The sequence below is a fragment of the Pelodiscus sinensis genome, chromosome 8 (genome assembly GCF_049634645.1).
Source record: "Pelodiscus sinensis isolate JC-2024 chromosome 8, ASM4963464v1, whole genome shotgun sequence".
NCBI classification, from domain to species: domain Eukaryota; kingdom Metazoa; phylum Chordata; order Testudines; family Trionychidae; genus Pelodiscus; species Pelodiscus sinensis.
Genome location: NC_134718.1, coordinates 6,320,638 through 6,432,250, shown reverse-complemented (window position 1 = coordinate 6,432,250; position 111,613 = coordinate 6,320,638). Strand labels below are relative to the sequence as shown.

Sequence of the window (111,613 nt, the reverse complement as noted above, 5' to 3'; positions counted from 1 at the left end):
GGAAGTGCCTGTCCAAGCAACAGCATCCCCCAACAACCCCGACCTACATTCAAATAATGATACCTAGGGTTTGGGGGGTTTATTTTCCTAAGGAGGCCTTGGATTTAACCCTATCCCTTGGAAAAGCCTTTCATTCTAAAAGTGAAAGTGTATCGATTTAAACACAAGAAAGAACAAAAAAAAAAAAAAAATGGAGACAGGCGTTTGTGTTGAAACCGGAACAAAGTGATTATGTCAACCAAACGTAATTGAAAACATAACTGTCTCGCTCTCCTTTTGGAGGCCAGATGTCAGACCCCTGTTTGAGAACGACAGTTCTTTGAGGTAAAGTGTGCGTTCCGTCCAGCTGTGCAAAGGGCATTGGCTTTTCCTGTGTCTACCAGACAGATACAAGGGGGAGGAGAGGGTAGAAAAGGTGACAAATGCCGGTTTTCTTGGTGTCTTTGGAACACTGGATGAGTCATGAAAGGACAGCATCACCTGTGGGTTAGGCCTGGGTCTGGTCAGGATCAGCATCTGGTTGTGTCTTTTCTTTGGAGACAGGACAGGGTCGTGGTCCTCTCGTTTAGCTGGGTGCCGTCAGCGTTCAGATCTGGTGAAGTTGGGAGGCTAGGAGATAGGCGGGGAGGAAAAACAGCACAAAGGGGAAGGAGCAAAACAGGGACTTACATGCCGCTGGGATGCATGATCACGATACGATCATAGGACTGATGAGTGAAAACTAAAGTTCTTTGAAGACGATCAATACCCACTGGCCTTCCTCTCGGGAAGGCAGCCTTTCGGTCAGATCTGTTCCTGCAGGCCTGAGGTCCAGGGAGATGAGAAGTCGCTGGCTGGGATGTAAGTTGGGCTGAGAGATTAAATGTTTATTTCCCCCAAAGTCTCTTTTAAAGAAACTCAACAATGGGGAAAGTAGATGTGATCGTTTGGCCCCGTGCTATTTTATCCACCAGATAGGGTTCATATTTCTCATACCAATTTTGATTAATGTCCAACGCCACATGTTCTGTGTTAAGCACGATTTTTAGAGTCCTTGAATTAAATCATTAGTCCCCTTTTGTTTGGGCTAACCTAGTTCCTAGCTTCTTCTTCTGGTTTTCTTATATTTATTTACTAGATTTACTTGCCATTGCTTGGGTCCTTGGGAGCAGGGGGCAGGTAAAAGGTGGGGGATGGGGATAGGGGGGTGAAGAAGTCAGTGTTGGGGGGTGAGGCAGGAGTCAGGGTTGAGGGGCTAGGAGGGGCATAGGGCAGAGGGTATGTGGGGCAGGAGTCAGGGCAGGGGGTTGGGAGGTGTGGGGGGCAGGTGCTTCACAGCTCTCTGGAGCTGTTAGGGCAGTGGGGGGGGTGCTTGTTCCCCCCTCCTCCCGTGGTCATCATGGAGGATAGCTGACCCCCGTGCTTGCTGCCCCCTTGTGATCATTCTGCGGTATAACTGTCCCTGCTATCATAGCCCTCCCTTTCCATGTGATGAGAAACAATCCCATTCTGCACACATCCCATTGTCCTGGCGCAACCAAGCGCTGACCTTGCTGTTAGTCCGGCTAAGAGGGAGCTGCATCCCGAATTCGGATGGCCCTCGCTCTTACCGTTTAAGAGGAGTTCTTGGACAGACAGGCGGACGTACAGACGGACGGACAGACAGAGGCACAAACGCTCTCAAATATATAGTAGGTAACATTCTTTGACCGAAAACAACTTGGCCTATTTCCCACCGTTAATTTCTGAGCAGGCCAAACGGCCAGAGGGCCATTTTGCCGTTTTATGAACTTTTGCCTACTTTGGATATTTGAGCCTACAATGGGGGCAAGTGTTTAGGTCCAATAAGCACGGCACATTTCTGCCAAAGACTGCACTCTGTGAAGCAATTCGATAGCCTGGGTTAAATGAACGACTTGTGGCTCGAAGAAACAGGTTCTCTCTGAAAGCAGCTCACACAGTGCATGCATCTGTATGGACTCTTCCTATTCCTACTCCCCATTATTCCTCACGGCTGGTTGCCAGCGTTGGATTTACTAGGGAAATTCACACGAGCCCAGCTGGAGAGTTGGAGAATCAATCACGAGTTTCAACCTCTATTTTTTCTTTCGGAGCAACCCACCGATGCATGGCTCAGCCGAGCTATTTATTAAATAAAAATGCCTCCATCTCTGCCTAATTGGATTGCTGAGCAAACCCTCAAACAGATCCAGCCACGGGATTCAACCATTCTGATAAATAAGAGGCCGACAACGAATTCAATGGAGACTTAGCACTTCCAGCTTTGTGTTTCTTTTCACTGCTTATTTCAGAGGGGCTTTTTGTTACTTGAGAGGGGCTTTTTGTCTGGAAAGGAGCAGGTGGGGAAAAACCCCACTCTTGCTTGCTAGCAGCTGATTCTGATATTAACCTGCTGCTTGTTGGAATGCCGGCAAAATTCGACCGCAGATGCCAGCCTTGTGAATGTATTTTAAAAGGGCATTTCATTGGGCCACCTTTCCAGATGAATTTAGGAGCTCTCTACCCCATGATCTGGATAATTATGACCAGGAGAAGTGGCATGAGGCTAGGGAGGTTGGAGGCAGGAATATTTTGGGATTTGTTACCCATGGAAACGTGTGTCATTCGCTGTTCTGTGTGCCTCAGTACGCCATCGGTCGTGGGGGGCTGGAGAAGGCAGGGCTGGGGGAGGCAAGCCACTAACCCCACCCCCAGCCCCACCCCTTCTGCACAGGCCACACACCACATTACAGGACTGCACGCAACTTGCCCTCCTCGGAACCCAGGAGGAGGGCACGTAGCCCCAGCCACCCCGGCCCTGGAGCATGGGGAGGGCGGGTGCTCTGGGGTCTGCCCCCAGTATTCCTGCAGTAGGCGTTCAGGGGGAGGAGAGTGGGCGGGTCAGGCTGGTGGTTTGGGAAGGCAATGCCTTCTCTTGCCTATCACACCGGCTGCCTGTGTCATCTGTAATACGAAGGACTAACAGTATTGCTTTCCCGTAGGCATTCTATGAAGAAAACGAGTTTGCAGAAGAACACATCCGTACCTCTACTGGACAGATAGGCTCCCTGTGTGGCTGCCTAATGCATAAAGAAGCACAGCACGCCATTTGGGTTGGATGTGTCCAGTCTGGATCTTAAAGAAAGGGACCTAGGCCTGATTTTGCACCATTTCCCTGCCGGTGTAAATCAAGAATAACTCCATTAAAGTTGGGTGGCTGTGTGGTCTTACGGACAAGGCATTGACCTGGGTGATAGATGTGGATTCTGATCTTGGTTCTGTCATGAACCGGCTGGGACCTTGGGCAAATCCCTTTGCACCATTTGTCTGGCTTATCGATGTAGATGGTACATTCCTTGGAGGAGTGTCTTTGAGGCCCGGATCTTGGCTGAGATCTCTAGATGCTAGTGGAGGACAAGCAACAATCATGCCTTGACACAACCGTTTGCCCAGACGGTGGCCTGGCCGGGAATACGCATGAACAGATTTTTTCAAGACATCCAAGATCCTTGAATTCTCAACCTCAACGTGCCTGCCTCGTAGGCCTCTGGCTAGCGCCTGGCGCCACAGCAGGGTGGAGTTAAACCAACACACCCCTCATACCACCTCCTACAAACAGACCCACCCTGCCGTTTTAAAGTTGCCGTGTTAATAATTGCAGACTCTATCATTTCAAACGTGATTTCCAAATCATTTCCAAAGCAGGGATAGGCCAGTGGCATCCCTGGGCTGGACTTTTTCAACTTTCCATCAGATTGAGCCAGACTGGTTTGGGGGGGTGGGGGGAGACCTCTGGCAACGATTTCGGGTGAAGCTCATTTGTCTGTCCACCCAAATTCAGCCCATTGACTCAGCCCTCTTTGGCCATCAGAGGTTGCCCGTAGGTCTATAGATGGGTCAGTGGTCCCTCTGTCCCACCTGGAATGTCCTGCTGTCCATGCTTGGAGGTGAGGCACCCAGCTTGCTGCTGGGTGGGGGAGGTCAATCTTTCCTCTGTCACCTTCCTCCATCACCTGTGCATTAGCCCAGGCTGTGAGGGCCCAGCTGTTCCCATGTGCTGGAGAAGACCTGGGATAGAGTCACTCAGCCAGAAGCTTGGGTCATGTCAAGGGAGGTGTCATTGGCTTCCAGACCTGTTCTCTTGAGCCCCCATGACTCCCTCTGTCTCCTTGCGGGGGGCTACCCTAGCCCACGTCCCATCACTGCTCCCACTGCATTGCTGGGGGCAAGCTTGAGCTAGGAAGTACCTCGCTTGACTGTCTGTGCGCAGGGGGGATGAGCAAGGCAGGTTCTTTGTAGCCTTAGGACGTTTCCTCTGGCGTCACCGCCTGGCAATAAGTACCGAACCGCACAATGCTGCGTTTTGAAGGCTCCCTTTTCAGAGCAGGCCTGTGCTGGGAGGGGACCGTGCAGCTCAGTTTGGGTCCTCCCGGCCTCGCATGGCCCAGAGCGGGTAGAATACGGTGTCCTTCACAACCTGGGCCCCATTGCTTTCCAGGGCACTGCTGGTCCTGGTGTCCGGCACTAGTGCACTGTTCCATGTGGGAAAGGGCGTCACGACAGGCCCTGCAGTGCCTGGCTGCAGCTCACGAGTTAATTTCAGAGCTTTTAATGCGTTCCCTTCTGAGAAGTGCCCGCTGGTGGCTTCTGCTTAGCATCTCTGGCCAGGTCTCACAGCCGGGCTCAGACTGTTGCCATGGCGATTTCCCATGTGGATTCAGGGGGCACTTTGCCTTTATATTCTACAGGAACCAGCCTCCCGGCTTTGCCTCAGTGGCTAGGCGACATTCTTGGCCCTTCCCTTTTCCCTCTCAGACCTAGACCTCTCCCCATCAGCAAGCGGCCTTTCCTCATCCCCATGGCAACTCTTCGTCTCTGTCAGCATCCATGGCCACCTCTCGTTTGTATTTCACAGGTGCATTTCCATGACCCGTCCCTGAAGGCCTGACAAGGGTGGGGCCGGAGTTTGACACCAGAGGGCCTTATCTTTCTTGCCTTTGGGCTGGGGGAACTTGGGGACATTTCTGAGGAAGGAAACAGAGGTTTGGCTTAACCTATGTTAGACATGGGCCTGAATCGAAACCGCTGCTCCAAACATCCCTGAGCGCCGGGGCGGATCTGAATCCAAATTTGGAACGTGGCTCTTATCTTTATGGAGCCCTTCCTGTTCACCAGCTCAGTGTGAGGTTCTTCAGCATCGGGGAAGCCTTGCGACTTTTTACACAACTCTGTGAGCTTTTACCTCAAGCTTTTTGGAGTGCTCTGCATTGTGTGTCGGGGTGTGCGCACCTCGGACCAGACCCACTCAGACGCAGCACTAGGACCCGACTGTATTCTGTACCGAACACAGAACAGGGTTCCAGTCCAGCAGCCTCCTCTCGGCTTGCAGCCATCGTGCTCCCATCTCAGTCCGGGCTCAGACCCTGCTGGGGGCAGAGGGCACATCCTGGCAGGAACCAGGAAGTTCTCCCGACATGCCACAGTTTGTGGCCCTCAACTTGTCATTTCCAGGGCTGCTGCTGAAACACACTGGACCTTGTCTACATTTATAATGTCCAGAACAGCCCCCGCACACCCACGCACGGGTACCATGACACAGGCCGTCTGCTGTCCTTGAAATCCTTCGCTGAAATGTGTTATTTATTTTTTCTTGTGCTTTAGTGTTTTATCGTTATTTTATATATTGGTGCCCCACCCTGAGAAAAGTGCCCATTGTGCTAGACGCTGCGGATCGCCGACACGAATGTCCTGACATCTCGGTCACATCCCTGCTGGATGGTGGCTTCTCCTAACCTAGCCTTGGTGAGGAAACACAGAGCGTATCTGAGAGTGGATTAAGGCAGAACGCACGGATCACGTTCAGGACCCAGGAAGTAGTACAGGTGGAACCTCTCTAGTCCAGAACTCTCTGGACCAGAAACCTCCGTGGTCCGGCATGATTTCAGTTAGCCAGATGTCCGCTTATCATGGGTGTGGCCAAGTTTCCCGCCATCCCATAAAGTTTGGTGCTCAGTCCTGGCGCTCAGCATCCTGTGCTGTTATTTAGCACTAATTTACTCTTACATGTCCTATAACAGCCCAGCAAGCAGTGGAAGTGTTGGTCATGCAGCTAGACAATATTGACCTTCCGTGGTCCGGCAAATTCTCTCATTCGGACCAAGTCAGGTCCTGAGGGTGCCAGACTCGAGAGGTTCAACCTGTATTGGCAAAGCAGCGAATCAGAAACACAGCAAATGCTTATTGAAAGCTGAGTCCTTTGGGATCCTCTCAAAGACTTGGCCTCCGTTAGTTTGACTCTGTCGCTGATCACTGTTTCCTGGTCAGGGCTGGGTGAACACGGAATTATCATCAGACAGGAAATCCCGTCCCTTCCAAACCCATTTCCTCCCTGAATTGAAAAGGAAAGCCGCAATACAGACACATTTCACGGAGCACAGCCTTCTGACGAGGTGCAAACGGGTTGAATGGAAACCACTGGTGTTTTCGATGAAACAAAAACATCCTAATACGCCGAGGCAACAGTTTTCCTCTCAAATCAACATTTCGTAATACAGAAATGGCCTGTCGGCATTTTGAAAGAGCAACCCCACACAAAAGCCTCCTTGTGAATCTCCCTCTTGGCAAACCAAAGCTTTTTTTTGCCAAAATGGACCTTTTCCCCCACTGGCAATGTGGCTTTTGCTGGAATTGTGTTTTCTGATGTAAACGCTGCTGACGGACGCGCCTCTTTGCGAGCGTACACGCCACGTGAGTGGGAAAGAGCTGCCTCCGAACACAACGTCTCCTCTGCACATGGCTTGTAAGTAAAACTTAAAGGAACCCTCCTACTCACGCTGGCCCCAGCACATGGAAATGATCTAGGCTGTTGGCATATCGGTTTACACCCTGGGGAAATCAAGCAGGTGGTGACGCAGTGGAGCAGCACTTTCAAGCCGTCGTATTCCACTTTATTACCAGCGACGGCTTTGCTGCTCAGCCGGCGGAGTCTGAAGAAAGGCAATGAATGGCTGATGATATATTCCCCCTCCCCCCCGCTCCCCTTTTCTCTTCCGGAGCTCTGACACCTAACCCTGGTGACCTCAAGAATTTGTGAAATGGCACCTGGGTTGCACCACATTCCAAACGGCGTGGCCTGGAACCGAGATACCTTGACCGGGGGGAGGTGGGGCTGAAAAGCCCCCTTTTTGCCTTCTTTTGCCTTAGGAATCATCCTCGGAGGAAATACACTTGCCAGAGAGACACTAGACACTACTTTGAAAAGCTGGAAAATTGTGGTGAGAACAAAAAAAAGTCAAAAAGTCAATTAGGAAAAAAAAAAAAAAGAAGAAGCAGCAGCAAGATTTAGACCAAAACCAAATGCCCCCTCCTCCAAATCTTTGTCCACTTAGGCTGTGTCTACACTGCAGAAATGGCACTGTCAGAGCTATATTGGCAAACCTTGTAGAGTAGACAGCCTACACAGTGGAAGAGGGCTTTTCTGGGGACCAGCACTTCCCCAAGAGACAGCATATAAATAAATGGAAGCATTTTTCCATTGGTAGAGTTGCATCTACATCCCAGGCGAGGACCACACTGCGTAGCTGGAGTTGACACACCTTAAGCTGAGCTTTGGCCCCATCTCCACAGTGGGAGGTCGATGGGAGAAACATTCCTGTCGACTTCCCTTTGTCCTCACGAGGAGTAGGAGTACTGGAGCTGATGGGGGCGCCCTAGGCATTTGATTTAGCGGGTCTTCACTAGACCTGCTAAATCGAATGCCTGAAGATTGACCACCGCAGTGTTGATCTTCCCACAAGCGGAGACGTGGCCTTAGGCACAGCTATCAGGAGTGTGGCTTTTTCACACCTCTGATGGCTGTTGTTGTGTCAAACTAACTTTTAGATGCCTACCCAAAAGAAGTCACTATGGGTATGTCTACACTACCCTGCTAGTTCGAACTAGCGGGGTAATGTAGGCATACCGCACTTGCAAATGAAGCCCGGGATTTGAATTTCCCGGGCTTCATTTGCATAAGCGGGGAGCCGCCATTTTTAAATCCCCGCTGGTCTGAACCCCGTGCAGCGCGGCTACACGGGGCACGAAGTAGGTAGTTTGGACTAGGCTTCCTATTCCGAACTACCGGTACACCTCGTGTACAATGACCCCTCAGCTGAGGTAGTTAAACTGCTACACAAAGGTTGTGTAGAGCTATGGGGTAAAGTGGCCTGAGGGGTTGTCTACCCCAGAACTGGCACAATGGCATGTCTGTGGCATTGTGCCTGTGATGTGGGAGCGCCGTTGTGTTAACTCTTCCCATATCGTTTTTCCACTGAGGGAGTTAATCCATCTCTCTGAGAGGTGGCCATGTCTACACTGGGTGTTAGGCCAGACTAACTATGGCACACAGGAAGTGACATTTTTCACAGCTCTGCGCAACATAGCAGGCTGAGCTAATATCTAAAAGTAGCCCAGGCCTAAGCAGTCATGTCCAAGCAAGGCAGTTAACCTAGTTAGCCTAATTCATGACTCTTTCCAATGAGACTGAAGGAATGGAGGAAAATATTGACCATATTGTAATGCCATCGTATCAATACGCCGGACATGGTCAACCCAAGCACTGGGTTCAATTGTGGGTACTTTACCTCAAAAATGCTCTATTACATTTAGAAATGAGTTCAGGGACAAGCAACAAGCAAGATGAGGGGCTGGAAAAATTCTGTCTGAGGAGATAGATATTGAAAGGACTGGGTTCTGCTAGAAAGAGGACAAATAAGAAAGGGCATTCTTCCGCATGACCCTAGCATGAATGGTCTCATCAGGAATTTTGGCCAGCACTGGCAACAGAAGTACCTCACCGTAAGGGCAGCTGTTTTGGTGCGGCGTCCAGACCACTCAGAAATCTCTGGAGAAAGTTCTGTTCTCAAGAGCTTTCCAGCTCTGATGTGGTCACTGCAGGAGTTGGAATTGCTTCAGCTTGGGACTGATTCACCAGCGTTTATCCGAGTGCTTATCTGAAGCAAAACCAGACGCAGCACGCTTTGACATCTTCCCGACAGCCCTTCTTGCTAGACATACTCACAAACATTCCCATTTCCTGAAAATGCCCGGAGGGGTGCAAACCCGACTCAGAAACATTCTCTAGAGTGTGAGCACAGGCAGCTGGTGACGGCCTCCCCCCCAGTGGCCAGGAATGACTCAGTGCCGACATGACGCGTGAATCCAGATGCAGGAGAAAACTGCTGTGACTCACTGAAGAACATAGTGAGGTCTCCTTGTCAGCCGTTAAAATGGAGGTCTTAGGTTCCCCTCCCCACTCGCACTACAAGGCGTGGGTCTGAGGTGGTGTTCCTGGCAGCAGGGAAAGCAAGCAGCATTTTCACCTGATTAAACCCCCCACTCGCTGATGAGTTGGAAACTAGTGAGGTCCACAGGTCCCTTAAGGTCCATAAAGGGCAACACTGGCCTGATAACGACCTAGACAAAAATGGCATGAAGGTTGAGAGTCCCTATTCAGGGCAATCCTTACCCATATGCAAAATATGCAGCCCTGTAGGGAACCCGAAAATTTGGGGCACCGCTGGGTCTTAATATCCACTGATTACCAGAGCGCCCACAGCTAGGTTTGTGTTCCTCCTGGTGGTGCACATTCGCACATGCCTCGGTGCACATAACACATTTATTCCACACATGGATGGAAAAGATTAGAGGGAACATTTCCACACTGCCCCTTGTGTTTGTGGCTGTCAGCTACATTCAGCTCTTATGATTCCTGGCCTAAGAACTAAGAGTCACTTATAAGTCTAGTAACCACAGAAGAAGCGTTAGCCTTGCAGGCCACCATAGTGGCTGGGCCAGGTAGCAAAATGTTTGAAAAGCACTGAGAAATAGAAGGCCAGGTTGTCACTTAGTTCTCCAGGAATATTTTGAGCCTGGGATTGGTAGTATAAATACAGAACTACAAGAGGTAAGATTAAGGGCGGGGCTACACTAAAGGGGGAGGCCAAATTAAGATATGCAACTCAAGATACGTTAATTACGCAGAGGGGTTGACATACTTTAATTCGAGTTTCTGCGTGGTCTCCACAATGGGAGGCTGACAGGAACAAATGTGCTCATTGGCTTTCCTTACTCCTCGAGAGGAGCAGGAGTACCGGTGCCGATGGGGGTGCCCTCTGAGTTTGATTTAGCGGGTCTTTACTAGACCTGCTGAATCAAACTCTACAAGATCGATCGCGTCAGTGTCGATTTTCCCCGTAGTGAAGATATGACCTAAGTCTCCAGATGCACTCGCTTACAGACATGCCTCCTCTGATTGTTTTCTGAGGCTGTTTCCCTCAGTTTGTTTTTGCTTATCACCAGTGACATTAATAGCGCAGAGGCAGTGGAAGGCCTGGCTCCAGTTTATGGGTGTAGGGGAGGGACTACCACACTGTCTGAGAGCAATAAATCTTTCCTCCAGGAGCAGAAGAAAGGAATTCATTTGGTGAGATATGTCAGCAGAGAACTGCCTTCCCTGAATCTGCAATGCAGCCCGCGCCTCCAGTCCTTTCCCCTTTTTCTACTTCTGTTTTTCCAAAGCTGAGCGGGCTCCCTGAGGGAGCAATTCACCAGACATTTATAGAAAGAGTAATGTGGAGCCAAACCTGGTGGAATGCGGCTGGGACATGTGACATGGGAACAGATGTTTTCTAATCATTCCTGAGTAGTTCCTGGTCACTAGCCAGTTGTGTTAGGCCTCCCAGACAAGAGTGGGGTGGCTTTGAGCTGTACCGAGATGCTAGCTAATCCAGACATCTGTTCAGGCAAACAGTGAGGTGACTTGACACCTTGGTTGACATGCTGGGACTTGAACCAGGGACCTCCAGAGCGAAATGCAAGAGCTGAAAACCCGCTTTCGTGGGGGCGCAAGAGACTCGCACCCTCTGTGGCTCAGGCGTGTGGGGTCCTGTGTCAGATGCATCGCAGGGCTCCATGGGCCCGCTCAGGATGAGATGCTGAGTGGAGCTGAGGTCCCATGTGAGTTGGAGCAGAGGGCAACTCTCAGTCCGGCAGTGCCCCCAGAGGGGCATTTGAGGGGCAGGTCTGTGCTGACCCTGGCTCTGAGCAATGGGCTGCCCCATGGGCTCCTGCTGCAACCACTGCCCAAGTCAGCTCTGAGCGTGTGTGGACCCATATGTCCTGCTGTCTGGGGCAATGAGAAGTGTTTGAAGACCGCTATCATGTCCTACCGTTGTCCCATATTCCAAGCTAAGCTCCCCCATCCTTTGCTCCCATGCCTTGCGTTCCACCCCTTGGATCAACCTTGTCATTCACCTCTGGACCCTTTCCAGGTCCTCTCCATCCCTCCTAGACACTGGTGACCCAAACTGGACCCAGGCCTAACCAGGATCGAGCAGCGTGGTACCGTCCCCTCCCGAGACTTGCAGGCTACGCCTCGGTTAATGGGACCTAAACGTGCATTCGCTTTTTCTGCAACGGCATCGCAGTGCTGACTCACGTTGAGGTCAGGATCCACCGCAACTCCCAGATCCTCCTCGGCAGTGCTGCTGCCAAGCCGTTTGTCCTGCCACTCTGTGCGTCTTTGGGTTTTCTTCCGTAACGTAGCACCTTAATTCTGTCTTAGTTAAACTTCATTTCCTCGTCCGTAGCCCAGTTCTCCAGTTCATCAAGTTTCCTTTGGATTGTGGCTTTGTCCTCCGAAGTGTTGGGAACCTCTCCTGTGCTTTGTGTCCTCTGCCAACTTGGGCTATGTCTACACTATACTTCTTTTTCGGAAAAAAGGACACAAATTACACTCCAAAATTTGTGTACCTTTTTCCGACTCTTTTTTCGGAAGAGACTTTTCTGATATTTTGCCCATCTACACTGGGCCAAATTTTGGAAAAACCTCCTCTTTTGGAAGAGCCCTTCTTCCTCGTGAAACGAGGTTTACAGGGCTTCCTAAAGAGTCTGTCTGCTTTTCCAAAAATTTTTTTTGGAAGAGCAGATGCATTCCCTGGACGCAGCGGAGTTTTTCCAGGATACCGGAAGTATCCCAGAAAAACTCTGTAGTGTAGACATAGCGTTGGTCCGTACACTGCTCCCTGTTCCTATGCCGAGGTCATTAAGAAGGATGCATCAGTGTCAAAGATCTTGGAGTATGATGCTCCATAGGGCAAGTTCTCCCCGTGGCCACCTTCCAACTAGCCAAATGACACTGATGCCGTGTTAATTTGATGAATCAGCATCGGCGGAAAAAATTTCCCATCTTCCCTGCAGATTATTCCACCACTTATCATAGAATCATAGAATCATAGAACTGGAAGAGACCTCAGAAGGTCATCAAGTCCAGCCCCCTGCCCTAGGCAGGACCAATCCCAACTAAATCAACCCGGCCAGGGCTTTGTCAAGCTGAGACTTAAACACCTCTAGGGATGGAGACTCCACTACTTTCCTAGGGAACCCATTCCAGTGCTTCACCACACTCCTAGGGAAATAGTTTTTCCTAATATCCAACCTGGACCTCTCCCACCACAACTTGAGACCATTGCTCCTTGTTCTGCCATCTGTCACTACTGAGAACAGCCTCTCTCCATCCTCTTGGGAATCTCCCTTCAGGAAGTTGAAGGCTGCTATCAAATCCCCCCTCACTCTTCACTTCTGCAGAGTAAACAGACCCAAGTCCCTCAGCCTCTCCTCATAAGTCATATGCTCCAGCCCCCTTACTGAAGTCACTGTTGTAGAACGCCAGCGCCACGCCTGAGCCACCCTGGAGCGGGCCACCTGGCAGGTGTATAGAAGTGGAGTGACATCACTTGACATGGGAGGCAAGACTCAGGTCTAGGGTACAAAGGTTCCATGCTAGTGGCGATGGAGACACGGGTGCATTCTTGATGGTGGGTGGGGAAGGCGTCAGCCCCCGTGTCAAGGCTCCGAGCTGGTTCACCCCAGTGCTCAACACTCCCGCCAAGTCTTACTCTGTATCCACTGAAGAGGATGCTCCTGGAACCTGAGCCAAAGTCCTCTGAAGTGAATGGGGCTTTCCACTGATTTCTATGGGCTCTGCGTAGGGTCTGTGTTGGCCACGCACTCCAGAACTGTTCAGTCATCTCAGCCCAACCACCATCTCCGGTGGGCAGGTGCCTCCTACAGACTGAACGGGCCACGGAGACCTGTTGGCTTGGTCCACTCTTCTTTGAAGTCACTGGTGAGACCGACTGGCGGAGTGCAGATATGTCTGTGTCCAGAAAGGCCACGCAGCTCAGACCTGTTCTGTGGCCAACCGGAGATCACACCTGGTGTCATGTGTGGGTTTTCCCCGCTGCCATGAGGCCCCACAACGGACCCATCCAGGGCCCACCCAGGAGGGCAGCAATTCATGGGGGACTCTGCCAAGATGTCCTATGAGCATGGTGCCAAAGAGCCCTGGTTTCCCACGCAGCTGGAGAGTGAACCGATACACACAAGCTATCATCAGAATGGCATTGCCAAAGGAGATCTGGGAACCGTCAGGTGCCTGGCGCTGACATGATTGTGTAGCAGCTGTCCCAGCCGTTGCCCGGCCCTGGAAAGAAGGGTCTCAAGAAACCATCCAGCTGGTGTCATCTCTGTTGCTCTCTGCAGAGCAGGAGCATCCGTGTCTCCGGGAGGGGGGACTCCCCTGGAGACCCTCATCCCAGCAGTGCAAATGGTGCCTCTGGGGAGGCTGGTGTAGACCCTGGAGGCATAGGGCAGCGAGGCTGCGGCGTTTACCTCCAGATCTGATCTATCGTGCACGTTGGGTCTCTTTGGGCTCATCTCTAGAACAGCATTTCCAGGGGCACTGTGATGGATACACCCTGTTACCTTTTCTATTCATTAGACAGGCAGTGCTCCACGGTTAGAGCAGGGCTCAGCGAGGGAGGCTGCTTGGTCCTATTCCTGGTTCCTCCGCTGGCTCATGATGGCTTTGATCCCGCAAAACGCTTAGGCAGGTGCTTAGTCTCACAGACGTGAGTTACGCCGCTGAGGCCAAGAGGGTTTTTATGTGATTCAAGTTAAGCACTTCGCCGGATCTGAGCTGGCGTGCTCCGTACCTCGGGTAACATGAGTATTCTGGGAGGACCGTCGACTTCTGAATCTAAAAGCACGAGTCTCTACTGCCCGAGCTAGAAACTCCATTCCCTCTATTAGCATAGTGGTGGCAGCGAATTCATCAGCTTCTCTGTGTGGCCCAGCTCCTAGAGGGGGACAGAGCCCTTACTGATTCACACCCCATAGATCCAAGGCAGTGACTTGTGTTGTAAGGCACATGGTAGGAACCTTGGTTTGAAGCCCCACAGAAGGAGCTCTCTTCTGTCACCTGCTGGCGAACTGGGCAAAAAGCTGGGTGGGGGGTCATAGGGAAGGGAGCTTTCTGCTGCCACCTATTGGAGCCCAAGAGGAATGACTGAATGGGCCAGCCCTCATTTGCATATCAGCTATGAGACATTTGGGGGACTTTTGCTTCATGTACGGTTAAGTTTTGAGGCTGGGGGCAATAAAGTTCTATTGTCCCTGTTGGGAAATGAAAGGACAGAAAATAGACAGCAAGTGTTCAGCGGGGTCACTGTGACCAATAGTGGAGTCAGGCACAGTTGGGTTGAGGAGCCACGATGAGGCTATGCTTTAAATATGGGGCAGAATTAAAATGGTGGTGTAGTATGGTAGATGTTTCTAAAAGTAGTCCTGGGAAACTTCAGAGATGGTGGGAAAGGAAAAAAGGATGAATTTGCAGAAGTTGAAAGTGCGGAGAGATATAACCTATCTGAAAGACTGGGGTGTAGCAAATTGACTGTTTGAGGAATCAAAGATGAAGTCACTTCAGCTGGATTGTGGTAAGTTCCAACAGACAAATTGACTGTTTGAGCCACTAGCAACTGCCAGAGGATTGAAGGTGGGACTATTGTTAAAATGCTCTAGGGTTTGTTAATTTATTAATTGCTGGCTTTCCCAAATGCATTCTGTTGTCCCCTTCTCCTTTTCCAGTTCTCTTTGGCTACACTGCAGGCTTTTTGCTCTTGTGCAAAACAGTCCTTGCACAAGAAGCCTGCAGTGTAGACGTTGCCTTTGACTATGTGCATGAGAGTGGGGGAAGTGTTGCCCATCAAGGGGGCTCAGAGTGGTGTATGTAGGTTCCCAGTTTTTGGGTGTGGGTTTAAGCAGCTGTAATTCCAGGTTTTCAGACGCAATCCCTAGAAACCTGAACCTAGAACTTCTTGCTGCTGACAAGATGTGGTGGATGGGCTACATTCAAGAGCACTGCTCTGTGGTGGATCTAACTGGCTAACGTTTGCCTTTTACTTTCTCTGTCTTGTCCCACAGCCTTAAAATTCCATCTGTCCTACAGGGCCTCCGTGCTGTTCAGTTCTATTCACCCGCTGTTCACAGCATCTCCTGTAGAACGGGTGGAGTTTTAAGGCATGTACTTCATATTAATTCAGTAAGAAATTTGCTGTCTGAAACTTATAAATGACTTATCTTGCCCCCATTATGTCCTCCTTCACACACTACCATCTTTAGCCTCACACCACGCCTGTGTGGCAAGGCAGTGCTATTAGTCCCAGTATACAGAAAGGAAACTGAGGCACAGAGCAGCTAAGTGACTTACCCAAGGCCACAAAAACACTGTGATGGAGAAGAGAAACTTTGGCTAGTGCACTGATCACTAGACCTCTCGCCTTCCTTTTCTGGAGAGACAGGCAGCCATTTTGTGTTCAGTTCAATGCAAACAGAGAGGTATACATTGGTGTTCCTGTTCTCATGAAGACTTTACTTTTGTTCTTTGTTGTTCTCAGTTTAAAACTCCAGGTCCTTCTGACTGAAAGGATTCCTTTGCCTTTTGTCTATAGGAAAATGACATTTTTGTCCATTTCATATAACATTCACCCCCATGCACTCACATAACTGGGTAAATATGCACTCAATCAAACTAGGTTGTCTTGGAGAAAATTAGCGTAAAAAGTGAAAAATAGTCCCAGGTATTAACTTCTAGTGCGTCAAGGTGTCTGCTGAGTATTCGCAGCCCAATCAGTGGAAAGGCAAGAAGATTTAATTCCTTGAAAGCATATAGAGGTTTGTGCCTGTGAATGGAATGTTACAGAAATTTGTTGGGATGAAAACTTTGCCACTCATCAGTCAGTTTTAACAAGAACTAGAAATCTATAAAATGAGGACTTTATATTTGGAGTGTGTTTTGATGAATATCTAAGAAGTTAATCATGATTAGCCACTAAACTACAGTGCAGCCCAAAAGGGATTGGAGGTATGTAGCTGTCGATAATATTTAAAGATAAATATTACCCTGATTTTAGTACCATATGGTGCAAATTTAGCGTTTGCTTAGAGTCTGTGTCCTATGTCTCCAGGATATTTTTATTCCCTAATAGCACATCTTTCAAACGTACTTGAATCTGTCACATTTAGCCCTGGTCAGTAGGTTGGGAAGCAGTCTTCATGGTGCCTGTCCAACGAAATAGAGATACACATTGTGTTCCTGGTTACAAGTTTCGCCCTGGTTTTATGACCTTTTTTTGGCTCTATCTGGTTGAATACTCAGAAAGCGTCTAGCCCTCCAACTTTCTGTGCTTACCGATGGCTCTACGTGCTAAATTTAGAAGCACTATTTACTACAAATCCCATTTGTGTTTGTGTAGGTCTAGATATGGATGTGCATTTGTGTGAAAGGGTAGTGTACATCTAGGTTAGAAGACAATACAGAAATATAATAGTTTCCCCAAGACAAACCTCCCAGGGAAAATTGTACCATGAATACTCTCCCAACGCAGCATGTAAAATACGCACGGGGCTTTTTGGATACAAAGTGCACTTTCTGAAATAATTTGGGTATTAGGGAGATGAGGTGGATGCTTCTCATCTACTTTGCACCGACCCTTAGAACGATCTGATTAACTGGGTTTAAGGTTTCCGAATAGCCAAGTTCGCTGGGTTTTTAAAAATTTTCTAGTTACAGACTATGGCTACATCGATATTGGCAAGATTTTGCACAAATACTCTTTAACGCAAGAGTTTTTGCGTTAGAGTATTTAAGTAAGAGCGCATCTACACTGGCATGTGCCTTTGCACAAATGATGTGCTTTTGCGCAAGAGCATCCGTGCCAGTGTAGACGCTCTCTTGCGCAAGAAAGCTCCGATGGCCATTTTAAACATCGGGGTTTCTTGCGCAAGAAATTGATGTTGCCTGTCTACACTGGCCTCTTGAGCAAAAACAGTTGCGCAAGAGGGCTTATCCCTGAGCGGGAGCGTCAGAGTATTTTCGCAAGAAGCACTGATTTTATACATTAGAACGCCAGTGTTCTTGCGCAAATACTCGCGGCCAGTGTAGACAGGTGGCAAGATTTTGCGCAAAAGCGGCTGCTTTTGTGCAAAATCTTGCCAATGTAGACGTAGCCTAATAGTCTAGTAGCACCTTAAAGACTAACATGTAGATGGTATCATGAGCTTTCATGGGTATAACCCACTTTTTCAGATAACTGGAGTATTAAAAGTCCAGATCCGTGGGTAGCTTTTTGAAAGCCCTGAATTGTTCTCAGGCATGACTATTATCCCAGGACTGTTATCCCAGAAAATACATTTTCATTCTTTAGCTCCCTGACTGGGTAATGAAGTGGTTGCTGTTTGTGTAGCTGCAGAAGAGGGGAAATTCATTGGTTCATTAGCAAAGCAAATGATTTGCCTTTTGGCACTGGTTAACCTCTGGGGCCAAATTCCACTCTCCTTTACAGCGAGGTAGAGTTGAGAGAGTGACTCCAGATTTACAGTGGTACTAAGAGGAGCAAAGTTTGGCCCTTCGCCTCAGATGGGAAAGTAAATACAATATTCTTTCCTTCCATCTATCATGTAGATAGTTAGATGGCTAGATTAGATTACATGAGCCATGCCTGCAACTTCATATGGAAAGGGGCACTGGGAAGTGCTGATAAAATGCAGATTTGTTCCTGGGACTGAAAAGAAAAACAAAATATTTCCTCCGCAGGCCCATTCCCCTCACTGAAAGGGTTAGGGTTCAGTATCTGAGAGAGCTTTAAGAGCATCCGCTGAATATGTTACAGTGAGAAGCGCTGAAATGGGATTCCTTGTTTGAAGTTTTGCCCTGGTTTTCTGACATTTCTTTGGCTCTATCTGGTTGAATACTGAGAAAGCGTCTAGCCCTCCAACTTTCTGTGCTTACCGATGGCTGCGTGTGCTAAATTTAGGTTGTAACCCACAAGGGTTTGAATTTTTTCCCTGGACCTGTTTCTAGCCCCACTGCAATGAGCCTCCTCAGATATAATGGCCGTCGAATAGCGTGGTTGCCAAATGGAGAGTGGAGAGCTACAGCTTTCATTTAAGAACAAAATAATTCCAGCCGTCACGGTTGTGAGGCATGGCAGGGTTAGTCCCTGCATCCCCAGGGCTGGATTAAATCTGGGGGCCCAGGGTGATTAGATTTTGTGGGGCTGCCTAGGCTCCGGAGTGGGACCAGAAATGAGGGTTCAGGGTGTGGGAGGGGGCTAGGGGTTAAGGCAGGAGAATGGGTGAGGGAGGGGGTGAGGACAATGCGAGGTACTGGCTCTGGGATGGGGCTGGGATGAGGTGTTTGCAATGCAGGCTGGGGCTTATGGTAAGGGGCTGGGGTGTGGGGCGCTTACATGGGGCAGCTGCCCTTCAGTGGTGCAGGCTCTGGGGAGGAAAGAGGATAGGTCTCTCTGGGTGCTGTCCTGCGCTTGCCTGTAGGCAGTGACCCCACAGCCCCCATTGGTCACGATTCCTGGCCAATGAGAGCTTCAGGGGGTTGAGCCTAAGATAACAGCTCTGAGGGGTGTTGGGAGCCATGACGCTACATGGCTGCAGAGCCAGTAAGTCAACAAACCGGAGTGACCTATTGGCAGCTTTTTCAGAGTGTGTCGGCAGACCACTTGGAGTAACACCCCTCCATGGTAGGTGTGTGAATTTGTGCAGCAGCCTCTTTAAGGGATCGACACTGTGTAGAGAGCAACTATGGAAACGCCGGCTAGATTTCAAGACTGTTTTCTGAGAGAGTTTTGGATGTGTCTTTTTTTAAAAAGAGTAATTAGGAACAGGAGCGGCCCTAGACTAGCTGCTAGCAACTGGCACCCTAGGCGAACCAAGCAATCGGCATCCCCACCTCCAAACCCCTCAACAGAATTGCACCACCATTCGGCTCCCCATTGCACCCCATTTAACTTGGCACCCTAGGCAACCACCTAATTTGCCTATATGGATGGGCCACCCCTCTTTTGGAAGAATAGTGAGTAACATTCTCTCATCCTTGCAAGGTTTGTTCCTGTTACTGGCATTTTATACCTTTTCTGGGCTGCATAGTTCTATTTTTGTTTCATTTATAACTGTTGTCTAGAGGAAAGGGGTGAAATATTTTTGCACAAAGAACAACCACTCCTGTGTGTGTGTGTGTGTGTGTGTGTGTGTCTGATCTATCCCCATACACTCTAATTATCTATCCCTCTCTCTCTATTCCCATACATGCTACACTCTAATGATCTATCCCTCTCTCTCTATTCCCATACTATCTATCTATCTATCTATCTATCTATCTATCTATCTATCTATCTATCTATCTATCTATCTATCTATCTATCTATCTATCTATCTATCTATCTATCTACCCAGCCACCCACCCACCCAATTATTAATTATAGGTAGTTATTACAGGTAGGATAGGTGGCAATACCTAAAGTTAGGATTACCTAACATTTTCCCCTATTAGACCCTGTTTTGAGTTGTTTATAATTTTCCCGAACTTTAACCATTTGGGCTGACATTTCCCATCTCAGATATCAGCCTACGACTAAATTCTTCTGGAAAATTTCCACAAAAGCAGTTCAGCCACTTGAGAGAATGAGGTTGGGGAAAATACATTGTTTTTCCCATGTTGAAAATTTCTTACAACCATGGCATAGGGAAACTTAGCATCTCATGTCAGAGTGGGGTCTTGAAAATTAGCTGTGGGGTTGCCCTACTGACCGGGATGTGCCTCTTGCCATCCCTGTAAAAATCAGCCCAAATCTGGCCAAATTATAAAGTTCTGAAAAATTCAGTTCACACGTGCAAAGATTTGGGTTCTGCAGAAAGAAAAATACTATGTGATCATGTAATTAAAGGTTGGAGCACAGCATGTACACACAAAGGGGTCAAATTAAGGTTATGCAGGCAACCTTAATTGTGTCACCTCCTTGAATGTTTGACTTTTCAACCTCCTTGAGGTGTGTTTGAATGCGTTCTACAGATATTTATAGCTATCAGTAGCTGGATAATGGCTCAGCACTGTCCTGAGTTGGCGGGTATGTTGTTTATTTCACATCCCGTTGTCTGATTTGTATTAATGTCTCCTAAGACAAGTCCTTGGAATAAGGAGGAATAAGACAGGTAGGGATCAAGATGGCTTCTGAGAATACCTCCAGGGACAGAAGTCAAGGACGATGTGTCTTGTTTGCCCTTTACGGTCCCCTTTGCCTTCCACAGCACTGGGTGAAATTAGAGCTGTTGATAAATTAGTGTCACGGTATAAGACTCCTTCGGAAACATCCCCCAAGGTCATGCTAGAGATGATTTTCACTGCCCCATAGACACAGCGTGAGCCCCTCAAACCTAAATTGTACCACATACTTCCTCCATGGACTCGTAATGCTTCGCACACTTAACCCGTGTACAGATGTCTATGGCATGTAGAGTATTTCCGACCTCAAGGATTGAAAAAACTCACAAGACACGTCCCAAATGAGATTTTAAAAAATAATAAATATGGGTTCTTTTTATTTGTCTTTTAGTTTATGAGCCTTTAGGGCTCACGTTTTCTCGGTTTTCCACATAACTGGTCTGGAAATTTACTTGGTAAATCCAAAAATGCAAGCTGAGATGTTCATGTTAATCACGTGATTCCAGTAGCGAGGGGCTTACCAACGCCACCACAGATCGCAGGGTTTGTGATCAAATTGCAAGAGTCGGTAAAACTGATGTTGTGGGCACGGCTGAGGTGAGACGTACTCCAACAGGACACCAGACTGCGTGTGTAATGCTTCCTCATGCGTTTGGGAGCATTAGGTGCCCAGCATAGATACCCAGAAGTTAGATTCAAACATAAAACACTCTTTCTGGAAGGGAGTAATTGTTCGGCAACTTTATTTCTCAGACTCTAGCACTGAGGCACAGAAAACCTGGAATTGGAGAGCGGCAAATCAGGCTGCCAAGGAGAGGAAGGAGAATAATTCTGATCCATGTGAGACCTAAGTTTTCCAAAAGCTGATAGGTCTGGGCCCTGCATGTGAAGTAGAGTTTGTAACTGCTCAGGACACAGTGGCTCTGCTGTTTGGTATTTGCACAATGAATGGCCTCCAGATAGTCATCAGGATGGGATTACCACCCCACATCCATCCTCTGTTCCCTGCTAACAGCCTCTTGAAAGCCAGGTCTTGGTTCTCCGGGATTGCTGGGTGGTTTGAACCGGGCGCTGGGGTTGTGGAGTCCGGCGTTACCAGACTCTTCTCCTGGACTTGGATCCCACCTGTCACTGAGTTCTCTGAGGCCAGGGGACCCAGACCGAGGCGTGGGGTGCATGGAAGAGAAACAGAACCACCAGTTCTTCATGGGTGCATGTGACGGGGTGTTTGCCTCGCACTGGCCCTGTAAGGGTTGAAGCCAGTCTAGGGAGGCTGAGAGGCAGGCAGCCACAGGGGACACTGCAGCTAATGAAGGGCCGGCTGAAGCTGTATACATAAGGGTTCCCGGAGGGGAGGAAAACTCACGCTTGCTCCTTCCCTGGAGCAGAAAGGACCTGGCTGCCAAGGAAGCTACAGAGGGTACCTGAGACAGAGCAGGGCTGGGGAAAGGCAGGCAGAGCTGGGGAGCTCTGGTCTGACCCCACTACCAGGTGGCAGGGCCTGAGGCTACTTAGGGCTGCAGGGGGGCAGCCGAAGGCAGCAGGTCCACCCTGACCCCCCTTGCCAATGTTGAGTGGCCATGTCAGACTGGTTTTCCCCTGTGGCAGGGGCTAGATGAAGACTGGCAGTGGGTCACTGAGGCATGGTGGGTGTAAGAGTTAGGGGCCTCTGAGGGGGCGGACCCCAGGGTGTGAGGGCGCTGCGACAGGGCAGTCCCCCGAGGGGAGGGCCCTGCAGTCTGAGGGGGACATGGGTCCTCAGATGGCGGAGCCTTTAACAGAAAACTGGCTCACTGGAGGATGCAGGGACGGAGACCTGAAGGCTAACGGCTCCTCTCACCTGTTTCTAAGTTTGGCAGTTTTACCTGTGGCTGCTTCTAAGGAGGCTTATTTACACTGGACCATTCTTTGGAGTCTCTGCTGTGTAGTACAGGTTGAACCTCTCTAGTCCGGCACTCTCTGGTCCAGCAACCTCCGTGGTCCGGCATGATTTAGTTAGCCGGATGTCCACTTAGCATGGGTGTGGCCAAGTTTCCTGCAGTCCCATAAAGTTAGTCACCAGTCCTATCTCTCAGTGTTCTGTGCTGTTATTTAGCTCTAATTCACCCCTACATGTCTTCTAACAGCCTAGTACACAGTGGAAATGCTAGTAACGCGGCTACACAGTATTGGCCTCCTCTGGTTCGGCACCAGTCAGGTCCTGAGGGTGCCGGACTAGAGGGGTTAAACCGGCACCATTTCATGATGTTGGATTCTCATTGTATCTGTCGCTAAGGCTACACACATTTTGACAAGCGTGGAGATCAGGTGCCTGCAGAAGCTTCCTGCATTGGCGGCAGGTTTTCTGCTTGTTGCGTTGGAGCGGTTTAATGCAGTTTTCAGCGCGCGGCCTGAGAAGGCTCCCCTCTGAACGCTGTCTGTAGGCGGCGCAGAATGCTCCAGCCACTCTGCCCGGTGGATTTCCCTCAGGAAACCAAGTCCAGCTGAAAATGCTGCCAGATGTGTTAGCCGAGATGGCCTCCCTCTCCGAGCACAGCAGGCAGCAAACCCTCTGCCGATTAAAGACCTGTCAGCCCTTTGGAAGGACCCCCTGACTTCCCCAAAAACCCTTCCCCCCAGCCGCAGCAGAAGTGTTCCCAAGAGTCGGAAATGTCAGGGAGGGCTTGGTTTGTTTTCCTCCAGGGCCTGGAAGGGAAAGTGCGGAAAGGGGAGCTGAGGAAAGAATTGGAGAGCCGCGGATGTGTCTAGACTGGAGGTCGAAGTGCCGAAATCACAGAGGGAACCCTGTTTTATTTTTGCCCGTTTCCCGCCTGAGGGCCCAATCCTGAGAGGATCTGGCCCTGGAGCGGGGCTGGGCAGGAGTACAACACCCAGGCCCTCCGCATTGGTTGGAGCTGAGAGCCAATCACATTCTGGCCAGGTCGCCCGTGTGGGGGTGGAGACAGGGCATACCTGGGCCAATGGGAGGTAGTAACAGAGCCGGGTGGTCTGGGTCAGAGCTGAAGCCTGTCATTGGGGACTAAGGGAAACTTGGGACCGAAAGAGCAGCACTGTTACAACACCTCTCATTGGCCCAAACGCTTCTCCATCACTCACGCAGGGGCGGGTCTCTGTCCATGGTTGCCACCTTCCCATTGGCTCCTGATGCCCACAGCCAATCTGACGGCAGCCAGCCCCACTATATAAGATCAGTCAAAGTGTCTGTGAACAGCCTCCATCGGGATACCTTATGGGTTTGGGCCTCTCTCGCCTACCCTCCATCTCTCTGTGGGTCTTGTTCAGAATTTGAGCTTTGGGGGGCTGCCAGCAGACCTGCTCTTACGCTTTGAACGCACATAACGCATTAGGGTATCACCAAAAAGTGAACCCTGTGCCCAGTGTGAGAGGAACTTCCAAGATGCAACTATTTTTCTGGCAAAAAATGGGCTTTGTGCTGAGCATAAATATTCTGTATTTTTTTTTCTGGTTTTTCAACCACAACAATAACAACAAAAAACCCCAACCAGGTGATAATCTGTGCCACAAATCCTTAACAGTGGGGAGGTTTTTTGCAGGGGGGAAGAGTTGATTTAATTGAAAAGCAGGGATGCTTCTACAGCCAACTGAGGGAAAACGAAAACATTCCGCAAAATACCCACAAGCACTAGGAGCAGTGATGGAATGGGACAGGATGACAGGGTAACCGCCAGGCAGCCATTCCACTTTCCCGATCCACTGTGCCATGGAGCTACTTTGGCCAATAAAAACACAGCAACCTTTACGGGGCTCTGGTTTTCGTTTTCTCTAACCCAGCCGCGTCCCAAGAGGGGCAGGCATATGGTGAGGACAGCAGCTGTTTTCCCCGTTCGTGGGGAAGGATAATCTTGCGGCCCACCACAACACACCTTCTACAGACTGATTAGCATCAGTCCTCCGCTCTCTGGGCAGTAAGCCACGCTTTATGAACTGACAACCGGATTATATGCTTCATAGGCCGCAGAGCCCAGGCTGAAGTGGAGGGGAGCCAGGCCAGCCTGGAGAAGAAGGCATGAAAAAGAGACTCTGACCTCAGGCTATCTACAGAGCCATGTAAAATCTACCTGCATACTGCCTAGGAAAACCATGGAAAGGGCGGGTGGGAATTGCATTGGGTAGGGTTGGGAAGGAGAGAGCTTGTTTCATTCCCAACCAGTCTCACGTTGCCCAGCAAACCTCCCAACCGGCCCAAGTCTGAAAAGGAATTTAAAACACAGCAAGGACGGGAGGGGCTAAAACTGCAGCAAGGGAGGTTTAGGTCGGACATTCGTGTAGGTTGAGCTCTTGTGCTCGGAACCTGGAATTTGGTGCTTTTCGAGTGCCCGGGGCTATTTTCTGAAGTCAGCTCAGGAGAGACTAGACCTGTGATACCAACCCTCAGGGATTCGTTTACTGCGGTGCTCTAGACTCGTCCGTAAACAGGGGATGGGAAATCTTTAGTTTGTACACATGTATAATCCTCACGGCAAGATGACTGACCCAGGGTGGCTATTTTGTAGGAAAGGCCTCCCGGTTGCTTAGTGGCGTCGCTTGGTTAGTCCTGCAGTCGCGCTGGTTTAATATCATGTGCGGCAAAGAGCTGCAGGTGCTGAACTGAAGAGCCGCTCGAGCGTCACTGGTCTAGGCGCTTTGCAACAGCTGATGTTCGGTGCCACATGCAGTCGTTCTCCTGAGCAGAGTGAGCATGGGTAACCGTAAGCATGACCCTTACTGGGTACCGGTTAACCAGTCCCCGGGAGCAGCCCCCATCCGCAGCCCGCCGTGGGCGGAGGCCTGTTCCACCTCCGTGGGGATTGGGAGCCGGCTGCCCCACACAGGCAGGGCTGGGAGCAGACGCTGGCCCCTCCCACTCTGATCCAGAGCGGGGCAACAGATGGAGAGTCAGAGAGACATTGCAGAGACACTGGCATGTACCCCAATAAGTGTGTACCCCGGAAGGGAGTGTGACATGGCCCGAGTTGCTCAAGAGGCTTTCGGCCCCCAAACTGAGGCTGTGCGGGAACCCACACTCGGCCAGATGGGGAGGGGCCGGTGGGAGCAGCAGGGAAAGCCTCCAGGGGAGCGATTTTCCTGGGTTGCGAGGAGGGGGAGGAGGAAGCATGTGGAGCCTCTTCCAGATCCAGCCCACCCTGCAGTGGGAAGCTGGTGCGGGTCTTCCAACCTCACGAGGGGGTGTGGGGCTGGAGTGCAGCACAGACTCCTTGCTGCGGGGGAGACGGGAAGAGCCCCAAGCCTGCGTCCCGCTTGCCAGACAGTCGTGGACCCCAGCGTCCACAGCCCACTTTGAGAGGGAGTGACATCGACCGCCTTTGCAAAGCGCGTCGGGAGCGACCGATGCATTCATGACTATTTATGATTGCCTAGGTCTCTGTGCAGGAAGCACGTGAATTATAGTGCTTCCAGCCCCGCTTGCCTTGCCTCCCCGTGTTCATATCACCGAGGGATGAGCTGCAAGGGTCTGAGATCATGCCTGCAGAACGGTGACTCAGCACAATCCTCTGTGGGTCCAAGCTGAGTAATAGGAGAGGCAGGGTGGGGTCACGCACACGCCTGGAGTGTGGTCACTGGGCAATACAGGGGTCATAGTGGACCACAAGGTGAATGTGAGTCAGCAGTTGGATGCTGAGGCAAAAAAAGCCAACACGATTCTGGGCTGCATGAACAGGTGTGTTGTGAGCAAGACACGAGGAGTCCTTCTTCCGCTCTGCTCTGCGCTGGTCAGGCCTCAGTTGGGCTACGTCTACTCTGGCATGATTTTCCGGAAATGCTTTTAACGGAAAAGTTTTCCGTTAAAAGCATTTTCAGAAAAATCGCGTCTAGATTGGCAGGATGCTTTTCTGCAAAAGCACTTTGGCCACGGACACTTTTCCGCAAAATCTAGACGCGGTTTTCCGCAAAAAAGCCCCGATCACCATTTTCGCGATCGGGGCTTTTTTGCGGAAAACAGTACTGTGCTGTCTACACTGGCCCTTTTGCGCAAAAGTCTTTTGGAAAAAGACTTTTGCCCGAGCGGGAGCAGCATAGTATTCCGGAAAAGCACTGATGATTTTACATGAGATCGTCAGTGCTTTTCCGGAAATTCAAGCGGCCAGTGTAGACAGCTGGCAAGTTTTTCCGCAAAATCACATGATTTTGCGGAAAAACTTGCCAGTCTAGACACAGCCTTGGAGTATTATGTCCAGTTCTGGGCACTACATTTCCAGAATGATGTGGAGAAATTGGAGAGGGTCCAGAAAAGAGCAACAAGAATGATGAAAGGTCTAGAGAACATGACCTATGGAGGAAGGCTGAAAGAATTGGGTTTGTTTAGTTTGGAAAAGAGAAGATTGAGGGGGGACATGATAGCTGTTTTCACGTATCTAAAAGGGTGTCATGAGGAGGAGGGAGAAAACTTGTTCATGTTGGCCTCTGGGGATAGAACAAGAAGCAATGGGCTTAAACTGCAGCAAGGGAGGTTTAGGTTGGACATTAGGAAAAAGTTCCTAACTGTCAGGTTGGTCAAACACTGGAATAAATTGCCCAGGGAGGTTGTGGAATCCCCATCTCTGGAAATATTGACGAGTAGGTTAGATAAATGTCTATCAGGGATGGTCTAGACAGTATTTGGTCCTGCCATGAGAGCAGGGGACTGGACTTGATGACCTCTCGAGGTCCCTTCCAGTCCTGGTATTCTATGATTCTATGAATCCTTCAGCCGCTGGGCTGTTTCTGGATGGAATGAAGCCGTAACCCCCCTTGCTGGCATAGAGCCGGCACGAAACGCATCCATCTGCCCACTGTGCCTTCCAGCGAGACTCTCGAGGAGCAGAACGTATTGCCCGAGGACCACACTCCGGGCGTGTGCGTGACCCCAGCCCGTCTCTCCTATTACTCAGCTTGGACCCACAGAGGATTGTGCTGAGTCACCGTTCTGCAGGCATGATCTCAGACCCTTGCAGCTCATCCCTCGGTGATATGAACACGGGGGGCAAGCGGGGCTGGATGGCGGCCAGGAGAGAAACCCCCACACGCCAGGCTTGTTTGTAGCCCATGAAAATGGTGAGCAATCCGTGAGCAGAAAAACACCATGTGTGAGTAATAGCCAAAATAATGTCAAAGGTCAAGGCCATTATTATTTCAGGTCATTCCACCGTCAGCTTGCCAGATAGTTCAGGGCTGGGAGGCGGGGAAACTGACACAATCCAGATCACTAGCACAGACCTGCTCCCTGCCAAGCCCCGGGCCGGCAAAGCCTAATTGGAGTTAAATGCTGGACATGTCTGGATTTAATATACCCTTCTGCGCAATGACTTCATCCGTTCAAGCAATGGCAATCTGCCTGCTTTCTTGTGGCGACCTTGCTTGAAAGGCCTGTGATGTCACAAGGCCGGCCCCGTTTTCGGATCGGATAGGGATCCGTTCCAAGGTGGTTACGGTGTGGGCCTGAGGGTGGGAGTCAGGGGACCTGGAGGACAATTGTTCGTCTTCATAGACTGCTTCCTGGGAGTTCAGTGCTCGTGACACGTGCCGGAGCATTGGGATCTCTAGGGCTGCAAGCTGGCCTGTCCCGGGAAGTTCCCACCAGAAATTCCCACCAGGCCACCCAGCAGAAGTTCCCACCAGGCATCCAGGGGCATGGTCTCAGGGTGAGGGGGGGCTTGTCTCCATAGTCCAGTGTCTTCTTGGCTTCTCTGCTGAGACTGCCAGCAGGGGCAGTGGAAAGTCTAGTGGTAGAGACGGTGGCAGCAGGACCAATGGTAGAATCTTAGGGCTGGAAGAGACCTCAGATGTCATCAAGTCCAGCCCCAAAGCCAACCCCAACTCAATCAACCCAGCCAGGGCTTTGTCCAGCTAGGATTTGAACACCTCTAGGGATGGAGATTCCACCCCCTCCCTAGGGAATCCATCCCAATGCTTTACCACCCTCCTAGGGAAATAGTTTTTCCTAATATCCAACCTACACCTCCCCCACTGCAGCACCAATTAGGTGCTAGGAAATAGAGCCCTTCCTACTTAAGCCTGGATCCGAGCAGGAGGTTTTGCTTGCAAACAGCATCCCCACAGCTCAGCAGGTAGGTTCTCGCCTTTGTACATTGTGTACCCACACCAGATGCCTTCTGGCTACTTGTGGCTTTAGCGTCCCAGCCTTTCAGAGCAGGGACAGTCTCTGTATCTACACAGTGCCGAGCACAACCGGTCTCTGGGTGATGCCATTTAACACACACTTCCCTTGGAGAAGGCACGTCAGTAAGAGCGTGTGTAGAAATGACGGGCTGGCTGGGGCGGGGGGGGACTTTTCTGAATCCTGACCCTATCCCTCCTCGGGATGGATTTTCAAAGCTTCCAAATGAGTTATCCGCCCTGTGAATGAGGTTTGTGCCATGCTGGCTGTTGGTGCTGCGCTGGCTGCAGGGGAAAAAAAACCCTCCTGTAGAAAATATGGATTAAAAACATGTTTGTTCTTGTGTAAATGGTCCAGGGGAATTTTGGACATTTTTTGATGAAGGAATAGGAAAAGATCTGCTTTTCACACGCACAAACAGAAGAAAGTGGATGCTTCCCGCAAAGATTTTAGTCAAAAACACAAATTCCAGTCAAAAGAATTCTCACACGATCCCTCCCCTGATGCCCATTCCCAGCCTCTGGAAAACTGAGGCCAGAGACACCCTCCCCGCCCAGCCTTGCTAACAGCCATTTCAACCAGCTCTGGACGTATGCTTTGAAAATCCCACCCTTGACAGCCCCGGATCTCGCTGAAATCCAAGCAGCTTTCACGCTGAATCGTGGCCTGACAGACTCTCCCATCTCCACGGACAGAGGATTCCAGCTGCTGATCCCATGGGGGGAATGTGCCCCTAGATGACTAGCATAAGGCCCACACATCACTCAAGTCCCATGTAAGCCCGTAGGCAGAAAGTTATATGAGCCTGTGGGGGCGGGTCTCTCCCCCAAGCCCCGCCTGCTGACCCTTCACATCCACCCCCCCCCCCATCTTCCGGTCCTGCCTGCTACGCCAGAGTACAAGCCTGCACCCAGACTCCTTCCTGCCTCCAAACTCCCTTTCCGTGCTGCACCCCAATGCCCCACCCTGGCCCAGCACCTGCCCCCAGCACCCAAACCCCCTCCCACTGCCCTAGGCAGGTGGACTCCGAGCAGTCTGGGCACCACCAATATTTCTGCAACCCTGTCACTGCCGTCTATGCCTGCTTTCCTCTCCTTATTCAGAGGGTGAAGGGGGACATCAGTGATAAGTCACCCCCCTGTAGCTGGGGGATCCAATGCCCCCAGCCCGTTATGTACCTGAACTGTCTCTCATTTCTGGGAACATCCATCTCTTGGCCTGTTCCTGCTTATTTCAAAGAGCTCCAAGACTGGCCCCTTTCCCCGTGCATGATCCGTGACTTCACAGTACAGTGACTGGGGATACTTTTTATCCTTGGATCTGGACTTTTAATACTCCGGTCATCTGAAGAAGTGGGCTGTGCCCACGAAAGCTCATGACACCATCCACGTGTGTTAGTCTGACGCTTTTGAGGAACCCCTGTCCCTGCTCCCATGTTAGCCTTTTTTACACCCATTGGCATCTGCGCTCAGATTTTTAGGCCAATCAGCTGCCTTGTTGTTCCCGCCATGGGGGGGTCCCGACACCCACCCAACCATGAAAAGCCCCTTCCCCATACCTGGCTCGCAGCACCCTCTGCTGGCCGATCTGAGCATAGCTACTGGGAGTCACAGACCAGAGCGACGCAAGAGCCTAGCCCAGTTGGTCTACAACTACATTGCGATCTTCTTCCGGAAAAAGATACGCAAATTGCAAACTATTTTCTGCTTTTTTTTTTTTTTTTTTTTTTTGGAAGAGGCTTTTCTGACATTTGGCCCATCTACAAGGAGCCAAATGTGAGGAAAAACCTCCTCTTTTGGAAGAGTCCTTATTCGTCATAAAATGAGGAATACAGGGCTTCCGAAAGAACGCGTCCGCTTTTTTGGAAACTGTTCTGAAAAAGCAGACGTGTTCTCTTGATGTGACAGTTTTTCCGGGGTACCTCCGGTATCCTGGAAAAACTCTGTAGTGTAGACATAGCCTTAGACAGAGATGACAACTTCACTGTTCTGCCAGGATGAATCGATTTCCAGAGAGGGGTACGACGTCACGTGCCTCCATCTGGTTGCAGATACTGCAGGGCACAGGACAAACTGCAAAAAAAAAAAAAAAAAAAATTCATCCCGCAATTATTCGACGAGGGAAAAGCTGCCTGCGTTGGCCACAAATTGTGTTCGGCCCTGCATGTTTGGGACAGAGCTGGGAGAGTGAGTGAGAAGTACAGTCACCGCTTATGATTCTGATTAAGGCCTGAATCTGCAAGCACTTACAGATGTGGGTGTGTTTGAGCCACATGTTTGAAAGTGTTTGCAAAACGGGGGCCTCACGCAGTGCTCCTGTGAACTCAAACAGTGCGGGGAAGAAAATCCATCTCTAGCCGCTGCCTCCTTTCTCCGTGATGTGGTGAGCCCAGGACAATGGGGGTGTGTCTAGACTACACCTCTCTGGTGACAGAGAGATGTAGATTAGGCACGTCGAAATTGCTAATGAAGCAGGGATTTAAATATCTCGTGCTTCATTAGCATAAACAGGGCCGCCGCTTTTTTTAGACACAGAGCTTTTTCAGGGAAAAAAAAAAACCCAGCAGTCTAGACGGGGATCTGTCGAAAAATAAACCCTTTTTTGACTGATCCCGTATTCCTCAAAAAATGAGGTTTACAGGATCAGTCAAAAAAGGGTTTATTTTTCGACAGATCCCTGTCTAGACTGCCGTTTTTTCGAAAAAGCTCCGTGTCAAAAAAAAAGCGGTGGCCATCTTTATGCTAATGAAGCGTGGGATATTTAAATCTCTGCTTCATTAGCAATTTCGACGTGCCTAATCTACATCTCTCTGTCGACAGAGGTGTAGTCTAGACACAGCCTGAGAGTTCAGATCCTCACAGATACATGACCTAGTTTCGGAAACCCTCTCGATCCATGTATCCTCATACCACATGCTTCGGGGGTAGGCAAGCGTGATTCTCCTCATTGTACAGGCGGGGGAAACTGAGGCACGGAGCAAGTCAGAGAATGTCCTGCGCTCGCTCAGCAGAGACAGGACCTCTCTGTTGTTTCCCCAGCGCTAAGTGCCCCGTGGGCCATTCTGCCCCTCAGACTCCAAATTTTCACGGGAATGACTGGACCAGCCTCTGCGTGAGGTGGCTGTCTGCTCACACTGGCCTACTGACCTCCTTTCCGGTCCTATACGTCTGTGGTCCTGTGGTGCTGATTTTCCAGGTTTGGCAGCGCGAATGTTAGGCACAAGAGAGGTGCGGCTCTGGGACCCCCGTGGGGGAGAGAAGACCCCACACGGGCAAATCCCAGAGCTGGATGGAAACGATAGAACAAAATAATCCAGCGAGCTCAGACTGCATGAGCCGGGCGTGTGCACGATGAGCCTCCTTTGTACAAGTGCTTAGAACCCCTCTCCTCCCGTTACACGGCACGATTTTCAGGTTATCAGAATGACCATCCTGGGTCAGACCAAAGATCCATCTAGCCCAGTGTCCTGTCTGCCAACTGTGGCCAATGCCAGCTGCCCCAAGGAGTGAACACAACAGGGAATCATCACGTGATCCCTCCCCTGTCACCCATTTTCAGCCTCTGACAAACCGAGGCGAGGGACACCATCCCTACTCATCCTGGCTAATAGTCACTGATGGACCTATCCTCTGTGAATTTATCTAGCTCTGTTTTCGAACCCTGTTAAAGTCCTGGCCTTCATAACATCCTGTGGCAAGGAGTTCCACAGGTTATCCCCGCCCCTCCTGGTGATGGATCTTCCCCCTTCCACTGCTGATCAGCCAGGGGAGGGAATGACACCCCAGCCTGGCCATGCCACTGAACCACTGATCAGAGTTGGGGAAAGAGGCACAGCTGTGCTGAGCTACAGGCAGAACATCTGTGACTCAGTGTCCCCGGTGAAAGCCTTGAGTGAGGGGAGAATTATACCCGTAGCCCACTTGCTCAGGCCAGGCCTGGGACACCGCCCGGGGATGTCATGCCAGACGATGGCCCGGTGCATTGATGTGGAGGCTCTGAGGGTGGAATTGCTCTTCATCCTTGCTGGTGGTTAACCTGATGGGTGAATTCCTGGACATCACTGCGGCGTCATCTGGGCCTGCCAGTAATATCCACACTCATCACCTTACCCAGTCCCCCGCCCCGTGAAACTCTTTGGTCCCGTTTGCCTGGCCAGGACGGCTCCTGCTGATTGTTCTCTTCAAAGCGAGCGCGCGAGGACTCCCTCCGAGCCAGGCCGGCCACTTAAAAGAGAGTCCGCGTGGGCGGAAAGAGGCCAGGGTCATAGATCGCTCCCCCGGAAGAGGCAATGCGGCAGAGGAGGCCTACGGCTATAGAGTTCCCTTGTTCTTATCTCTCGCTGTACGTGGTCTAAGCGCCACTCCACGGGACACTAGGTGCGTGGGTTACATCGGCTCTCAGCTTGCCCACGTGAAAGTAGCTGGCGCAGAGGCCGTGGCAGGGGCCATCTCTGATTTTGCAAAGGCCCATGATCTGTTGGAGATCCAAGAGGATCTCACTGAAAAAAACAAAAAAACAAAACGAGGAAGCAAAAAGAATAAACACAAGGTGCTTTTGCAGCCTGCACGGTTTACACAGGGGTAGGGGGATGCTTTGATTAAAGGAGGGACAAGGAGTTTGGGATCTTGCTCCTACTTTTTCTATTAATCACTGAATTAAGCTGATCCAGGGAGCCCAATTTAAGTGTGTGCGTTGAGTGTTTCTGTGGGTGTAACTGGACTCCGTTCCTCCCGCGGCGGCAGGCTGTCTGACGCAGACCTGTCCCGAGTTAGTCAAAGGGGTTGGGTTTACACCGTCCACATCACTTCTGAACTACCGAGGTCGGGGTGAGATCATGTCCAGGACCGGAGCGAGCGTCCCCTTCTGCCATCACAGAGCACGTGATGGGCGGCTGTTTCGTGGGGACGTAGGCTTCCGTTTGCTTATTCCCTTGTGTGAGAGCCGGTTCCCTCTCACAAGCTGAGTACAGGCTGTCCTGGGTAGCTGTGCTGTGGAAGGCCCCTAGAGCTTTGGGAAGCAGTGTTGATGGCCAACTATATAAGACATGTTTCCCTGAACATGAAGTTAGTTTTGCAACATGATGTGGGGCCTCAATTCCCATTGGATACTGAGGGTACTAGGGTTGGTTGGACATTTTTGATGAAAATTTTTTGGGACGGGGGTGTTGATTACAACACATGTTCGCAGAAAGCATCTGCTTTCCTTGCAAAGTTTTCTTTTTCTTTTTCTTGGGAAACCAGCCTTTGGGTTGAACATTGAAAAAATGTTCAGTTTGCAGCAGATTTGGGCCAATTTTTTTTTTGGTTGCCCAAAACCATTTGGGGCATCAGAGGGAAACATTTAGATTTTTCAAGGAAAATGTGGATAAAAAATATATTTTCATTCTTCGCAACATTTTCCACTCCAAAAATATTATCTGTCCTGCTTTACTGAGCACACCTGCAGGGTAAAACGCTCCTTGCATCATGCAGTGGTAGAGACATGCCATACTAATAGAAGCAGCATCCATGGCCGGTGTTCCTTGTAAGCTGAGCACTTGGGTGGTCTCCCAGGAGAGATTCAAATATCATCCAGACAATTAGCAGAGCACCCACAGCTGGCAGCATGTGTGCCTACTGGTGGTGCACATCCGCACATGGCTCAGTGCACACAACAAAATTTATTCCACGCAGATGGAAAAATGAGAGGGAACATTGTCCACGGCTGAGTGGAAATCAGAAGGCCTACCCTCTTTACTGAGGATTTCTTTCCAAAAGCACAGGGATGTGAATCGTGGTGTCCTGGCTACATTCAACTCCTTCAGCCTTGCCAAAATTCCCCTGTACATGTTGATTTAGATACAGACATTTTCTACTTGGCTGTTCCACTTGCTTTCAACAGTCATGTGATGTCATTGGGTTTGAGAAGGAATCCACTGATGTATCTTGTCAAACCAATCCACATGCAACTTCCAGAGTAATAAAACAGCTGCTGGAAAACCAATAAACAGAATACCTAGCTTAGTGAACAAAATATGTCATTGCGGATTCCCATACTTCACTCTGTCTGTTGCCGAAGATCCATGCTAGAATAACTTTTTCATGTCTTGCAAGACACTTGTATAAATTTGCAACTTGCCTTGACATTGAAACAAACTTATCAGCTTGTTTTAATTCATGCATTGTGGCTCCGACAAGCACTTAACTCCTGGGCACTTGGTTTCCTGAATGTTTGTTTTTCCACTTCTTTCCTTTGGGGCGCAATCTTCGTTTTCTTTCTCTTGCTGTCTAGATTGGCAGTGTGGTGGGGTTTCAAATGGGACTCAGGAAACATGGGGTCTCCTTGTGACTCATTTGTATGGTTTTGGGCTAATCATGTAGCCATTCCTTCCCCATCTGTAAATTCAGGATAATACTTGAGCCAGCTTCTAGAAAGTGCTTTGAAACCTTCACGTTATAAAGGCTGTACATGCAAAGCGTTACTGTAGTTTGGATAGACTCCTTAGAGACTCCAGGCCTGCCTTCCACCCCCCATGCTGGCGTAGAAATATCTTAAGTGACTGGTAAGTCAGTTCAGTCGACTAGCTTTCAGAAGTTTGCCAGGGGTGGCCGAAGTTCGGAAACAGTGGTTAGGAGAGGACCAGCCAAAATGTTCACAAAGCAGTCCCGGATCTCTTTGTTTGATCTCCCGCATGGAACACTTCAGCAGTCCAAGATGCCGGTTAGTATCAAGTGACCAGGTCAGCTGACTCCGTCATCTGAGAGTCAGTGGCATTATGGCAGAGTTTCCCAATTTTATTTGGCCATGGAACCCTTTTAAACTCGAAAGAATGTTGTGGAACCCCTACTAACAGTCTTGTATATGGAGCTGAGAAAGTAGACCACAAATAAGGAAGGATAATAATAAACAAATGCTAAACAAGGTCATGAGATCAACATTGAGTTTAACTGCACATAGATTAATCGATCATAGTCAATTTATATTTGTCACGGTTAAATTTTTAAATACAAGAAGTCACGCAACTATAGTGAAGTAAAGTATTCATGAGAACATTGCCTGCACACTCCCGTACAACCAACTGGTTTGACAGTTGAAGCTTTGATGTTGTCCGATGTGACGCTAGTATATTCGTATTCAGTCACCCGCATGATCCACACTCCCTGAGAGTGAGGGCGGGCATTTAGGGTGGTATATAACAGGTGCTCCACTGACTGACTGGGTGCACAGCACTGGGTAGTGACATTGATGGACCATCAGCCTGTCTGGCTGTATTCCCTGAAATAACAGCCGTGAGTGGGACCTAAAGCAGCAAATATGCACGGGAGAGATGCTTCATTTCAGGTCCAAACTCGATACATCCATACAAATGGGATATCCTAGTCAGTACATCATAACCTCTCCAATGACGCTTTACATGAGCCATCTTGCACACTGTATCTCTCATTCTGTCCTATTCACATCACAAGCATATTTTCATAAAGCGTAGCGAATGCCCCATTGTAGTAATAAATACATTGACAGGGTGTGCCCGAAAGAGTTTACTGTGGGCTTCAGCTGGAATTCAGTCAGATGCATGCAGAATCCAGAATTCGATCATGATTTGGTCTCTTACATATTTTCTAAGCTGTTTTTTTTTTAAACTGGTAAGATGAGACCATTTAAAAGCTCCGTAAAATATTATTAAGTGCTACTTCCCACTGACATTTTTAATTATGGGGAAGAAGAAGATTTCATCTCCTCCAAATCCCTCTCCTCTAATAGAGTTTTATTTTAAGAATCCCGCAGAGGGAGATAACCCGGGTTGTTTTATTTAAAAGAACGCCAAATGCTTTCTCTCCCGGTGGATTCCGAAGCTCATTGACACAGCCGCTTTCTTTTTAATAATGTAGCCACATTTCTATAAAACTATTTTATAAAGTGGTTCCGAGCCCAATGCAGAAAAGCTGGTCTGTGTGTTTCACAGGGCGGCAGGGGACCAGCCGTTTCAGGCAAGAGTTTATTTCGTTCTGTGTTAGCAGGTCTCGGATTTCACAATTACAGGAACTCATTCCCCGTACGACAGGCTGTGTTATGAATTGAGTGAGGGGTGAGGGGTAAGGGGCAGAGACAGCCGATCTTGCTGGGTTCAGAAAGGGGCATCTCTGTGGTATTTCTTCATGGCCTGAGTCGGGCTGGCTGGAAGACAAGAATTCCATTTCAGGAAAGATGTCCAGGTTTTGAAACTGGAGTTTGTTCTGCACTCGAAGGAAACCGAGACCTTTAGAAATGTTTTCGCAAAAATATCAGACGCAGCCTTGCCCCAGAGTGGCCTGGGGCTTGGGGCCATTGCTGAGGAGGTGAGAGAGACAGGTTCAAATTCCTGAATCCTCCATCTCAGGGGGGTGCCCTGGCTAGCAGACTGTTTGCTAATCTGGAGCAGGCCTCTGCCTTGCTCTCGAAGAAGAACTTTCATCCTGGAGCCAAGACTCCTTCCCAATGCAAAGGGAGTGCGAGCTGGTCTGTTGCCACAAAGTTTCAGCCAGGGGTGACGGGTGAGGAGGGACAGGGGGGCATTGGCCATGTGACCCCCCGCCCAGCACAGGAAAGGGCTGGAACAGCCCCCCTTTAAGAACATAAGAACGGCCATATTAGGTCAGACCAAAGGTCCATCTAGCCCAGTAGCCTGTCTGCCGACAGTGGCCAGCACCAGGTGCCCCAGAGAGGGTGGGCCGAAGACAATGACCAAGTGATTTGTCTCCTGCCATCCTTCTCCAGCCTCTGACAAACAGAGGCCAGGGACACCATTTTATCCCCTGGCTAATAGCCTTTTATGGACCTAACCTCCATGAAATTATCTAGCGTCTCTTTAAACTCTATTATAGTCCTAGCCTTCACCGCCTCCTCTGGCAAGGAGTTCCACAGGTTGACTACACGCTGTGTGAAGAAGAACTTTCGTTTATTAGTTTTAAACCTGCTCCCCATTAATTTCATTTGGTGTCCTTTGCCTCAGTCTCCGCCTATCCCCGTCCTTGCTCCGCCCCCTCCCCACCTTTGCTCCACCATCTTCCCCCTCATTCCCCAACTGATTAGCAGGGCTATGGCACCAGCGCCATCAGCAGGGGGGCTGGGACCCCCCGGACTTCCCCCCACTCAACGGCAGCAGCAAGAGAAGTGGAGCAACATGGCCCCAGCTCGCTCTGCTCCCCCTGCCATGTCGCTCTGCTTCCCGCCAGGGAGTGTGGGGGCGGTCCCTTCCCTCCCCTGAACAAAGCAGCCGGTGGAGCAGAGCAAGCTGGGGCAGCTCGCTGTGCTTTCCCCATGCTGCCGGGCCCTGTGGGGACCAGTCCCCCGCTCACTAGCCTCTCTTCTGGCAGCTGGCCTGCCCCTTCCTGCTCCCGCCCATGGCAAAAAAGAGGCATCAATTAGTTGGACAAGATCTATCAATCTGTGACCACTGCCAGCAATGCTGGTGTCATTTAGAATAATCAATCTGTTCATAAATCACCTCAGCCAACAGGCCATCTAGAATGGATAATGTATCATATATCACATCCGCTGACATGATCTACAGCATCCAGTGCCAGCCAGGGCCCTCTGCCATGTGTGTGGGCCAAACCGGACAGTCTCTGTGACAAAGGATAAAGGAACACAAATTAGACATCAGAAATGGGAACATATAGAAATCTGTAGGGGAGCATTTTAGGCTGGTCACTCAATCATTGATCTAAACATAGCCATCCTTTTGCAAAGGAATTTTACCACCCAATTAGAGAGGGACAGCTGAACTGGAGTTTATTTACAACTTCGATGCTAGCGACTTTGGCTTGAATAGACATTAACTGGTCAGCGCACTACAAAGCCAATTTCCCCTGCCTTTAACATCCACATTTTCACATCAAAAGCTATGAATGGGATACATCCAGCCCACTTAATTAGCTTCATTACCACGGGTCCTACAATTGACAGATAACGGCTTTTGCGGTTAAATATCTCTTGGATTCTGTTATTTCCACCCCAACTCATCTGATGAAGTGGGTCTTAGGTATTTGCTAGTCTCTTAGGTGCCACAGGACTTTTCGTTGTTCATATAGATCTAAATTATTAATCGTATGTATCAAAGCGTTATAATATTACAAGGTTCTCAGTGCTTGTGGAATCTCCATCACTGGAGATATTTAACAGCAGGTTAGACAGACACCTGTCAGGGATGATCTAGATGGTGCTTGGTCCTGCCGTGAGGGCAGAGGACTGGACTTGATGACCTCTCGAGGTCCCTTCCAGATCCAACTTGGCTGGATATTCCTGGTCCTAGGACTGAGCCCTGGGGTAAGTCATCGGATACCTCCCTCTGCTCTGAAGCAGCCCCGTGCCTTACAAAGATTCTATGATTAATCCTGCCTGGTCCTTCTAAGGCAGGAAGCATTATAGTCCCTGCGGGACACAAACAGGAATACAGGCCTCATTCAGTTCACTCATGTTAGTCCTCTTCTCCGATCCGTGTCCTTTGATTGTCACATGGGGGAGACTAGAGTGCTGTAGCATGCATCCGGTGCTGATTCTTTAAGGCAACGTGCATGGCCAGTAAGGCACATCAGGCCAGGTCCTTGTGGCAAATTTCAAATCACATTCCCATTGTGAGCAGGGCCGGATTAAGGCCTTCGTAAGCTCTAAACACTCTTAGGGTTGCCAGGTGTCTGGTTTTCGCCTGGGGGTCGGGTATTTGTGTCGTCTGTCCGGTAAAAAAAAAACAACAGAAAATACCGGACATATAAAATATCTGGCATCTTCTGTTTTTCTCAGACCGAAGTCCGCAGAGACATTTTTCCCCTGCTGTGTCTGGCAAGGGTGGGGTGAGTGGGGAGCAAAGCAATTTAAAGACACAGCAGCCTTTTTTTTTTTTTTTTTTTTTTTTTTTTTGCTCAATCAGTATTTCCCCCCGCCATGTTCGGGATTTTTTGTGAAAGCATCTGGCAACCCTAGACATTCTCATAACAGTCGGCCTTTAAACTGAATTATGTATAAATATATAAGGGAGAAACGCCCTATCGCCTACAATGTAACTGGGTGTTGTTTGTTGAGTCGAGTTGGCAAATTATTCAGTTTGATTTAGCAGTTTTCTTATTTTCAGATCAATTATGAATTTTTTTAAGGCCCTAAACTTTTTCCCTAGGCCAGCGGTGGGTAATAATCTTTAAAAGGGGGCCACTTCACAAATGTCTGAAGTTGTCCCCGGGCTGCTCCAGAAGGGGTGGGAGCCAGCAGACTTCTCCTGCTCCCCCACCCACAGATCCTGATTGGCCTGGGGGCAGAGGAGTGCGTGAAGTCTTTGCCTCCTGCCCTCCCAGTGCCTAGAGAATCGCCAGCTGATTTAAAACAGCTGGTGGTTCCCACTGATGCTACGCTCCCCTGGCGGGGGAAGGAGACTTTGTGTGCTCCCCCCATCTCCAGCTGTTGATTGGTCTGGGGGCGGGGGAGTGGCAGGGCAGCCGCGGGTTGGATCTGGCCCATGGAGGCTCCTTTGCCCACCCCTGCCGTAGGCACTAGGAAATTCACAGGGGTGTTTCCTGGCCCAGCTGGTAGGGCAGCGAGTGAACTGGGTCTTCAGCAATCAGCTGGCAGAAAGCCAGCCCAGAGCATCATGGATGAGTATTACCTCTGTGCCTGAAGGAGCTGCCTGCTTTGTGTGTGTCTGTTCTTGTGCGTCAAAGTCCTACCATAACGGCATGTGAGCGGGCAACTTTCCAGAGAGCGTGTTATGTTTGTATCCAACGTCTCTGCGCTTCTGCTGTGAACAGAACCGTTCTGGTGTCTTGCACGCTGGTTTGGTACCCGTGTAAATCCACTTGCTTCAGTGGAGTCCTTCCTCGTGCCCCCCGCGTCCGTGAGAACCTCGCAATCTCCTCGTGGAATGGTGAACTCACATGTTCTTCGGAGGAATAAATATCGGCCAAGACTCTCTCCCGTCTGAATTCCGCCTGAAGCCTCTTTCTTTCTATGCCAGCACGCAGTTGTGTTGTCTTACACTTGCTAATTGTCCCATTAAACTCCCTTTTCCCGCAGGTCTGTGCAGACCTCCGGGCTCTCCTGATCTCTGTTTCTGATCAGTTATCGCTGCTCTTGTTGGCTCTGTTCTATCTGTAAAATTGATCCCTGTGGAATTTCATTCCCGCCCTGTTTGTTAATGAACTTGGCTGGATAGTCCCGATCCTAGGGGTGGGCCCTGGGGGAGGCCATTGGATACCTCCCTCTGTCCGGAGGCAGCCCTGTGCCTTACAAAAGAAGGGTTTGGTTTCATGCTCGCTGCGCGTTGAACAGAACAAAACTGGCCAATAACAATAGGCACCTTGAAGAGTTCGGGATCCCTGCAGCATTATCCCTCCTCATCCCTGGGATCTGGCCCTCTGGCCCTCTGGCCTGCAGCTGGCTGGAGACTGGAGGCCCAGGATATAACCACGCAGGGCGAGGGGATTCCTGCATGGAGCCAAATGCCTAGCAAGAATGGCTTACTGGTCCAATGCAGCATTGCTGTTCCAGATGCGTGCGTCCCATTGCCTCCTCACCTTCCTCTGTGCCACTCTTACTCGGGAGGGGGACATCATCCGCTGCTGGGCCAGATTAAAAAAAATCTGGGGGCAGGGACGTGAGCTGGGGGCTGCTCTTGAAACCTTCGATTCCCTGCCCACAATGGGTTGGGGTCTCTGGGCGGCTTTTACCACTGCCCAGCTTCTGGGCTGGCAGAGGGCGGGGTCACAAGGAAGAGGCGGGGCAAGGGGCGGGGCTAGGGGAAGGGCTCCTTCATGGGTTTTGCATTTTGAAAAAAGCGGTCACCCTAGCATGTGAGTGACCTAGCACTGGGGTGCAGCCGTGGCCACACACGTGACTCTCTAAGTAGCAACAGCCTAGTGAAACGTGCTGATCCTCCCGGATTGCACTGACTTGCTGTTCGAGCCGTGGGCTTGATTTTTGTCAACTAAATTAAAATAATAGAGCTTGCCTATCTCCTAGAACTGGAAGGGACCTTGAAGGTCATCAAGTCCAGTCCCCTGCCTTTACAGCAGGACCAAGTACCATCCCTGACAAACTTTTTTGCCCCAAATCCCTAAACAGCCTCCACAAGGATTGAACTCACAATCCTGGGTTTAGCAGGCCAATGCTCAAACTACTGAGCTATCCCTCCCCCTGGTTAGATTTTAGCCATTTTGAATTTTTTTATTATTATTTTTAAATACAGTTAAAGGAACGACTCCAAGGCAAATTAATTTTAAACTGGAAAAGCAAAATATTTTGTTTCAAAAATGTCGAAATGAAGCATTTGGTTTTTCTGCGTTTTTCCCCCACCGGAAACAATTCAGCCAAACTGACAAGACTTTGTGGGAGGTCTTTGCTTCACAAATCTGCATTTTTTCATCGAAAACGGTTGGCTAAAAAATGTTACCCAACTTCTCGTTTGACAACTTCTCCTCAGATCTGGGGTAGAGTAAAAACTCTGGGAAACAAACGAACAAAAAACCACCATGTGGATGCAACTTGTAGCGTTGGGAGCACCGCTCTGTTCATTCAGACAAAACTCAGTGGTATTCCACAAACCCCACACACCAAGATGCATTCTGGGAAAATCTCTAAAACTGTAGCAGTCCTCTGTCTAGAGTCTCAGAAGGTTTTTGCTTATCGGCTGTTGTTGTGGTAGGCTCGAGAATGGATTACTGGCACTGTTGACTCTATTATTCATTTCAGACCTGGAAATATTTAAGGGGAATGCTTGGAAAAAGCGGATGCTACTGCTACTTCAAGAAAGTCCAACCATGATGCTACAAACTATTTTCCTTGAAGGACACTTGACAGTGCAAATGTACCATCAAAAGAGCGATAAGCAGACACCACAAGAGAAGATGTAGGTCATAAACAGAAGCAGTGGGGTCTAGTGGTTAGAGAAGGAACCTGTGAATTCCAAGTTCTATTCCCGGGCTTGGCGCACTGAATCGGTGGATAATCTTGGCCTGTTCTGTATGCTGTTTCCCTTCCTGTGAAATGAGGCTGTTTTCTTATCTCAGAGTGGTGGTGTAAGGCTTAATGAAATCATGTTTGTAAAGCACTTTGAAATCTAACAGAGTGGTATTCATAAGCCACAGAGTTGCAAATGAGATAGTGAAGGAGATTGCACATTCCTGCCTTTGAAGAGCAGAGCATAGGTTAAATATTTTTACCAGCCCAATGCTCCCTCGCACCAATAAAGGGTGGTAGTGAACACACAATGGCCGGCTTTGTTCTATAGCCCGGTCTCGAACTCATCAGCCTCCAGCCCAAGGGCAAAAATAGCTTTCCACCACATCTCTCAAACCTTGCGATTAAATATAAATAAATATAAGCCCAGGGAAGAAGCCAAAGATTGCAACAGGCCAGAAGGAGTGAGGAAATGTTTTGGGAACTGTTTAGCAAATATTTAGCAAACTTGGAGGTATTCTTGAGAATGGGTGAAAAAAACCACCCTGCCCTGGCTCATGCGGATGAATGTTTTGCTACTGATTAAATCTGAGCTTGGATAAACTGTGTGGTGACAAGGAAACCGGAGCTGGTAATGAGGAAACGTTTGGGTAGGATGTGAGAGATTGAAACCGCAGATAGTGCTATCCCCAGGAGAAAGTCCTTTTTCTGAGGATCGGGAATTTGTTTGGGAATATTGGCCTCCGTTCAAGGGATATATCCCATTATGTGCAGTATCTCCCAATCTTTACCCCTGAAATGGCCTGGAAAAACCAAATCTAGCTGTGCAATAATTAAAGGAAACCATATGTGAGACGAGACGCCTGTTTCTCGCCTGGGCTGTCGTCAGTCTGGCCACGGTAAGATATGACAGCGGCTCTGAGCAGGGGCGCCCGACACGATGCCCTCTCCTGCGCGTGGCTAGACTCAGAGAGGCGTGGTGAGTTGGATCAAAGTTGATCCAGCCGCGCTTCTGCTGCTGTGACTTCTGTGAGCCGTCCCTACTCAGACACGTCAATCGATTTGCTGGTGTGCAGTGGTGGGCAACTCACATGTGACCCTTCAGGGTTCTCGATGAGGCCTGCAAACTCCCCCCCCATTTGCCCCTTACCCCCATGCCTCTCAAACACTGGGACCCTCAGACCTACCTACTCCTCCCTTTCCCCCCCGGCCCTTTTGGGGTGCTGATTGGTTGATTCGCAGCATTCGAGCTCTGGGAGGCAAGGGGGAAATTGCAAAGGGGAAGGATGGAATTCATGGTGAGCCAGGAATTCGGCGGGAGAGGGGAAGGAGAAGGGAAGGGGTGGAGTGGTTGCTTCTCACTTGTGTGCAGCCCCCAAGTGGCCCCTAACCCAAAAATCAAGGGAGGTTTAGGTTGCATAGTAGGAAAAACTTCCTACCTGTCAGGGTGGTTGGACACTGGAATAAATTGCCTAGGGAGGTTGTGGAATCTCCATCCCTGGAGATATTTAAGAGCAGGTTGGACAGACACCTGTCAGGGATGGTCTAGATGGTACACAGTCCTGCCGTGAGGGCAGGGGACTGGATTTGATGACCGCTCGAGGTCTCTTCCAGTTCTAGGATTCTATGAAACTATGAGTATGTCTACCCTGCAATGAAACCCCTGCACCAGCTGACCCAGGCCAGCGGGGGGCGTAGCTGTACCCAGAGAGGGCATAATGTTACCAAACAGGACTAGATCAGGAAGGATACTGTCAATTGACCTTGATTCTTATCGCCTTTGTTTTAAGGACCCAATCTTCAGATACTTATTGATTCCCTCTAGCTCCCTCTCCCACCATCCTTCCCTTTTTTCCCTCCACCTCCCCTTCCGCTCTCCTATTTATTTTGGGTCTGCGCATCCTAAACTCATAACTCCGGTCATCTGAAGAAGTGAGCGGTGCCCACGAAAGCTCATGATCCCATCTGCATGTTTTGTTAGTCTTTAAAGTGCTACCAGGCCATTTGTTGTTTTTTTCTGTAACAGACTAACTCGGCTACCCCCTGAAGCTTCAGGACCCTAGAGGTAAGTCGTCAAGTCCATATTTAGGCTCATAACTAAGTGGCATAATTAAAAAACAAAACAAAAATGAGCTCCTGGCAACACCCGCTGGCTTTACTAGAAGGTGCAAGGTGCATTGCACTTGTGAAAGTTAGCCATGTTTAGAGTCCTACGTGGTGTGTCAGAAAATAACATTAGGTTCCCCCTTTGGAAAATCTCGGGTAACGTAGACTGGAGAAAACACAGGCAGACTCATGGCAGCCACGCTGTGTGTTGCTACAGTCTGAGGCATTTGGCTGAAACGGACGACACTTTTGATTTCAACACGCTGACAGCCACAGTGGTGGGTAGGTTTCCCCAAGCCACAGCTGTGTGCAACAGCCTGGATTCCATGGAAGTACAACTCCGGCTTCTGAGTAAGTGACATTAGCTGGCTTGAGTGTCGTACAATTAAAAAAGAAAAGGAAATGTTTAAAAGCTCCAAAGGCCTAACGGGGTAGTGGTAGGGCAGGGTGAGTTTTGTGGCTGAGAAGAGGAAAAAAATGGGAACTGAATAATGAGGCACAATCTTATCTTGCTTTGAACTGCAAAAGTCCGAGCTGTGCGAAGTTGCAAACTCATCCCACACCCGGTGACTGGCGTGTGGCCTGGCATTGCCCGGGTGTCAGCAGATCTAGTAGGGAAGCTGGCCATAAGGCAAAAAACTTCTCGCGTGGTCCTTTCTGCCAGAGAGGAAAAGAAATGGATTTGCTGTGGGTGGGCAGTGCTGGGTGAGGGAGAGGATGTCTGTGGGCAAGTCAGCTCTCCTGGGATACGTGAGCTGACCTCCTCCTGGGGGACTGGGTCTGTGCGGCGGGCACAAAATGCTAGAGGGAATGTGGGGCGGGCACAAAATGCTGAGTCTGGGGTGGGAGCTTAGAACCAGCATGCTCAGTGCGTACACCACTGAAAGCAAGGTATGGTGCTAGGTTCAGGCTAACTGGCACAGCCATCACATAAGCACTGGGGGTCACCAAATGTAATGAATAATCAGCCAGTTTAAAACAAACCAAAGGAAATTTTTCTCCATGCAGTGCACAGTCGACCAGTGGAACTCCTTGCCACAGGATGTTGTGAAGACCAGGACTTTAACAGGGTTCAAAAAAGAACTAGAGAAATTCATGGAGGTTAGGTCCATTAATGGATATTAGCCAGGATGGGCAGGGGTGGTGTCCCTAGTCTATTTGTCAGAGACTGGGGGTAACAGGGGTTGGATTGCTTGATGATTCCCTCTTCTGTTCATTCTCTGTGGGGTACCCTGCGCTTCCCCCCACTGGCCCATCTTGTCTCTCGCAAAGGGCTTCGGAGTGACAGCCAAGTGTTTTCCCCTTGTGTTGGCCTGCTGGTCACGTCTGGCTGCCCTACTCCAGCTCCTGGCATATTCCCTGGCAGCAGGGACTCCATCCAGCCTCCTGCAGGATGCTGAGCTCCCTTCAGCCCCCCCCCCCCCTTGATCTCTGAGCCCTCGGTACCCCTAAGAACGGGGATAGCAGGAGCTGCAGGGGCCAGCCCGTTCCTCTTGTGCTCCCCGCCAGTCAGTGGGGAAAGTTACACAGAGTAACCTGACACCCTCTGTAAATTACCACCAGGTAAAACTGAGCTGTGTCTAGAATTGCTCAGTCTTTGGGGCTTTCTAGCCCTTGACGCGCCTTTCCCGTTCAGCACTTCGGTGAGTATTAAACTACACAACTCCAAGCCCACCTATCATGGCAAACTGCTCCATGTACAGGTGGAACCTCTCTAGTCCGGCACCCTTGGGACCTGACCGATTCTGAACCAGAGAGTTTTCCTGACCACGGGAGGTCAATATGGTCTAGCAGTGTTACCAACACAGCCACAGCTCACTGGGCTGTTAGAAGACACGGAGGGGTAAATTCGAGCTAAATCACAGCACAGAGCACTAAGAGCCAAGACTGGGGGGGCTGTAAACAAACTTTATAGGACTACAGGAGACTTGTCACACCCATGTTAAGTGGGCATCTGGCTTACTCAAATCATGCTGGAGCATGGATGTTGCCGGACCAGAGAGTTCTGGTTCTGGATTAGAGAGGTTCAACCTGTCCTGCATGTATCCATACCAGAGAGCATAACCAGGGGGATATGTACATTTGATTAGTTCCAACCTGACCAGGGGCATGCCTGGCTGGGAAGCTACTCGGTATACAAGAGAAACGTGAGGCCTCTCCTTTCTGAACGTGTAACCAATACGACAGGCGAGACCGTTCTTTTGCAATACTTCTTTAAGCGGGGCGCATTACAGGAGGAAACGGCGCATCTGAAAACATCCCCGCGTAGGAAGTAAAGAGGCACATGCTGTACTCGGCTAAGGAAACAAACGTGGGGGTCTATTCATTTCCGAAAGTACGAGGTGCTGTGAAAGGCTGCTGAGGTCACTTTAAGCTGCCACTTTAAAGTAGCCATGCCATCTTGGGCTGGAAGCCCAGCAGCTCTCTGTGCTAAGGAGCATCCTTTTGCTACCTCGGGTCCCAGCCAGGAAACGGCGCTCAGGCATGGCGGGAAAAGGGCGAATTCACTCAGGAAGGAGCATGCTGCTCTCGGCCCGGTTTGGCCTGCGATTCTGCATGCTGTGGCTGAATACTTGACAGTTTATTCCTGTCAGGAAACAGGCAAGAGGGGACGGAGGTCATCAGACAAACCGGGCCCTTCGGAATGAGGGGAGTCAGACTTTTGTAGCTTTGTGGGGAAAAAAAAAAAAAGACAACTCCTTTGGGCTGCCTTTGAATTGTGTGTCCGTTGCCCTTCGGAGAGTATTTCTGCTTTCTATTTAAACATCCCTCCAGAAGTGGAAATCCTTTTACAGGAATTCAAATCGCCGACAACTGGAGACCTACCTCAGCAGGAAAATGCAGGCACTTTTATTTACCGTCAACTGATTCATTCTGGCAAAGGCAAATGCCAGAAACAGATAGTTCTTCCACTGCCGGAAACAGGAAAGGACACTACTTGAGAGGTGTCAGACTGTTTAGATTCTGGACTTCAATGAGCCTTTTTCTTATTGGGAGCCAAGATTGAGTAATAGGCATGACTTCTAACAACACTAGATCTTATGCTTATGGGGAAGCTCTCATCTCAAAGGATGTCAAAGCCTTTGCAAGTCATTTCTCTCACTCCCAGAATGGAAGGCCCCTGTAATAGAACATGGCAACTATAGGTTGTATCTCTCTAATCCAGAACTCTCTGGTCTGGAAACATCTGTGGTCCAGGATGATTTGAGTTAGCTGCATGTCCGCTTATCATGGGTGTGGTCAAGTTTCCTGCAGTCCCATAAAGTTCGTTACAGCTACCAGTCCTGGCTCCCAGTGTGCTGTGCTGTTATTTAGCTTGAATTTACCCCTCCATGTCTTCTCAGAGCCCAGTAAGCAGTGGAAGCGTTGGTAATGTGGCTAGGACCGTATTGATATCCTGTGGTCTGAAAATTCTCTGGTTCGGTACCGGTCAGGTTCTAAGGGTAAGAACCTAAGAACATAAGAACTAGCAGGTTTAAAACAAACAAAAGGAAGATTTTCTTCATGCAGTGCACAGTCAACCTGTGGAACTCCTTGCAAGAGGATGTTGTGAAGACCAGGACTTTAACAGGGTTCAAAAAAGAACTAGAGAAATTCATAGGGATTAGGTCCATTGATAGCTATTAGCCAGGATGGGTAGGAATGATGTCCCTAGCCTCTGTTTGCCAGAGACTGGAAATGGGAGACAAGGGAGGGATCATTTGATGATTCCCTGTTGTGTTCCCTCCCCCTGGGGCACCTGGTATTGGTCACTGTCATCAGACAGGACACCGGGCTAGATGGACCTTTGGTCTGACACAGTCTAGCCACTCTTATGTTCTTATGAGGGTGTTGGATGAGAGAGGTTCAACCTGTATTTTGATTTCAGAGCTGCCTGGCACCCCCATTCCATAACCCAGCCCCCGGCAGTGGCATTTGAGCTGTCCTGCTCTCAGGCTGGAATTTGGCCACCTCGGGACTTATGTTTTCCCACTGATGCGGATGAGAGTCGAGCACCATCACATTCGAGGGGCTCCCTGTCGCTGGCTGCGGAGTGACATCGATTTACGCTAGCCGAGGCTCTGCAATAATGGACCCAGTGAGTCTGGTCCCCTGGTCAGCAAAGACACTGTAGAAAGCTCTGCACTTCTGCTGGCAGGCTGCCCCCACCTGGTTAGACACACGCTCGTTCCGCGGAGCTAGCAGGCTAAAATAGCCATGTGGACACTGGGCTCGCCTTCCCAATTCGGACCCAGGGAGTGAGACAGGCTTCCACTTGGGCACCTGCTAGCAGATGGGCCGACATGCACGTAGCACCTGAGTAGCACCGGTGAATGTAGGGCTGGGGAAGGCATGCCCCAAGCCCCGCCCCTTCTGCCAGAGGCCCCGCCCTCTACAGGAACCAAGCCCCTCCCCATCACAAGGGTAAGCCTCCAGCCTCCCATGGGAACCTCCCCGGCTCTGGAGAATGGGGAGGGTGGGTGGCGTGTGGCCCCAGCCTTTCTGACCCTAGAGCATTGGAGAGGACACATTGCTCCAAGATCCCCTGCCTCAGTGTGGCAGAAGCCCGGGATATTTTCCTTTGATAGTCCATGGTCAACCGGCCCTTGCTCCAGGAGAAGAGGGGAAAGTTCTCCGGAGTGGGGTTGTGGTTGGGAATTTGAGCCTGTCCTTATGCGGGTGGCTGAGGTTAGACATGGACACCTCCTGGGTTGTTTCAGACCGTTGGTCGTGCAGATTCACTGTGCTTGCCCAGTCTCTCTGCATTCTGGCTGAAGCGTTATCGGTTCTTCCCTCGGTGTAACGGTTGTCCTCAGTCCACTTTTCCAGGAAGAGTTCCAGGGCCCACATGTCTCTCCAGCTGGCTGCAGACTGTAACAGCTCGCAGTTTGTTTACAAGGGTAGCTGTAAAGTCAGCCTCATTTGCTACTGTGATAAGAATAATTAGGCAATTAGGATAACGTGGGTAGCAAGCAAGAAGGCTCTTTCTAACTTCTCTCCCCGAGTGCCTCATCAGCCAGAAGTTAGTTCCTTAATTTAATCTAATTTACTAAAAATGACACAAGCTCTGAGCATGACTGATGAGGGAAAGTAACATCTTCATTCCTCCAAGCCATAGGATTGCTGAGAGTACGTAACCTTTCCGTGTTGTGCTGACAAGGCAGTGGTGTACCGTTGAACACACATCCCAGTGAAACACTATTGCACAATAACCTCCTTTCTTCACGAAGCTGGTTACAGAGGTAGAATAATTAGACCCTCCAATGTCGAAGGCACATTTTTCCGGGTGCAGGGGATTGATTAACCATTGGAGTCAATTCCCTACGCCAAGGCAGATTCTCTGTTTCTTGACATCATCAGAGCCGGGCTTTCTGGACGATTTCCTTTTGTCAATCCCAGAGCAAAATGATCTGGACAAATTGGAGAAATGGTCGGAGGTAAACAGGATGGAGTTTAATACGGAAAAATGCAAAGTGCTTCACTTAGGAAGGAACAATCAGTTTCACACCTACAGAATGGGAAGCGATTGTCTAGGAAGGAGTATGGCAGAAAGGGATCTAGGGGTTATAGTGGACCACAAGCTGAATATGAGTCAGCAGTGTGACGCTGTTGCAAAAAAAGCCAACATGATTCTGGGCTGCATGAACAGGTGTGTTGTAAGCAAGTCACGAGAAGTCATTCTTCTGCTCTACTCTGCGCTGGTTAGGCCTCGGTTGGAGGATTGTGTCCAGTTCTGGGAATGGCATTTCAAGAAAGATGTGGAGAAATTGGAGAGGGTCCAGAGAAGAGCAACGAGAATGATTAAAGGTCTAGAGAACATGATCTATGAAGGAAGGCTGAAAGAATTGGGCTTGTTTAGCTTGGAAAAGAGAAAACTGAGGGGGGACAGGATACCAGTTTTCAGGTATCTAAAAGGGTGTCATAAGGAAGAGGGAGAAAACTTGTTCATCTTGGTCTCTGAGGATAGAACAAGAAGCAATGGGCTTAAACTGCAGCAAGGGAGGTTGAGGTTGGACATTAGGAAAAAGTTTCTAACTGTCAGGGTGGTTAAACACTGGAATAAATTGCCCAGGGAGGTTGTGGAATCCCCATCTCTGGAGATATTGACGAGTAGGTTAGATAAATGTCTATCAGAGATGGTCTAGACAGTATTTGGTCCTGCCGTGAGGGCAGGGGACTGGACTCGATGACCTCTCGAGGTCCCTTCCAGTCCTAGTATTCTATTCTATGAACTGGGTGAAATTCTCTGGCCTCTTCACCAAGAATTCTGGGCTCAAATGCTCTGCATTCCCTCTTGTCACTGGAATAGCACGGTGCCCGGTGATGATCGTCCCTTGAAGACCTGTCCAGCTCCTTCCCCCTTCGGACCATGTTCCTCGCTGCAGCAAGGACTAGGGGAACCCGTTCAGAGCAGATCAGTTCCCACGCACACCTGGATTCGCCCAGTGCTCGGGGAAGTTCGAAAGCAGAACCCTGCTGGACATGTCAGAGGAGCCTCGGGGATTTCAGTGGGATTCAAGGGTGGATTCCCAAGGGGACTGAGGCCCCAAAGTCCAGCATGAAGGTGTCCCCACCAATCTCACACTCTACACTCGGCTGCTGCGTAGCTTCACCTGTGACTTAGCTCCCTAAGTCCTCGCCCCACTCCACAGCGAAGTGCTGCTCAGAGCTACTTGCAGCCTGGTGAGATGATCAGACCAGGCGTTTGCTGGCTTATCTGCCAGTGGAGACCGTGCTCATCCCACCACAGCCGGTGTGTCCCTCGGAACATCCTGCCTCCCAGGTGTTAGGGCTTCTGGGATGTGAGAGGCCTGTTTTCACATCCCCGCAAGGCCTGCTTTGGGGCAGGGATGGGAGCCCCGTCTCTTCTGCCCCAGCTGAGTGCCCTGGCTGCTGGGCTGTTGGCCATGCATGGGTGCTCCCTTTCACATTTCAAGAGAAAGCCCTGGGCTGGCTTAGGTTCCCACAGGTTCCTGAGCAGAGTTGGGCACCTCCCTCACAGCTCGCTGTCCTGCGTGGGGCTGTGGATTGCTCCGGCTTCACATGGTGGGAGGTGGAACGGTGAAGGCTGGTGCAGGCCCTTGAAGGCCTGTGAGTGGAGCAGGGGGGAGATGAAGAGGTCGGGTTGAGTTCCCCCATCTCCATCCCATCCTGCAGCTTCTGGGAGGCTTTCTCTGGGGGCCCCTCAGGAAGAAAATGAAAGGAAAGGCCAAGGAAATGGACCAACATGGGCCCCCTTGTTCGCATCCTCCCCTAGCATCTTCATGGACAGGACCCGGAAGGGTATTACACCCACAGAAATGCAGGCTGAGGAGCAGAGCCAGCTAGCCGGTGCTCCTGCCCCCAATGCCAAACAAGGAGAAAACTCATGGAGATTGGGAGAGGTCCCGGAAGATTGGAAAAAGGCAAATGTAGTGCTCATCTTTAAAAAAAAGGAAGAAGGACAATCGAGGGAACAACAGACCAGTCAGCCTCACCTCAGTCCCCGGAAAAATCATGGAGGGGATCCTCAAGGAATCCATTTTGAAGCGCTTGGAAGAGGGGAAAGTGATCAGGAACAGGCAACATGGATTCACCAAGGGCAAGTCATACTTGACCAATCTGATTAGCTTCTACGATGAGGTAACTGGCTCTGTGGACGTGGGGAAAGTGGTGGATGTGATATACCTTGACTTTAGCAAAGCTTTTGATATAGTCTCCCACAATATTCTTGCCAGCAAGTTAAGGAAGTATGGATTGGATAAATGACTGTAAGGTGGATAGAAAGCTGGCTAGACTGTCTGGGAAAATGGGTAGTGATCAACGGTTCGAGGCCTGGTTGGCGGTCAGTTTCAAGCGGAGTGCCCCAAGGTTTGGTTCTAGGGCCGGTTTTGTTCAACGTCTTTATTAATGACCTGGATGAGGGGATGGATTGCACCTTCAGCAAGTTTGTGGATAACACTAAGCTAGGGGGTGAGGTAGATATGTTGGTGGGTAGGGATAGGATCCAGAATGACCTAGACAAATTGGAGGCCAAAAGAAATCTGATGGAGGTTCAACAAGGACAAGTGCAGAGTTCTACATTTAGGACAGAAGAATCCCAGGCATTGTTACAGGCTGGAGACCGACTGGCTAAGTAGCAGTTCTGCAGAGAAGGAGCTGGGGATTACAGTGGATGAGAAACTGGACATGAGTCAACAGTGTGCCCTTGTAGCCAAGAAGGCTAATGGCATATTAGGTTGCATTAGGAGGAGCATTGCCAGCAGATCCAAAGAAGTCATTATTCCCCTTTATTTGGCACTGGTGAGGCCACATCTGGAGTATTGTGTCCAGTTCTGGGCCCCCCACTATAGAAAGGATGTGGATGAATTGGAAAGGGTCCAGCGGAGGGCAACCAAAATGATGAGGGGGCTGGAGCACATGACCTATGAGGAGAGGCTGAGGGATTTGGGCTTGTTTAGTCTGCAGAAGAAAAGAGTGAGGGGGGATTTGAGAGCAGCCTTCAACTGCTTGAAGGGGGGTTCCAAAGAGGATGGAGAGAGGCTGTTCTCAGTAGTGACGAATGGCAGAACAAGGAGCAATGGGCTCAAGTTACAGTGGGGAAGGTCTAGCTTGGATATTAGGAAAAACTATTTCCCTAGGCGGGTGGGGAAGCACTGGGATGGGCTCCCTAGGGAGGGGGTGGAATCTCCATCCATTGAGGTTCTTAAATCTCGGCTTGACAAACCCCTGGCTGGGTTGATTGAGTTGGGGTTGGTCCTGCTTTGAGCAGGGGGCTGGACTTGATGACTCCTGAGGTCTCTGCCGGCCCTAGGATTCTATGATTCTATGACATCGCATTGACACCAGCCTGAAATGCTGGAAAGTCACGTGAGCAGCTGGGATGCTTGGCTGGCCTGTGGCTACGGAGGGTGAGTAAATTCCTAAGAATCTGCTTCATGGAGATTCCAGAAATGGAACTAGGCCATGATCCAGTGCAGAGAAAGCAGGCAGGCTTCCTACGAAAAAACCCATCTCGCAAGAAACCAGAATGTGTGGGGGAGAGAGGGAGGGCTTTGGCTCTCCTCTACTCAGCAAACTGTTTGGCAGAAGAAATCAAGTCAACAATGGTTTGTGGGAGGTGGGATCGTGTTCCCCGGTGCCCTGCGATGTGCTGATACAGTTCAAACATCATCCCTCGAGAAAACCAACCAACCTTCCTCTCTACACCTGACTCATCTCACACACCTGAGGTTTCCTGGCAAAGCAGCTGTTAAGAGACACTGGATTTGTTTCAAGACAAGTAAAAATCTTGGGCTCAGACTTCCAGCCAAACAGGATCTAACGCCTTCATCTGATTGTCTTGATCCTTTAGACTTTCACTGTCAGAGAGTGCAAAGTGTTTTATACGGAGTCGTTTGTCTAAAGCTCTATCGAGCACTGTGGTCCAATGGTTAGTGCCAGGCCTGCAAAGCCATGGCCTATTTCTGGCACAGTGTCTTGTATGGTCCCTGGGCTCTCAGATGAACGCCTCTGATTCACCCTTTCTGTGGAATTATTCTTGGCTCTCACATGTAACTTAGTCCTGTCTCAAGGCATATCTCTAAATCACAACTGAAAATTACACCCTCTGTTCTCTTCTCACTTGATGACTGGTTAAGGGGAATTCTCTGGAGGAAGATAGAAATTGCCACACTGTCTCAGACTGAAATCCATCTAATCCGGGATCTCGACTCTGATGGTCTTCTGTATCAGATACGCCTTAGGAAAACCTCCCCTTTGTCAGAGATCGACTTAAGCAGCCCCGAAGGCTGAGCTGTGACATGTCTTCCAAAACATATGTTAACATTAAATATTGTGGATCCGGATTGTCCTATTGTCCATGCAAATGTACTGCTAGCCTTTGAATCTCGGTAAGGAAAGATAATAGAGCAGGTAATAAAGGAATTGATCTGCAAACATCTGGAAAAAATAAGGAGATAGGTAACGGCAGCATGGATTTGTAAAGAACAAATTATGTCAAACTGAGCTAATAGCTTTCTGTGATAGCATAACAAGTCTTGTGGATACGGGAAAAGTGGTGGACACGGTATACCTAGACTTTACTAAGGCATTTGATACGGTCTTGCATGACCTTCTTATCAATACACTAGGGGTTACTATAAGGTGGGTACATATAACTGGCTGGATATCCATTCTCAGAGAGTAGTTATTAACAGTTCACAATCATGCTGGAAAAGCAAAACAAGTGGGGTTCCGCAGGGGTCTGTTTTAGGACGAGTTTTGTTCAATATCTTAATCAACGATTTAGATGATGGCATCGAGAGTACAATTATTAAGTTTGCAGATGATTCCAAGCTGGGAGGGGTTGGAAGAGCTTTGGAGGATGGATCGTAATTCAAAATGATTTGGACAAACTAGAGAAATGGTCTGAGGCAAATAGGATGGAATTCAATAAGGACAAATGCAAAGTGCTCCTCCTAGGAGGGAACAATCCGTGTCACACAGACAGAATGGGAAGCGACCGCCTAGGAAGGAGTCCTGCAGAAAGGGACCTAGGGGTCAGAGTGGAACACAAGCTACATATGAGTCAACAGTGTGACGCTGTTGCAAAAGAAGCAAACATGATTCTGGGCTGCATTAACAGGAGTGTTGCGAGCAAGACACAAGGAGTCATTTTTCTGCTCGACTCTGCGCTGATTAGGCCTCAATTGGAGTGTTGTGCCCTGTTCTGTGCACCACATTTCAGGAAAGATGTGGAGAAACTGGAGAAGGTCCAGAGAAGAGCAACAAAAATGATGAAAGGTCTAGAGAACATGAGCTATGAGGTGAGGCTGAAGGAACTGGGCTTGTTTAGTTTGGAAAGAGAAGACTGAGAGGGGGCTTGATAGCGGTTTTCAGGTATCTAAAAGGGTGTTACAGGGAGGAGGGGGGGAAATTGTTCTACTTGGCCTTTGATGACAGGACAAGAAGCAATGGGCTTAAATTGCAGCAAGGGAGGTTTAGGTTGGGCATTAGGAAAAACTTCCTACCTGTCAGGGTGGTGAAACACTGGAATAAATTGCCCAGCGGGTTTGTGAAATCACCATCACTGGAGATGTGTAAGAGCAGGTTGGACAGACACCTGTCAGGGATGATATAGACCATGCTTGGTCCTGCCATGAGGGCAGGGGACTGGACTTGATGACCTCTCGCGGTCTCTTCCAGTTCTAGTATTCTATGATCTTATGATTCTAAGTTCTTGGCCTTGGTGGTATCCTGTAGCAGTGAGTTCCTCAGTTTATTTATCAATTGTGTGAAAAAGTGTTTCCTTGTCTTGGTTTTGAATTTCTCACCTTGTAATGTGGTGGAATGCCCCATTCATCTTTTCTTAGGAGTCTCGGCGCTTCTGTTCTCCTTAGTGACTCACTCTGCCCCGGTCATTATTTTATATCCTTTCATAAAAGTGTCCCCTCTTATGGGTCTCCTTTCTAAGGTGACAGCCTCTATCTTTCCAGCTTCTCCTCTTAGGAGAGTTTTTCCAGGGTCTTGATCATTCTCATTGCTCCTCTCCATTGCCCTCTCTTCTCTCTAGTTCTTCAGTATCCTTCGAGAGAAGCAGAGACCAGCCGTTCACATAATATTCCAGATGAGGCCATATCATTGATTTATTTGATGGCCTAGATGTTCTCTGTATTATTCTCCATTTGTCATGTACCCTAACATCTTGTTTGCCACTTGACCACAGCTGCACATTCCTTCCTTTCCATCTGTCACAGGTATTTAGAAAGTGTCTATCTCCTTGGAAAGGGAATTTATTATAGTTCCAACATGCAAAGAACTTTATTCTTCCTCTGAAACATGTGCAGGGGTATTGGGATTTGCTTAATCTCTTAGGCTTACTTATATGTATTTGTGAGCCAAATTTTGCCTGGAGATGAATATGTGTAGATCCCACATGTGTCTGTCTCAGGGCAAAATTGGATTCTCTACTGATTTGTGGCATCTAGGGGACAAACCCTGAAATATTAACTCAGAAATCTCATTGATGAGTACAAAAAACAAGAGTTAGATTTAGGGGAACACTGGGGTTGCTTTGAACATTTCCTGCTTTCCAGATATTTTCCATTTAACTCCCCTTTTAAACATTATCTTGATTTAGAGATCCAAAGAGAAGCAAACTTTTCTTCACCTCTGATTTGCTATTTGCTATTTGTTGGCCTAATCAGATGTGAATAGTAGATTGTATTGACCATGACTGCCATCAATCTGGGTTTGTGTATGCAGTGTGATGGGTCAAGATTACTCTGATTCTCAAGCTATGTCTACACTTCAGAGTTTTTGCAGAAAAACAGCCGTTTTCCCACAAAACTCATAGAGCGTCCACACCTCAAGCGCGTTTTTACACAAGAGAATCGAAAGAACAGAGGGGTTTTTGTGCAATTGGTCTTCCTCTTTCAACGAGGAAGAAGCCTTTTAGCGAAAGAGTCCCCTCCGACTTTAGCATCTCTGCACATAGACATCTGTGAGCCGCTACCTCACTGCTCATCTGCGACTGTCATCCAGTGGCATGGGAGAAGGGTGCATGGGCAGGATTCACTGGCAGATGTTATGGCCTTTGGTTGCTGAGTACCATGCGGGGATACCTTTCTCCATCGTGATGGAGCCGCATCTGTGTCCACGGATAAAAGGGTTGCAATCCAGAGATGGCTCAAACGCCTTCCCCTGGCATTCTGCCCCCTGCCCGAGCCAGCAAGGGAGTAGGCCCCAGCAGAACAATAAATAGAGCTTTCTCCAGAAGTCATGCCAGGGGGTGACTTGCCTGCTTTACACTCTGGAATTGAGCCTTGTATTTCACACTCCTCTGCAGTGTGCCCTGTCAGCTGAGCATGTGGGTGGCCACCCAGGATGCTGCCCAGATGATTAGAAGAGCACCCACCAAACTGGGTATATGTTGGTGGTGCACATCTATGCATGCATCGGCGCACATAACAAAATTTATTCTGCACACAAATGGAAACATGTATAGGGAATGTCGTCCCTCGGTGGGTGCACATGTGCCTCCACTTGAGCAGACTGACCAGACAGCAATCTAATAGCCTGCTAGCAAAAGAGAGCAGCTCTTAGAGCACCTAGTAATGTAAAAGAAATTAAATGGAGAACGAACGTATCTGACTAGGAGATGAGCTGAGGGCGCACAGCACTTGGCAGGATCTGGTCAGTGCTACCCTGGTGTCATGCCAACGGGACGGAGAGGCCCTGCAGATGGTATGACTGGCAGCTTTTTGGTTGGTGCAGAGAGAGAGAGTCCAGTGCCGTAAGCCACGAAAAGGCTGCCCTCCCCATAATAAAAGGTTCTTTAATACCATCCGGGGGTGAGTCCTCTTGTTTCTAATCTATCAAAACTAATTTGGGCCCCTTGAGTCTTAGGCCCATGGCCTTCCCCGTCCCTAATCAAAAAACGGAACGTTTTGGCAGCTGGGCCGTTTCGTGAATGAGCTGCTGAATGTAAACAATGCTGTGCGTTAACGGGGCTCATGTTTACAAGCATTCCCCTGCGCTAACCTCAGACCCTGGCCTCCTCCGGACCTGGGGAGGAGGCGTGTCTGAAGATAACAGGAGAGTCTACCCTGGTCCCCAGATTCCCGTGTGGTTGTGTTGTCTCGGGCCTGTCTGCCTAAAATATCCACGGGGCAGGACCGCTTGTTTTCCGCACCCAGCGCCGTCTGAAGGAAACGTCTGCTGAGCATTTGGGCTCGGGCCAGGATCCTGTCGGGCTAGCATGAAGCTTTGCCAGGGACTTGACAAAACATTTTTTTTTCTTGTGCAAGAACATTTTTATCAAATTGCTCCCATTTAATGAGACTTGCATTTAACGGTGGTGACCGGCTGTTTTGAGGGGACCCAGTGCCTGTTCGGTAGGGCCGGGCTAGAAAAGTGGAAGCTCTGGTGAGACGAGAAATCAATGATTTTACATTGAAGGACGTTGCTTGTGGTTGCCGTGTGTGGCAAAATGAGTGTGGTCAGGCGCAGGAGCGATTCACGATAGGGGACGCATGTAGCTTTCAGCTCCATTGACAGATGTTTTGGGGTAACATGGAAGCCAGTCATTTTGGAATAACATCTGGGGGTTGGAGAGGCAAACCTGACCGCTTGAGTCTGATTTCAGTAATAAAAAAGTCACCTACTCACACGCTAGTCAGCCTGAGGCCTCCTGAATGTCGTCCCCACATCAAACGGAGCAGCGGGAAAATATCAATTCAGGTGAACGCAGCCAGACAGCCACCTACCCAAACTTTTTTGCACCGGGTCAGCAATCTGAGAAGCAAATACTCGGTCCCCTTTGTGATGCTGGCAGGCCAGACGCAGGCCGTCGCTATGTACAATTTCCTAGCCAGATCAGGCCACTGGAGTGTTAGGTTTACTCAAAATAGGCGTTAGTCTGGGAAGAATGAATTTGGACTCTGGGAGACGCCTGCACGGTGTTCCCAGGCACGACTCTCACGTACAATATCCACGTCCTATGTCGCGAGGCAATAGTTAAGTGTGTGCTTGAAAACTGTTCACCCCCACAGTGATGAGCCAGGCGGTACCAAGTGTGAGCTACCAGGAGGTGTTATCTCCTGGCCAACACAAGAAGGCCCATAGACACCAGACAAACCATTATGGAGCATCAGAGGACAAAATTGCTCGCAAGCCTGCCCCCCATCCCTTCTTGCCCTGACGAAAAGGAGACCTGCGTGTGGACTTATCGCATCATCTCAGGATGGAGAGAGGCTGTTCTCAGTGGTGGCAGGTGACAGAACGAGGAGCAATGGTCTCAAGTTGCAGTGGGGGAGGTCCATGTTGGATATTAGGACAAACTATTTCGCTAGGCGGGTGGGGAAGCGCTGGGATGGGTTCCCTAGGGAGGGGTGGAATCTCCGTCCCTAAAAGTTTCGAAGTCCTGGCTTGACAAAGCCCTGGCTGGGTTGATTAAGTTGGGGTGGGTCCTGCTTTGGGCAGGGGGCTGGACTCGATGACTCCTGAGGTCTCTTCCAGCCCTGGTGTTCTAGGATCTCGAACTCTGGAGGTGGGGAACAAAAATCCCTGACAAGAAGAAACTGCATCTATTGGCTGTTTGGATTCTGAAGGGCCAGAGACACCAAACTGTAGCTTGAAAACCCCCAGGGCTGTCACTCGCATCTGCCCTGGGATTGACAGGTCACTGCAACACTGTCACTCTTGGCAGTAAGCCAGTAACTCATGTGTGTATGTGTGTGTGTGGGGAGGGTTGGCTTGCTTTCGCCTGTAAATAACTCTCTTCTTTTTCTTTCCTATTGAACAACCCTTCGAGTTCATTGCTGAATTGGCTACCGGTGCTGTCTTTGGTGTAAGAGCGAAGGTACCAATTGATCCCGGGAAGGACGTGACTAATTCAGTGTGAGTGGGGTGTGATTGTTGATGCAAGTGACCATTTTTCACCAAGTCCAGTCTGTCTACGTGAAATCTAATTATAGAACACACTTTGAGGTGTCTGTTTCTGATGGTCGTGAGCCACTCCGGGCAGTGTGACGCTCTCCAAACACCCTCTCTTCATTTCATATAGATTCAGGCTAAAATTCCCTCTCAATTTTTCCACCCATGTGTGGAATAAATTTTGTGGCATGCACCCATGCGTGAGCAGATGTGCACCACCCGTAGGAACACATGCTGGCGGTTGTAGGTGCTCTGTTCCGCCCAAGTGCTCAGCCTACAGGGAACTATGATCGGGGCCGTAAGAGGTTGATTAGATCAGGGTGGAGAACTTATGGCCCACGGGCCCTATCGTCCACCAGTGCCTTCATGCAATGGGGAGGTACTGACAGACGGGCAAAGGGAGCAGCCTGGTCCCAAGCCCTGCAGCTTCTCCTTGCCACCAGGTTTGAGACACCCCCATTATCTGGACCCACTGGGACTCCCCTACACACTGCTGGTGGGTGAATGGCTACTGTTCCAGACAGCAGCAGAATGTGCCAGCATGGCTGGAGGCCGGGCGAAGGTGGCAGAAAATATTTGCCTATTTTTATGGAAAAGTCAGGACATCTGCAGGACACCTTAAATATGGGACTGTCCCGTTAAAAACAGGACGTTAGGCCACCCTATGGAAAAACCACTCACCCGACAGGAGGCTGTGGAAGATGAATTAGAGTATTTTGTGTGTGTGTGGGGGGGGGGGGGGGGGGAAGGTCTGGATAAGGCAATACAAATTATCATTATTATTAACTTGATTTTATTATGGACCTCCCTAAATCCCAACCCAGACCCTGCTCCAGGAAAACAGGGAGATATTTTTGGCCAAAGGTCTCCTCCCTACTCAGGGGGTGGTCTGGGAAAAGTTCATGGGAAACACCTACCCTGCCTGTCAAAATGAGCACAGCAACATAAGACTTGGGCTGGCAGTCAAAGAGTTCAGACCCTCGCTATTTCCGACGAGTGTTCTTGGTAAGCCGTGCGCTTTTGCGGCCGCGCAGAGGAGATTCAAATGCTGCCCAGCTGATTAGCCAAACTCCCACAGCTGGCTGGGTGTGTGTGTTTCTATGGATGGTGCACATTCACACATGCCTCAATAGATATAAAATTTATTCCGCACTTGGATGGAAAAGATTTGAGGGAACATCGCCAGCAACCTTATTACATAATCCCATTATTAATATGCTTATCAAACTCCATCTTAATACTAGTTAGGCTATTGGTCTCCTCTCAGAGGCTGTTCCAGAACTTCTGACCTCTGGTGGTTAGAAACTTCTAATTTTCCTGCTTAAATTTATGCACAGACTATTTATATGCAAACAGCCTTCTAGAGTAGCAGCCGCTCTCCATCACTGGCCTATGAGATCCTCCCACAATGCACCTGGTCATTTATGCTGCAGTCTGTAAAGAACCATTGTAGGTGTTGTGTCCTAGAGCATGTGCAGCATGGGAGGGAGGGAAAGGCTGTCTTTTATCTCAGCTCCTATAGCTTCAGATTCTGGGCCCGAGCCGCTGGAGGTGGAAAGTACCCCTAAGTATACCAGATCATAGAAGTAGTGATTCCTTTGTTGAATCTCACTGCGCGATCTGCCCAGTTAACATCCACAGAACAACAGCACAGTGAGAGTGGGGGGGTCCCGGCAGAATGAGTTGGCCGCTCGTTTTATTGTTTGCCCCATCGCCTGCGTCAAAAGCCTCCAGCGCTTGTTTGTAACACACGGGCTAGAAGGAGGACTGCCTTTCATGCACTTGAAATGGCTTGCCTTTGACAGCCCCTCCGTGTTCGTTCTGATGGGAAAGAGAAAGCAATAGCCCATGAATAAGTTTCTGTATGAATCAACCCTCTCATCTAAACTAAACTGCGTCCTTTCATTGACCTCTGTGAAACCAGCCCTCGACTTCGTTTAAAAGAGGAATAGGGAGCACAGGCGAAGGCACTGATGGAGGTGTCACGTTTCAGTCTCTTCTGGCCCTGCCACAGGTTTTGTAGTGCGGTCCTGGGGAAGGCGCTGCTCTGCGCCTCAGTTTCCCCCATCTGAGAGAGAGGAATAATGCCTGGAGGGCAGGGGAATTTCCCAGATGTGTTCCATACATGCAATGCTTTGTTTTTTTCTCCCTGCCCTGAAGGGAGGCTGGTGTGTGGGGAGCCCCACATGTTCGGGACGATTCCGGCACATATGGGTACTTAAAATTTTGGGACACCATCGAAACAGCAGGTAAGAGTGGGTCATGTAGGAGCCGACCTGCTTTTACCTGCTGTCCCAAATTATAGTGATGTGAGCACACGAACGCTGGGGGGGAGGAGTTACCTACTTGGTTACCGCCCATGAGTGGCAGGTGCGGTAGGCAAGGGAAGGCATTGCCCCGCCCACATTCCATCCCCAGAACCCCTGCTGTAGGCCTACTGGAGGAGGCAGAAAGTTGCTCCCCCGAGCACCCGCCCTCCCTGTGCTCTGGGCTGTGGCTGCACCACCCCACTTGCCTGAGGTGCTGGGGGCGGGGCCTGGGCAGAGGGGGAGGTCTTGGGGGCGGAGCCGGGGGTCACCTCCCCAGCCCTACCTTCACCCACCACCCATGTTACTGCCTCCTGTTCTTCCTACTCTTAGGCATCCGGAGCTGGGCTCCTCTCTCCCTCGCTGGAGGGGTTTTAACTCCCAGGCCGCAGCCAGGCATTTAACCTCTTCCCTGCTGGACTGTCCCAGGGGAGGTGCTATGGGGAGGGGGTGTGGAGAACACAGTGCGGGGGCGGGGGGTGCATGGAACAAGTCATGTGGGGTGGGTAGATGGGGGGGATCGCGTAGGGCCCCACAAATTCTACGGGTGACCCAGCCCGTTCTGACTTTGTTTATTTTGATGTCATTGTTTCATTTGTCTCCCATTAGAAAACTCTTTCTGAACTCTTTGGCCTAACCACAGTTCCCCCAGGAGCGAGAGCGTGTGGGCCGGGACGGGGAAAGGAATGCAAGCCGTGGAAATTCCCTTTTTGCAACAGCCCTGCCTGTGACTGGCCGGTGAAGGATCAGTGGCCAACGAGGACATCTGGCAGCCGCTTCAGTTCTATTGGGTCGGACACGTGAGTGCAATGAAGTTTACATATCGCTCCTGAGGGCCAGGCCTGCTCCAGAGTCTGTCCCCTCTCGCCCCAGGAGAGGAGATGCTGGGGAAGCCACAGGGTTGTGCAAAGCCACCTCTTCCTCTCCCTTGCAGCTCTGTCCTGCAAGAGGCTGCTGGCCCTTAAATCCTACTGAAGCCAGGTCAATGCAAAAAAAAAAAAGCCAACGTGATTCTGGGCTGCATGAACAGGAGCGTGGTGAGCAAGACATGAGAAGTCATTCTTCCCCTCTGCTCTGTGTGGATCGGGCCTCAGCTGGAGTGTTGTGTCCAGTTCTGGGCACCACGTTTCAAGAATAAGGTGGAGAAGTTGGAGAAGGTCCAGGGAAAAGCAACAAAAATGATGAAAGGCCTAGAAATCATGAGCTATAAGCGAAGACTGAAAGAAGTAGGTTTGTTTAGTTTAGAAAAGAGAAGACTGAGAAGAGACATAAGAGCTGTTTTCAAGTACCTAAAAGGTTGTTACAAGAAGGAGGGAGAAAAATTGTTCTCCTTGACGTCTGATGGTAGGATAAGATGTGATGGGCTTAAACTGCAGTAAAGGAGGTTTAGGTTGGACGTTAGAAAAAAATCCCTAACTGTCAGGGTGGTTAAACATGGGAATGAATTGCCTAGGGAGGTTGTGGAATCTCCATCCCTGGAGATATTGAAGAGCAGATTGGACAGACATCTGTTAGGGATGAGCTAGATCAGTGTTTATCAATTCTATTTGGCCACAGAACCCTTTTCAGCTTGAAAAAAAAAAAAGACCCGCCATGCAATTTGTCGAGCAAAAAAAGGCTCTGTCTCTTTAAGAGGGGGTTGGGGAGTGCCGAGTTCTCGTGGAACCCTTACTTTCGCTTCGCGGGTTCCAAGGAGCACCAATTAGGAAACACTGATTTAGATGAAACAAAATACAGGACTATGCAGCACTTTAAAGACTAACAAGATGGTTTATTAGGTGACAAGCTTTCGTGGGCCAGACCCACTTCCTCAGATCAAATAGTGGAAGAAAATTGGCACGGCCATATATACCAAAGGGATACAATCGAAAAAAGTGAATCCATATAAAAAGGACAAATCAAATTTCAGAACAGAAGGAGGATGCGGGGGGAGGTAAATGTCTGTGAGCTAATGATATTAGAGGTGATAATTGGGGAAGCTATCTTTGTAATGGGTAAGATAATTAGATTGTTTATTCAGACTCAGGTGTAAAGTGTTGAATTTAAGCATAAATAACAGTTCAGAGGATTCTCTTTCAAGTGCAGTCTTAAAAGGCTTTTGATGATTTAGATGTTCGATGATTTAGATAGTGCTTGGTCCTGCCGTGAGGGCGGGGGACTGGACTTGATGATCTCTCGAGGTCCCTTCCTGTTCTAGTGTGTTATGAGTCCATGATTCTGTACTAGACCCGGAAGATCAGCCTAAGCTAACAACTCCAGTTATTTTAATAATGTAACAGGAGCTGAGGTATCTTAAGCCGAGTTTGGTGCCATCTCCACAGTGGGAGGTTGAAGGGGGAAATGCTTCCTTGGACTTCCCTTATTCCCCATGAATCAAGGAGTACCGGCGCTGACTGGGGGCACATTCGGCATTTGATTTAGAGGGTCCTACCTAGACCTGCTAAATCAAACACCAGAAGATCGCTCTCCAGCATGATAAGTACAGACAGGGCCTGAGTGCTTGGCACCTTGCTAGATAGGGCCTTGCATTGCAAGGAAGGAGCCGTGCTGCAGCTTAACTCCCATGACCTAATTCGCTCCGGTGTCACTCAGACAGGAGAACGTTGAGCTTGTTGCTTTCCCTGCTCGAAGGGGGGTTGGAGCTAGTCCCTAAAAGATGGTAAATTCGGAGTCATGAATTTTGGATTTGGAGCCACGATTGGCCCAAGGCAGGGGAGAGGGTTGGATCAGGCCAGTTTTTCCTAGCTATCTGGAGAAAACATGGAGCCGACGGAAGAAATCCAAAGGTGCTGGGTCCCAACACACACCCAGAGCTTTGTAGTGACTCGGACATCGGCTGGACACCGGACTCTGTCATGGCTGGCTCTTGACACGTTCCTCCAGACGGTTTCGATTCAGTGGGGAGGAGCTAGCCCTGAAAGAGATCCAATTTGGTCCAGCGTACGGGGCAGATGACCTGACTGTGACATGGTGCTGCTAGGCTGCAGAGGGATGGTCGTGGGTGTCGGGACACCAGGGGCTCTAAGCTTGGGGCTGCCAATGACCATGAGCAAAGCACTTTACCTCTATGAGCCTCTGCCCCCCTTGTCCCACTAGGTCTGTTCAGATTGTAAGCTCTTTGGGACAGGGCCTGTCTCCAATGTTCCTTGCAAGCTGAGCTCTTTGGCGGCCACCGAGGAGCGATTTCAGTGCTGCCTATCTGATTCTCAGAGCACCCACAGCTGTCAGCATGTGTTTCTATGGGTGGTGCACATCACACATGCCTCAGTGCATATAATAAAATTTATTCAACACATGGATGGGGGGGGGGGAAGAGGGAACATTGCTCGTCTCTCACTAGGACACATCTCACATGGCAACCGAGACTGGATCCACTAACTTGCAGGGCTCATGTTGCAGGGCTCAAAATTGCAGTGTCGACGGAAGCGCCGGGCTCCAGTTTGAACATCTATGCTGCGGGTATTTTACTGCAGCGTAAACAGATCTCGTGCGTCTGCTCCCTGCCCAGCACAACAGGCCCTGACCTCCGCCCTGAGACAAATAATAATACTAAAACTCAGGAGGGCGGCGGGTCTTGATTTGCAGCCATACAACTTGAATCAAAGAGGTGTGGAGACGCTTGGACTAGCAGGAAACGTTTTATATGCTCCCACGGAGCGTGTTGTTTGAGAGTCCCATAACGCATATATAAGGAGATGCTGATATACTGTCTGTACGTTTCATTAGTCTGTTGATTATGGCGGATGTGTTGACAGTCGTGGGTGACGTATGAGGTGCAAATCAGAGCAGGCAGCATGGAGACATCACGGCTCGCTTGGCCAAAAGAAGCTGCAATGAAGCGCACGAGGCAACTCAGCCAGAATGCTTGTTTCATACATTTTTCTGGGGCGTGCAAAGTTTTTGCCAGACAGCACTCGGGGGCTGGGCTGTGAGACGCTGAACAAGTCCTCGGAGGTGGAACATGTATGTAGCTCCCATTGGATAAGCATCTTTGTTGGGTTTACTTCCAAACAGGCGTCACCGAAAAGTGGTGTTCCCGGGAGATCTCAGAGGCAATGAAATTAGACTTGCCTGGTGTCGCTTTTGAGGCGAGCAAGGCAAATCGTGGATTTTTCAATTCATTGGCAATGTTGAAAAGTTGGGGAAAAACTTGTGTCAGATTTGACCCAAACCAGAAACATTCATAATTGTTGATGACTCTAAAAATAAAAGTAAATCAGTTGGGGGTTGAACCTAATGTGTCCTTTGATCCAAATGAAAATGCTTTGTTTTGACTTCATTTCTTCCTTGAAATGGTTTAGAAATGATTAAAAGAAGACATTTTGAACCATCTGTCGCTTAGAGAAACTAAAATGTTTCATTCTGAAAATGACAAAACATGTTTTGGTTTTTCGGTGGGTGCGGGTTGGGATTCCTGGAGGATTTTGTTAAGCAGTTTGGTGAAAAAGACATGGATTTGCTAAATATGTCGGTACCACCATAGCTGAGAGTTTCACTGAAATTATTTTTTGGTTGAAAAATTTCATCCGCTTCTTCTGAATTGCAGCCAGTGAAATTTTTAGCCTAAACAGGAATCTCAAGCATTTTGCAAGAAAAAATTGACCTGTGTGGCATAGTTTGACTATAGAGCAAGTGGCCATTGTAATGAATTGACCAGTTTGTATGTGAACCACTGCCCTTTAGCGGATGCTATCAGAAGTGCTCAGCTGTGTTTCATAGGCCCTATACTGCTAACTGCTAGTGGGAGTTCTCCGTTTGTTCAGTTGGCAGAGGTCTGCACTTTAGAAGTAGGAGGATCATAGTTCTATTCCTACTGCTGCCCTGAAGATCTTAATAGCCATGGTCTGAAGCAAAGTCACAATCACAAACCCCTTAGATAATGACCGATGGGTTCCAAAATCAACCCGCAACAACATTTTATTTCTCTTCAGCAGTTAGATCTTCAAGCCAGCAGATGTTCTCTTGGCTCTTTGAATGACTCTCAGCTTAATCAACATATAACCCGCTCTTAGTCTTTGTTTGTCTAATGACGAGTCAAAATATGTTTTCAGTTGAATCAAATAAAGTCGTGTTTACACAAGTGTTTTGCAAGGGTGTTTTATGGCTTCTTCTCTCTTTGGCCAGGCTATTAAATTGAAATCCACAGACGTTCATGCCACGAATGGTGTGGCAACTGCCGACGGGCACAACGCACTGTGCACTTGGCATATTGCAATTTCTAGTAATAGTCTTCTCTTTCTTCCTCCGTATTAATGAGGGAAACAATTGGAAAGGAGCCAGGGCACTTCCTTAGGGGGCATTTCCAAAGCAGAGCCTGAGATGCAGCCGTGTGCTTTTATTAACATCGCCGCTAGCCTGTTCCCAGCGTGCTATTTTGAGAACGCACCAAGCAGTGACAGCACACGGACGGACAGACAGCCCGCCTCCCCCAAGGCAGATCAGCAGATGGCAAAGCAATAACGAGAAAACCTGGACGCCTCGAATTCCAGGTTGTCTCGGTATTTGGAGTCTTCCCTCTGGAGAGTTAACCGTGAACGCGCTGGTAAGTCGTTAGCCCATACGTACACGTTAGGCGTCGTATTAATATAAGTGTGGGGAAGCTGTGTGTGTCTCCACACCCTGCCCCCGTCCCAAGTTTCCCCGCAGCCAATGGGAGCTGCAGAGGTGGTGCATGGAGCCCCGCCCCCAACCCCCTGTCCTCTGGTCAGAGGGGGGTGTGGGTCACTGCAGGAGCCGCCCCAGGTAAGCACTACACCCCTCAGCCTCTCCTGCACTCCCACCCCCGGCCCAGACTACCACCTGTACCCCGCAACCAAACTCCTTCCCAGAGTCTGCACCCCAAACACCCTCCTCTACCCCTGTCTCCTGCCCCAGCCCAGAGCCTGTGCCCAGGGCCAGTCCTAACCAATTGGCACCCCTGGGCGACTGCCTGGCTCACCCGTAGGGTTGCCAGATGGTTTAAGAAAAAAATAAGGGACAAGACCATCTCTGTCGATGGCCCCTTGAAAATCGCGGCCCTGGACAACTGCCCAGCTCGCCTGCTCCTAAGACTGGCTCTGCCTGCACCCAACACCCAAACTGTACCCCAAGCCCCCTTCCCAGAGCCCACCTCCCTCACCCACCCAAACTCCCAGAACCTCAGGCTGGTGGGGCGTGGACAGGACTTGGACCCATTCTGGTCACCACCAAAAATTCTGCTGGGCCTAGCAGTCCTCGCCTGTCCCTAAGGAACAGGACAAGACATGTGACTGTCCTACCCTAATACAGACGAGGAGGTTCCTTCATTCTTCCAAACACACATACAAGGGGAACACAATGGCACCCAAAAAACAAGGTAGGCTGCTGATGGGTTCCATCTAATTTCAGGTGATGTGAACAGTACCTTACATTGGTAACCAGGTAGGGCATAAGCTAGGTTGGGGTGTCATTTTGACAGCCCACCTTTTCTGTAAGAGGAACGTAAGAACGCTCCTTGGACACTGGTATCACGGACTTTCCTGTGTGATCCTGTTGTTGGCTGAGCGCCATAAACCTGCCAGAGGTCGGCTGTGTGGTCCCGTGGATCTGTTTCACGGAGAACCAAAGGGTGGTCAAGCAACGGACTACAAAAATGTACCAGCCCCATGCACAGCGAGGACCCTGCACGCTGTGGGGCATGAGCCTAGTTTGAGACGGGCTGGTTGGTTGGGTAACTCTTCTAACCCTTCTGGTTCGTTATTCACATGCAGAGGCACCGGGCTTGGCCCCTCCCCCCGTCTTTTTTGGCCCGCCTAGAATGTCAGACGAAACCCCATCGCTGGTGGCACCGAAACGGGGGTGTCAAAGTGGGAGGAGCTACTGCATGTAGATCAGGGGTGGGCAAGATCCGGCCCACCTTGCTGCACACCCACCCCCAGGCCAATCGAGATCCGGGGGAGGGGACAGAATGAAGTCATTCGCCATTCAAAGCAGCTGGCAGCTCCCTCCCCTTGCCAGGGCGTGTGGCACCTAGAAGGAGCCACCAGCTGTTTTGACCAGCGAATGGCTTCGTGCACTCACCAGGTCGTGATTGGCCTGGGGGTGGGGGGAGTGTGCAAAATCTCCTCCCCCCACCAGAGGCACGTGGCACCTAGAGGGAACAGCCCCTTCCATCGGAGGCTCCACCCCCTCTGCCTGAGGCCCCGCCCTTTCCAGGGAACACGACCCAGCCCGCAACCACTACCACAATTTGTGAGGTGGCCCCCTGGAAAAAATTATGGCCCACCCCCGATGGCAATACCGTGTCATGTGACTGAGTCCTCCGAATTCCGCGAGCTGGATCTGGGTCTAAATAGTTACAAGACCAGATTTCCAAAGACTGTCTCTATGTTGCGTGCCTTCGGCGCTGCATGTGCGACTGGACATGCTTTGGGCCTGCCTTGGCTTCTGAGAACGTCAGAAAATCAGCTGGACTCCTTAAACTAAAACACCCCAGAGCTGGAGTTTTTGAGCTTTAAATGAACCATTTGCAAAAAACCCAGCGTTTGGAATTTGTGTCTTCAAACCATCTGATGAGCACTGGAGAATAGCCAATCTATTTGGAGATTTCAGGCTCCGGTAGAAAACGATGACCAAAAAAAGTGGGCTAGATCCATCAGATCATTAACCCACAGCAAACGATCTGAGTATCTCTTCCAATTGGTCGAACGGTGTCACAAAGCTCTGTCTAGAAAAGTGGTTCCCAAATTTTTCGGCATCACGCCCCCTTTTGATTTTTGAAAAACCCTCCCCTCCCCCCCCAACAGCAAAACTTGTTGGCTACATATACACTGGCATGATTTTCCGAAAATGTTTTCACGGAAAAGTTTTCCGTTAAAAGCATATTTGGAAAAGCACGTTTAGATTGGCAGGATGCTTTTCCATAAAAGCATTTTTTGCGGAAAAGCGTCTGTGGCCAATCGAGACACGGTTTTCCGCAAAAAAAAGCCCCGATCGCCATTTTTGCGATTGGGGCTTTTTTGCGGAAAACAGTACCATGCTGTCTATATTAGCCCTTTTGCGCAAAAGTCTTTCGGAAAAAGACTTTTGCCCGAATGGGAGCAGCATAGTATTTCCGGAAAAGCACTGATGATTTTACAGGAGATCGTCAGTGCTTTTCTGGAAATTCAAGCGGCCAGTGTAGGCAGCTGGCAAGTTTTTCCGCAAAATCACGTGATTTTGCGGAAAAACTTGCCAGTCTAGACACAGCCGTTGAGCAAAAAAAAAAAGGAACTGACCAGCACAGCAAAACTTGATGGCGGGGGGGAGGCTGGGTTGCCTCGCGCCCCCTCCCCCGGGAATTTCTTCATGTCCCCCCAGGGGGGCACGCCCCCCAGTTTGGGAGCCTCTGGTCTAGACCCACAGGGCTAAGCGTGTTTGTTCTGAAATTCATCAGACCCTCCTCTAAAGTGATAATGTCTCTAAATCCTTATAACTGGCCCCTCTTGAATATGTGACTCAGTTCGGGTGATCCATGTTATGGGGATGGAAGAAGAGATATTTTGACCACCGGTAGAATTTCTTTCATTAGTGGCTCCTGGAAGAGCATCATATTTACAAGTTTTTCAAACGATTTTTCTCTCTCCAATGCACAATGCATCACTACTAAACCAGAGCCAAAAATGATACGCGTAAGGACTCACAATTCAAAACCTATTTATGTGTTTAAATAAATAAAGGAGTCGGCGGTTGGATCGCCAAGATGCACCTGTCCGTAAAATATATTGTGCTCTATAAATAACACCCAGCAGAATGTTCAGACTAAAAATTTGAAAACTAAGCAAGAGTCCCTCTCCCTGTCAGCGTCCCACCTAGATTTAGGGTTAAGAATACAACATGTCTCTTAGGAGGGGAAAGTCACAAAACGGTCTGAGCTAATATCAGAGCCAGTGAAAAAAATGCATTGTTGTTTAGTTAACCAGTGTCCCACAATTAGGCAATGCTCAGAAATCAATTAGTCACACGTTATGGCTGAAATGGCATGTTTTTCTAACTGCTCCGTATATATTTTATTGCCACTCCATGCTCATATAGGTGCTATTACAAAAACCCTGGTATTTGCCTTTAAATGATGCAATTAAAAAGGGGGGAGGAGGAAGGCTGGTCAAATCTGGAAATGATAGAGTTCCTAAAACATCCAGAACAGCTTTGGAACAATTACTTGTGCCTGCCCTGTTCTGTTGTAAAAGTTATAGGTCAATTTGCCTTTTTTCTTCTTCTTCTGCTTCTCTCTTTTTTTAATTTAGCGAAGATGCAGCTGTAAAAACTAGATTCTTCTTTTGAACTTCTGTATTTACGTTTGCTTCTGGCAACCCTGAGGAAATGTGATTTTTAAAACAATATATATATATATATATATATATATTTACAGCTAGTAGCAGAGTCTGATGGAGTTTAAGCTGAGAAGTATCTTGTTATGGATTCTGGGGGATTTAGACCACCTCTTGATGTAAAATCTCCGTGCAAATCGGGGGCAGTCATGGTGTGAAAGGGGTGTGAGCGTGCTCCTGGTTTAAACTCCCAGAAAAAGACTAGAAACAAAAGGCTGCAGAGGTCTGGTATGGATTAGAACTTTCCCAGAGCACGGCTCGGCTTGGATCCAGTGTTTTGGTCCAGGTCTGTCTCAAAGAAGGACACATAGAGGATTGGCATAGAGACTAAGCTGTATCAAGACCAGAGCCGGTTTGGCCACCTGTATTTCAGGATGAACCGACCTCCTCGCTTCTCAGCTCGGAGCATTCCACAATGGGAATTTCGACAAGGGTCCGTTGGTTGAAGGGGTTTGGTTTTGTTGTCCGCAGGTGAGCAGGCCTTTTAAGAGGGAGGGCAGGCTTGTGCCAGATGTGGCCATCCTTCCCAGGTGGGGGCAAGTGGCTAGGAGCTTGTTACACCGGTAGAAACAGAGCTGGCAGAATCTTGTTGGGGGGATAAGGCAAGATGCTGCATTTATTGTGAAAGAGAATTCATTTACTACCCCTAGCTACTAAAATTACCCACCACACACACACACACACACACACATTCACACTCCTCATACACATAGTTCACACACACATAGAGTTCTACGGATGGGATATAATCACCAGCCTCAATTGCTCATGCTAGTCCACTGGCCAGACAGCCTACCCGTGAGCAGGGGAGCCGGGCCGTGTGGGTGCACACCGATGCTCCTGGAGGAGGATTATAAAACCGGAAGACCCAATTGTATAGTTTCTCACCCATCTTTTTATATGTTTTATTCCCTAGATCCTGCCCTGTCCCACTGCCCCAGAGCACGGCATGATCACAAGTCATCAGTTAACAGCACACGTGACTTGGATCTTCTTTTCTTGATGGGACTTATGTCTCTCTCTTTTGGTGGGTTCTTTGTCCGGGCTCATTTGCTTTGTTCTTTGGCCGTGGAGGTGGTTCTTGCAGATGGTCATCCAGACAGGCTGGCTTCAGGGACCCCCCCTCCATTCCCACTTTTTCATAGACACAGCCCTGACTTTAAACAGAGTGAAGGCAGTGCAACGTTTGAAATGGGCTTCAGTTACAATCTGGAGTCACTCTCGTTACCCTGTATTGACAGTTTAAAATTCCACTTATGATACATAACAAAAGTTACCCAAAATGGTTACAATGACAGATTCTTCCAAGGCGATTTTTAATGGGTTAGTAATAAACAGATCCAAATTCCATTCATAAAAATCGGCTCCCAGTAGCTAAAGTCATGAGGGTACCTAAGGTCACCCCCTGGTGGATAGAATTCTTCAGAAGGGCGATTTCGTCCTTCGGCCCTACAAGCGGGTGGGTAGCAGGGCAGTGCTGGGAGAGGGCAGGGGGCTGAGAAGGGAGTGTCTGGGGCTGAAACAGGGCTGTCTCAGGGAGAAGAGACACCAGCAAGATGGGCTGCTGCTGCTGGAGAGAGAGACCCAAGCAGAGAGGGGAGCCCAAATAGTCAGTGCTCTTCAGAGAGCCGGGGGCCAGTCGTGAGCTAGGAATACAGGGATGGGCCCTGGGAAAGAGATTTAATTGTTCTTTCCAGGCCCCAGCTCTTCTGGGTTTCCAGGGCTGGGAACTCATAGAAGAAGGGGGCTTCCCTTACGTTGACCTGTTAAGAGGTGGAGGCATCGACCCTGGAATTCAAGAGAGGAAGCCAGGACAGGCCCAGCCTGGGATGAAGAATGATTACGCATCCCACTGCAAGGACTGGACTTTTGGGGCTTTACTGGAGGATCCAGTCACCTCAGCAACCGCAGGACGGGAGAAGTCAGACGCCGTCAATCCCTGACCATGCTGAAGATGGAGTGAAGGCAGTTGCTAGGCGATTCCCAGGGTGGAGGCCAGAAGATAGCAGGGAGCAGCCAGGAAGGAGAGCTGAGAGCGTGGGTATCAGGTGAAGGCGTCAGTGGGAGAGGCAAGTCTAAGCCCCGCCCCTTCTGTCCAAAACCACACCCCTTCCTTTCAGACCCCGCCCCTTCAACAACCTCCTTCCCCAGCTAACCCCTGCCCTCAAGCCCGATTTCCTCTGGCTACCTGGAGGGCTGGGGCTGCCACACCCCGGCCCCAGTTCTCCCTGGATGACGAGCAGTGTAGGCAGTTTTGGGAAGGCAATGAGAGCATTGAACACGGAAGTGGGCTTAGAGGTACAGGCTGGAGATGAATTTAGGCACTCGTCTACCCAATCTCTCCTGACCGCTGCACTGTCCCAAGGTCCCTGATGAGGTGTATTTATGGTGGATGGTCATGCGCCGACATTCAAGGCAAGGGAATATTAGCGGGGTAGTTGGGGCAGTGAGACCGGCTAACATAACTTAGCAGAGCTCCATTTGGAATCAGTAGAGCACTAGGGGCACTGGGATCTCTTGCCATTATAAGCAGCACCAAATAGAGCTGAGGACAGTGATCCTAGGCCCACAGGCCTAGACTCAGACCCATGCTGCATGGAGGAAGCTCAGAATGAATGCTGGGGGGGGGGGGGGGGGGGTCTGTGTCTTTAACCTGTACCTGAGACCCAAAGCCACCTGCAGTCACTCTCCTGTTTACCCCGGGGGTTCAACTCCCAGAGACAACGATCCCCTGGCATTGATGGTCCCAGATCCTCTTCCCCATCCCTCTGCCTCTGCCCCCAGGACGCCTACAGCAGGCGTTCTGGGGGCGGAGTGTGGGCGGGGCCAGGCTGCCCGTTTGGAAAGGCAACGCCTCCCCCTGCCTAGCGTATCGGCCGCCTGTGGAGATCGGGTGGTGGAGCTGAAGAATCAAAGATAAACTGGTTCAGAGCCACTGTCCTCACAGGAGAGGAATCTTGGCGTGGACGGTGGCTTTGAAGAGGTGGTGGCCTTTCCGCTCCGGCTCTGAATAAATACTCGGCCGTCTGGGAGCGGTGCCGGCCGTATGCCGTTTGATCTCTTGTTTGGACAGGCGTCTCACTCATCCCCTTCCAGAGAACGTGCTGCTCCCGGGGGCGTGCTCCCCCGGCACGCTTGTTGTTCCTGGATAACGCGCTCCCCCCGCCACGGCACAGCCTACAGCCCCGGCAGTGGCTCTGCTCTGTCCACAAGCTGCCGCGGTTCAGCCTTGGGAGCCGGGCTGGCCTCTCTCTGCTGCACAACTGGGGTGGTTTTGCTGGGACTTGCGGCAGGGCGGAGTTCTTTCTCCGGATGTGCAGACCGGTCGCTGTCAAGTAGGCCCCAGGCCCGGTTCAGACCCACCGCACCAGGAAGCTCCGGTCCCCACAGGATTCCGACAATCTTTGCAGAGTCTGGTTTCCAAGGCAGAGCCCCCGTCCCGTCACCCGGAGCAACATTCTGCATCCTGAGGTGCGACCTGGCCTCTGGCTGTCCTAACATGCCTGTAGTCAAATGGGCCCCCGGTATCAGTCCAGCTGGCTTTGTAGAACCGCCCTCGGTTACCTCCCTGCCTGTCGTCGTATCATCTCCACAAGCTGCCAGCCACATCTGGGGGTTGTCCAGCTGTGGGCTGGACTGCTGGACTTGCCTCCTCTGTGGCCTATATGCCAGCCACATCATCCGCTTCACGGCCACTCAGTACCAAGTACCTCATGCTGACCACAACCTCCCCTATGCCTCACACCCCTCTCCTGCCGCCAGCAAAAGGCCGAGCAGCCTTGTCTCCAAAGGCCTTGTCTCCAAAGGCTGAGCAGCCTTTTTTAGTGCCCGTTCTCCCAGATCTACCAGCCTCACGACCCACCAGCCCTGCTTTGCTCTGCCAGCCATGCAAACAAGGACCTCATGTGCCTCCCCACATTCTCCTTCCCAAAGCATAAGAACTAGAAATGAATAGTTCTTTTGGCTGCTCCAAAAGCCTGTACCTCTAGCAGGTTTAAAACAAACAAAAGGAAGTTTCTCTTCACACAGAGCACAGGCAACCTGTGGAACTCCTTGCTAGAGGATGTTGTGAAGACCAAGACTTTAACAGGATTTTAAAAAGAGCTAGATAGATTCATGGAGGTTAGGTCCATCAATAGCTATTAGCCAGGATGGGCAGGAATGGTGTCCTAACCTCTGTTTGTCAGAGGCCAGAAATGGATCACAGGAGATGGATTCTCTGTCCTTTCACTCCCTCTGGGACATCTGGCATTGGCTACTGTTGGAAGACAGGACACTGGGCTAGATGGACCTTTGGTCTGACCCAGTCTCGCCTCTATGCCCCACTTTTCCCCACATGGATAGGGAAAATGACTCCCAAAAATCCACAAAGCCACCACCTTCCCATCTCTGAACTCCATTTCATACTGCATCTCTACCTTGTTGCCACTCCTGTCTGGCAGGATGTGCCACAGGACTGGGAGCTCTCTACTGCCATCTGTTGGTGGACGGGGAGAGGATAGCTCCAGAGAGGTCATTTGCATAAATTTCCTACCCAGAATCCCTCAAAGGGGAGTGAGGGAATCGCCAGACCAGAATAAGAACACCAGACTTAGATGGAGTAGCAGGACTGAACAAAGCAGAGAGAGCGGGGAAAGTGTTTTTTACTGGGGACAGCATCTCTGCTCTCAGGCCCTGTTTTCTCCTCGGTCCCCCTCCTCTGAAGAGAGGGCACAGGGATGGTTGTGGGAGAAGGGGTGGCTGTTTGTAGGGAGGGCAGCCGCAGAGCTGAGTGAAATCTGCAGAGAGCCCCTGCATCCAGTTCTGATAAAGCTGAAATTAGAGTCACTGGATTAGGTGGCAGAGCAGGGACAGGACCAAGCAGCACTGCCCCTTCGGCTGCAGACAGGCCTGGCCAAGTGCATTGTGGGATGGTGCTCCCCGCTGACCCCTACTGTGAGTGGGGCACAGCATACGAGGACAGGGAATATAAAGGAATACTTGCTTGTCCCATGTTCAGAGTGGTGGCTGGGGAATTGAGTTGAAAGGCCCTGCCAAAGTTATTTTGGGGGGAGGTCGGGTGACTGACATACTGTTCACATAAATACACCGTTGCTGGGTTTTCTCAAGTCGATGCTGTGTTTTTCCCCCTCCCCCCGTCCCTCCAGCACAGTATCCCTTGTTTCGTATAGACTCAGTGCTTGGGAATAGGGAATGTTGCCCGTTAAGCTCTCCATACAGGGTGGTTTGCTTTCCCCTGCAGGTTATACTGTGTGGGCTGAAGCCAGCAGTGTGTGTTGGTGGTAAGAGAACCCCTAGATCTTGATCCCAGTCCTAGGTGATTCTTGCGCCTGGCCGAAGGGTTACACTGCGAAACCCTTGGTTTTATTTCAGCCTTAGCCACAACCCATCCTGCTTGCCTGCTCAGACACCTAGGCTACATCTACATTGGCATGATTTTGCGCAAAAACATGCTACCTGTCTACACTGGTGGGGAGTTCTTGCACAAGAACACTGACGTTCTAATGTGTGAAATCAGGGCTTCTTGTGCAAGAACTATGATGCTCCTGCTCAGGAATAAGCCCTCTTGTGCAACTGTTCTTATCATAGAATCATAGAATAATAGGACTGGAAGGGACCTCGAGAGGTCATCGAGTCCAGCCCCCCGCCCTCAAGGCAGGACCAAGCTCCGTCTACACCATCCCTGACAGATGTCTATCTAACCTGTTCTTAAATATCTCCAGAGAGGGAGATTCCACCACCTTATGCAAGAGACCAGCTTAGACAGGCAACATGAATGTCTTGCGCAAGAAATCCTGATGGTTAAAATGGAGCTTTCTTGCGCAAGAGAGCGTCTACACTGGCACGGATACTCTCGCGCAAAAGCACATGCCAGTGTAGACGCTCTCTTGCGCAAATACTTTAACGCAAAAACTCTTGCGTTAAAGTGCATTTGTGCAAGATCATGCCAATGTAGACGTAGCGTAAGACTATTGCAATCTCTGGGTTCTTCCTGGTTGCGGTTGCACACGGCGCATTGCAGAAGGGGGTCCCCCTGTGGGATCCCGGGGTGCTACCACTACACGTGCTGGTCTTGCCTGGGACATGGCCTCAGTACTTCACAGAAGTTCACAGCGACCCGACTGCGTCACCCGCGGTAGCTGGTGTGGGGACGCTGCCCTGGGATTAGCATGGGGCTCTCTCCAGCTCCACGGGAAGGTCATGGCCTCTCCTCTGGCCTCCCAACTCCAGGCTCCTCCCAGGGAACAGGGAGGTCAGAGGGTCCTGTTTGGGCAGCACTCCCAGTCCAGTGAGCATCCCCAGCATCCGGGCTCCACTGGGCTCTCCCTGGGAGACCAAGACGCAGCCAGGGAAGTGCTGAGGGAACTTGTGGGCCAAGAATCGTTGCCTTTTGGTGGGGTGGTTTCCATGGGTGGTTGGTCATGTAGGCAAGGGAAGGCAGAGCCTTCCTAAAGGCCAGCAGAGAAGGCAGCGCAGCTCTGCAGACTGGCCTTCTGGGAGCAATGAGATGCAGCACGGCAACCCGCTTCCCCCACGGCTAAAGAGAGCCCGGCTGGCCAGCACAGCAGCCATGGCTCTCCACATGGCCCAGAAGGATTGGGCTGGGGTGGGCATGGTCTCGGGGAAGGGGCGTGGCCTCGGGGAAGGGGCGGGGCCTTGGGCGGAAGGGGCAGGACTGGAGCTTGCCTTCCCCAGCTGGCCTTTCACTTGATGCCCATGGTGGTTCCACCCATCTCTGGTTTAGGCAACCCATTACCCAGGATCGCCATGGCCTCCTTGCGCTCACACGCCTCACAACTGGCTTGTGCCAGAATCATAGAAATGGAGGCTGGAGATGGCCTTGTAGGTCTAACTCACTGCGTCTCCCTCCATTGACCAGCACTCCACTGTCCCCTCCAACACAGTCCCTGGGCTTTGCCTTTGGTGTGTGATTAAATTACTCATGATCTGCAGCTTTCACGGATTCCCGTGGGAGATTGCTACCCGGTCCCATAGCTCTCAGTGTTCAGATCTTCTTGAGAACTATCCTCGTCTCAGTTAATTACTCTTATTTAGCCTTCCATTGACAGCACCAACTCGTTCCTTTCCCGCCATAGGGTGAGCCCAGAGACTGGTGACCGTCTCTCTTACAGTCCCCCACGCCACCGGCCCCTTGGAAACTGTGCTTTGGCCAAGCAATACATATTTCGCTCCCTTAATAGTCCCTCTATAAATCAGCCCTTCTGGCCACTCAATCATGTTTACTGCGCTTCTCTGAATTCCTTCCAACTTCTTGTCGACTTTCTTTTTTTGTCCTGTGTGGCTGAGGACTGAATGGAATATTAATAATAATCTGCATATAAAGAGAGTGACTGTCACACAAAGATATGAGAGCACTTTACGAAGATTAATTATACATGATCCCAAAGCCCCCACTCTGCAAAGTCAGGGACTATTATTATCCAAGCTTGGAAAATTCCACTCGTCCAGGTCAAAACATAGTTTTGATGGTAGACTGAAGTCGCTTTTTTTTTTGGTCTTTAATTTTAGTCATCAGAGAAAAGGACAAGTGAGTAGCTTGTGTCTGGGCTGATGCATTCCCATGACATCTTTCCGTCTTTTCTACAGTACGTTACAGTCAGGGCAAGACTGCCTTCCAGGGACAGGTGGATCTAAGATATACAATTTGAGTTATGTTAGTCATTCAAATGGAATGGACGTAGCTCAGATCTGCTTGTCCACGGAGTCCACACCTCGCTGGGTCTCCCATCGACTCCCCTTACTCTGCTCAGCAATCGAGTTGTTGTGTCTATACGAGACGCGATACATCAACCGCTGCTGGATCCGCCACTGTCCCATCGATCCAGCCGGTCGTGAAAACGTGCCCTCAGCTTGCAAACTCACTAGCCTTGTGCCTGGTGCTTTGCTTCACCACTACTGACCATGTTCTGACACTTGAGGTAGACACTGTAACATATTTTATGTCACTACAAACCAAGGCCAGACTCGTCCATAGGAACTGCACCTCTTCAGTCATGGTGTAATGTTACTGTTACTTTGGATGCTAAGAGGATCCAAACTTGAGCTCTCTCCTACCTGTGATCCCAGGCCAACCCTCTCCCCCACCCTCCAAGTTTCCATGTTAGCTTTTCCCTTGATAAAGCAGATAACCTATTTCCAATAAGAACCATTAAGAGCAGATATCTTTTCAGACTCTACATCCCGCCTGGTGCTGCTGACCTGAACACTCTCATTAACAAAAATGAGGTGTGGGCAGGAGCACATGACTTATGAGGAGAGGCTGAGGGATTTCCCCGAGCTGCTGGAAGTTGTCACATGTACCTGCTACTTACGATTAGGCATCACCCACCGTTTCCATTCGAGATCGGTTTCCGGTCTGCGCATTGGGGAGCGGAGATCACAACTTGTGCAGATTATTTAGCTAAGCCCCAGAACAGATAAAAAATATGGATCAGTTTGTAATTAGAAAAAGAACTGTGGAAACACAACCATTAAGTCCCACAACATCTGCAGCGGGAAATGTAAGAATGCCAAACTCAACAGACAATTCCAGCATTAAAAACAAGCAGGCCCCTTCCATCTTTTCTGAACAGCCTGTTAAAAATTAAAAATCATAGTCGAGGCAATACAGTGTTGATGTCTTGACGTATGGGTTTACTAATTGGGCTAAACCAAACCAATTACCAAGGCCCCAATGTATTCTTTGTAGCAAAGTGCTTGCAAATGAGAGTTTAAAGCCGTCCAAATTAAGGAGACATTTGGAACCGAGGCATGCAGAACCCGCGGATACACCAATGGACTGTTTCCAAAAGAAGCGGCGGGAACTTAATTTATCATGATGTTGCGCAAAAAGGGTTTTTTGTGCGAAACGGAAAAGTCTACACCGCATGTTTTTGCACAAAAACTTCTTGCACAAAAACAGATCGCAAGAGACTATGCAAATGAAGCGTCTGAAAATGATAATCAGCACTTCATTTGCATTGCCTTTCCGCAAAAAAAACCCCCATAGTATAGACATATGATGGACCAGATTTCTGAGTCCTCATTTTCCCAAAGAATATAACTTAACATTAAAAATAGAACTGGTTGGGAAAGTGTGTGTGTGTGTTTTTCTCCTGCTGAAATTTTTCACCAAATGATTTTGTTTCTTCTTTTCTTTGAAAATTATCATTGGGAAATTTCAACTTTGCACTGAAAAAATAACAACAGAAGAAAGCACCATTGTTTTCAACCAAAGACGGAAAAATGTGTGTGGAGGCTGGGTGAAAATGATGAGGGTTTATTCAATTTTCTGAAGAAAAATTAAAAACGTTCAAGGACAACAGACATGTCTCTTGGAAATGTTCCTGAGTCAAAAACTCAGTTTCTTGCAGGGAAAAAAGTTTGGGGACAATTTGCAGTCTATACGGCTGATTTGGGACATCACATGCCTTTGGAAGTGTGATCTTTTCTCCTTGCAATTTCCCATAAGAGGCTGTAAGCAGAGGAGATTTTTTTTCCCCTACAGAAGACAGGAATGGGAGAAGGGAAGGAGAAAAGTAGAGGTGATAAGTAGGCATGGCATTTTGAAGATATGGATCTGTTTGTAAAGCGTTCTAATTCTCGGTGGTAAAAAAATATATCAAAACCTTAATCCACCCATGTCACCTTTAATGTGCAGCCAGTGCGCTTGCTGTGCTTATATTGTGAAGACCAGGAATTTAGCAGCATTCAAGAAAGAACTAGACAAATTCATGGAGGTTAAGTCCATCAATGGCTATTAGCCAGGGTGGGTAGGGGTGGTGTCCCTGGCCTCTGTTTGTCACAAGCTGGGAATGGGCGACACGGGAGAGATCGTTTGATGGTTCCCTGTTCCCTTCACTCCCTCTGGAATTGGCTACTGTCAGAACACAGGACACTAGATGGACCTTTGGTCTGACCCGTATGGTCATTCTTATGTTCTTATTTGTCACAATCTGTTGTGGAGCAGGGAGCAACAGAGCAGTTATAAAAGAACATAAGAACGGCCGTACTGGGTCAGACCAAAGGTCCATCTAGCCCAGTAGCTTGTCTGCCGACAGTGGCCAGCACCAGGGAAAGAAGCAACTTACTTCCCATAACCCAGAAGTGACACATCTAGACGTGCCATGGTCTAGCGCCTGATGCTGGTGAGTGAAAGTCAGGACCTGGAGAGCTGTCACCCCTGTCAGGCTGGAAAAAATAGTGTTGGAAATTCTGTTATTTCAACATTTATTTTCAACTTTTGTTTCAGCCTGAACTGGGACAAAAAGTCAAACCAGTTTTGAAGCAGCCCCATTTCCTGCTGCACAAATGGTTTGTTAAAAGCTTTTCTACCCAGCCCGAATCAGGGCAAATTGTGCGTGTCATTCGTGGGATTTAGAGTCAAAACGTATGTCCCGTTTTCAGTCCTGACTGCGGCACTTCCGAGGCAAAATCTCCCTGAAAGTCAGTCACATTTGGAAACAGGAGACATGTTCCTAAGTCACTTGGGTACGCTGCAACATTTTACCCTCCATTCAATTTGTCCTGGAGGACAAACTGGAATAGACGGAGGCCTGCCTATAAATGGTGAACCAGCCTATCACTCATGCGGCTCTGCCCAATCAGAGAAACTTCCCTCAGAGGAATAAAATAATAGACCTGCTATTTTCTGAGCATGTCAGTACACAACCCAAGGTTCATTTATCCTTGCCTGGTGACTGATGCAAAAAGCTCCAACCACGCACGATTATGGGGCCCGAAAGGAGATGCAGTTCACGGAAGCATCTTCCAAGTTTGTCTCAGACTTGATAGCACATAGCTCATGAGCAGGGTTTGGGGGATTTTATGATCTAATCTGGTTGTTAAAATCCTGTCTTAAAAACGAAGGTTGGGCTAACCTCATTACTAGACTCAGGAACGATACCATGTGTCCGGCACTATTAACCAATGAATTCCTGCCACAAACATTCTGTGTGTTCACCATCCCCAATGTACTGTTTAGGATGAAAAATGACTCTGTGTTTGGCCAAAATACAGTTATTTACAAGTGGCTGTAAAAAGTCCAAGATCCTAAGACTCTGGAAGCAAAAAGAGGGGACTATTAGTGGTTGTTTACTTTGAATAAAAATAAAACTTCAGTCTTTACTGATTTAAAAAATAAACCCATGTAGTTCTTTTATAGCTCCCGCTATACACCCGGCAGGGCCTATTTCAGCCACAGAGCTGGAGTGAAAGGGAGGGTTGCATTAATCAATAGCATTTGGAGCCTAATTGGCTTCTTTTGTGGAGGGATCCTTGCAGAGGAACCCCAGGGACCAGTGTTTACCGTTTTGGGTTTCATTTGTGCAGGGTCTAAACGATTGCGAAGTTGCGAGCACTAGCTGGAATTGGTGCTGGAGGCGTTTTTCTCATGGAGAGCTCTGAGGTAGTGAGGCTGGCTGATTGCACACACGTGTTACCAGCGATGGGACCTCCTCCTGCTCCCCCCCTCCTGGACGTCCCCGTGTAAACTCTCCAAACCGTTCTCATTCGCGCCTGTTCCAGACACTCTCTCTGGCTCCCTGCCCGGCGCCCAGTGGACAAGTGGCCTGTGAAGGAGCACGTCACCCCCGCCTCCGAGCTCCAAGTGGTTTGGCCTAGTGGAACGCATGGGGTTCTGCTGGGCCGGGGTGGTCCCAACCTGGCTCTTGGGGGGTACTTTGAGTTACTGGGTGATGGAGTCTGTAGCCTCCCCTCGCCCCAGGACTGGTCTTAGGGAAATGTTGTGGGCAAACTCGTGTTTGGGTGCCCTGCCGCTTGTGGGCAAAGCACCACCCATTTCCCCTGCACCCATGGGCCCCCGAACCCGTGTCCCCTCTCCTGTGCTCTCTTTACCACTAACCCCTGCATTGTACCCCCTCGGCCCCAACCTCTGCACAGGGCCCCCTTCATCCCAGCCCTTGCTCTGTCCTCACACCTGTACCTCAGCCCCGAGCTTCCAGCATGTCCCGCCTCACGGCTCCGCTGCCCAGTATCCTCCCCCCTTTGCCCCAGACCCACTTGCCCCTGACCCTCCGGCTCCAGTGCCCTGCCCAAAAGGCCAGCCCTGCTCCCACCCCTTAGCAAGAGACAGCTCTGGGCCAAAGGCAGAGCCCGGCGCTGGGGACTGCGGAGGGAAGGAAGAGGGGGCAGACACACAACCCACAACCCCGGCCATCCTAGCAACTTTCCTCTCCCAAGGAATTGCAGGAGAGGAGACAACAGCCGGTCCCACCCTGAGGGCAGGCGACTGACTACCAGGCAGACAGCAAGCCCAGGAAAGGAGATGGGGGCCGTGAACAGCCCGGTGCACCCTGCATGTGCCAGGGAGCCAAGGGGCGAGGGAAGGCTGTCTGTAGCCAGCCAGCACACCCTCCTCCACCTGCCCCAGCCGGCCAGCACCGGGAGGAGACAGCCCCTCTCTCCTGCCACGGACGGCAGCCAGCCCTCACCGGATCCAGGGACCTGGCCTGCTTGCAAAAGTGGCTTCAAAGAGTGTCCATTCCAGAGGGAGGCAGGCGGTGAGAGCTCTTCCCCGTCCTGCAAATCCTACCCCTTCCTGCCACCACCCCACCTGCTGGAAAACCAGCAGCGCTGAGATTTTGTGTGGATCCGCGGAACAGCTGTGAATTCCATCTTCGTTTTCCATCGGCCCACGGCTGTTGAACGCATGGCGAGAGTTGTTCTGAAATGCACCGGGCCGGGCTCTGGTGGGGGTGGTTGCAGAAGCATTCCGTTAACTTCGGTGACGTTCTCCTGCATTCACGAATCACGCCGGTGTGCCCGTGCTCAGAATCCGGTCCATTCCAGTACGGGCTTTCAGGATCGGGGCCCCGCCTTATTCATTTCATAACAGCCAAGCCATACGCTGTTTGAAATAGAAGTCCGCCCCGCTGGCTGGGACAACACCCCAAATCCTGACCTTTATCCATGGGAGTGCTCCAGGTGGGTGGGGATTTGGGGTACGGCTTTCCCAGGGAAAAGGGGAGTATATCCCTCTGTGGCCATGTCCCGAGGTAATCTACCAGGCCACCCTGGATCCCATTCATAGGACGGTTGAGGTGGCTGCATGGGGCCCCCCAAAGCATGGACTATGCTATGGCTGAGATGGCTCTGTCCCCCAATACAAATCTTCAGTCTAGGAACTGGGACTAATATACTTCCCAGCACCTTCTGCGCCTGCGCACTCTGCACTCATGCCAAAGAGGCGGAAGACAAGGACGCAAGCCCAAATCAGGGATGTATTCCAAAGAAGCAGCTTCGAGGGGGTGTCATAGGATCATTACAGATTCGGGCCCATCTCCTGCACCTTCTGCATCTACAGGTTGAACCTCCCTAGTCCGGCACCCTCAGGATCTGACCAGTCCCGGATGAGGGATTTTGCTGGACCACAGGAGGTCATATCTGATCCCCTGCTACGGTCCCCCCAACCCTGCACCAGCTGCCAGCCGGCTGCCCCTCTCCCCTGGCCTCGCTTCCTTGCCGGTCCCTGTACCTCCTTGCTTGCCACGCTGGGCAGCCAGCTTCCAGAGTGCAAGGCTCCCAGACCCACTGGCAACGGACACAGCCCTGCCATCCTCTTGGGCTTTTACCCACCAGCCCTCCCCCAGGACTTTCTGGTCCTGGAACATCCGGGGTCCTGCCAACATGCCGGACAATAGAACTTTTACTGCATTGGGCTCCTACAGAAACCGACGAGAAAGCTGCATGGAACAAGTGATACAATCTACAACTCAGGGCAAAGTCTTGAGCGCTCGTCAAAGACCTATTAGATATATGTGAGGATCAAGTTATACTGATACACAGCATTTCTGGAAACACGCCATTGGAGTTCAGTGGTATTGGGATTTGGGCCGATGGCCAGAGTGTGGGGGGGTCCGCTTTTTGATGAAACAATAGCTCTTAGATTTAATTTTCAAAAACAGACTTACAATATTACATTAGATTGATACCGGATCATTTTCCTTGCTCCTCCTCATGTAAGCCTCCTAGAAATTCAACCTGCTGCCCAGAGGTAGAATACAAAAAGCACCGGGGAGTATATCTCAGATCGATCAGGCACCCCTGGATTGTGGGGCTTTTCATTACGCTAGTGTAATGCCAGCAAAAGCCAGGCCAGAATTTGGCTACATCCCTCGTATCAAGTTGTGGAATCGGCATATTAAGAGTTGGCTTCTGTGAGTGTGTGCGTTTCCTAACTCAATTATAGAGATGCCCGAGGAAATGGCCAAGGCCAGCCAAGATCATCAGCAAAGTTCCTCGAGCCAATATACTTAAGCCAATATACAATAAACGTACCCAGCATTTCTATTATTGTTTCCCAAGTTCCTTGCTCATCCGTATCAAAGTGGGGAATAGAGGAAAGGACGGGAAAACAATAGTATCACAATTGCAAAGGCAACATTTTGAAACTCAGATTTTTGGTACAGTTTGTACCAGGCTCCAGGGGAAATGTTTTGAAACAAACCCAAGAAACCACATTGACCAAGAGCCAGGAGTTAAGCTCGGAGTATGGGGACGGAACTTTTGCAATCGCATCTGGGAAATACCCGAAAGGACCTTCCAGAGGAATGTAACTTTTCGCAAAGAGTGAGAAAAAGGGCATCTCTCTGTTCTCCTGCAGCTGGATGAAGACCCATTCTCCCAGCCTGCCGCTAAAGGATGTATCTGGGATATGACCCATTTCTTCAGCAGTGCGGCTGTGTCTAGACTACATGCCTCTGTCGGCAGAGGCATGTAGATTAGACAGATAGGCAAAGGCAAATGAAGCCGTGATTTAAATGATCGCGGCTTCATTTACATTTACATGGCTGCCACGCTGAGCCGACAAACAGCTGATCAGCTGTTTGTCGGCTCGCGCGCTAGTCTGGACGTTCCCCCTGTCGACATCAAAGCCCTTTTTTCGGCAGCCCCGTTATTCCTCATGGAATAAGGTTTACCGGGGCTGCCGACAAAGGGCTTTGATGTCGACAGGGGGAACGTCCAGACTAGCGCGCGAGCCGACAAACAGCTGATCAGCTGTTTGTAGGCTCAGCGCGGCAGCCATGTAAATGTAAATGAAGCTGCGATCATTTAAATCGCGGCTTCATTTGCCTTTGCTGAACAAACAAATCTACATGCCTCTGCCAACAGAGGCATGTAGTTTAGACGTACCCTGCCAGCCCAGCCCACTGAAGCACGAAGTTGCATGGGGTTCTTAAAACACCATGGCACTTTTCACAAGCATCTGGCTCAGTGAGGTGGCCAAATCCGCATTCTAGCTAGTACCATGCCCTGGGTCGAGTGTCCTCCTTTGTTACGGCTCATTCGTTTCGCTCTGAAGGAGCGCAGGGCAAAGTATTATGGGCAAAACTGTTTCATACGAAAATACAGGTTTGGGCTGACTCAAACATTTTGCAAATCCACGTCACGTTCAACTGGCTGCAAGGAAGCCAATGTTCCAGAACAAATTAAAACGTTTGGATTTTTCAATGTGAAATGACTTTGGAAGTCTCCTCCTATTTTATTACAGGTTAAAACACCCTCGGAAATTACACAAAATGTTTCACTTGACCTGAAATGATTTTTGTCGGGTTTTTAAAAGCCAATGCAACTATGTCTGGCCCAATAACCCCAGTGCTGGGTTCTGACACAAGTTTCCTCATGTCTCAAGTCACAGAAGCCACTGGAACCTTTGGCCGATAAGCCAGATCCTGCAGGCTCTTCTGAGAATTTCATGTGGGGGCTCCCAGTTCTGAGACCGGTTCGAAACCCGTTCCTGCCCCCATACTTTCAAGCACATCTCTGTGCAAGGGTGGCTCCTGTTCTAACAATAAATCTTAGCAGACCCACAACTTGGGGAGGGGGGTCAGGGAGCCACCCAAACCTATGGGGGCCCAAAACGTTGCCTTCTGGAGAGTTCGTCATTGGGTTTTGCGTGTCTCTTCTTACATTGTCTTTCTGGACAAACCCAAGCCCAAAGGCATCTGAGAGAGGCAGGCTTTCGGCCTCACCTCTTCTGAGGAAGTTCGTCACGCTCACCGTGCTAATTAAAAAAGCCCATCCTCTCTCTCAGTACAGAGAGAGCCACAAACATGACATGGGCCACGTTTGCTTCCTGGCTGGGGGAAGTTTGGTTGATGGCCACAGGGGTCAAATACCCCTTCTGGGAAAGGACTCTTGGCTTAACAGGCCTAATCATGGAGAACTAGTAAATAAAAGCCGGAGGAGCTGCTGCAGGCTCCACCCTTCTTTTGGTGGCCTTTAGCGGAGGACCCTTTCTCCCTGAGCCCTGGGCTAAGCGCTGCCACGTACTGGGACTTGGCAGGCGTGACAGGCCCTTGCGAGTTCCCTCCATCCACGCCCGGAGAGTGCAGAACGACCCCAGGCACCGTTCGGCGACAAAGGCCCTTGGCCAAGTTTAACCATCTCGTTTCCAAACTGAAAAGTCTCAGTCGTTTTACTCCCCCACTGTGGGCTGTGTTCAGCTCTCCTGATCATTTCTGTTGCCCTTCTCTGTACCGTTTCCAAATCCAATTGCTATTTTTTGAGATGAGATGACCAAATATGCTCACAATATTCAAAGTATGGGTGTATATGGAGGGAGAAATAACTCAGTGGTTTGAGCATTGGCTTGCTTAAACCTAGGGTTCTCAGTGCAATCCCTGAGAAGGCCATTTAGGGATCTGGGGCAAATCTGTCAGGGATGGTACTTAGCCCTGCAATGAGGGCAGGGGACTAGACTCAATGACCTCTCAAGGTCCCTTCCAGTTCTATGAAAGAGGTGTGCCATGGATTTCTAGAGAGGCAATATGATATTAACTAGGCCTTCCCTAATGAGTCCACAGGTTCTGTTAGTTTTTTGATTGCCGCTAGGCACGGAGCAGATATTTTCAGACAAGTCTCCATTATGACTCCGAGATCTCTTTATGGATGGGTTTTGCTAACTGAGACCCCATCATTGTGTATGTATATTTGGGATTATAGTTTGTTATGTGCATAACGCTGCATCCCTCAACAGTGAATTTCATCTGCCTTTGTGTTGCTCCATCTCCCTGTTTTGTGAAGTCCCCATGTAACTCTTTGCAGTCTGCGTTGGGGTTACTACCTTGAATAAATTTTGGATCACCTGCAAATTTTGCCAATTCAGTGTTTACTTTTTCCCCCCAGATCATGTATGATCATGTTGAACAGCACTGGGTCCAATACGCACCCCTGGAGGACACCACTACTTACTTCTCTCCTTTCTTACAAGTTATTCCCACCCTTTGTATCCTGTCTTTTCACAGGAGTTGTTGAAAATACTCTCAGGATCACCTAATAAGACTTCCGTTTTCTTATTCACCTGGCCCCTGTTTATAAACAAACTCCCTGCCCCCAAAGGCTTTGTGGCTTCCTGCTTCGAAATACATCACATGTCGTGCTTGGGGCTTGTCTACACTCAAAGGAAGATCACTACAGCTGCAATCGATCTTTCGGAGTTGGATTTAGCGAGTCTAGTTAAGACTGGCTAAATCAAATGCAGAGGGTGCTTCTGCCGTTTCCTCCTTTTGTGAGGGAGAGGCAAGTATTCTACCTAGCTGTCCAAGTTACTAACACCATGCTCCTCCTGATTCCTTGCTGACAGCTTTGGGAGCTAGTGCAGAAAGGCAGGGTAGCGCCTTGCTGTAGGAGGTGACAGGAGGGAATGGGGAGGCAAGGTTCTGATGCAGGCCCCAGAAATGCTTTCTGACATTACTCGTGGAACATAATTGGGACCAGGCCCGGAGTAAATTGCTTAGAGTAGCAACAGCACCCGCCAGGGAGGGTGCAGCGTGTGGGGAGAGACATTGAGAAGTGACCGGGAATGGAAGTGCTTTAATTAAATCAAGATGAGTATCCCACGCGCACAGAGCTAGCGACTTATCTAAGCACCAACGTCGCTTCTGGCAGGGAGAGACGGGCGGCCAAGCACATCAAGTGGGAGACTTTCACGTGCCTGGATTACCACGCGCCCCGTTATCTCGACATTATTTCATCCCTCGACCATCATTTCCACGCTCAGAAAACAACATGACTTGTAAGTGACTTGGAATCATTTATCAAATCTGGAGACGTTGTTACTCTATTTTGGGCAGGGTTCCGCTCTGTTATTATGTGACCGCAGGCATGTTCATTGCAGCCCTGGCTGTTCTGGCACTGTAGATAGGCCACTGGGATTTCATTTTCCAGCAAAGAGGGAGCTTGTAATAAGTGTAATGGAGTAGCAGCCCTTGGGAATGACCAGAGCGGGTTGAAAGATCCTCAAGGGGACAGTCACTCTTAGGAAAACACCATTTCATCAAAACAGAAAATTTTTGGTGGGAATGTGTCAATTTCAGTAACACATTTGATGCTGTTTTCTTTTTTCGCCTCAAAACATTTTATTTGGACTCATTTATTTTCATTCATTTTGTTTAATCTTTTAATACTACAATTATTTTGACATAATATAATGTATGATCTACTACAGGCTGAACCTTTTTAGTCCAGCACCATCGGAGCCTGAACGAGATAATTTTCCGGACCACGGGAGATCAATATTGGCTAGCAGCATTCCTAACACTTGCACTGTTTACTGGGCTCTTAGAAGACTTTTAGGGGTAAATTAGAGATAAACAACAGCACAGAACACTGAGAATCAGGACTGGGATCTGTAAACAAACTTTATGGGATCATGGGAAACTTGGTCACACCCATGATAAGTGACCATCTGGCTAACTCAAATCATGCCGGACCACGGAGGTTGTTGGATTAGAAAGTGCTGGACTAGGGAGGTTCAACCTGTATAGTTAATATGTTATGTGATTATTCTCGTTTGGCGTTATTGGCCCAAAATGATTTGATCTGATCAAAACAAAACGCTTCAGTGGTTCCCAGCTGAAATTATCAAGAATTTCTCTTCTGTGACAAATTCAAACATTTCAGCCATTTATTCCGCTTGTAAATTATTCCGGAAGCAAAGTTCAACGTCCGAATTTCCCCTGGATCAGAAATTTCATTTTCTACCCTCCTGGGCTGATCGCTTGGGAGCAGCAGCGCTTTGGTGATCAGCCCCAGCCGGGCGGGTTCCACCTGTCGGCCCGTGGCAGTGAGGTAATCACGTGAGCAAGGAGAGCCGTGCAGCGCTTACTCAATCGGTGTTGACTCCGTCCCCTTGACCTAAGCAAGTTATTCAGTTGGCACAGTGAGCAAGTTAAATCAGTAGAAGGAACATTGTAGTGTGAACGCTGACTTGGGGTAGGGCCACATTACAAAGTTAAATGAACTTCATTACATCAGAGGCAGGATGTTGACTTAGGTTAAGTATAGTCGTGCGTGTCCACACTCATTATAAGACCTGGATATTAGGAAAAACTATTTCAGTAGGAGGGTGGGGAAGCACTGGAATGGGTTACCTAGGGAGGTGGTGGAATCTCCATCCATAGAGGTGTTTAAGTCCTCGCTTGACAACGCCCTGGCTGGGTTGATTTAGTTACAGTTGGTCCTGCTTTGGGCAGGGGGCTGGACTTGATGACCTCCTGAGGTCTCTTCCAGCTCTATGATTCTATGATTCGATGATAGTGTAGACACAAAGGCTGCGTCTAGACTGGCATGATTTTGCGCAAATACTTTTAACGGAAAAGTTTTTGCGTTAAAAGTATTTGCACAAGAGAGTGTCTACACTGGCACGGATGCTTTTGCGCAAAGCACATCTTTTGCACAAAAGCATCCGTGCCAGTGTAGATGCTCTCTTGCTCAAGAAAGCTCCGATGGCCATTTTAGCCATCAGGCTTTCTTGCGCAAGAAATTAACTTGCTCTCTACGCCGACCCTCTTGCACAAGGATACTTGCGCAAGAGGGCTTATCCCTGAGCGGGAGCATCAGAGTATTTGCGCAAGAAGCACTGACTTTGTACAATATAAGGTCAATGTTCTTGTGCAAATACTCGTGGCCAGTGTAGACATGTGGCAAGATTTTGCACAAAAGCAGTCGCTTTTGCGCAAAATCTTGCCAGTCTAAACGCAGCCATACGTTATTAAGTCACTTTCAGGAGGCTTCCATTAATCTAACTGGGGTGACTGGTGAGGAAGGAGACATGACTTTCCCCCCCGTCACCCTTAGACTAGGGAAAGGCTGGGACAACACCCCTTCCTGCACAGACCCTGGCCTTGTCCCGCCCTTTCCTACTCCTTCCCTGTCCTTGCTCCACCCCTTCCCTGCCTCTTTCCCATCCTTGCTCTGCCCACCCCTCCTCTTCCTCCAAGCCCCTCCCTCAAGCGACGTGGCCCAATGTTCATACTCAGCTGGCTCCGTCAGCCATAGAAATATGCAGGAGGCTTCGTTAGCTACAGAGAAAAACAGATCCAGGGCAATTATTGGAGTTCATTCAGCAACAAAACGGGTCAGGGCAGCAAACAATTAAGCCCAGGCCAAAGCGTCCCGCAAAGTGTGTCACTCAACCCTCTGGGCCATTGCCTGGCTTTTGCAGTCCGGAAGGTCCAGGACTTGCTAGAAGTGACTTTGTCAGCTCAAATCTCGGCATTTCTTTCCTGCTGTTTTGTTATAAAACTGCAAGTTTCCTAAAATCTTTCTTTAAAAAAAAGCCCTCTCGGGGCCTCACTGGAAAGGGAGGGGAAATGGAGCCAAGTGCAGCATGCTCAGCCCCACGCCCTGTTTACACACAAGGAATCATTTGAAAATAAGGCTCGGGCTTTGGTGTAAGCCAACTGACTCCGGCAGGCTCCAAGTTACCCCAGGGCTGTGATCAACTGTGCCAGACCCACGGAAGAGAGAAGGATTTTCCCTGCTATGCCGGCTCGGCCGAAATCTGTTTATTCGGGCGGCCCAGGAAGCACCGAGTTCGGCTTGCCATGTGATGAGCACTTCACGCAGGACCAAAAGGCCTTTATTATGGAGGCCCTGGTCACAATGACACTGCAGTAGGGCTGGTCAGAAACCGGGTTTCTTTCCGGGGGAATTGCTGAGGAAAGTGTGGGAAACATCATCAGTTGTTCCACAGCCTCAGCTGACTTGTGGCCCATGAGATGTGGAGCACGGTATGTACCACTCCCGAACTGCGTGGTGCGACCGGGGCGTGAAATCACGGTGTCACGGGAAAGCCGCGGTGCACATGGTACCTCTCTGCATTAGCAGCGTGTGTCACGCACCTGCCAGGCTAGAAACAAGGGTGGCTGATCAGTGCTCTCCTGTCCCTTCCAGATGAAAACAACAGGTGTGCTTCTCCTGGGAGGTAACACTGTCTCCTTTTGGCTGAAGGGAGGGGGATTCAGAAACCCCGGAAAGGTACCAAAAGGGAGAAGAAAGGAATCAGGTGACCGCAGCAGGAGTCTGGGAAGGGGCTCATGTGGACAATGGGAGGAGATGCAGGTGAAGATGAGGGAGGCTGTGGTGGGGCAGGGAGGGGGCAGAGGTCCCCGCATGCCTGCCTGTTGTCCCCATGGGCTCCCAAGAGGAGTCTGAGCTAGTGAGAGACGTTGCTTGATTGTTTCCTGTGTGACTTGTGCACACCTGTGCTGTACCTGAATAAGGATCATAGCATGAAGGTGTTAGACTAGGTAAAGTGTGTGTTTGTGAGTGTAATAGCATGAAGGTGTTAGGCTGGGCAAAGTGTGTGTGTGCTGTGTGTGTGTGTGTGTAATAGCATGAAGGTATTAGGCTGGATAAAGTGTGTGTGTGCTGTGTGTGTGTGTGTGTGTAATAGCATGAAGGTGTTAGGCTGGATAAAGTGTGTGTGTGCTGTGTGTGTGTGTGTGTAATAGCATGAAGGTGTTAGGCTGGGCAAAGTGTGTGTGTGCTGTGTGTGTGTGTGTGTGTGTGTAATAGCATGAAGGTGTTAGGCTGTGCAAAGAGTGTGTGTGTTGTGTGTGTGTGTGTGTGTGTGTGTGTGTGTGTAATAGCATGAAGGTGTTAGGCTGGGCAAAGAGTGTGTGTGTTGTGTGTGTGTGTGTGTGTGTGTGTAATAGCATGAAGGTGTTAGGCTGGGCAAAGTGTGTGTGTGTGTGTGTGTGTGTGTGTGTGTGTGTGTGTGTGTGTGTGTGTGTGTAATAGCATGAAGGTGTTAGGCTGGGCCTTTTGCCACTTGGCCCCTGCTGGTGCAAGAGCCTTCTCCTTTTCAGCTCCTGTGTGTTGGAGCGGCTGCTCCGCATCATTCCAGTTTCCATCTCACTGATTTGCCAGCTGTTCTCTGATCTCCTCTGAACGCGCCTCTCTCCCCTAGCCCACGCCTGCACCTTGTCATTTCTCTCCAGCTATCAGGCGACCCCGTTCTGGGCTTGCTCAGTTTGCGTGGAAGATGCTCTGGGAAATCAAGTGTTGTGCGAGGAAAGAAACCTGAGTTTGTTTCTGTTTTGCCTGAAAAGAAAATCGAGCCGTTAGGCAAACTGTTAGTGGTGTCAAAGGAGGGAAGAATGGGCCAGAAGTTAGCACAGGCTAGCACCTCACTGTTTGATATCTCTGAGACAGCCCCTTGTTCGCACTGGAGAGCAGCACTACCCATCCTGGCCAATAAGTATAGATGAACCTAACCTCCATGAATTTATCTAGTTCTTTTTTGAACACTGTTAAAATCCTGGTCTTCATCACATCCTCCGGCAAGGAGTTCCACAGGTTGACTGCGCTACATGAAGAAAATCTTCCTTTTGCTTGTTTTAAACCTGCTACCTATTCATTTCATTTGGTGACCCCTAGTTCTAGTACAAGGCAACCCACAAGAGGAAAATATCTGTTTTTAGATTTCTCTGCTTTTCTATTGTTTGCTGAGGTTCATTTCCCCTCTTCTGGCCATCTATGCATAGGTACAGCATGCTTAAAAACACACACAATGCAAAACACACATGTTGAAAGTGTATTAGATCATTCCAGGTGGTGACACCCAGAAGCAATAAGAATATTTCCCTTTTCCCGGGGTCATTTTCAATGTAATTCTTCCAGTCTCGCCGTCTGCTGGTTTCACTTCGCCTGCAGTCATGTACACTGACATACACTCATGTTCTCTGGAGAGAAAGGCTACCGGGCAGATAAATACAAACAAGGAGCAGGAAAGAAGAAAGAAAACCACGCTCACATTTTTCCTGCTAACAGTTCAGCCAAGGACTTTTGATCTTTTGTTTCAAGCAGCAAGCTGCCTTGCATGTCAATGTCAAAAAAGGTTTTCTAATCCACAGGTGTAAAATCCTCGGAGGGAAATAGATTGGGTGTAAAAAACAAATATTACTTTTGTTCAGGAGAGATATTAGCTGACAGCTTTTTCAGGGCTCTGAGTGGCAGGGCCTGGAGTTTTTCTCCTGACAAATACCAAATGAAAAATTATTTTTTGTGGGGGAAGAAAGCAAACAAGATTCTTCTCCCATAGCCTGAGCACTCAGCCAGGCACCGGGAGTGTTATAGACAGCTTTTGATTTAAATCACTTTTTAAAATCCCACAACCCACAGCGCTGATGAACTGCAGCTAGAGGTGGGTGACGTTTTTCTGCCAAAACTTCCTTTCAGTCAAATATATAGATGGGGGGTCCACTGAAACATTTCGTGACTTCATGTCAATTTCACTGAATTCCTTTGGTTGAAGCAGCCTTGGAAGAAAATGTTTTGAAATGACACACTTTTGATTTTTTATACTTTTTTGAAGCAAAACAGTTTTCAGTTCTCAATTCAAAACTGCTTACGGAGAGGAAATTTCCTTCCGCTTTATTTCATTTTTAGAGTCAAAACAATTCTTTTTTGACTTTTAAATGTCCTGAAATTCTTTTGGACACAGGTTGCCTGATCTTTGTTTCTGGATCCACCCTGCATTCCGAAATCAGTTGTTTGCACAGCTCTAAATGCGGCCCCCCCTATAGGCTAAAAGGTGGCAGGTGGCAATATAGGAACACGGATTTACAAAGCCTTGGATATTGAGACAATCCCCTCTGATTACAAAATTATAATGATAGGAAAAATAGATCAATGAAAGACGAGAGGGGAAAGCTTGCAAAGGTTTCACGAATGATAACCAGCTCAATTTGACCCATTTACAAAGCTAAGTTACCCAGCATTGATATTTTCACCCACAGAACCAAGGAAGTTGGCATTAATTTGATGCTTCAATCATGAAGTTATCTGCTCTGACCTGTGACTCCACCCACCTCCCCATGTCTTGGAATTGTGGCACAAAGGAATCATACTTCCAAGGGCCTGAGAAAAGAATTGGCCCCTTTGCCCCTTGACTAGTTCTCGTTGCCTGTATATAATTTCTTCCCATTTAAATAGAAAACTTTCCAGCTATCTCTTAGGTCACGTCTCCACTTGCTGGAGGACTGATGCTTTAACAATCAATCCTCCGGGATTCAATTGAGAAGGTCTAGGAAAGACCCACTAACTCAAACGCTGAGTGTGCCCCCATTGGTGCTGGCTTTCCTTACTGTTGCGAGGAGTAAGAGAAGTTGACGTGACCATTTCTTCTGTCGACCTCCCTCTGTGGGGCTGCCCCAGAAAATTGGTGCAAAGTTCATCAACTCCAGCTATGCAATTCAGGTAGTTGGAGTTGTGTAGCTTGCATCAATTTTCTCTGCCAGTGTAGACCTGGCCTTAGTATTTATATTGCACCGAGCACTGATATTCCTGAGAGATCAAAGATTGGGTCACTGCTCCAGTTGTAGAAAGGAAAATTTGCTGCAGGAGAAGCTTGTCAACACTTGTTCTTTGGATCCATGGAAAGCAGATGTTGTGCCGGTTGCTACACGTGGCTTTTATGATGTCTCTCACCTGTCTCTCATTGTGGTGGTGTTACTCATTCCAGAGCCACATTCACCTCCCTACCACACATATGAGTTATCATCACCTCTTTACTACTGTATATTCTTGGACTCAAACTCATCAGAGGGAGGTCGCAAGAAACCTTCTGGATGGGGAAAACCCTACGGCTGCTACAGTTCAAGGTTTGCCGGTAGGAGCTCTTAATTCAGAGTCTAGGACCGTCCATTTTTCCCTCCTCAGTCTTGTTTCCAGTTGGCTGCTCAGACTCCTGTCAAGATTGACATCCCTAACCATGTCACATGTTGCTGATCACATCAGAATGGTCCCGCATCTTAACAGCTGATTGGACACTACCCAGGTTAATTTCCGTCTGCCAGTGCTCCACCTATCAGATGGGGTGAATAATACTTTTGGGGCAAGATAAAGGAATACCCAGATCCAATGGCTGCAACTTGAAACCGAACAAATTCAGACAGGAACTAAGGTGTACATGTGTCATGATGAGGGCCGGGGCTTTATGGATTGGAACGAAATAGCAAGGGGTCATGGTGGGGTCTCCAATACTGGCCATCAAGCCTGGCTGTTTTTCAAAGAGCTGCTGGTCAAAAGGAGCCGTTTGGAGCCACTCTCTGGCCCGTGCTATCAGGAAGGTGAGTTTGGATAAGCAGAATGGTCCCTTCTGGCTTTGGAAGTTCTGAATTTATGACCAAATGGGAAAACCCACGTAAAATTAATGCTAAGTTTGTACGCCCTTAACTGCCCTGCTGTACATACAGTCGTGAAACGCAGTCGTGTGCACATATATACTGAACACTTGTGGATTCTCATGTGACACTTGCACGTTATGATTTCGTGCAATGTTTTCTGCTGCCTTGGTTCCTACCCCACGCTTGATTTCCAATGTGGGTATTCCAGTCCCATTGACTTCAATGGGCTTCCTCATGAGCTGAAAGTGAAATACATGCCTAAGTCATTGCAGGATCGGGACCTTGGACTCCAGCGTGTTGCACCTTGGCTTTGTTTGGATGGAATTATTATCCCTGTGGTTTTAGCTCCCTAGTGTAAGTGCTGGGTTGGGAGTATCTGGAGTAGAACTATTGGTCTAGGGAGTAGGGCACTTAGAATCATAGAATCCTGGAGCCTTCAGGAGTCATCGAGTCCAGCCCCCTGCCCAAAGCAGGACCAATCCCAACTCAATCATACCAGCCAGGGCTTTGTCAAGCCAGGACTTAAACACCTCTAGGGATGGAGATTCCACCCCCTCCTGGGGGAACCCATCCTAGCGCTTCCCCACCCACCTTGCTCAGCCATCAACTTCTTTTTTTTTAGGGCAAATCATGGGCTTCAATTCCCCATGTGCACAGTGGGGAGAAGACTTCTCTACCTCACAGGAGTGTAATGAGGTTAAACCCATAACCTTGAGGAGCACCCAATACCTGGCGATAAGGGCCAGATAAGAATACACCAATAAATCGCGCCGGATGCTTGAAGATTGGGAGGTTCATCTTGACTCTTCATTCTTCTGCAGGAGATGAACTGAGAACGCTCCTGCGTATTATATGTGGGTCATTAGCATGAGACCTTAAAATGAAGAATTTATGGACAGATCCCCCGGCACCATTGTTTTATGGCATGGGTGTCTAGAAGATCGATTCATTAAGTCTCAAATCCCATAAAATCATTAGTGATTAAAATTAAAGTAACTCCTACTCCCTCACTCCCAGCAACATTTATTTCACTCAGGTGTGTGCCTACTCACCTAACCCAAGTAACAGCATCAGCAAATGTCTGTAATCCATGTATGCCTGTATACCGGGTGTCTGGTACAGACTCAGTCGGGATGCCAGTCCACCGAGTTTCGGGACAGGAACTTGCTCCGTTTGGATTTCGCGTGATTCATTCCGCAGATGTGGGCTCGGTAAAGTATTCATATTTATTGTGGTTGTGATAGTCACAATAAATAATAATAATATCTCATCCTTGCTATTTCACACCAAGCTACGTACCAGGTGGCCTTACCCCTCCATCCCAGAAGTGGGTGCATTTCACTGGAATCCACTATGAAGTTAACAAAACACTGTCAGCTGATAGGGAAACAAAACATAACTAATAAATGGTTCCCTTTGATAAGCAACATGCTAATTGTCCAGCTGTGTTCCTAGGATTTGAGAAATCAGGCAGCATTGCAACCAGGGGAAGCATTGGAGATGGAGAATGCTGATTTCACTGACCTTCACACTCGGTCTCCATTTTCCAAAGAGCTACTTGGCATACGTGTATGTCTTTCCACCGCCGACTCTGTGTAACCGTGGGAGGGTTTTCCTTCCCCGTGCTTACAGCAGAAAATAGAAATGCTCGCGTGCGAAACGATGCAAAAGACATAGACGTTTTTGTCAGCTCCAAGGACAAAGGGTCAATAATTCTCTGAGGACGTGTGCAAACCTCTAGAACACAGTCCCCAGGAGAAATCACCTGCTCTGGGTTTCTGTGGAGGGCACCTGCACACCACATTCATTACCAAAGGCCCTTGATTTTGTGGCTTTCCTGGAGCTGCATAAAAACGTGGACCTTCTGAATCCTTATCGGGCCTGATCCAACTCTCTCTCAGATCAGCAGGAATCTTTTCCTAGGAGCTGGTAACTAATCAGAGAGGACCTGGCAGGATGGAACTGTAGGACTCGCCTTCATCCCCAAAACAGCATCATAGTGAAATTCCTTTCTAGGCCCTTCCTTAGTGCCACGAAACAGTTCTCAGCCTCTGCTAGAATCCAGACACGTCTGCTCCTTTGCAGTTGCTGGTGTTTTCCTTGTAGTGTGATATTTCACCTCCCGTTTGGCCTGTCAGGGCTTTTCCTGCACGGTCCATCATTAATAATGGTGCCTGCAAAGAGGAGTGTTTACACGCCGGGTTGAAAATGGAGCTGTTAAATGTACAGGTTTGATCTCCCCTGGTGTTTCTGTACAAGTAGCAGGAGGTGAAAGTGGCAGGAAAAAGCTGCTCCCTTGGGCCAGGGGAAGCCAAGATAAAAGTTTGTATTTAACACCGTCTGAATGTAAATTGCAGGGGAACTGGTTAGTGAAAGCAGGGAGGTAACAATGCTGATCCAAGAGGCAGCTTTGAAGCCCTTGCCAAATCAAATTCATTCCAGGTATTTTTGTTTTTCTTTCTTCTTTTTTTTTTTGGTTAGTTCTTTTTGGTCTTTATACTTTTGATCCACTGAAATATCCACACACGGGAGGCTGTTCTGTAGAAAACCCCACTAACCAGCCTGGGATGAATTCTTTGCTTCAGTCTTCACAGCTGAGGACATGACGGAGAGACCCAAACCTGAGTCATTCTTTTTAAGTGACAAATCTGAGGATCTGTCCCAGATTGAGGTGTCACTAGAGGAGGTTTTGGAACAAATTGATAAACTAAACAGTAACACGTCATCAGCACCAAGTGGCATTCACCCAAGAGTTGTGAAAGAACTCAAATGAGAACTACTGACTGTGGTTTGTAACCTGTCCTTTAAATCATCTTCTGTACCAATTGACTGGAAGATAGCTAATGTGATGCTGATCTTTAAAAAGTACTATAGAGGTGATCCTGGCAATTACAGACTAGTAAGTCTAACGTTGGTACCGGGCAAATTGGTTGAAACTATAGTAAAGAATAAAATTGTCAGGCACAGAGATGAACATAATTTCTTGTGGGAAACTCAACATGGTTTCTGTAATGGGAAATCAGGCCTTACTAATCTATTAGATTTCTTTGAGGGAGTCAACAAACATGTGGACAAGGGGGATCCAGTAGATATAGTATACTTAGATTTCCAGAAAGCCTTTGACAAGGCCCCTCACCAAAGGATCTTAAGCAGAGCAAGCTATCATGGGATAAGACGGGAGGTCCTTTCATGGATTGATAACTGGTTAAAGGATAGGAAGCAAAGGGTAGGAATAAATGGTCAGTTTTCAGAATGGAGAGAGGTAACTAGGAAAGGAAAGAGCTTCCATTCCCTCCTCTGAGGAACATAGAGAATCAGAGTTTTGATTTAGCTGTTTCCATGAACAAGGGTAATGTTTGGATCCAAAGCTGTGGAGGGCAGGTAGGGAGGGGGATCTCAAATCTGAGATCTCACTTCAGAGACCTGACTTGGGGTGTGTTTTGACCCTCTCTCATTGAGCAGCTTTAGTGATGGGAAACAGAGATCAAAGGCCTCCGTGTAAATGTGCCGCTAAAGCAATCCTGCCTGACAGCTCTTGTTTGGAGCTACAGTGCAAGAATGCTGGCCGGGTTTCTCCACGCTGCTTTGTCCGAGGGGAACCAAGACTCGTATTCAAAACCTGGGTCACTGGTTACAACAACGTTTTAATGAGTCTTTTTTAAATCCACCCACGTGGCCTTCCACGTCCATAAAGACCATCTGCCTGCAGAGTTCAGGGTCCCAAGGGTTCCCTTTGGGCGTGGATGAAAACACTCGGCTTTGGACGATTGACTTTTAAATGATTTGCAGCAGGCTTAGATGTGCTGACTGCTGGACCGTGCACTTTTTTCTGTTTACACAAAGACAACATGGCCAAGCGGCTTGGATGTTGGTGTCCACTCAGGAGACCCCACCCCGTTCTAATGCTACACTTCTGTCATTGCCCACCTTCAATAAATCACGCCACCTGCCTGCTCTTCTGTTTCTCCTCCCCCCCCCTTGTGTGTTTACAGTAAGTTTTCCTGGGCAGGGACTGTCTCTCACTAGGTGTCTGTACAGTAGCTAGCACTGCAGGGCCCTGATCTAGATTGAGACCTCAAGATACTAACCTAATACAAATATTAATCCCCTTTAATGGTGGCATGCTCTGTGAACTGTATCAGGACACAATCTGCCACCCATTATACAGAGGAAAATCTGGAGTCAATGGAGTCAGTGGATTGACTCCAGATGTACACCTAGTTCAATGAGATCAGCTCTGTGACCTTTGGGTTTGTAGGGCCAGATTTATAAAGGTGTTTAGACCCCTAAAGTTGCACACAGGTGCCTCGTAAGAGCTTCAAAAGCTTCCGGATATCTCAGTCCCCTTGGAATCGATGGGAGTTGGAAGGCTCAGCATGCTGGAAAATCTCACGGACGACAGGTTCATCAACACTTATTGGCCAGGATGGGTAGGGGTGGTGTCCCTAGCCTCTGTCTGTCAGAAGCTGAAAACTGGGTGACAAGGGAGGGATCACGTGAGGATTCCCTGTTCTGCTCACTCCCTCTGGGGCACCTGGCATTGGCCCCTGTGGGCAGACAGGCCACTGGGCTAGATGAATCTTTGGTCTGACCCAGTATGGACGGTCTTATATTCTTATGTTCTCACTGAGCACCTATATGCCTCCTTAGGTGCTGAACACCTGTACAAATCTAGCCTAAAGTGCCCAAGTCCATTTTAAAAATGAGACTTTGGTGCCTCAATCACTTTGGCTGAATGATGCAAGACCTATAAAACATCAGGGCCCTAGGGCTTACTTGCCTCTCACTGGGACAGGTGCACAACCTCAAGGACACCATCGAAATCAAAGCAGTGAGGCAGCTGTAAATCTGGGGTAGGCGGGAGCAGAAGTAGGCCCTAATTGGTTCAGTATTTATTCACGGTGCAGTGATTAAGTCAGGAGAGGATGGGATGACAGGATGGCCCACCGTACCGTGCGGCCCATTGGCGACTTCCAGTAGCAAAAATCCCCAATGGCCAGAGAGGAGATACTAGCTGGGGAAGGCTCTGAGTTACTACTGAGAATTCGTTCCCAGGTCTCTGCCTGGCGGGTCTCACCCAATGCTCAGGATCTAACTGATCACCATATTCGGGGCTGGGAAGGCATTTCCCTGTGGGTCAGACTGGCAGAGAACCCGGAGGGGGGGAGGAGTTCACCTTCCTCTTTAGCATGGGACACTTGTAGGGTGAAACTGGTGTAAATGCTGGGTTCTCTGCAATGTGAAGTCTTTAAATCAGGCTGTGAGGACTTCCTGGGGTGGAGCCAGTGGTTAGGGCTGTAGTACAGGAGTGGGTGGGGAAGGGTCTGTGGTCTGACAGGTGCAGGAGGTCAGACTACGATTGTAGTTGTTCCTTCCGGCCCCAGAGTCTACAGAGGTCAAGATTCAGAACAGATTCACGGTGTCAGTGTCCCTGTGAGCAGGTCATTCCAATATTGCCACTATGGGCTTTCTGCCATCGTCCTCGGAAGGGTCAGGTGCTGGCCAGGACCAGGGACAGGATACTGGACTAGAAAGGACCCCTGCTTTGATTCCATACAGCAATTCCTGTGCTCCTCCAGTTCATGGAATCCTAGAATCGAAGAGTTGGAAGAGACTTCAGGAGTCATCGAGTCCAACCCCCTGCCCAAAGCAAGACTAACCCCAACTCAATCAACCCAGCCAGGGCTTTGTCAAGTTGGGACTTAAACACCTCTAGGGATGGAGATTCCATCCCCTCCCTAGGGAACCCATCCCAGCGCTTCTTCACTCTCCTAGGGAAATAGATTGTCCTAATCTCCAACCTAGATCCTGTTCTGGATCTTCTCTGCTTCTGACATGCCTAAAGATTTCTTAAGGAACTAGAATCTGATCCTGCAGATATGGACCCATCAGTCTGACAGATTTCAGTGGGACACTTCCAAAGAGGTGCTCCGGGTGTCAGGAACAGAGAGATACATCCTGAGCCAGACTCTGATCCGGCTCCCATTCGAGTCAATAGGGTGGTTGTTCACCACCTTGGTGGGAGCCGTTGCAGAAGACAACATGATGTTAAATTACAGAGAGAATTTGCTTCTAGGGTTGTTTTAGAAATAGCCCCTGGATGAACATTTGTCACGCAGAATGCCCCGTTGCCAACTGTGCAAATGCCCCTCAGAAAGAACCAGATTATACAATCAAACATGGAAACCGGAATAATGTAAACACGACCGGCCTGGCGCAATTAGCCACACAGCGCCTTGTCAGGCCTGATCCACTAACACACGCTTACCCGGAGAACCAATGGCCTGCTTTTGGAGCGAGGCCCAGCCGTGATATATCTCTCGCAGCCTGAGTAAACGTGCAAAGGCTGCTAGACCTGCCCGTGGAAACCAGCCTTCTCATATGGCTTCATTCGGTGGAATGAAAAATCCGAGGAAGAAGGTGTTTTTACACGGTGAATAAGCTACTCCAGAAAAGTGTTATTTATTGCGTTCTGTAGGAATGAAGTTAATGTCAGGCAGCATAAGCATGATGAATTATGGCTAATCTCTGAGAGGGACTGAGGAGGATTGGCGAGGAATTGTTCCAAGTTTCAAAGTTAAGTAACAATTTGGTCTCCGCGTCATTAAACATAGGAGTGTACCTGCTTGGGGCAGGCTGACTAGGATCACGGTTTCAAAAGTGTTGAAGGTTCACAGATCACTGCTGCATGGTGTTGTATGATTTCAGGGTTCCGGGGGATTCCTAGGACAGTTGCACGGATTTTTCCAGCTCATAGGTTGTTTGCAAACAATTCATGTGACACACACAATCTGGACTCCCTGATCGGATGAGGGAATAGCTTCAAGTGAGAGACTAGTAGAGTCTAGATGATCTTCTGGCTGCAGCACGACTGTGTGGGAGCCAGCCCTAGATCTGGGTGACCTGTTTAGAGGGCAGGGGGTGACACACAGCTGGGCATTAGGCAGGATTCTCCCTGGGTTTGCCCCCACCTACTTTCCAGCTTGCGTTTGCAGCATTCAGGCTAATCAACAGTCAGGGACTATCCAGGCTCCACCAATGCCCAGTGATGTCCCAATCCTGACCAGGAACAATGAATCCATTGCCCCAAATCCGAGCACGCCTCAACTAAATGCAGCATTCAGCATTTCCTGCTTTTGCGGAAAAACTTGCCAGCTGTCTACACTGGCCACTTGAATTTGCGCAAGAACACTGACGATCTCATGTAAGATTGTCACTGTTCTTGTGGAAATACGATGCTGCTCCTGTTCGGGCAAAGCCCTTTTCCAGAAATGTTTTTGAGCAAGAGGGCCAGTGTAGACCGCTGAAAACTGTTTTGCGCAAAAAAGCCCCGATGGTGAAAATGGCGATCGGGGCTTTCTTGCGCAAAACCGCGTCTAGACTGGCACGGAAAAGCATCTATGCCAATCTAGACGCTCTTTTCCGCAAATGCTTTTAACGGAAAAACTTTTCCGTTAAAAGCATTTGCGGAAAATCATGCCAGTGTAGACAGAGCCAGATTCACACACGCAGCCTCACCGATATTCGTAAGAACATAAGAACATCCAGAAACTGGGTCAGACCAAAGGCCCATCTAGACCAGTGTCTGCCGACAGTGGCCAACGCCAGATTCCCCAGAGGGAGGGAACAGAACAGCCACTGATGGACCTAACCGTCATGAATCTATCTAGCTCTTTTTTGAACTCGTCACGCACACTCGAACGAATGGTCAGAAACACACATCAGACACACACATCGACGCACGAATAAAACTGCGAAAAAAGAAACACAAACGTAGAGTCCCCGACCCTCTTCGCGCAAGCTCCCAAGCATGCCCCAACACACCCGTAGGTAGAAGACAGGCCCAAGTCCCTGGGCAGGTATTCGTTTGAATTTTATTACCATCCCGAGGAGTTTTCTCCTGCTCCCAGTGTGCAAGGAAGCCTCACGTGACCTCAATGTTGAAGCCTCGTGCTAATAAATCTGAGTAAGTAATAGACAGATACAAATCCAAGTCACTGAGTTAAATATCCCATCTCAATCCAAACACAAACCAGATGTTCTCCATCCGTGAACATGCCTCCTCTATTGGCTGTATTGCCCATGCTGTTACTCTGGGCTCCCTGCTGACCCAGCTCTCCTGGGCGAGGAATATGATGCATCGCTGCAGCTAGCTTACGGCTCGGATTTTGCAGATTCAATAGCCTCTTTGTCGAGTGAGTTTGCTATATTTTTTTATTCAGCTGCTTTTAACCTCCAGATTATTATTATTATTTTTAAGTCCCGTGCTCTGTTCAGGAACCTCTGCCTCCCCAGGAATACACGAGAGTCGTACTGAGCCTTGGGCACTCCTTAATGGATCTCCAAGTCACCGTATTATTTCAAACCAATTTCAAAAGCCAGCTCGACAGGGAAGCTACAGAACTTAATTTCACCTACAGGTCTGATTCCTACAACAGGAGTCTAAACTAAAGGGCTGGCTGGAAGACCCGTTACATTCCACATCCTAATGACATAAAAAAACAAACAAACAAAGGGTATTTAGAGTGGGCACTAAGTATTCTTATCAGCTTCATTTAGCATGGACACGCTAATTGACAATTTCTTTCCCCCTTTTTTCTTTCTTTTTCCTCCTCTTCCCCCTGCCCCCATCTCCTCTCTGTGCTATTTATTTGAAAACTAGACCCCTTAAACGCCATTCATCTGAAAAAGTGGGGTGTGCCCATGAAAGTTCATGGCGCCATCTACATTTTTGGTTAGTCTCTCTAAGGCGCTGCAGGACTAGTCGTTGTTTTCTAACGTTTTTCCAGGAACAGACTAAGACGGCTGCCCCTCTGAAACGTTGAGTCGTATTGAGTGTTTCGCACTGTACAAACATTCATCAGCCTTAACGACCCACCCCGGAAGAGCGAGCAGCATTATTACGCCCAAGCATAGGTGGGGAAACTGAGGCACAGAGCAAGCCCCGCACACCAAGTCAGAGGAGGATTAGAAGGCAGGCCTTCCCGACAAGGGTGCCTTCCTCTGAATCCTTTTGCCACCTTGTTGTCAACGAAGAGCACAGAGTTTATTGTGTGTTTACACCGACCCCCCCCCCATACACCACTCTGGCAGCGTGAAGGTGCTTTTAAATGAGTATGCATTGGGGAAAGGGGGCCTCCGTGTAAAGCAGAATCAGAATCGGGGCGGTGAATGGAGGGGTGAGAGGGTACACACTCCAAACGTCATGGGTGGGAGGGGCAAGAGGCCAACTAGCGGCTGGTGGGGCCAGAGTCTGGGGGTATCCAGGGGGCGGCTGCCCACAACAGAGGTTTGCCCCCCTTGAACTCACCAGCAGTGGTGGGAGAAGCAGGACAGAGGGTGGGGGCTGGATCCCCGCTGACGGTGCTGCCCTCCCGGGTCCCCGTGTCCCTCAGGCCCTGTTGCCTGGGAGACGGATTTGGAGGAAGAGTCGGGTCCTGGCACATAGGGAGGTTGTCTGGCCCTTCCCCAGGCTGGGGGCGTGTCACATGGCCAATCCTCCCCCCCCATTTATCCCCTCCCCAGTCAGGATGACAAGGTTTTTTAGCTACAATCATCGCAGGACCCTCTCAACTGTGGTGATCCCGGGTCCCTGTTCCACATAGGCCAGATGGCTTCCTCAGTGTGCCCAAGGACCAAAAGGGAATGGCGGTCACAGCCGCAATCCAGTCACAGGCGGTTCTGGAGCCCCGCCACCTAGGCTACGTCTCCATGGCAACGCTATTTCGGATTACCAGCCTATCCCGGAATAGCTATCCCGCGTCTTCAGAGCAAGCCTGTTATTTCGGGCTCGCTAGTCCGACATCCCTGTAAACCTCATTCCACGAGGCGTCAGAGACGATTCGGAATAGTGGGGTATTTCGAAAGACGATCGAAAGAAGATATGCCATTTGCAGATACGGTGCTGTGCGGACGTAGCCCTGTTGTGGCCAGTAGGTTATGTTTAACCTCAGTGCTTACGGCAATTGGTTGAGTTATCTTTGCGCTCAATGCAATCTGTCCAAAGAGATGATCTTGAGCTAAGCAACAATCTGGTTAACCTCAATGGGTTGTTTTTTCCCAACAAAAAACACATTTTCTCTCTCTGGAACACACTGAGCGCTGTCCAGTCAGTAACCGCATCTCCACAAAATTGTGCCAAAGCATTTGGCACTCCGAGGAACAAGCTGTCTTCATCACAAGTTACATTTTCTTAGCGAGCTTGATCAGAAGTCAGCTCCGTGAACTCAAGGGGGCAGCTGATCTATCTGGGCTTGGATAGATCAATCTCTCGCCACACACAGCCCACCTAGTGAGAAGGCTCTGCAAATATTTCAGCAAGAACCCGTGGAGAAAACTCTGATTTTTTGTTGTGAACGGACTGCGGCACAACACAGGATCAATTCACAGCCATGGACTGGAATGCTGCGTTTTCCGGAGGAGGCCCGTTCTGAGAATTTCACAACTTGGGCAGTGGGCGTTGGCAGACAGAGCCTGCGCGTTCGCACGTCCAATCTAAATTGTCTAGAGACGGTGACGAGCAGCAAAACTCAACTCTGGATTTCAACCCTCTTCCCCCCTCTGTGTTTGGAGTGGCTTGGACCTTGGTGATTTTAAGGGTATACCCACACTGCAAAAAAGAGATGTGTGCTTAACGCGGGTTGAGGAACTTGTGTTTGCTAACTCAGCATGAAAGAAGACATGGCCCTGTGGCTTTTAACTGGAGTTAGCAGCTCACGGTACAGCCTATTGGGTAGTTACATAAGAACATAGGAACGGCCAAAGGTCTATCTAGCCCAGTATTCCATAGAATCATAGAATCATAGAACTGGAAGAGACCTCAGAAGGTCATCAAGTCCAGCCCCCTGCTCTAGGCAGGACCAATCCCAATCAACCCAGCCAAGGCTTTGTCAAGCCGAGACTTAAACACCTCTAGGGATGGAGACTCCACTACTTCCCTAGGGAACCCATCTTCCAACAGTGGCCAACGCCAGGTGTCCCAGAGGGAACGAACAGAACAGGAAATCCTCAAGTGATCCCTCAAGTAAGCCAGTCCCAGCTTCTGACAAACAGAGGCCCGGACACCATCCTTGCCCATCCCGGCTAATAAGTATTGATGGACCTAACCTCCATGAATCTATCTAGTTCTTTTTTGAATCCTGTTAAAGTCCTGGTCTTCACAACATCCTCCCCGCAAGTTAAAAGCTGAATGCCTCATCTCCGTAGCTAATGTAACCTGAGTGAGCTACCGTGAGGTAGCTACACAGCGTATTTTTGTACACTGTAGACATACCCTTCGCTTGGCCCGTCCGTAGGAAATCTAGCCCCTACTCAATCTCCTCAGAAGGTCGAAGCCCTCAGCCCTGACAAGGCTACATTTAGCCACCTCAGCACAGAGTCCCAGGAATGAGTAGGCCATGAACACTCAACTCCCATCTCATCTGCAGTAGGATTCCCTCCAGTCCAGGTTTAGGACAGAGAGTTTCCATTGCTACTCCCCCGAGTGGGCCTCTCCAGTAGATGTTGAGAGCTTCAGGGTGGCCAACTGGCTTCAGTGGAAGCAAAGGCAGGTCATCGTTGAGTGCTCTGGCAAGTCGTATCCCACTTTCTCCTAGCACTAAATCCAAGGAAATAAATATATTTGCCTTCTAAAAAAAAATCTTCTCAAGCAGAAGACAGAGAGCTGCCATCGACATCTGGAACTCAGTCCTCGCAATCTGCTGGATATCATCGTGAATCAGCTATTTGCAACTCTCATTTATTAAATGTCAGGGAATTGAATGGTCTTCAGCCCGGAGTGGTCTTTGCCTATGAACTTGCTCCAGGCATGGAAGAAAAGAAAACATTATTGCAACAGCAGCAGAATCTTGGCTTTTGAAAAATTCCGGTTTCCCCTACATGAACTTCCCGAGCCTGAGAATGTAAAATGGGGATGAAAAATGCGAGACGTGTCTGCCCAGAAAACAATCCATTACAGCAAAGTGTTTGGGAGTCAAAGGGCCTTAAATTAATCTAAAATACATATGTTATTTTAAGCCTTAGAGCTGTTGCAGCTAATCCGCAAATTTAAACCAGAAATCCGTTTTTCTATTAACTCTCATCAGCGTGGGGTGTGTTCCGTGCGGCAAGCTCAGCAGGGTGCGATTTCCTTTGATGATGAAATGTCTCACGTCCATTGCTGCAGGTGCCATCCCTCCAATATGTCTTAGAAATGCCGTAATATTGGATCACATCTCCGCCGGCCTGACACAGCCATGGAATATCCCTTCACCCCGGGAATACTGGAGCTGTCGGTAACACACCAACCTGCCAGCCTCCCTCGTTTCCTGTGGAGACAGCAATCGGTATTCACACATAACACGTTCATAGTGCTTTACACACGCCTCATCCTCCCCGCATCTCTTAGAAGAGACACGTCCTTCCTCTTTCTAAGATTCACAGATTCCAAAGCTAGGAGGGACGATTGTGATCATCTAATCCAGGGGTGGGGAAACTTTAAAATGGGTGTGAAAATTATATGGAGGGCCAGGTAGAGAAGATCTGGAGAAGCCAGCCATGGCCTGGCTCCCTCGCCCTATCCCCCCACTGCCTGTCCACTCCCTCGCACTTCTCACTTCCTACCCAACCCATCTCTTTGGGTGTCCCCTACAAACCACTCTGTACTCAGCCAGCTCTGTGCAGGATTGGTGTCGGGGCATGCAGAAGGGGACTGTTGAAATATCAGGGAGAACTGAATGTTACTAACAAACAGAACTGATAAAAAATTATATATAAAACCACAGTACACCCACATCTTGAATACTGCGTACAGATGTGGTTGCCTCGTCTCAAAAAAGATATATTGGCATAGGAAAAGGTTCAGAAAAGGGCAACAAAAATTATTAGGGGTTTGGAACGGTTCCCATATGAAGAGAGATTACAAAGTTTTGGACTTTTCAGCTTAGAAAAGAGGAGACTAAGGGGGGATATAATAGAGGTCTATAACATCACGACTGGTTTGGAAAAAGTGAATAAGGAATAGTGATTTATTTATTCCCAAAATATAAGAACTAGGGGTCAGCAAATGAAATGAACAGGCAACAGGTTTAAAACAAACAAAAGGAAGTTTTTCTTCACTCAGCGCACAGTAAACCTGTGGAACTCCTTGCCAGAGGATGTGGTGAAGGCTAGAACTTTAACGGGGTTCAAAAAAGAGCTAGAGAGATTCATGGAGGTTAGGTCTATCAATGGCTGTTAGCCAGGATGGGTAGGAATGGTGTCCCTAGCCTCTGTTTCTCTCGAGGTGGGTGACAGGGGAGGGATCATGTGAGGATTACCTGTTGTGATCCCACCCTCTAGGGCATCTGGTCTTGTCCACTATTGGCAGACAGGATACGGGGCTAGACGGACTTTTGGTCCGACCTAGTATGGCCATTCTTATGTTCTTATCAAAAATTAGATTTTTGCCACAAAAATAGAGATATTTTTGGTCACAATTTTGAAAATAAAAATGTTTGTTCCATTGCAATTTTCAGTTTGGGGAATTTTTGCTTGAGGGGGAGGGTTCCTACTTCTGGTCTTCCCCCCCATCCCTCACAGGCAAAGGGGGAATAGGGAGTAGAAAAGGGGGAGCATAAAAATCCCTTTTGTTCATTGACCCATTTTTTGCCATCTCCATCCCCCGCTTTTCCTACTGGAAAAGGTGGGAGGAAAGGGGAAAAATATTTTCCCCTTTTTTTGTCTTTCTGTAGTTTGGGCCATGTTTGCAAATGGGGCTAGGGGAAAAGAGAGAAAATGTGGGACCTACCAAAAAAATCCCTGGAAATCCAAATCCAAAACACAATGAAAATTGCGATTCAAACAGCAATGGAAATGGAATCCTCTTGAACCATGAACATTTTTGCCAAAATCACGCACTTTCCTGGAAGCAGTTCCTTTTCGATGAAGCCGGATTTTTTGGAGGAAAAAAAAAGTTCCTCTTAAAACGTCAACCAGAACCACTCCTGGGCAAGAAACCAAAATAAAAAGCAGAACAGTCAAACCAGGAGACATCTCCAGCAAAGTTTCCTTTTGTGACCTGCCCTATGCCCTTTCTGAAAATATACCTTGGGATTCAGCCTTGCACGATGATGTGAACCTTCAGCTCCTATTATCTAGGAGCCAGACTTTCAACATCTTGCAAAAACTAGCCCTCAGGCCCGAGCGGTATTAGCGTATCTCTACATATGGCGATGCTATTCCCTAGCTACCATCAGGCCATTTTCTGTCTACGGACTTGCTATGGGTTATATTATAAACACGAATGATGAATGAGTGTTTTGCTTAGACAAGGAATTTAGTGATCTCAGGCTGAGCTGTGAAAATGACAAACCTATGACTAAAATAAACTAATAAGTAATCCCTGTCACTACTGTCGCTGCTGGTGCCAAGGGCGTTTTGATACAAAATTACAAGGATGCCCTATCCAAGCAGATGCCAGGCACGGAGGTCGGGGCAGGTTCCAAGTTGCCCCTGAGAGGGATGAACGCAGGAGTATTGCAGTGGCTCCATTAGAACGCAGACCTTTCTCCATGCACCAATCTTCGCATTGACTGTAGTTGTGTTCTACACCATAAACAGCACATTGTGAGAAAAGATTTTACTCGCACGTAGAGGCTGTGATCCGCTCTGCTCTCGTCAAGTGTAACCTAAGCCATAAAGAGGGAGGGGGGACTGGTTCA

The 111,613-nt window shown here is 49.3% G+C and overlaps 1 long non-coding RNA gene across 1 annotated transcript; it reads left to right on the top strand.

Annotated features, from left to right (window-relative positions):
* The first annotated feature begins 13,452 nt into the window (after positions 1 to 13,452).
* Positions 13,453 to 67,531, top strand: LOC112544969 (uncharacterized). The gene is made up of 3 exons (XR_012905531.1): positions 13,453 to 14,792; positions 62,783 to 62,973; positions 65,573 to 67,531. It is a non-coding gene; the product is annotated as an uncharacterized LOC112544969 (long non-coding RNA).
* Positions 67,532 to 111,613: the final 44,082 nt, after the last annotated feature.